This window comes from Vicugna pacos, chromosome 15, assembly GCF_048564905.1.
Source record: "Vicugna pacos chromosome 15, VicPac4, whole genome shotgun sequence".
Taxonomy (NCBI): Eukaryota; Metazoa; Chordata; class Mammalia; order Artiodactyla; family Camelidae; genus Vicugna; species Vicugna pacos.
Window position 1 is genome coordinate 54,872,434 of NC_133001.1, and position 142,430 is coordinate 55,014,863.

At 51.4% G+C, this 142,430-nt stretch overlaps 2 protein-coding genes and 1 non-coding gene across 5 annotated transcripts in view; 2 read left to right on the forward strand and 1 right to left on the reverse strand.

Moving 5' to 3' along the window:
* ODC1 (ornithine decarboxylase 1) overlaps nucleotides 1–6,265 on the forward strand; it is a 7,022-nt gene extending 757 nt beyond the window's left edge. The window contains exons 2-12 of the mRNA XM_072938211.1: nucleotides 1,879–2,022; nucleotides 2,114–2,247; nucleotides 2,521–2,694; nucleotides 2,859–3,031; nucleotides 3,281–3,415; nucleotides 3,542–3,623; nucleotides 3,801–3,884; nucleotides 4,621–4,783; nucleotides 4,870–4,982; nucleotides 5,067–5,281; nucleotides 5,780–6,265. Coding sequence (XP_072794312.1) covers nucleotides 2,146–2,247; nucleotides 2,521–2,694; nucleotides 2,859–3,031; nucleotides 3,281–3,415; nucleotides 3,542–3,623; nucleotides 3,801–3,884; nucleotides 4,621–4,783; nucleotides 4,870–4,982; nucleotides 5,067–5,281; nucleotides 5,780–5,924 — 1,386 coding nt within the window. The 5' untranslated portion in view covers nucleotides 1,879–2,022; nucleotides 2,114–2,145 and the 3' untranslated portion in view covers nucleotides 5,925–6,265. The remainder of the gene's footprint in view (nucleotides 1–1,878; nucleotides 2,023–2,113; nucleotides 2,248–2,520; nucleotides 2,695–2,858; nucleotides 3,032–3,280; nucleotides 3,416–3,541; nucleotides 3,624–3,800; nucleotides 3,885–4,620; nucleotides 4,784–4,869; nucleotides 4,983–5,066; nucleotides 5,282–5,779) is intronic.
* LOC116283547 (small nucleolar RNA SNORA42/SNORA80 family) lies at nucleotides 844–977 on the forward strand. The gene has a single exon (XR_004193180.1). It is a non-coding gene; the product is annotated as a small nucleolar RNA SNORA42/SNORA80 family (small nucleolar RNA).
* Nucleotides 6,266–14,375: 8,110 nt separating the features above from the next.
* HPCAL1 (hippocalcin like 1) lies at nucleotides 14,376–110,959 on the reverse strand. Of its 3 annotated transcripts, XM_072938212.1 has the most exons (6): nucleotides 110,594–110,959; nucleotides 78,197–78,328; nucleotides 36,492–36,577; nucleotides 20,312–20,707; nucleotides 18,027–18,132; nucleotides 14,376–15,290 (listed from the first exon to the last, which is right to left on the reverse strand). In XM_072938212.1, exons 4-6 carry the CDS (start codon nucleotides 20,687–20,689, stop codon nucleotides 15,193–15,195), a joined length of 582 nt encoding a protein of 193 aa, XP_072794313.1. In that variant the 5' UTR covers nucleotides 20,690–20,707; nucleotides 36,492–36,577; nucleotides 78,197–78,328; nucleotides 110,594–110,959; the 3' UTR covers nucleotides 14,376–15,192. The 3 variants fall into 3 exon arrangements, with proteins under 3 accessions (XP_072794313.1, XP_072794314.1, XP_006197168.1); XM_006197106.4 differs by lacking the exon at nucleotides 78,197–78,328 and having other exon boundaries at nucleotides 14,377–15,290; nucleotides 110,594–110,958; XM_072938213.1 differs by lacking the exons at nucleotides 36,492–36,577; nucleotides 78,197–78,328; nucleotides 110,594–110,959 and adding an exon at nucleotides 35,869–36,019.
* Between the last annotated feature and the right edge of the window lie 31,471 nt (nucleotides 110,960–142,430).

Here is a 142,430-nt window from a genome sequence, read left to right on the forward strand (position 1 = left end):
GCTTTTTTTTTTTTTTTGTTCTGTGTACAGAAGGAATGACTCAGTATAGAAACCCACTGGAGTAGCTAGAGCTGAGATAACCTTGTAGTAACTGATACTGCTCAGCCGGCCATGGCTTATAATTGTTTAAGGAATCTTGGAATGACTTAGTGATTTAAGAAAAGCCTCGGTTATTAAGATCCCAGTTCAGGCAAACAGACTTAGACATAGAAGCCAGCCCCAGGGTTTTCAAAAGAGGCCAGCTGTGTATGAAAATGCTAAATACTGGGGGAAAGTGTGGGGAGCAGAACCTCTTAGAAATGTCTGGGGAGGACAAAGAATGTGTTCACTTGGGTCAGACCTAAAACTAGGTGTAATTTAGTTGACTTTGTACAATTTTCAGTTGCTGTCTGAGTTAGTACCTGTCTTTTCTAACGTTACCCAATTGGCAGTGAAGGATTTCATAGCAGAAAAGTGCTATTTTGTGCTAATTGAGTCATTGTTTTAAATCATTTAGCTATGCAGAACACCAAAAACTGTTCTTGGGTGAAATTCAAATTATTAAAATAAAGCTCCACATCGCAAGTTATTAAAATAAAGCTTTGAAAGGCACAGGACAGCAAAATATTTAATAGTAGTGTATTTCAGAGAAATAAAAACTTCCTAAATCTAAATATTGCCTTAAAAATGTGTAACAAGATCCAGGATAACCCAGTCTGTCACTGGTGAGCCTATTTGACTGTTACAGACAAAATGGGTTTGCTGGCATTTAGTCTTTCCCTTCCCCTACGGGTGATTTGGGCAACGCAGGAACTTGACAATACTAGAAAGTCACAGTAGATCAAGTCTTACAAGTTCTACCATGCATGGGTTTGGATTTATGGCAGGCCCGTCCCCCTGGGCCTTTCATAGTGTCCCATGCCAGAGGAAACTGTGGCCCCGAACCATTGCCTGGCCTCTGCCCATAGGCTGCAGGCACTGAAGCGGGTTGCACAGTGGAAAAGAGGCCCCAGCAGGCAGAAGTTAAATAGATTTAAAATTAGTGATTTTAAGGTAACTGTCATTTCCAATGTCACGTTTCATAAAGACCAAGGACAGTGGCTATGATTGTTAAATGAGCTTCATTTTTGTTTATTTGTAATTTATTACTGCCTGCTTATTTTTGTTATTCAGCAAGTTAGCCAAAAATAATTCCCAGGTGATTCTCATTCGTAGCTAAGCAAGTGTTAGAGTGCATGTAAGGACAGTTGGGATCCCCAGAGTTGCTAATTTGATAGGCAACACTGCTTTAAGAAAATTGATTTCTGATCTGATACAGCAACTGTAATGTGTTGATTTGAAGAGTGCAGTTTTAAACAGACACATGCCTAGTGTGAAAATTGGCTCATAAAATTGTCAGGAAACTTAAGAGCACCCGGTAAGTCGAGAGTGATGACATGACGCCTATTAGTCAGTTAAAATTATTCTGTGTAAGACTCAGTGAAAGGAGGAAATAGCATGATATTTATACAGCAACTTTCAGTAATTGCTATAATGCTATTTTAAGCTTCTAAAGGAAAATAGCTCTGAAATAAAGTAAGTATCACGAAACCTTTTTTTCGCATTAGTGAACTAAGTGCAGAAAAGCTCCTGAAACCTACATTCCCCATTTTTTAGCAGGAACATTTGAAGTTTTTTTGAGGTGGACAGTATTATATGTGAAAATTTAGTGTGAAAAAATCTAGTATTGAATCTGTGGTGTCCTCATTCCATAAAGGTTTATGAAATCGTGTGACTCAAACCTAGGAATAATGGGATTCCCAAACCCAGTGAGTGAGCTATCTGGGGGGTGCTTGAGTAGCCCTGCTGCTTACACATTTGCAGTCAGTACCTGATCTTCCCTTTTAATGTGTTCCTAAGGTGGACAGCAGATTCCGTGTTTATCAGAACGTTTTCCACCACTTCATCCAGGGCACGCGCATCTTCGGTGGGACTTGGGATTCCTGAATTGCCTTTGTGAAAAGCAGGAATAATTTCTTTAAATTCCTTCTCTTAGTTTTCCTTGTGAGTATTCATGATTGTTACAGATTTATCTTGTTAAGAATTACTAAGTGTTGCTAAGACTTCTGAGTAAATTTGTCCTTCCTATTTGCAGTTTGTTGTGTTTCAGAACGACATCAAGAAACCATGAACAGCTTTAGTAATGAAGAGTTCGACTGCCATTTCCTGGATGAAGGCTTTACTGCCAAGGACATTCTGGACCAAAAAATTAATGAAGTTTCTTCTTCTGTAAGTATATTTAAGTCCATGCTGGCAGTGCAGCTTTGAGAATGTTAAGCCAATGAGTGGGAAACTTCAGTGGGGCCTTACAGAAACGCAGGTGTCTTGTTAGGGAATTTAGAATTTAACTGGCTGTAGATCATCCAGTGACAATAGTGATGTGCACGTCAGTGACTGACTAGAGTGGGCTTCATTGGGAACGATGGGCGAGAGAAGGGAAGGCTGCATGGCGGACGTGTTGTTAGGCTGCTGATGGGTTTCCTGTAACCACTCTTGCTGCAGGATGATAAGGATGCCTTCTATGTTGCGGACCTGGGAGACATTCTAAAGAAACATCTGAGATGGTTAAAAGCTCTTCCTCGGGTCACCCCCTTTTACGCAGTTAAATGCAATGATAGCAGAACCATAGTGAAGACTCTAGCTGCCATTGGGACAGGATTTGACTGTGCCAGCAAGGTGAGCAAGAGCCGCAGAACTCTGGTGACTGTGTAGGACGTCCCTGGTTGTGCTGCAGGGGCAGTAGATGCTCGTGAACAAGTGGGGAGTGTGACCACTTCCTATGTTTCTCTGTTTCTTCCATTTATCAGCTGCATGTAGTGTAACACCTCTTCTTTTTTCAGACTGAAATACAGTTGGTGCAGAGTCTCGGGGTGCCTCCAGAGAAGATTATTTATGCAAACCCTTGTAAACAAGTGTCTCAGATTAAGTACGCTGCCAATAATGGAGTCCAGATGATGACTTTTGATAGTGAAGTCGAGTTGATGAAAGTTGCCAGGGCACATCCAAAGGCCAAGTGAGTTATTTCTCCATGTGAGGGCAGGGTCAGATATGGGATCTGTGTAATGGCAAACAGAGTCAAATTTCCATACTTCAGTCATCTCTGTGCTGCTCAGAGACAGTAGAAAAAAGTTTAACTCTCTTGATTCATAAAACCATGTTAAACACAAACCATAGGGTGGCAGAGCTAAGGATTCTCTATTTCAACCCTGGCTGTAAGTGGTCTTCTGTCATGAGAAATTTGATACACTTTTCCTTCTTCTAGGTTGGTTTTACGGATCGCCACTGATGATTCCAAAGCAGTCTGTCGCCTCAGTGTCAAATTTGGTGCTACACTGAAAACCAGCAGGCTTCTTCTGGAAAGGGCAAAGGAGCTAGACATTGATGTCATCGGTGTCAGGTGAGACCTTGGTGACGGCACAGATAGAGGTTAAGATTAGACAATGCAAGTTTAACAGGTTTTCTCCCACTGTGAATAGTTATTTCTAGAAGTAGAAATAATACATTTTCTTTCTTTTCGCCCCAGCTTCCACGTGGGGAGTGGCTGTACTGATCCTGAGACCTTCGTGCAGGCCATCTCTGATGCCCGCTGTGTCTTTGACATGGGGGTGAGTATGTGTAGACCCCAAGTGCAAGGAGAGGGATAGAAGTGACAATAACTAGTCCTGCTTAACCTTTTGTAGAAGTCATCTCATGTTACAGAGGTTTAACCTAATTATGGGCTTCATTTTTCATAACTTGTTATGAATCTGGCTCCTTGATTGACTTAGTTTTCTTGACTCTAGGCCGAGGTTGGTTTCAACATGTATCTGCTTGATATTGGCGGTGGCTTTCCTGGATCTGAGGATGTAAAGCTTAAATTTGAAGAGGTAATTTATAACAAAGCTATAATCTTTAGCTCTTAGCAAGTTCCTTTTTGGACTATTTCAAAACTAAAGTGTTTTAACTAATCCCCAAAAAGACTATACAACCATGAAAATAAATGTCTTGATGTGCTATTTTGAGGTGACTTCCATGCTATTTAAAAGTATATTTAATATTCTTTGGTTTTCTAAACTTAGATGAGCCAGTTTCCCCCAAAAGTCTTGGGAGAATTGATTACACTGAGAGCTGTCGCTGTAGAGAAAGAACATGCCAACTTTTAGTACATCATTTCTCGGGATGTTCTTTGCTAGAATTTGTCCTTCCTTAAAACATTTAAAGTGTTTAGTCATTTAAGCAGTTAAGCCATTATATGCCACTCATTTACAAAACAGATCCACATTCTTATTTGTCAAGATTATATGAAGCAGGTAGAATACAAAGTTTTATCTTGTTGGCATGTATTTGCTAGGTTAAAGTATTTTGGCACCTTGAAATGGTAAGAAATTTGGACCATTCTTTAATAAAATCATACCCATAACAACTTAAAGAAGGTACAGAGGGTGTCTGGAGGGGAAGTCAAAGTGAAACCACAAGGATGTGCAGGCTGGTTTTCAGGATGTCTGTTTGAAGATAAGCCTCCGCTGACGGCTGCTCTCAGTGTTCTGTTGTCACAGCAAAGCGCTGTTCTCCAGGTGTTTTCCCCTTGATGACCACGTGCTCTTCTCTGTCTCACTCTGATAGATCACCAGTGTAATCAACCCAGCGCTGGACAAGTATTTTCCATCAGACTCGGGAGTGAGAATCATAGCTGAGCCAGGAAGATACTATGTTGCATCAGCTTTCACGCTCGCAGTTAATATTATTGCCAAAAAGCTCGTATTAAAGGAGCAGACAGGCTCTGATGGTACGTAGAAGGGGTGGTGAATCGTTGGCGTGTGTAACTGAAAATTGGTACAGAAAGTGGTAACTGGGTCTCATCTGCCTTTGTAGATGAAGACGAGTCGAGTGAACAGACGTTCATGTATTACGTAAACGACGGAGTATATGGATCGTTCAACTGCATCCTTTACGATCACGCACATGTGAAGCCCCTTCTGCAGAAGGTACCTTCTGAACACGCTGTATTCAGCAGTTAAGATGATTGGTCAGGACCCGTGTGACCAGGGGTGTTTCTCTCTCTCAATCAGAGGCCCAAACCAGATGAGAAGTATTACTCGTCCAGCATCTGGGGGCCAACCTGCGATGGCCTGGATCGCATTGTTGAGCGCTGTAACTTGCCCGAGATGCATGTGGGCGACTGGATGCTCTTTGAGAACATGGGTGCTTACACTGTCGCTGCTGCTTCCACTTTCAACGGGTTCCAGAGGCCGACCATCTACTATGTGATGTCAGGGCCAACATGGTTAGTGCCAGCAGTGCGTGTTTATGGTTCTGATGAGAATTGTAATTAACCTTCCAGGATTTATGCCTGCTTTTGTCTAGGTGAATGAGAATTTGCTTTGCTTAGGATTAAATACTAACTACAAGTTTTTTTGTTGCGTTTCTCCCCATATTAAGAACATACGCTCTAGAAATTTTGGAAGATGCAGTGGAAGGAAAATCCCTGTAATGATAGTTACTTGTGTTCTTTCCACGTTTTTAAGGCATAGTTAATTCGGAAAAGACGATTGGGATATTTCTGTGTAAATAGAACGTTTTAATTAGTGTATTAACGTGTGGTTTCCTTACTGGTGGAAAGCTGGTTCTGAAGAAATACCTGCTTTAGAAATACATCAAATTGCTTCCTGATGACATAGTAACCAAGGATGCAAATAGGCTCATGAATAAGCTCTTCTTGTGTGAAACTGCCCAGTCAGGGGTGACTCAGGGTTTCTGAATATGCCGCTTCTGTCTCTTACAGGCAACTGATGCAGCAAATCCAGAACCGTGACTTCCCGCCCGAAGTAGAGGAGCAGGATGTTAGCACTCTGCCTGTGTCCTGTGCTTGGGAGAGTGGAATGAAGCGTCACCCAGCAGCCTGTGCTTCAGCTAGTATTAATGTGTAGATACCAGCCCTGTAGCTGTAAACTGCGAGTTTAGCTTGAATTAAGGGATTTGGGGGGACCATTTAACATAACTACTGCTAGTTTTGAGATGTCTGTGTGAGTAGGGTGGCGCAGGTGCACCCACATGGAAGACTAGGAGATGGGGTCACACTTATCTGTGTTCCTATGGAAACTATTTGAATATTTGTTTTATATGGATTTTTATTCACTTTTCAAACAATGCTACTAAAGCGTGCCCCTTAACTGCTGAGCAAGCGTTTGTAGCTTGTACATTGGCAGAATGGGCCAGAAGCTCAGTGTTGTGACCTGTTTTAAAAAAATAAAGTATCTTGAAATAATAAGGCAATGGGAGATTTTTACGTGTCCATTCTGAACGCTCACCTCGAGGGTCTTGTAAGTGGGAATTGATGTTTTTTCCCTCACAGGCCAGGAAAATTGCCTTGAGTTGATGGTTCTTAATATTTTGAAAACCCATGGACATGTCTCCTTTCTGTTGACGTATGTATTTCAAGTACATAGGTCTCATAGGAAGTCTGCTGTAGGTTCTCACAGAGAATAGTGGACCTGGCCCACGTGCAGTGGGAGGGAGAGGAGGGCCGAGGCAGTGGCCGGCCTCCGCTGTTAATGGCTCAGCCCCTGGACGTCCACTGAGCGCCCAGAGCCCCTTGTCAGTGGGCCCTCGGAGCCCTGCCTCGAGACCACACAGACCCTGCCCGCCTCGACTTCACTCCCAGGACAAGCTGCGTAGTTACCAACCGGTTAGGGAGGTAGCGCGGCTTTTGGCAGTTAGCTTATTCTAACACGTTCACTTATCATCTGTGTTGTATGTCTTTACCTTCAGGCCTTGACCCCTGGCCTTTTCTGTTCTCTTACTCACTGTCCCCCGACTCCCCAGAAAGGGATGGCAGCCTCTCGTACTAAACTTCCAAAATGGGAGTTGTGAGTCCTGCTGTAGCCCGGGGAGGGGGGAGGGGGGAGGCCGTGTAAAAGCCAGATGTCACCGCAGGTGGTATCGAGTGTCTCGCCAGCTCCATTGGAGGGACACAGGGCGGGGACAGCTCGTGGTACAGTCAGAATGCTGCAGCTTCTTTCATCTCAGGGACTGAATTAAGCCCATCATGATGCTGTTAATACGCCAAAGGTGCCGAGAGGAGTGACGACGTGGGTGCTGCCTGCACACAGCATTGCTGTGACTGCTGACATTACCTCTTAGCTGCTGAGCCAGACGAGGACCTGGCTTGTCACCAGCCCCACTGTCCCTTCCTGGACCCAAGAGTATGGCTTTAGTTGCCAGGCTTCTGAATGGGGTTTCTCAGAAGCCACAAAGAAAATAGGTCTGACTGGAGTCTCAAAGAGAGGAAAAAACACATGGACAGTCTGCCCACTTCCTTTGGGTCCTCAGTCTGCCCGCTGCTAGTGTTCAAAATAAAGGGATTGGTGTTCACTGTGGACTGAATACCAAGAAACATGAGCTGGACACCAAGCTTAAGACCTGATAAGTTAGGTGCCCGCTTTCAGAGGGAGTTGAGATGCTGTAGTGACAGCACCGAGCTTGGCTCGAAAAAGTTTTCTATCAAGAAGTACATGATACTCAGGGCTTGGAAGCTGCTCTGCTCTCAGCCTGTTTAGGTAGAGTGCAATCCAAGCAACTGGCCAGGGCCAGTGGGGACAGAAATAGCCCCATGCCACCCACAGCGCAGCCTCTGAACCTGGCCCCGGCACCTTGGTGAAGCCACTTGTGAGCCCTGGAGTCTGAGTGGTGACATGGGCCGGCCTGGGACAAATGACCTTCCCTGGCCCCTGCATCCAGGAGTGGGCAAGGGAATTCGGCAGAAGAAGATGGAGATCTCAGGCAGCTGGGTGTATGTCAACCCTGTCCTCCAGCAGGACCCTCTTGGGTTCTAGTTTGCAGTGCATACCTTTGTATTTCCATTGAAGATGGTACTGTGGTTATTCACGGAAACGACATTTCTAGGCCTTGATTTGAAGTGTCTATAGCTGGGGTCCACACTGAGGCAGTGGGTGAGTCTTCCTCCTGAGAGTACTGGGGTCTCCGTGCAGCCCCCATGGGAGGGACTATCAGTCCACGGTAAAGGCAGGGGTCTCCAAATCTGGCAGGGAATCTCATACAGCTTGCTGGGCCCACCCCAGACTGGGGACAGGGACCGTGGGGCGACAGGTAACCACCTGGGAAAGGTAAAAGGGTCACTGACGCACCTTTTACCACAATAAATTCCAGATGAAAGTTCACTGTGACAGATGAGACCACAGAGCTATTGAAAGAAAACATTTGAAGTCAAAAAGGCAAGGGGCAAATGGAAAAGCTAGCACACATGGAAAGGGCTGATTTTTTCATATTCAAAGTGCTCCAATCAATAAAGGGACAATTCAATAGAAAGTGGATGAGACATGAACTTAGGTTCACAGACGAGAAAACTTTGAACATGAACAAACTTGAAAACTCGAATGCATATTAAAGCTGAGAATCTATCACCCGTCAGGTGAGCAAAGAGAAAAGGGTTCCCTCACCGCGAAGGCAGGCGGGCTCGCCCTCGGCAGGTGGGAAAGTGAGACTAGGAATAAGCTCTCTGGACAGAACTTGGCAGTATCAAAAACAATCCGTGTTACCTTTGCCCTGACAATTCCAAGAGTTTTCTGACAAACGCACTTACGAGGCTATTCGTCATGGCGTCGTTTGTTCAGCACACATTAGAAACAACCGTATGTTCGTCAGGAGGAACTGACGAGATCTATCAGGGGGACACATGGCTGCTTCGAGGCCCACAGCCCTGCAGGGGCCGATGTGGGACCATCTCCAAGCTGGAGAAAGAGCGGGGTGCGGCACGCCGCGTACCACCTGTAAAAAGCAAACCAAAAACTGTGCATGCGAGGACCTGCACGTGCAAAGAAAATTTTGGAAGAACTGACAAGAAACCCAGCAGGAGAATCGAGGCCTGAAGAGGCGAGTGGAGACGGACTGCACTTTTATGTGTGTCTATTAACTGCTTTTAAAGCAATCGTAAAATATGCCTCCCAGGGGAGGAGACAGACTCAGAGACAAAGTCCTTAATCATGTGACTCCTGCGCCCACGAGTTGCTGAACAGGGATCAGCGGGCAGGGTCCGGGGCCTGGGTGGGGTTGGCCAAGGCCTGCTCTTCAACTTCGCAGGGCTGGCGGGGCTGGCTCATGCCCAGCCAGCTCTGGAGACGTGGAGGCAGCAGAGCCACTGGGACCAAGGACAGAAGCCCTTCCGGCCCACAAGGTGGGGCTACTTCCTCACGTCTCTATGCAGAGTCCATTCCTACATATCAGGTTTTCTTGGGTCATACTACCTGCTGGCTGCTCGCCTCCTCTGGCACATTTTCTGGCCATCACCCCATACTTTCTTGAGTGTGGGCCCCCCATGCTGGGTCTGGGAGCTCCGCCCTCTCTGCTTCACTCACTTTTTAACACATCAGATTTCAAGGTAGGGTGTCATCCGAAGAAAAGGCTTTGCTGAGCTCTCCCAGACTCCTTTATCACAGATGCCATGAAGCCCAGAGAGGCAGCTGACTCAAGTGAGCTCAGCCAGCAAGTTTAAGAGGAGGACCACATCTTCCCCTGCCAGCCTCTGCTCCTGGCCACTGACTGGAGAAAAAGAACTGAGGCTGAAAAGAGCCTCTCTGTCCCACCAAGGGCAGGGGGGTTGGCGGGGACATGAGTCCTTATCCTCACTCTCTCCCAGCCTCATTCCCTACCCGAGAGGCAGCATCCGGGGTGGCCTGGATCTCCTGGGACTCTAAGTCTGCGGAGGCTGCACCCTGAGCTGTGGCCAAGCCCTGGCCTGGGGCGGCACTGACCCAGCCGACCTGGCCCTGCTGGCGGCAGGCCCCCCGCGCCCTCCTCCCTAGAAGCTGGGCTCGTGCACCTGCCTGGCAGTCAGGAGGGACGTCGCTGAAGCTCAGAATTTAGAGCACTGAGTGAAAACACCTGAGAAATGCTTTCTGCTATTTTTGGGGAGGAGGCGAATTCCTTCCATCCTCACTGTTGACTCTGGAACGTGGAGGAACACGACAGTGCGTGCCCTGAGGGTGGTGGCCTGTGAGCTGGCCTGACCCCAGCAGCTTCTGACCTGCCCTGGGGGCTGTGCAGGCTTAGCTTCATGGATTGATAAGTATGCTTGCCAGAATTAGCAAGTAAAAATGTAAGGCATTTCATGAGACATACGAGTACTGAAAGGGTGCTAACCAATAACTGAAGTATCTGAAATTCAGATTTAACTGGGCGCCTGTATTTTATGTGGCAACCAATTGACAAGGCTTCCAAATCCTAGGTCCTAGGAGCCTGGCCTCAGCTTCTGTGTGCTGTGTGGCTCACGCATAGTCAGGTGTTGCTCTGGGTCTAGGCTTCTCGTCTGTCAAATGGGATGGAGACAGAAACCTCCTACTGACAGCTGGCCCAAGAGGCTCTGAAACCAGGCTAGGGGATCCACACACCCGATCCCAGGATGGCCCTCCCAGCCATGACCACCAGGGGGCAGCAGCACCTAGTGCTTGAGGCTCCTCCGCTGGTCTGGCACTGTGATAGTAGTCAGGTCCCTCAGTCACTGAACAAACGCTGACAGAGACCTGACTGTGACAGGAGGGCTGCGGGGACATTAGCATGGCCTGGCTTAGAGGGAGATCCAGGGTCAGCCGCACTGGGCATCTGGGCTTTGAAGTGGGGCTCTAGACAGCCCTGCCCTGGCCCAGGCTCCTCCCCCTGAAACTTCCTGAGCACAGTTTGCGACACCCATCCCCAGCCCAGCCCGGGATCCTCCTGCCTCACACCCAGGGAACAGCTGGTGGGTCCCCGCAGCTTGTGTTCTCTGCCCCTTACCACGGGCTCCTGCAGTGCCCACAGCACACCTGGTGACCCAGCCCACCGCCCCTCAAGCCCTGGACGCTGGCCCAGGCCAGACACACCAGCCCCTCGACGCTGGGTCTCTGCACGGGATGTGCCTGGGTGTGCCTCCGTGACCCGCCCTGTAGGACAGACGCACGTTCCAAACTGGACCCCAGAGTCCCAGCAAGCCCCTTCCCTCTCCAAACACACACACACACACACACACACACACACACGTGGTAAAAGGGGCACTGTCTGGGTGTAAGAGGATCTGGCTTGTTCTGATTCTGCCACTGACTTCCTGGGGCCTGGCCGGTTGTTAGTGGAGTCCCCAGAATTGGGGACCGGTCTGCGGGTCGTCCCTTCCCTCCCGGGGCCCATTTCCTCATCGCCTGCAGGTGGTGCAGGCGCATCACGATGGCCCTTGTGAACGGGGCTCACCCGCCCCGAGTGAGAGCAGCAGGGCAGCGCTGGGGAGTGTCTGTGCAACGGGCAGTTAGGGTGCGTGGGTGTGCGTGCATGGAGTGTGTGTGTTCCAGCCATCGCGCCCAGCTCACAGACAGAACAGTCTCCTCCCTGACGAGGATGCGCCCAAGAGTGCCCTCCGTGCACCGCAGGAGGGCAGGTGGCCTGGCAGGACCACCGGCAACTCTGGCCTTGGGAGCTTCTCCTGATTTCAAATCCTGCTTCTGCCACCCATTTCTAAACATCTGGGGCAGGTTATTCTCTAAACCTCAGCTGATCCATCTGTACCATGTGGGCAGTAATGCTGTACTGTGGGGTTAACGGCGGGTTTCAATTAGACAAAACATTTAAGGGGTTTAGCAGTATCTGTCCTAGGAAGCCCTCCACAAATGTGGACTAGTATGCTGCCTTAACGCTGGTTCCCATAGGGAAGGCAGGCCTACGCAGACAGAAAATGCCTAGGTCGGGTTGTATTAATGAAGGCCCAGGGTTCAGAGTAATGGAGGTGACAGTCCTGCCCTCATGGGGGTTGGTCATAGGCTGCCCAGATGACCCGTCTTGGACATAGTATATCCCACACTCCCACCCCAGGGCTTTCCTCCTTCGATTCTAAACATTCTCTAGTTTTGGGGGTTGTTCCCACTGCTGTGTTTCCTCAGTGAGCACAGGACCCTGAGCATGGCTGTCAGAGCAGGTAGAAGGGTCCATGGAGCCACCACCCCAGGGCAGGGGATTCAGGCCACACGAAGGAAGAAGGGCTGAGGTTGGATATTATGTCTTCTGGGCAGGGTCCTGGGCGGAGTCAGAAGACACGCAGACTAGACCAGAGCCGTCTTCCTGAAGTCCTGCTTTAGACACAGGACCAGGCCTGCCTAGAGTGTAAGGGGTACACGGGAAACTCCCACAGATCTTTAACCAACTTGAGGTGTCCATGCAGGATGACAGAGGGTCTGGGCTTCCTCAGGGCAAGGAGAAGGCAGGATGGGGAGCGACGAAGAGCAGCCGGCCCAGGCCTTTACCATGAAGTTCCAGGGAGGGGCAGGAGGAGGCACTTTCTAACAACCAGCCCTGGAAGAAGAATCTACTCCAAGACAGTATTCGTGCGGGGGCTGGGGGGGGCACGGCTTGGAAAAGACAGTTTTGAGGTCGAATCCAGGTTCCTCTTCTGATGATGAGCTGGGCTTCCTGACATGGACACCATCTCTGGGACTACTTTCCCTTCCCTCCCAGCAGCAGACTCCCTAAGGAACCACATACTTCAGTGAGCTCCTGTGGGGGCAGGGTCCACTAGGGCCCCCAGATCTACATCTTCCACATTTGGGTGGAAGTACTTGGGAAGGTTAATTTTATGTCAGCTTGACTGGGTGGTGGGGTGCCCTGATATTTGGTTAAATATTACTCTGAGTGTGTTTGTGAGGGTGTTTCTGCATGAGATGAATATTTATTAACATTAATTAATAATTAGCAGGCTGAGTAAAGCAGACAGCCCTCCTCAGTGTGCAAAGGGTTGAAGGGCTGAATAGAACAAAAGGCTAAGCCGGGGGGATTTTGTTCTCTACCTGACAGTCTAGGGCTGGGATGTCACTCTCCTGCCTTCGGACTCAGATGGGAACTTTTGTCATCGGCTCCCCTGGGTCTCCAGCCTGCAGATCTTGGGACTTTTCAGCTCCCATAATCCTGTGAGCCAATGCCTTATCATAAATCTTTCTCTTACTCTCCCTCCGGCCCTGTACAGATGCATATGTAGACAGAGGGAGAGAAAGATCCTGCTGGCTGCTTCTGGGGTGAACCCTGCTGCAGTAATCACTCATCTATGTCCACTGAGCAGTGTCCCCTGTTTGTAGCACCGCAGCCCCCCAACCCCAACAAGCACTTCTGACTTAACCTCTGCCAATTCCAGTCCCACTCTAAAGTGCAAGCCCCTCTCTGGGAGGGGAGATTCCTCCAGGCCAGGCAGAGTTGCCAAGGCATCATCGAATCTCCCTGTAGCAAGCTGGGTCCACCCCCTGGTCACTGGGGGGCCCCCCTCCCCTACCTCCGGTTGGCCTGTGGTACGCCCGGGGCTTCACCATGAACCAGCCTCAGGTAGTGCCACTGGCTCAAAAGGCACTTACAGGCAGGCTCACCGTTTCCGTTCAGAGATGTGGAGCCGGAAGAGATACATTAAAATCACTAAAATCGACAAAACGGCCGTGGTCCCTGACGCCTGCAGTGGGTCAGGTTCCAAGCTACACGCTTACCTTGCTCATCTGCTTCCCGGTTACGGCCCTTCTACAGGTGAGGCTCGGAGGTCCCGCAGCAGGTATGACAGACACTGGACCCCGAACCCCAGTCCCGTTCACCCGTCCTGGCTCCCTGTCTTCAGGGGGAGGTGCAGCCTCCTCAGCCGAGGGGGCATCTTGACTGGCCAGGTGACACCTCACACTCCTACCAAGGCACTGGCCTGGGTTTCAGCCAATAAGAATTGTGGCTGGTGGGGAAGGGCATGGCAGGAGAATTCTGGAAAGTTCTCCTCCCTTTCAAGGAAGAAAACCCAGGGCTGCTTCTCTTCCTGCCTGTGGAAGGCTCCCGTGCCAGCTGCACAGTGACAGCCTTGTGGGGACCCCCGGTAGGCAAACGTGAGCACAAAAGCTGCCTGCGGGGCTGGGGGCGGGGCGGTGGGAAGCGGAAGGAACCTGGCTGACCTCCGTGATGCTCTTCAGCTGCTCTGTCAGCCAAGCCCGCAACGCTTTGTGGCGTGTGCTGCAAACACTCCCATGGTTGAAGCACCTTCTGCTGGGTTTTCTGCAGCTGGGACCAGAAGCATCTCCATGGCCGCAGGCTGAGAAGCCAGGCCTGTGCTCACAGCCATGCCCCTCTGTCCTCACTTGGTGCTTGCTGTCCTTCCGCCTTGCTGATTAAACCCTGGGGTGGGGGGCGGGACGCGGAAGGGAGGAGGCAGGCAGAAGCGTGACAGTCAAACCTGCCAAGAACAGTCATCTTTTATTTCCACGACTATTTCTTGGCATTAGGCAGCTACTGAAGAACAGGCTGCACAAGATTTATAGACACAGTGACGGCTGCAGGGACACAGGAGGGCCAAGTTTACAAACAGCAGCTGGACCCACCAAGCCCACCTGTACTGGAGCACGCTGAAGGCCACGGGCCAACACAAAACTCAGAGAATTCCGTTTATTTGATCATTTTAATACAGGAAATGCCAATCAACAAGGGAGAGGAACCTCACGTGGATGCCTGCGTTCACAACGCGGGCGGGCGCGGCTCCGCAGCCCTGGGCACGCATGCATGTCCTTTTGAAACGGGCAGATTGAGTGCATAAATACCACAAAATAACCAGGCTCAGAGGGGTCACAGGCCACGAGGGAATCACGCTTCAAAGGCAATCCAGGCATTAAATACGGGGCCTACACATTACATTTCACTTCACCATACGTATAACTTATATATTCAAAGAAAGGCGACCACAGTATATATACGTGCAAGCGGCTTTGGTCAGAGAAAACAGACGAGCTGGGTGGAGCCATGCACAGGGAGGGCTTGCCCATCCACTCTCCCTCCGTTCTTGTCCCCATCTTTTCCAGAGTCACCTGTGATCACAAAATAAAACCAGCTGGCCTCGGTGCGATCTTAGAAAGTCCCACCAGGATCCTCTGTGTGTCCTCTGGGCTCCCTGCGGGCGGAGAGCTGCCCCAGAAGCAGAAGCGGGGACACTGGGAGTCTTGCATGTAAACACATCCCCGGGGTCGCCCTGGAGGGACCAGGGAGGGGGCGGGAGGAGGTCAGGTGGAGGAGGGAGGCGGCCGCCAGGCGGGCAGGTGCGATGTGCCGCTTGGCCACCCCGGGAGAGCAGGAATGATTGAGGAGGCATCCACTTCTGCAAGCAAAGCTTAAATGGCAAGACAAGCCTGTGTTTCTCTGCACTGTCCAGACGTCGATCCCTCAGAACTGACTTGCGCTGCTGGGGTCACACTGTAACAACCGGACGATGGACGGGTCGCTCTTGGCACCTTTAATGAATTCTTCCAGGGACAGTTTGCCTGCGGGGTGGAGGACAGGAGAAATGGGAGTTAGCCAGTGCCCACCATTCACCAGCCTTTCAGGGAGCACGAGGACAGCCCCCGGGTTGGGGATGCCCCCTTTGGTCCAAGTCTTGAGCCCTCCTGAAGCTGGACGCTGTTGAGGGTCCACTCACTTCAAAAACCCTTTTTTGCTTTCACCGTCCACCGCAAAGCCCGGACGTCCCAGTGCGGCAGCCTGCTGCGGCTGCGGGATGATTTAAATCCTTTTAGAAATTGCCCCATGCTTTATTTAAGAAAGGTGTACCTTATCCAGAAAGAACGTGGCCTTTGCATCTAATCCAGGGCTGAGAGGGCCATGGCTGGGGAGAACTGAGCCCCCCAAGTCACTGCCCAGGGAATGGTTCCCCACCCGCCCAGCTTGGCCATCCCCTGGTGGCAGCACGGGCCTGCTGCTCCCGCTGGGGGACTCCTCTCTGCCCCTTGAGGGGCAAGAGGACTAGAAAGCGGCGGGCAGGCTACAGGCCCACCGGTGCCTCCCTCCTCCTCAGTCCCTCCTGCTCCAAGGACCCGGTTACTCCTGGGACCAGGAGACAGGGAAGCAGGTTTTAAATTCAAGGTGCTGTAGAAAAGGGAGTTCTAGAGGCACCAATGCTGGTGACCCACATGCGCCCTCCCTGGTGGTACGGCTACCAGGATGCAGACGCGGGAGGGACTTGGGTTTGAAGCAAACCCTACATTCTGCCAACACGTGCCCTGGGAAGACTGATTCTTGCCTCTGCGTTCGAGGCTGTGCAGCGGTAAAATGAAACAGCACCTTTTACCCTGAAGGACAGCAGCCAAGGAGCTCAGATCCCATGCCGAGCACACGAAGGCTCCCAGCTCTGCAACCAGGGGCAAGAGCCCCACATTCCTACATCCCAGGGTCCTCATTTGTGTGGTGGGATCATGGGAACTCCCATCTCAAAGGGCCACCAGGAGGACCGATGGGGAGGATGTGTTCGAGGGGTTCGGCCCATGCCTCGCCTGCAGGATGCACCCAGCTAGTGAGCTGTGGCCGGGAAGCCAGGTGCAATGGGATACATCCCGCCAGGCAGGGGCCTCCCACCTGCCCACTGCTGAGAGGGATGCCCCCTCCTGTGGGTCCCCAGCAAGGGGGGCAGACAGGCTGGCCCCACAGGAGACTAAACAACCCCATGCTAAGGGATAGACTGGGAAGGGAGTGGGCAGTCAGTCACCCCTTCAGCAAGATAGGTCTCCAGGACCCTCCGATGATGCAGAGGGCTACTGGGCTTTGTCGCCCTACATATGGCTGGTGGGGACTTTTACTGGCCACTCCCCCACCCTCTGGTCTGTGACCACTCAGGGTGAGGAGGTTCTGAAAGCACAAGCCCCTTCCTCCTGGCAGAAAGCAAGGCGGGCAAGGGGCTGGGGGTCCCTGAGCACAGTCTGTCCGGCAGCCGTCAGGGTGGTCCTGGTGCTTTGCCGGGTTCAGTTCACAGGAGAGCATCACTTTAGTGACACCTGTGCTGTGCACTGGAGAAAACCCGTTGGCCACCCACATCGGGCATTTGGGGCAGAGCTTGGCTTTCCCAGGGCAGCAGGGAAGGTGAGACAGGGCCGTCCACTCCTGGACCATCCTGCTTCACTCTTCTCTCCTCCAGCATTGCCTCTTCTGTCCCCTCCCCAAGGGACGGATGGACCCCGGGGCTCAACCTGGGAAGGTGCCTGGAGCCGGCCCTCCGAGGGTCGGGGCGGAGGGTGGTTGAGGGTGGAGGGCCGGGCACTGTGCCATGAGCTCTACAAGCATGGTCTCATCGAATCCTCGCAACTGTGAGAGACTGAACTTATTGTCCCCATTTCACAGAGGAGTAAACTGAGGCTCGGGAGAGCCAAGACTCCATGCAGGTCTGTTGAACCCAAAGCCTGTGCCTTCCTACCCTGGAGGGTGGAAGACACGTTTTAAATCAGCCCAAAGGCAATGCCAGGCAGGAGCTACTTTGTTTCACGTGGGAACACGTTTTGAAACCTGTTCCTTTGCCGCTGACATGCCTGCAGCCACGCCACACACTTGCCCCTGCTGGCTCTCCTCTGCCTCATCCTCAAGCTGCACTTTAGGGTTTAGAGAGCACTTCTCTGTGCATTAGCTTATTTTTAATTTTCAGCACAGCCCAGGGGGTATTTTTTTTTTTCTTTTCTAAATGCTGCGTCTCTATCATTCAAAAGCAAAGCAGACCTGGTTTGGGGACTGCACTTGACAACGCCGGTGGGAGGCGGGGAGCCATCAAGTTTCATAGCTACCCTCCCCGGCGTGGCTCCTGCAGAAGCTCACGGCTAATGCAGAGAAGGAAACTTGGGGCACATCCTCCCTGTATCACCAGCCACTTCTGCTGCTGCGGTGCGGTCCCAGAGACCCTGGCCCAGCTGCTGCGGGCCAGCACGTCCCAGCAGAGCCCCCAGGGGCCACTGGGGCATGTCAGAATGATGGGGTGCAAAGGGACTCGCTTCCCCTGCCTCTTCTCCCCAGGACAGGTCCATGTCTCCCCATTCTAGAATCGAGGAGACTATGGCTCAGGGGAGCAGGACTCTGGCCCAGGTGTCCCCGCCTCTGAGCCCTGGCTCTCCCCTCTGCAACTGCACTGACCGGGCAAGGCTGGGGGGGTGCTGTCGAGGACTGAGAAGCTGCAGAGGGGGAGGGAAGGGTCCCAGACACATCTCTGCTCCCAGCGGCGCAGCAGAGACACACAGGGTTCCTACCGTCGTTGTTGGTGTCCATCTGCCTGAAGATCTTGTCCGTCCGTTTCTCCGGAGTGGACTCGTCCTCGGGCATCTTCATCACGGAGGACACCATTTTGTATATAGCCTGCAAAGGGGCGCAAGACGTGTGTGCTCCGAGGTTCCGGGCTGTTCCCCGGCGAGCGGGGCACAGGTGTGAGCTTCCGCACAGCCCACGGCCGGATGAGAGGGCCGGATGCTCACCCTTCCCCGGCTATAATGTTCCCTGGTCCTCCCAACAGTGTGGATGCGTATCACAGACGGCAGGTGAGCGAAAGGCGCCAGGCTCATTTACGTGAAGTTCAAGAACAGGCCAAACCACCCACTGCGACAGTGGAAATGCTCCAGAACTCACCGAGGATGATGACACGAGCATATGTGTGCACAGCCTGCCACACTGCACACGGAGCTGTGCACACTTAACCATGGGGTCACGGTACCTCCGGTAAAAGCTAAAAAGACTTAGTCCCTGAACCCCACCAGCCCCAGCAAGGACAGGGCCAGGGCGGCAGTTCTGTCCAGCAGGACAGAGAACCTTCTCTCAGGGGCACTGCCATCCAAGGGCTTGGCACCATTGCTGGCAGTCTCTGTCCAAGGGGCCTGGCCCGGGCAGGTGCCCCGTGCGGTGGTGGGTGTATGTGCATGTGTCCAGGGGGCTGTGATGAGGCCAGTGACCAGCAGCTCATCAGAGTAACGTGCAAGGCCGGGGTGGGGGAGGGCCCGTGCCACTGGGGGATTCTGTGCGGAAATGGCTCGACTGGTATTCTCACTCCTGAAATAGCAGACCAAGAACAGCAGAAGTCTGAGAGTTGTTTGATGTTAATAGCAGGTTTATAGAACAAAACCAAAGAAGGATAGACCCAGGCGAGGCTTCTGATACCCTTACGCTCTCCCCTCGTTGCCCCCCTCCATTTGTCGGGGGTGCTGGCCAGGCCTCACAGCACGGCAGTGTGTATCTCAGGGCCTCTTGGGACAGGACCCGCTCCTGGGACGGGGCGAGGCCCTGGTCTGAGCACAGAGGAGACAGAGTCAAGACCCACCCAGGCCTCTGGTGGGCTGTGAAGTACGCAGATCCCAGTCCGTTTTGACAAAGGTGTAGCAGCCGGAGGTCCCACCCAGCAAGCCACCCGCAGGTGCCAGGGGAAGGGACTCAGGGTTTGGGAATACGGCCTGGTGGCCTAGCAGCCAGGTCCCATCTGGACAGGCCTGGCACCCCGCGCTGTTCTGAACGAGCCTGCCGTGTCTCTAAGGCCAGTCTGCTTGGCCAGTGACAGGGATGGCTGTTTGCAGAAGGGTACGGGCTGGCACAGGGGCTGGATAGGAGAGTCCCGGGAAGCAGATGTGTTACTTCCACCACCGCCCGGGGCTAAGAGCCAGGAGCAAGAGCTGAAGCACGGGGCTCCCCGAGCCGGCGGCGACTTATCCTCACTGTGTAAAAACCACCTGTTCCGGAGGCAGGTTGGTCACGCCTCAAGCCACTTGCTCTAGGAGCTGGTGAGGCCGCTTTGCCTGTGGTTGAGCCCTGAAGCTCCTTCGGTGTAAAGAATGCCTCCTGTAAGGAATTTTGGAACTGAACCCCCGAGGCTCCAGGAGTTGGGGTTCGGGGGGACCCCAGGGAGCGGCCGCTCTGTGGTCTCTATCACATGCCTAGGAACCTGGGGAAGTGAACAAAACTTGGTTTCTTTCTGGAAAATGACCTCACCTGCCAGAGCAGCTGACAGGAGGCGAGGAGGGGTTCAGAGGCGGGGACACCCTGGGGTGGGGCCCGAGCTCTCTGTGGTCACTAACGTTGCAGTTTTCTTTACAACTGAACGTTCCGGGGGACGCGACAAGATGTTTGTTGCATTCTCGAATGAGGGGCCTTGAAAAGGTCTTAGGTGGCTTCTGCAAGTGTCAAGGGTCCTCTCAATTCCTATAATTCTCAGCTCTGTTGATTGTTAGAGAATCACTGCTCTGAGCCCCAGATTTTGTGACATGCTGAGAACGACCCCCACTTCAGGGTTGAGAAGGTCACAGCTCATCAAAGCCCTCAGGCCAGGCCTGATGTACGGCCAGTGATCCGTAAACACCGGCTCTTACCACTATTTGCAAGGACCCACCGGTCAGGGGCCAACCGCTCACTTTCACAAGTGCACGAGAGACGGGCGGGCTGCCACCCAGCAGAGAAGGACTGAAGCCGGAGATGAGCAGAGAGAGCACACGCCGGGAGGGGGCTCAGCCTCGGGTAACCCGCCCCCTCCGCCCCGCCGGCCCCGCGGGGGACGCACCTGCACGATCTCCAGCATCTCGCTGCGGCTGATGTAGCCGTTGCCGTCCAGGTCGTACATGCTGAAGGCCCACTTCAGCTTCTGCTCCAGCTTGCCCCGCGAGGTCACGCTCAGCGCGATGATGAACTCCCGGAAGTCGATGGTGCCGTCGCCGTTGGTGTCGAAGGTGCGGAAGACGTGCTCGGCGAACTTGGAGGCGTCGCCGTAGGGGAAGAAGTTGGCGTAGATCTTCTTGAACTCGTCCACGGTCAGGTGGCCGGTGGGGCAGTCCTTGAGGAAGCCCTTGTACCACTCCTGCAGCTCGTGGTCCGTGAACTCCGTGTTCTCACGCAGGTCCTGCAGCACCTCGGGCCGCAGCTTGCTGTTCTGCTTGCCCATGGTGGCCGGCGGCGACACCTGCAAGACAGGGGACCCGGCTGGGGACCTTGGGGTGGCGGAGGGCTCCCCACGGCCCACAGCCAACGATCGAGGTGGAGAAAGGTCCCTAGCATGTTCCGCTGTTCTGCACCAAGGGCTGGAGAGGTCCGCTTTGGGCCATCTCGGTGCCTGGGATGTCTCAGGCCATCTAGGACCCGCTGCGGGGAAGCAGCTGTCAGTCCAGGTACCACTAGGAAGGCTCAGATGCTCCAGTGGAGTCAGGACAGGGCGCCCTCACTGCAAGACACATCCTGACTTCCAGAATGTGGAAATGGAGGGGGGGATGGCAACTTAAAATCAACGGAATGAAGCGTTCATCAAGTGCCCACCAGGGGCTGTACAAGATTTGAGGATGAAATCCTTCCTCTCATCACCCTCATCAGCTCCAGGCAAAACTGTCAGGCCGCCTGCCCTCACCCCAACCCATACCCGACGTGTTCTGAGCAGTTCTTTTCTCTTTGGGGCACCACGTTCTGATTTTATCCCTAGAACAGGCACCCAGAAACTTTTAAGGACTTTTTAGTAACTTTATTTTGCTTCTGAGAAACACTTTGTGGATCTAGAATTAGCACCAAGAGACGTGATGTCTCTAATGTTCATAGTGAAATCTCAGGCACCTGCGGGAGGACAGAAGCGTGCTCCCCACGGAGGTTTTCCATGAGACCTGGATGTAAGACTGACCCTGGTGTGATATTCCTGCCAGCCATTCATACAGCTTTCATCTCAACATTTCATTTTATTTTCTGATTTTCACAGTAACACATGCACATGGCTTAATCATTTTGGGAGCATATAAAATAGAAAATAAAAACAAAAGGTTTCCCTCCCTACTCCCAGAGGGAACCACTCTGAACTGCTTCTTAACATTTGTGAATTCTAAACATTATGCACAGACTCTCCATTATGAGAGATAATCACTGTAGTTCACATATTTTCCCTGGTGCTTCCTCTTTCTTCTTTTCCTTCTCCCAGGTTTTATTAGTTTTATCCATACATATCATTATTTTTATGACTTTAAATTATGTAAATTTTATATAAATTTAAATTATAGAAAAGTTCTTTTTCTAATCTCCAGGTAGGGCTGTTTGGCAACATCTTTCACAATTATAAGCACTTCCCCTTGGACGCAGTAACCCCACTTCTAGGAACACATCTAAAGATGCTCCCATCTGTGCACACAGCCTGTGTGCACCGTTATCTGTAATAACAAAAAACGCAGGCGCCTGCCATTGTGGACTGACGTGAAACAACCTTCAAGATCTGCTTTTAAGTGAAAAGAAAAGGTGCAGAACAGAATACAGAGTTTGCTACCATTTGTGAAAACAAGAGAAGATACACTTGCATGTGTTTCTGTGTCTGTCTGATAGTCAGTGGCCCATCATCTCTCTAACGTGCCTTCCTGCACTTTCCATCATGGAGACAAGACACCTTCTGGGATGCTCGAGGCTCCGAGAGCTCAGGATCGGTCCTTTCAGAATCCACTCGCCTCCATGAAAACCAGCCACCGCTCAGAACAAGACTTCAACTGGCCTCAGAATGTGTCTGTGATTTTTGTTCTTTCACAGCCCACAGAAATGCCAAACTCCTAGCACCTCCTCCACCAGATGTAACACATGTTTACAGAAAGGAAGGGACCACATGAGGGAGCGGGACACGTTCTATCAACATAACCTCTAAAAGGTGACAGCCACGGTGCTCCAAGGTCTGCCTGGGGCGGCTTCCACTTTCCCAGCCCTTTCCTGTGTGGCCCACAGGCAGACACCTGGGGCTGCAAAATCCGGTGGCCCAGCACCTCCTTCTCTGACCGCTTCTGCAGAGCTGGTGTCTGCCCTGGGGCGAGGCGTACTCGCCCCTGTGGTGATGGTGGTTGTGCATGAACACGTGCAGACACCTGCGTTCAGGTCTGGCTAACTTTGGGGAGGTTTCTGGCAAAGCTGGCATTCCAGTAGAGCCTGGATGCCCCCTTTTGGGGGGATGCAGTGCAGGGGGCACTTCTTGAAAGCTTTGGGGGCTCACAGGACGGAGTGATGCGTGGCCCCTCTGGGTCTGGCCTGGGCAATGCCCTTTCCTGCCTGCTAGACACACAATAACCAGGGGAGGACTCAGAGGCCCCTGAGGGAGCAAGCCCCATAGCCTCCCTCCACCGTGCCTCCTCATCTGACCACGCCCCACAGTAAACGACTGGAGTGCCCATTTCTTTGGTCCTCTGAGGACGGTACATAACTAGTACCACTCTAGGTGCACAGGCGAGAAGTCATTCACTGTGCACAGCAGATGCTTCAGGGTATCAGGGCTTATTCCTTCCTGGGACCCCAGGGGAGGCAGGACGTGGGATGGCAGACCTGCAAAAAGGAAGAAGTTTAAGTCCCTGAATGACCGCATGGAGCGAAGACCTCCCCTTGTAACAAGATCAGGAAATACATCTTTATTGTGTTAAGCACTGAGGTGTGGGGGCCATTTGTCCTAGCAGCTGACCGACCCTGACCAGTACAGACCCTTGGGTCCCACCACCAGCACAGATAGGTGAGTGCCCCCCTCCATCTCCAAAGAGGGGAGCCTCTGGAGACACTCTGGGCAGGGGAACAATAGGTCCAGAGGAAGGAGGGTGCAGAACCAACCTGAAAGGTGAGTGTCTGGGGAAGAAAAGGGTCAGTCTGTACACCAACTAGAGAGCACCCATCGCTGGTGCCCCCACCCTCCCAGCACGCCGGCCAGGACTTGGCCCGCAAGCTGGAGGCTCTTTCTCCAGGGAAGCCAAACTACTCTTCCTCTCCCAACAAGAAAAGACCTAAAAACACTCACATGTGGGGGAAACCCAAGAACAAGCAAGCTGCCCCATCACCTGGTAGTCACAGAGAATAAAGAGAATGCAATGCTGATCATCTTTGGAAATCATGAATTAACTTGAATAAGTATTTAATAAGACCTTATTATGTATCCACCACCATCCTGGCTGCTTCGGGGGACAGATGTATCCGGCATGGGTCCTGCCTTCAGAGAGCTTATTAAGGCCAGAGCACGTGGGACGCAAGCGAGTCGCCAACACTGGTCCATTTCAGCATCCAAATACCCTACAGCTGTCATCCTACCTACAGCCACAATTCCCCAAGCACTCACGCGTGCCTGGCGCTGCGCAGACCATTTCACAAACGGTGAAACCGAGGCATGGGGAGGGTGTTAAGTAGCTTTCTCATGGTCCCACAGCTAGTGAAGCTGGGCTGTGACCAGGAGTCCATCTTGAACTTGACCGTGGAGCTCCACGATTGACCCTGAACCCTGGCAGGTGGACCGGGCATTCCCAGCTGTATAGGGAAGAAAAGCTAGACTATGAGAAATTGAAGGAGGCACCTAAGAAACAAAAATGATACATTTTACTTTGGGGGAAAACTATCAAGAAATATGTGGCTGGAAAAACACATCTTCCTGCCACCGTCTTGAAGGGTGAGTTAGTAAAACCTCGGCTGTCAGACTCACGGCTGATGGGAGACCACACTTTTGAGGATGGCGCTGCAGGATCCTATCACTGATTTTCTAACCTCCTTTGAGGAGACCCCGAGGCTCTGAAGCAGGGCACCCATCACACCGCTGCTTCGATTTCTTGACCATGCCCAGTCAGCTGAATTAAAGGGCTAGCTAGCATGATCATTTTAAAAGCTGATAACGCTAATTTCGCTAAAAGTTCAAGACAACTCCGAGGATGTCAAAGCCAACCTGGTGGACCAGCTAAGAAGCCAGAGTTGGGGGAGGGGGCCTATGTTTGTGGAAAGTTCCAAAGAGCTCGAGCTGAATTCAGATGAACAGCATTCTGGAATTAACTGGTTGCACAACAGTGTGAATGTACTTAACACGACTGAACTGTACACAGAAATGACTAAGGCGGTAAATTTTATGTTATACATAATTTATCACAAATTTCAAAAGGGGCGGTGTATTTCGGAGAGGGCCAGATGGTGTTAAGAGGACCACAGTGTTACTCCTGGTCTGATTGTCTAGGATCCTTGGGTGTGGAGGTCGCAGGTCGAAGAATCCTGTGTCTCTATTTGAGATGGGGGAGCCATCTCTCATCATAAGGGCTGACCCATCCCAAGAAAGGCAATGGAGTCAGGGGAGGTGGTACAGCATTCCCCAGAAGAATCCGGAAACACGCTGTCTACAAATCCAGTGTGTTTCATCACATCCTGCACCATGTCCTGAGTCATTTAATTGTGCAAATGCTTGTGCACACATGTCCACTAGCCAGTGCTCTGCTCCCTAAAAGCGTCAGCTCAGGAGTGCAGGCCATCCTTGCCCTAGGCATGTCCTCAGGGCCTGGTGCCAGGCTGGGTGCATGGGGTGGGGGGGTACCTGGTATATTCCAGTCCATCGGGCGCTCTAAATGCCTGGGGACGCAGGCCCTGGTTCTCACGGCTCCAGGCTGCTTATGGCACATGGATGGGGCATAAAAAGTGACCCAAAGTGGGGGCTCCAAGCTCCAAGGAGGTACCATTCATACCCACATAGGGCCGAGCAGTCTTTCTTGGAAGATGGCACATGAGATCCAAACTGAATGACAAGGAGGACTTTAAAAGTCACTGGGGGCTCAACCCCAAAGGCCACCTCCAAGGGGCACATGGCAGATTCCAGGTGCTGCAGGTTGGGGCGGAGCTGGACCAGGCTGGGAGGAGGCAATGTCATCTCTGTCACCTCCATCTTAGAGAAAAGGAGCTGAGGCTTCTGTGGGGCACAAGCTTGTCCTTGGCAGGTGGGGCTATGACTTTCCTGGGGGGCCCTTTCAGTGCCAGGTCCGTGGGCAGGGACAGAGGCCACCCAGGTGCTCCCGGCTGCTGTCCACCTCTGTCCCTCACCATTAAACTTCTCACCCAGTTTCACAAGATGGCCTTCCCACGGTGACTTTCATGAAGCCATGAAGTGTGGACCACACATGTCAAATAAAGCCCCACCTGCACTCCCAGTCACTCTCCGGGGGGACCTGCATGGCTTACCAAAGGCTCCGATATATTTTAAAAGAATCTCATTTTAGCTCCCTCCTGGAGGCTCTCAGCGTGAAGCAGGTGGCCTCACAGGGAACACGGACGGTGGAACACCGCATGCCCAGTGACTCTTCTGTTACTAATTAAACCAATGAACCAATCTGATTGATGACTGGCCGACTGGGAAGACGGCTGACAAAAAGCAAGACTTTCTGCAAAGACAAAGCCAACACTCCCATCTCCCAGCAGAAATGGTACCCCGGCCCTGTCGTTAGGCGCACACCCCAGCCTTCATTTACCAGAAAAATCTCTCTTTCATTTCCAGTGAAAGATACGGTGAAGAAGTGCCAGGGGAGAGCAACTGATTCAAGGTCAGAGAAAATCTCTTACTGGGCTCAAAAAGCTTCACCACCAAGCAGGAGTTGGATCAGACAAGCAAAAGCCTTCTGAGAGCATCGAAGATGACATTTTAATTCTCAGTAATGGAAAAATGGGGGAGTTAATGCAGGGCTAATATCCATCCCTCTGAGTCTCAGTTACTCTGTTATTGCTCTTAATGTGCTAAATTGTAAAGGGAAAAAAAGTAAACCTGTAGCTAGGGAACCCTATGACAATATTTAACCTGAAGTCCATGTTGCCTGCAAATTAAAGCCTTTTTAATGGCATAGTTCTATCAGCTGCCAGCGAGGCTTCTGGAACCAAGTGCTCCAACATCTCATTAATCACAGCTCAACACCGGCTGCCGGCGTGGGAAGACATTTCATCCCATCGCTCTAAAATGCTTTCATCAAGTCAGAACTCCAAAGCTGGCTGGGCCAACCAGACTTAGAAACACTTGGAAGGAAGATGATGGAAGAGTTGGGAGGAACCAACTCCTTAATAAATGGCCAAAGCTCAGGATGAAGCTGAAGGGGCTGCTGCCGTGAATCTGCACTTCAAGGGACTGGAGGGCTCGTTTGAGACGAGCACTTGTTCTGTCTGGGGCAGAACAGGACACTGCGGGTGGAAGGAAAACAGGCGGTTTGTGTTGTTTCCCATGCAGCCCTAGTCCCTGTTCTTTTTCCTGATGACCCATGGACAAAAGCTCCTCCTGGGGCTGAGCCACGGTCCTAGGGAGAAAAGAGGCTGACTGCATTTGTGTCCTTCTATCCTCCAAGCAGGAAGGTAGGAAGCAAGCCGCCTGCAGCTTTGGCTTCTAGTGCAGCTGCTCCGCGGAGGGGCCAGTCCTGTCCCAGGAGGTCTGTGACAGCTGCCAGGACCCGGTGCAGAGAGCAGTTTGGCGGGGGGTGGCTCAGGCTGCAGTGCAGCTGGGTGGACGCTAGAGGGCGCGGTCGGGCAGGCTCCTCAGGACCTGAGCGGGAGACCCCGCCTCCCAGCTTCCTGACCCCGCCCCTGCCATGCCCCCTCTATCTCCCGGTGGCTCGGTTTTTCCATCTACAAGCTGGATTTGTCCAGTACAGTAACCACCAGCCACATGCGGCCATTGAGTACTTAAAATGTGGCCAGTTTAAATTCATATATAGGCTCTAGGAGTAAAATTCACGTTGGATTTTGACGACTTAATACAGGAATAAATATCTCATGAACAATTTTTCTATCCTGATTACATACGAAATGATAAATGATGCCATTTGAGATATAGCAGGTTAAATCAATCATGTTGGTACCATTAATCTCATCTGTTTATTTTCACTCTTTTGATGTGGCTACCAGAAAAGTTAAAATTATATATGTAGGTGGCTTGCACTTTATTTCCAGTGGTGGGAAGATCCTTGGGGCACCGATTTGGGGTCACCAAACAGGGACTCTTCGAGTTCATTAGCGCCTTGTTTACAGGCCCACTGCTAACTGTGACCTAGCTGAGAGAGGTGGCCTGTGTTTATTTCACTTCTTGGTGCCCTCGAAAGATAATGGTGTTTGCATTTCATAATTCTGTGTGAGCCCCAGAAGTTTCTGTTTTCAACAGCTTCAAGAACTTTGCTGAAGGCCGGCTGCGGTGAAGACCCAGGTCTGGCCCTGGCTAAGGTGTAAGGCTGCAGGTAGGGGTGTTCCTCCTCCTCTCCCAAGGGTGAACACGAAAGCCCCACGAGAGAACTGGGGAGAGGGGGTGAGTCACACTTCTTGAGCCAACAGTTATGGGTATGTGCCTAGAACCAAATTCAGCCCACCAACCTCAGGGACCTTCCTGAAAACCTGTTGCGTCACAGCTTCACCAGTTGGATGGGCTCCAGGCCAGTGACTTTGGTTGAGAAATCCAACCAAAAGCCCTCCCGACTTCTGTACCTACCCCAGCAGCTTAAACCTGACTCCTCAAAACTTTACAAATGTATAAAAGAAAGTTTGGAAGAAAGGAGGGAGGAGAGAAAAAGAGAAAGGAAGAAGGAAGGAAAGAGGCAGGCGGGCCAAGCAAGGCAGAGACCCCCCTTCCCATGTTGAGCCATCCTCCTTTCTACTCTCTTGCCGCTGACCTGCCCTGAATGAGGCTGAGGGAAAGGAAGAGGTAGAGAAAAGGAAAATCCTCAAGAGGGTGTCCTTTCCCTTGCAGAAACGGCTAAGGCAACAGGAAGAGGAACTGTGGGTAGCTCTTCCTGCACGCCTTGTACCTCTGAGATCACCAATTCATCTATGGAGCTGCCCAATTCAGCTGCCCAACAAACTCCTACTCATCCCCCAAAGCCCAACTCAAATGTCACCTACTCAGGGTTGCACTTCCCAACCCCCCTACAATTGCTCTTCCCTTTGCATTCCAATAGCATTTTTTAACCTGTTTCTATTATGACCTCAACTTTTATTACGTCATTTACATTTTCCCCTCATTAGACTGTGAGCTCCTTGAGGAAAGAGAATACTACACTCATGCCAGTGTATAATACGACACGTGTTCTAGCCCCAGGGCCTCTGCGTTTGCAGTTCCCTCCACCTGGTCTGCCTTTCCTTCCCCTCAGTATCTGCAAGGTGCACTCCCTCATCATGTCTTTGCTCCAGTCTTCTTGGGGGCACCGCCTCCAAGGAGCCCATCTCAAATAGGATTGGTCCTTACCTTGCCACCTTTGCATGGCAGTTCCTACTACTGGCACTGTATTGCTATATGGTTGACTCTCTGCTTTTGTTCACCACTGCTTCCCCAAAGAGCCCGGAACAGGGCCTGGCACACAACTGGTGCTCAGTCAAAATATTTGAAATAATGGTTGTGTGTCCAAGGGCCTAGCACAGAGCCTGAATGAATGGACAGATGAGTAAGAGAATGGGTTTCTTCTAGGACCCTCTTGCTCTGATATTTTGTGACCCTTCTGGTATCACGGATACAGGAAGGAATGTCAGGGATCAGGATGGCAAAGCGCTCTCTTGCTCAGGTCTGAAGATCCAAGAAGGGACAGTCTGTAATTCAGACTTGGTATTTTAGAAAGTTCCATTTACTGGAACAGGGACAGCTGGAGCAGAATAGAGGGCCTGGGGGTGGTGTCAGACTCAGGGGTCCATTCACCAAACTGGAGCCATCTCTTCCTTCCCCCGGGGCACACACCCCCAGTGATGTCCCCAGCCAACTCTGCCCTCCGGCTGGGATCTCTTGCTTGAGTGGTGCAGCCTCACCCTCGAGCCAGGGTCACTGCTACCCGAAGCTTCAGGGGACCAGCACTTTGAGCTGCTTCCCCCATGGAGGAAGGCAGGTTGGTGGATGGGATATAAATGCGCCTCTGGGGAAGAACAAGGCAGGGAGAGGAAGAGGAAATGCCCGAGAGGATGAGCGTCTCTCTACAGAATCTGCTGATGCAACAGGAAAAGGGCTCGAGGCAGGACCAAAAACAAGACCGTGTGATGTTTCTTAACGCTGAAATCGTCACGCACGTCCAGCCATACACGAGTTCCATGTTTCCACAGAGGGTGCCAGCTGCCAGGCAAGGAGCAGGGCCAGCAGCACCTGGCAGGGGGTGGGCCTGAGCGCAGAGCCGGGGGCTTGCTCTGCCCCCTCCCACACCGCCAGAGTCTTAGTGCCTTGCTGTGAAGGCAAATTTCAGGCTTACGCAGGCACAGCCCCAAACACCAGGCTGGAGTACAGAGAGAAGTTTGTCCCTTGTGCCCACAAAGGTTTCCCAGCCCATTCTGTGCCGGGCATGGGAACATGTGGGTGGACAAGATGCACAGACCCTTCCCAGGTGCCCCCAGTGCCCCCAGCACACCGACAATACCGGTAACGTGCCAAATGAGGCTTACTTACAAGAGACCAGGAGTGCCGGAGGGGAGCTGGCCTGTCCCCCGTGAGACGGCTGGCAGGGCTGACAGGGGAGGCCTGCGCCAGTCTTAGGGGCCCCAGGAGTCCTCCAGGTGGGCGGACAAAGGGAACAGCGTGTGCCGGGACGAGGAGGCCCAGAGACCCACCCAAGGCCACAGAGGCCAGGACGTGAGTGTGAGGATGATTGTGGAAGAATGCTGGGAACGCAATACCAATTGCAGAGGAGATGATTAAGGGGAGAAACCGGAAGGGCTGGAAGGCAGGGGCTTGCAACGCCCCCCATCCTCCCCAGCAAATGCCCATGCCTAGGAAAACACCCAGAATGCATCTAGTCCAGGGCTCAGGAATCTATCACCGTTTCATCGAACGATTAAAAACTCCAAGGTTGAAATAAACAAACATGTGAATCACACAGCATCTGCTTCTCAGGGACTGGAGGCGACCACAAGCTAACTGCTCTTCTGAAGGACACTTGAGAGGCCACAGCAGGCTAGACGCTGCTGACGAAGGCAGGAGCCAGTCTGAGATTTCAGAAGCCCTTCCCTCCTGCAGCTCCCTAGATCTGGTCCCCATTTGGTCAGCCCTGGGGGGACAGAGCCAGTGGAGGGGTCCCCAGCTCAACTGTGCTTATCACACGTAGAAGTTTGGGACACTAGACCTTGCACATCTTGGAGTAAGTTCCTCCTGGCTACTTGTCCCCTGCTGTGGAGTGACTCAAGTAATCCGAGCCCATGTGAGACAGACCCACGGGCAGATGACGGCAGAGCGAGTCTGCGATTCCACTCTGATGCTCATGGCCAGGATGTGAGCCACGGTCCTTCAGCCGGGCAGCGTCCTCCCAGCAGGAGGGAGACCAAGATGACCAGACCAGCACCCAGCTGAAGGGGCAGCTCTCAGGAGGTGGAGGCAGCGGGTGAGAGAATTTGCTGGGCCAGGTCCTGGAGTCAGGCAGTCCCTGTCTCAAGGCTCCAGAGAACCTCTGTTTGCTCCTCTGTAAATGGGATGGAAGCCAGCTTTGGGAGCTGCAGTCTGGATGGGGGCCGTGTACAGAAGGGACCCCCACTGGGCAGCAAGTGGCCAGCCCGGGTCTCTCCCAGGACCCCCTTCTCTAGCCTTTAGGTCTTGGCTAATTCTTGACTTCTCTGGGCCCCCGCTTCCTTGGCTATAAATGGGTCCCAACCTGTTGGTTTCACGGTGTAATTGGGAGGATAAAGGGAAATGAAGGCTGTAAAAGGACTCTGACAAATTTAAAGCATCAGACAAATACACGGACATAATATCACAGTTTTTGTGATAAAAGAAATGCATGATGCGCTTATGAGCTTAATCACAATATCAAACAGAGGCAGGCTGGGAGGCTGGAGGCTGCCACGGGGCTTCCTGCACTGCCCGCAGGCCCTCTCCCCGGCACGCCCAGCACAGCGGTATTAAACCCCTGGTCCAGTACTCACTCACACACACAGATCAGACACCACCTACCACACTACACACATACACACACTCTACTCCCCTTCCTCCACACTGGTGTCCTCCACCACCGATGGAAAGCCTTCATCTGCTCTCTGGCTCCCAGTGGGAGAGAAACCAGGCCTGGTGGTGGTGGTGGAGGTGGCGGCGGCACCGGGGAGGGGGTGCTCTCAGGGTGAAGGCTTTCCTAACACAACAGCATACGGAATGCCTAGGATTCACTCCTGGGAAGCCAGTTATCTTAGAGAAACCAGCACGGGCCATGTTTACCGTTCCTCCCTTCATTCCACAGCTATTACATACACTTACTAAACGTATAGATATTTTACACACCAGGCCCTGACGGTGTGACCTGTGAGCTCTGCTGGGGTGGAGGCGGGAGCGGCAGGGCCCCCAGAGCTGCCACCTGGGGGAACACCCGTCCACTGGAGAAGGTCGGAGCATCATTCCAGGAGGAGTCAGTGTGCGAGGAGGTGTGAGGGTGGGAAAATGTGTGGTGAGGTGTGGAACATGGCTGGGGGGTGGGCAGGATCTTTCCTGGTGGTGCAGGGAGCCTGGGCAGCATCTTGACTCCACAATTCATAGGCCCAAGCTTCTGGGGAGACCAACCCTCCGCAAATACCCCATCCCTGCTGCACATTTTCAGGCCTGTTACCTCTCCAGGCACCTTCCTGAACAATGACTGGACTAACAGTACAACAGTACTGAACAGCAGAGAACAGCATGGAACAACATGGAACAGTAGAGGATGATAAGGAATGAATGGATAGATTAACAAATGTAAGGGGTTGGGAGGAGGTGTGGCAGGGGAAAGAAGGAAAAACACCATCAAACCCTAGGAATTCAGACTAATTACTCGAAGGGCAGTTCAAATTTGTAAAGTCTGAGTCAAAAAATACCTGAAAGAGGGCCTCTGACTTCTTTTTCAGGCAAAGGGTAAGGAATGGACTGTCTCGCGTGGTGAGGTAGATGAGGGGTGTCTACAAAGAGCAGATCGGAATCTGTTGTTATTAGCACAGCTGGAGTCGGAAGGCCTGGACGACCATGGGTAAGTCACACACCTCAAGCTTTACTCTCCTCATCTAAAAAATATGAATTTGGACACTGTGGCCCCGAGGCACGGCCCACCCTGGAAAACGTCTTGGAGTCTACCCCCGGTGGAGGCCCCGGCGGCACCTGAGAAGTTCTCCCACTTGGCTGGAGTGTGTGTCCCTTTCCCCAGGATCCTGGTGGGCCGACCCAGTCCCTCTTTTCCCAGCAGGTGGTAGAAGGCTCATTTCTACCAGGTTCCTGCCTGAGTGACAGCTCAATTCTCAGTCCCTGGGCCCCAAATCAACGAGGTTTGATCACATTCTGAGATATCCTGGGCGAAACCGAGAAGAAATGGCATTCTAAACGTCAGACAGAAGAGGTGTTTTTAAGACACGTGTGGCCCCCTGGGGTTTTGTGCCTGTCGACACACAACCCTGACCTCAGGGCAAGGTGCAGCCCGGGAGGTGCCGCCTACGGCAGGGCCCCCGGAGGGCGGGCTCCAGCCGGATGCCTCCTGGCTTCACTTATGTACACTCGCACACCAATCCCCAGTTCTGTGTGTGTTTTTTGAAACTTGGAAGTAAACGTCCAGTGAATCATCTCATCTGCTATTTGATCCATGTTTAATGTCTTTGGAGAGAAATAAACACAGTAAGTCATTCTCCCTAAAAGTGGCATCAGTCTGGCTGAGACGCTCAGTGCGCACATAGTGACGTGCCAGCTGCCCCTTGGTGGCCCCAGGGCTACAGCCTTGAGCTATCATCAGAGTGTATTTATCGTCAGAGTGAAGACAGCTCATCAGCACTGCCCTTTGCCATTTTTATTCTTCAAATCACAGCACCAGAAGCCATAGATTCTGCAGGGAGGCTTGGGGCCAACACACAAATTCACACAGCCAGTGTCGACCAACACGTGTTAACTGAGCACCTACTGAGTGGCAGTCACTGCGCTGTGTTGGGGACACGCAAAAGTACAAGGTGCCTCAATGTGCTGACAGTGTGGCTGGAGAGGAAGGTGTGAATTCCTCTTTCTTTCTCTATTGTGAGTTAGTTCTGCTCTGAGCCCAGCACAGTGATGGTGGGGATGGGGTGGTGGGGGAGCAGGGCAGGGACGGGGAGAAGGGAGAGGGAAGGAAGGTGGCATTCCAGGCCCAGGTCCTTCCCTGGCCCTTTTCCCCAAAGACAAAGAGTTGGGTTTCAGTCACCAGGACGAGGCTAGGAATAATCCCACAGCCAGTTAGCATGGCACCTGACACACAGGAGGGACGTGTGCTCGGTGAGGGGAAGTTGGGGTGGGTGCAATGGAGAGAAGGCGGCAGACATGGGCGCCCTGGCAGCCCCAGCTGCCTCGCGGGTCCCCCAGTTCCGTGCATCTGTGGCCGCAGAGAACTGTCCAGAGTGCCTGAGAGCCCACGTTCCTCGCCCACCCCCCGCCAGCTCTCTGAATTGTCCATTAGAGGCTTTCTGACCCAGATGTCCTCTGACTCCAGTGGAAGAGCCTGGAGACGCCCTGGAGACCCTCTGATGTCCGAGGAACAGCCAGCACAGCTACAGTTTGCTAAGCATGTCCCTGGAGGACTTCCAAGCTAACAATGTGCACCTGGGGTCTGACAAACCCAAGAAATGTCAAGGGGTCCACAGGACGGAAAAATGCGAAATCTGGGCTGTCCCAGAAATCATGGCCGTGTGCCTGGAACACGTCCAATGTCTCGGGAAGCGAAGTGAGAAGGAGAAGTGTGGGCTCGACCCAGGAGGCCGGCGACGTGGAGCAGGAGAACCTGAGTGGGCTGAGACCCAGCTCAGGGGCCCCGCCCAGGTGCCAACAGGCAGTGACATCTCAGGGACATCGCTTGGTCCTTCCTTCATTCATGATGGAGCCTCCCTCTCTGCCCCATCCCTTGGGCGCTGAGCAAAGACTGACTGGTGGTTAAGGTGCCCTTCCTTCCACCTCTGCCTTTCTTCTCTCCAACCAGGTGTGAGCCCAGAGCTCGACCTCACTCGGGACCCACACAGCACCTCTTGCAGAAACCTACCTGGAGCAGAAGCTCAGGGATGCTGAGGGCAGGGATTCCCTTGCCTGGGGCTGGCTGTCCAGTAGACAGGCCAGGACGCTGGTCCCTGTCCCTCCACTGACTGCATAGCAGATGAGAACGCCAAGCCAAGAGGTGCACACCGCAGTGTGTGTGTGTCTGTGTGTGTGTGTGAGCGCGCGCACATGTGAGCACGCATTTGCCTACAGTGTTCGTCACGCAGGATCTGCCCCTGCGGTTGAGGGTGGAAGGGACATCCACAGGAAGTGATACTGCAGAGTCATCGCTAGTCACTCTAAAAATAACCCTCAACGTACAACCGAGGGAGGATTTCCCCCTTCCTGGTGCCCCACCTCAAAACCACAGCAGCTTCCACTCTGCAGGCCACTTCGGGACGGCCAGGTGGACCGCCCCCAGAGGAGAGGTTAGCCCGGGGTCATGCTCTCCTGCCTCCTTTGCCTGCAGAACTCCTGCTGATCTCACGTCTTCCAGAAGCATGGCTAAGTCTCTGAGCAACAGGCATCTCTGAAGTGGCAGGGAGGCCCATCGCAGAGTGCGACCCCAGCCGCCCTGAGCTTGCTGCTCCTCACCTGCACCTGTGTCGCTGGGCTGGCACTGCGAGTGTCCCGCTCCTCCCGCATCATCTGCACCCTCCCATCTGTCTGCCCGGCTCCCATCCCCCCAGTGGCTCCTCCCCTCCAGTGACACTGATCTCCTTGCTGCCCCTTAACACCTGGGCCACGGCGGGCAGGCCATCGGAACAGCCGCTTCCCCAAGCCCTGATCCCAACTCCCCTGGCAACAGAGCCCACATCCCTGGCCTCAATCAACGCTCACAGCACTCGGGGTGGGCAGGGCAGGGTGATGACAAATGACAGTCGTTGTAGTAACCGCTGGACAACGGGGGTGGGGGGGGTGGAGGAGGAGAAGGAGGAGCCAAAGGGCAACCCCCGCCCCAGGAACCTTGCCCAACACTATTCTTAGCTCTAATCTTGCAACAAGCCCACGGAGGGAGGTGTGATAAACCATCTTATGGCCGAGACCTAGGGAAGGCTAAGTGGCCCAGTGGGATCCGAGTGCACAGATCCAAGGTCAGAGGCCTTTCTCTCACCCACCACCTGGTTCCTCACTTGGGAACAGAACCAAACACTCAGCTCAAGAAGAGGGACAGACCCACAGCAGAGCCAGCTCGCTTCCCAGCCCTGCGGCCAGGCTGGTTCAGTGCAGCTAGCAGGGCAGGGGGGTCCCAGGGGAGCCATGCAGAGCGCCTCCGGGGGACAAGGGGATGGGCACTTGGCTCCGCTTCGGGCCAGGGAGGCTTGGGAAAGGATGGAATGTACCAGATGATGTGAAGGGGAAGGTGGTGCAGGCGGAGGGCACAGGCTGAGCAAAGGCCTGGGGGCTGGACGTACCTGCGGATGGCGCAGGCACCTGCTTTCACCAGGCCTCCCTCGCGGCCAGGGCTGGCAGTGGCTGGAGATGAGGCCGGGAGGGTAGTGGATTCAAACAGACGAAGGGCGTGTAGGTCAAGCTGGTGATGGTGCACTCTGCCCCTGGTCTGACCCGAGAGCAGCCGGGTGCCGGGCCCCCCGTTTGGGTTCAGGCCTGGTTAGGGCCTTGCCATGCTGGAGGGCAGGAGGGTGAGGGGGCTGTGGGTGGGGAAGGGGCTCCTGTGGTCAGCCTTTTGAGGAGGGGGCCTTAATGTCCCCTTCAAAGTCTGCCCCTCATACTTCTGATGCATCTCACAACCAAAGCGCCCCGGGTCAAATGATTTACGCACAAGCCCGGCCAGTTCAGGGCAAGAACCGAGATTCCCACAGGACCTGGGTGGGTTCTTTTCATCTCCAGGCCCGTTTCCTGACCCGTCTCATGCGGGTGCTGGGCAGGCTGTTCCCCAAATTCCTTGTCTTCCCCCTTCTTCCCGCTAAGCTAGGTCAAGTCCCAACATGGGCAGGACCCCACAGAGTGGTAAAGGCCCCCAGCTCCCCCATTTTCACTTGCTCCCAGGCCCATGTGGCCTCCCAGAGTGACTTACCCAAGGCCGAGGGGAGGCAGTGAAGGGAAGGGATCAGAACCTCCGAGGCTGGTTCTCCGTCCTTGCCCGGGCTGCTAGACCATGCCCTGGAAGAGAGGACAAACCAGTCACGTGGGGAGGGGACACCCGGGCCTGGAGGTCACTGACTTTCTCTCTGGTTGCTTCCATGTACCACTGAGGGGACGACCGCTTCTGTAAGCTCCATGCTAAGTACAGAAAACAGTCTGTCCCGCTGTTTAGGGTGGGGGACATGAGCACGTGCACCTCCAACACCGGGAGGAAGGAAGCCCTCCGCAGTCCTGACCAGAGAGGCCACCCAGGGAGATGCTGGCCACCCCTTGGATGCTGTCACTGGCTATCACAAGCCAGGGTCAATCCACGTGTGGCGGGTGGCCCCAGCAGCATCACTGAGTCACCACGTTCATCACTACGCCACCAGAGGCCTCACATAACAGGGTCACTGGAAGGGCCCAGTGGGTTGGACCTACCATGACCTGCACAGAGCAGGCCCACAGGAGCTCCCACAGCCAAGCCCTGGCCCCCGCATGCAACGAAAGGTCAGAAGATGTCATTGACCCCCAGCCAACGACTCAGAGCCCCACGGTCACTGGGAGAACAGGCATGACCTCCAACCATCTCCAGAAGCTTCAGGCACAAACATTCCAAACACCCCCGTGCCAGCTAACTGCCAGCCAGCCTCCTCCCTCACCCCTTCCCTTTCTGAACTGGCAGCACCTTGTACATGGTATGTAATTATAACGTCCTTACAGCTCCATCCCTGCACAGCTGGTGCCCTGCTAAAAGCTTTCTATGCATTCATTTCCGTCATCCAATTTAATCCTCCCAATAGCCCTATGAAGTAGGCATAATTATCATTATTTTTAACCATTTTTTAAATTGAAGTATAGTTAATTTACAATGTTGTGTTAGTTTCAGGTGTACAGCAAAGTGACTCAGTTTTAGATACACGTATACATGTCTTTGTCAGATACTTTTCCATTATAGGTTATTACAAGATGTTGAATATAGTTCCCTGTGCTTTACAGTAGTAGGTCCTTGTTTGTCTATTTTATATATAGTAGTGTGTATATGTTAATCCCAAACTGCAAATTTATGTCTACCTGAGATAAGCATAATTATTAACCCTATTTTACAGACAGGGAAACTGAGGCTCAGAGAAACTAACTACTTGCTCAAGGTCATGTATCTTCTAAGTGGCAGAGCCAGGATGGAACCAGACTGTCCTGGGCTCTCACGCCCCCGGGTTACACTGCCTTCCTGCACCGGCCAGCTTCCTCCCGACCTCCAGTCTCCCCTAAACGCTATCTTTTTTTTTACCTGAAAGCCTCTTTTTCTTCCTAATCGACACACATTTCCCAGTTATTTTCTTATAATACAAGGTTCTCTCCCTCTGCAGCCATGGTGACAGTTTATATGCACTCACTGAGTGGTCCTGAGGACAGGAACCAGAGAGTTCACCCATCCCGGAAAACCCAGTCCCCCACGGTGTGGGGGCCAGTGGGGCTCCCCTCGCTCCCGCAGAATGAGGTGACTGGGAGCTCTACGAGGTGCAGCTGGTGCCTCGCCCAGAGCCTGTATGCAGCAGGCGCTCAATAAGTAATCCATGTTTGACAAATGAGTGCCCCAAAATGCATCACACGGACATTCCTAGAAGCAGAGGCACTCTGCTCAGAGCTGAAATTCTCCCCTGCTTCATCAGTGTGGAGCTTCGTGCGCCAATCACGCTGTTTAAACTCACTGCCAGGATTCAAGGCGTGCGGTAGAAAAGCCACGCGTCTTCCCCTCAGAAATTCTCACTGGAGGTCCCTTACCTATTTTACATATTTTATTAATAAGTTTTAACAGATGTTATTTTTTAGAGCAGTTTTATATTCACAGCAAAACTGAGCAGAAAGCACAGAGTTCCCACATATCGCCTGGCCCCTCCCCGGACACGGCCTTCCCCAAGTTCAGCATCCCCACCAGTGACTTGGCTACAGTGTGGGTTTGTTACAGTCGGTGAACCTACATTGACACATGTCATCACCCCAAACCCGTAGTTCACAGTAGAGTTCATTCTCGGGGTTGTGCTTTCTGTGGGTTTGGGAAATGAGTATGCCCTGCATCCATCATGCTAGTGCCCTACAGAGCAGTTTCTCTGCCCCAAAATCCCTCTCCACTTGCCTCGGCCCAGTTTTTTAAAGGCGCTCTCATGTCAATGATCTCAGCTAAATTACCCCATGACTCTGTGAGCCCTGCTTTGACGTTCAGGGAAACCAAGGCCCAGACAGGGTCGAGGGCTCTTCACAAGGTCATCCTTGTGAAAGCCAGTAACAGAGTTGGGCAGCAGAATGGGCTAGAAGCACTGTGTCTGGTCGTCATTGCATCATCCCACCCTCCTGAGGGCCCTGATGGGGAGAGTCCATTCTAACCCCCAGTTTACAGAGGAGCAAACAGACCCAGGGACACTTGCCAGGGTCACATGTGGCTAAGTGGGGCGTCCCCTTACACCCGCCTCTGCTCTTTCCAGACACCCTTGCTAATTACAAGGGCTTATAGGAGGTGTGGGAATGTAGTGAGCAAGCACCCCCCTGGCTTGAGGGGGAGCACTTTTGCTTTTCCGGAGCTGGAGCAGGTGTGCGTCTAGCCTGCCCTCCAGGACACACCCTCCAGCTGCACTGCACGCTTAATGCCAGGGGGCTACAGGTCAGTCTGCTGTCCGGCCACAAAGGCCCCACCACTTCCAGCCTCCTGGGGGCAGCCCTGCCTGAGCGACATGCTCAGGGATCAGCTCAGGGATGGGCAACAGCATTCCTAGTCCTCACGGACACCTTCCTGTCTCACCAAGACACACCCCAACCCCCCGGGGGAAAGCTCTGCTGAGTGGCCCGGTGACTGGGGCACGTCCTGTGATCCCCGCCCGTCTCAGTTTCCCCATCTGACACAAGGCAGATGGGCTGGATCCCCTGGGAGGCTGGGCCTTTCCTAGCAGGAGGGGCCATCACTCCAGAGGCCTGGAAAGCTCTAGCTCCCAGGCTGCTTGGAACACTCCATTAACTCGAATTGCAAATTTCCTCCTGGCTCTATCGCTAAGCCACAGGGGCTCCCCGGCCACCAGCTTTCCTGTGACAGATAAAGATTACAGTCATTGCTCGAGACGGAATCAAGGAGCAGAAGTCATTATGCAGAAATAATTACGTTGAGTTATGTCTGGTCGCTCCTGATTTCTGTCTCACAATCGTCTTACAAATGGTCCTACCTCTTCCTCTCCCGGAGAGCAAACTGCAGAGGCCTGGGAGATTCAAACAGACCTCTGGGCACAATTCTACTGCTCCAAACTCCTCCTGCCAGCCGGGGCGTCAGTCCCCAGGCAAGGTTCTCTGCGACACCCTTTCTTTCGCTGAGCACTTGGGACAGAGAAGAGGTTGAAGACAAAAGCCCCAGGGAAGGGGCACACTCACTGACTCACCCACATGCCCCCCTGCATTGGACCCTCCTCCAAAGCCCGCTTCACACATCACTTTCTCCGTGGGGCGCTTCCTGATCTCCCAGCCCTTGGCTCCCGTTAGGCCGAAGGCACCTCCCTCTCTTAGGTTTGGGGTTTCTAGGGAGTGACTCAGGCAGTGACCAGGTTTGACTCATTCTTGTACTCCTAGCTCCTAGCACAGAGCAAGCCTCAAGAGAGCAGAGAAGACTACATGGCTGGACTGCTTGGCTCAAATCCTAGCTATGCTGTCTCCTAGCTATGTGACACTGACCCGTTAGTTAACTTCTCTCTGCCTCAGTTTTCCAGGATGTAAAAACTGAGATGATAGTAATCCTACCGAGTTCATCAAGTTCTAGTAAAGATGAAACGAGCTAATATGCACACACACAAAATACTCAGCACATAGGAAGGAAGGGCTCGGCACACGAGGAAGAATGCAATAAATGTCAACAATGACTAAAAGAGTGGAAAGAGGCCTTGAAAATATTCTTGTAAAGAATCTAAGCCAATTAGAAAGACACAAACTACCGAAACTGACTTGAGAAGAAATAGACAATCTGAAATACCTATAAGAAGGCAACAGATGGAATTAGTAACACAAATCACTCCCAAGGAAAAGCCCAGGCCCAGATGGCTTCACTGCTGAGTTCTACAAACATTTAAAGAATTAATACCAATTCTTTACAAACTCTTCCAAAAAAACAGAAGAGGAGGGAACACTTCCCAACTGGTTCTATGAGGCTAGTAACTACCCTGATACCAAAAGCAGACAAAGTCTTCACAAGAGAAGAAAACTACAATGTCCCTAATGGACATAGATGAAAAGGAACAGAAACAAAAACAAAACTCAACAAAATGCTAGCAGATCAAATCCAGCAACATAAAGAATAAAAAGAATTATACATCGTACCAAGTGGGATTTATCTCAGGAATGCAAGGTTGGTTTACCATCTGAAAATCAATTAATGTACATTCAGTAAAATAAAAAGCAAAAATCGCATGCTCATCTCACTAGATGCAGAAAAAGCATTTGACAAAATCCAACATCCTTTCATGATAAAAACACTCAACCAACTAGGATCAGGTGCTTTGTAATTCTCTACACCAGAAGACAGAAGTGTGGAGAGCAGGCAGGCTCACAGGAGCAGGGGGGCAAAACACGGAGCTTCCAGGGGACCCAGTATGCCTCAGCACTTGTCACTGCAGCTGACCACGAGAACTCGGCAGCCTCAAATCCAGGCTGAGCTGAAAAACTGCCTTGAAGACCCCCACCCGCAGCCACTGTCCCTAGCATGCACTCCACACATACTAAGTGCCCGCAATGTCTATTAGATGCAAGGACAATGATCCCGCTTTTGAGGAGCCCACAGCGCAATGGGGTACCCTCAGGAGTGTGCCAGATATCAGGGATGGGCAGTCAAACACAAGGTCCAGGGATGGCTCTGCATTCAAGGGGCTGACCCAGTCTGCGAGGAGGAGGGGGTGGTGTAGGCAGTAGGACGTGGTCCCTCAGGATATATACTCTGTCCAGGCTAAAAGCACTCAGTTCCTGAAACCACCCAGGCTGCGACCCCAGGGCACTCGCTACAAATCACCACCTAAGAAGCAATGGTTTCAGGGCCATTCCTGGAGCCAGATTCTCCTCCAGTGGCCCAGGCCTGCAGGGCTCAGTGCCCACCGTCCTTGCTGGCCAGTCTCTGGGAAAAGCAGCTATGTCTTCCTGTCAGGGCTCGACACCTCCTGGTGCCCAGGCACAGGCCTCCCGCCCTGACTCTGATCTGCCTGCTCACACTGGGGGCGGGTGTGTGCTCAAGAGATGACAAATTATTTTAATATATCCTGAAATCCAACTTAATTAGGAAGCAAAGTCCCAGAGGGAGAAAAATATAGTGGGGCTGAAGTCAAAGATGGATGGATTTGGATTATGACCATTTCAGAGGTGATTGTGGTTTTAGGATGACTAATTCCTGATTCTATCACAGTCCCCAGGTAGTAAGGGCAGTTGCTCGCAGAATTCTTTCACACAGACGTTTGGCACAACGTAGAGGCACTTTCTTCTGCTGCTCAGTTCAAGTTAGAAGAGGCTGCATGTCCTGAAGACGTCCCCGGGGGTGCGAAACAGCCACAGAAACTTCCATGGAAGCCAAAAAGTACAGGTGAGACCACACAGGCTGCCAGTTTCACAAAAGGGGGTGGGGCTGGAAAGGTCACCAACGCGACAGTGAGCTGAACCCTGAGCCCTGCGTGGCCGTGACCAGCACCCAGCACCAGCCCTCCAGTCACCTGGGGCCCTGGGACAGCATTCCCTACTTCCAGGGAGTGTTCACGATGTCTTATTATAGCTCCCAGGTCCACTCTCATCAGCAGGGGATCTGAGCTCTCGTTACAAAACAAAAGGAACCCACAATCTCCAGCCATTTTGAAAAACTGGTATATTTACTAAAGATGACCACACACACTCCGTGAACCAAAAATTCAACTCCTTGACACATTCCTGGCAGAAAGACATCCACCAATGATACAGTAGCGTGCAAGAAGGCGCACACCTGCACGATTTGTAAAAGCCTCTGCTGGAAACTGTCCCCGTGTCAACTTGCAATCGATGGATAACACACTGTAGTCCGTCGGCAGAGTGGAGGATCACAGAGCAATCAGAACGAACCTCGAGGTCACACGACACGGATGAAGCTCCCAGCATGATGCTGAGCAGAGCGGCCAGATGCTTTTGCGTACATGCTGTGTGAGTCCTATTTATAAAACCGATGCGTGGTGATGCACATCAAGACAGAGGCTACCTTGGTAGGGGGGGAGGACCAGAAACGGTCATCAGGGGTCTGCTGGGTGCTGGTGACAAAGGTTTGCTCATTTTGTGAAAACTGACCAAGCTGTCCACTTAACGCACGCAAGTGAAATTTCAGTAAAAAAGTTAAAGGAAGCGAGGTACCCACTGTCGTTCCTGCATCCATCCTGGCCCACCTGGCCGATCTGGGGCTTCCCAGGAGCCCCACCCCAACTGAGGACTGGTGCTAACTAGTCCCATAGGCCATGGACGACGTCTCCTAAGACAGGTCCCCGTGTGAAATGGTGGGAAGAGAAAGTTCTGAAGTTGAGCAGGCTGGGCTCAAGCCCTGACTTTCCTCTGGAGCCCTAATTTCCTCACGACAGTCTAGAGAGGCTAGAGATGTGAGTTTTCACAAAGTGAAGACCCATGGGTACCCAGCACCCAGCCTGCACTCCCTGGAACACCAGCCACTGATTTACTGGGCTGAAATTTACTGATGAGCTACTATGTGCCAGGCATTGGACATACTGAGCATTGACAGGCACCCTGCTCTCAAGGGGCTTCCTTTCCAGTAACAAGGCACCAATGGGGAAAGCAAGCCCAGACTGCTAGGAAACCAACAAAGAGAAGTGGTTTGACAAAGATCACCAGGGGGACAAGGGGTTGGGGTGGTACTATAGCCTGGATGCTCAGGGAAGTCCTGAGTCAGGGACACAAATGAGGAGGAAGGGACAGACTTATGAAGAAGGCTCTGGGCAGAGGGAACAGCAAGTGCAAAGGCCCTGAGGTAGGAGCATGCTTGGAAGCAGCAAGAAGATAGGTATGGCTGAAGCATCACAAACAAGGCCAGAGGTAGGGGATTAAGAGATGAGGTCAGCAGTGAGGAGGGGCTCAGAGGACAGGCAAGGAGTTCACATTTTTGTTTTGAGCACAATTGCTGTAGAAGAACTTTGAAAAGCAGTGCTACAAAAACACCAGGCACTGGAGAAAGGCACTATAAGATCCCCTGGACCTGGGGGGCAGCAAAAAGTGGGACCTCCTTGCAACCTTCCAGACCTCTCCCCCTCAGGCGGGAGGTCACTTCTAAAGGTGCTGCATTTCCTCGAGACATAAAATCTAAGCTTGTTCATTCTTGATTCTCCGTGGGCAGGAAAGAAAATAAAATGGCTCATTGCCCATTAATAAATTCTTGGAACCTCCAGAGCTCAGGTCACTGCTTCCCCCTCATCGGCTCATGATGCCAAAGAGCCCGGGACCAGGGGCCATAAAAACCCTGCCCTGGCGTTCTTCACCGGCGGCGTCTGAGGCGCCTCCTGTTCCGGAGAGAGGAAGAAAAAGCAAACCTTTGCCAACAGAGAACAATGAGGCAGCCACAGGGGAAACACCGGTGGGCTCTGGGGAGGCGGGGAGCAAGAGATCCAAACCCGATCCAGCAATTTCTATTTGGGGGCACATTCTGCCCAGACACGCCCACTATCAGCTGTCTCGGCCAGAGAACAAGCTCACACTTTTGCAGCTGAGGGGACCCCAAAAACCCCAGTCCCCTGGGGGGTCCCTCGCGAGTGCCAAGAAGCAGTCCGACCTCCCCCCACCCCTGTGAGGCCACCTCACCTGCCGTGTACATGGACCTCCACCCACGATTTCACTTGGGAGGGAAAAGGTTTGGCTGCAAAGAATAATGACAAAGAGAAAGAAAAGAAAGAACACCCACCTTGTCCAATCTTCCTTCATTTTGCAGTTGAGCAAACAGCGCCCAGAGAAGGGACTTACCCAGGATCGGAGAGCCAGGTACCAGCCTGGATGGATGGAGGCGCTTTCAGTGCTGGGCAGAGATGTGAAGGAAGATTCAGGCACCCAAACAAGTGCCCCTCCCAGTGCTCAGGCCGCAAGCCACCCATCCCCTGCTGGTCGCCTGCCCCAAGAGCTGAGCCACAGGCCTCTCTTAAACTTTCTGAAAGTTTTATGAATAGCGATGTTGGAGGAGAGAAGGGAAGGGTTTGGAACAAGCTGTCAAAATTGCCCTTTTCAGCAATTTCCGTTATTCTGTTTGACACTATAGTGGTGGCAACATGTCATTAAGCATTTGTCAAAAGCCACTGAATGTACAGCATCAAGAGTAAACCCTAATGTAAACTATGGACTTTGGTTGATAACAATGTGTCCATGTTGGTTCATCGATTGTGCCAAACAAGCTACACTGAAGAGGGATGTTGAGAGTGGAGGAGTATTATGTGTGTGGGTGGGGAGGGCTATGTGTGAACTCTGTATTTTCTGCTCAATTCTGCTGTGAACCTGAAACTGCTCTAAAAAAATAAAGCTATTAATAATAATTTTTAAAATTGCCCTTTCATTGATAGCCCACAGGCAGGAGAGGACAAGAGTCACGTACCCCTTGAATGGCAGCAAGTTTCCACCTATGACCCAGCCAACTTCACGAGAGCCTCGGTGGGCACACAGGGTTCATTCTTACCCCCACTTCACGGATGAGGACGCTGAGGCCCAGAGAAGTTCAGGTCTTGCCTGGAGCCACAGAGTCAGAAAGAGGAAGAAACCATGGGCTTCTGCCTCCAACTCAGGTCACTCAGGGGAGGTGTCACCACTCCCTAAGGAGCTGCCTCATATCCAACCAGCGATTCCCACTCTGAGCAGCTGTTCCTCCAAGGAAGGAGGCTCCCTACCTGCCCAGGATGCACCCCTCTGGTCCCAGACTGGAGGCAGGAGCTGGCTCTGGCTGGTCCAGCTGCCTGTGAGCTGTGTTCCTCCGTCCACTTACCCAATGGCTCACAAACTCGCCGATCGTCCAGGCACAGACAGCACACAGACCCAGAGCCCTGCCCTCTCAGTTGCATGGTAGTGGTTGCATGTGGTTCATACCACATACTGTTAAGTCCTGCAGGGGGAGGGGAGGGGGCATATAATTCTAAATAGGAGCTAAGGGAGGGGTCACCAGGTGACGGTGGGTCATGCTGTGTAGATCGGTGCCCCTTGGCTCTCTGTTCTCTGGCCATAGAAGGGAAGTGGGGCTCCCTCACCTAGGACGTCTCAAGTAAGTAACCACAAGGAGAGGGAGCGTAGGGGCACCCTTACTGCACCTGACTCCCAATGTCCCCTCCCTTTACAACCAGTGGGGCCACGGCCAGGCAGCAAAGGACAGGAGAGCTGCTCCCAGACAACGTCATCCCTGGGCTCACCCTGGACACCCTGGGAGCAGGTACTAGAGCACCAGGAACACAGGGTAGGAAGCACCCTCCACATGGAGGTGGCCCAAAGCATGTCAGATCTGGGCTCTGACACGTCACCACGTGGCCCTGGGCAAGTCACCAGTCCTTCAGGGCTGCTCCCCACCGTGAGCTCCTGGGGGGACTGCGGGGGCCGCAGGAGGTGATGAATTCACATGGAAGCTCTTTAAGCTCCTAGCCTTTAAGGCTCCACCTCAGGACCGCCGGGCACATTCACACTCCATCCCACTCTCAGGACCATCACCCCACCTACAGATGGGCAATGGAGGCTCAGAGAGGTTAAGCCATCTTCCCAAGGTCACACAGCCAGGTAATGCCATGCCAGCTGGGCCTCCTGGGCCCGCCCAGTGAGGGCTGCCAGAGACTAAACCGTGCCCTCCAGGAGCGATAAAGGAGCAAGGAAAGTGGCACTAATTAAGCATTTAAGTGTAATTAGGCAAGACCCGTGGCAGGGCAGAGGGTGGGGCCTGAGGTGGGGTCTGTGCAGAGGCAGGAAGGGTGGGCAGAGGGGCTCCCAGCGTGGCTGCTTGCAGAGCAGCCTCCAAAGGCCAGGCTCCAGATGCCCCCCTTCTGCCCTGACTGAAGCCCCTCGTGGTCCCGCAGCCCCATCACTTAGCATTTGAGGACCCGACAATCAAGCCCAGATCAGGTCCTGTGGGGGCCTCAATCCCAGCAAGTGTGCCAGGACGAAGATGCTGAAAATTCTGAGACTCGCTCCCAAGCAGCCTGCCCCATCCCTGAAGCCCTGAGGGTCTGTGAGCGCTGCCTGTAACCTGTATGCTGGGGCTCCTGGCCCTTCTAGACTGGGCACTCTCAGGGCGGGGTCTTGCCCCCAAGTCTCCCACGCATGGCGCCGGGAGCATGGCGAACTTTCAATCAACGTTTAATGTGTGAGTCAGCAAGCAGGCTGCTCAGAGGAAGAGGAGATTCAAGATGAGGCTGCAGAGGAATGACACAGTCAGACAACGGAGGGCTCTGAACACTGGGGTTCAGGTTGCTTTTAGCAATAGGGAGCCATGGTAGGCTCTCGAGCAGTGGACGAGGAGGAAGGTCAGCACGGCAGCCTGGGCGGGAAGGACCACAGTGCCAAGGCTGGTGTCAGGGGGAGACCACTGGGGAGAGCGTGAGCAACCTGAGCACTGGCACTCGTGAAAATCAGGGCTTCTTGAGGTGTTTGTGATCCTAAGTGGCTTTCTGCTGGTCAAACACAGAAATTGGAAACAAACCCAGCCCCCCCCCCCCGCGACAGAACGCTACTGCACGGTTGCATTAACGTCCTAGTTGCTGGTCTACCCTAGACCCCCAGGCCAGCAGTGCTCCAGGCTATGCTTCCTGAAGCAGGTCACCAGCAGGAAAAGCATAACTTCACCACAAAGAGACAGAAAGGAAAGCGCCTAGAGAGGATCTGGGCTCCCCTGAAACGCAGCCTGCAAACCAGCCTGCAAACGGGGTTCAGGGCCGTGGAGGATTAAGGCCAATTCTCCTCCAAAGCCACTTATTCAGTAGCCAAGAGTGAGCCAGCAGAGCCGCCGCATCTGTGATGAAGGGATAAGTCATCTGAAAACACAAATAAATTATTCATTCCCCGCAAACGAGCAGCCGCCGGGTTCCTGCGGCAGCCGCCGCACCACAAGCGCCCGGGAGGCTCTGCGGATCCCATTAGTGACACCGCCGCTCAGCCGAGCAGGCAGCGATCCCGCCACCGCCCCGGGTGGACCACTGTCGCCGGGAGCTGCCCGCGCTGCTCTCCACTCTGCGTCCATAAGTGAAATCGGCCCAGCACCACGTGGAAAGTCACAGCCCCGCCGGCTGGCCTGGGAGGCACGAGGCTCCTGTGTGGAGCGTCTGCACCGAGGACTAGGTTCCCCGGAGCCGCCTTCCACCCACAGCCTCCCTCCAGCTCCCTCCAGCTCATCCCACCACTGCCCATCAGGACCCCAGCCTGGAGCCGGCCGCTTGCTTGAACGCAGATTCCCAGGCCCTGCCCCAGATCCCCTCTGGGGCTCAGCCTGGGCACCGCATTTCCCGTAAGCACTGGAGCTGAGGCCGCCAGGAGGAAGCGCTGGCGTCCCGGAGTCACCCCGGATCAATCGCGGCTTGGCTGGCCTGGCAGCCCTGCGCAGCCCTAGGTCAGGCTCTGGGCCTCTCAGGGCCCCAGGTGCTCTGCTGGGCTCTTGGAAAGATGACAAGAAAAAACATTTGCAAAGCAACTGCCCGGCACTAGCGCAGGGCAGAGGTGGCTCACCGCTGGGCCTCTGCACGGCCCCGCGTCTCTGTTTTTGTCTTTGATTTCAGTCTCTCAGCTCACTTCACAGTTGGGAGGAAAAGTCTGAGGGGTTTTTTTGACTGCCAAGCCCTGACCCGCCACTGCTATTTCCTCTGCGAAGAATGCGTTCTCGGCCCCCAGACAACTACTCTCCGCTCAGATCCAGCTCACAGGCCCTTGCAGAGGGAAGCCTCAGCTCCCAGCCACTCACTTTTACCACACTTGTCTGGGGCTGCAGCTTAGCGCCTGTACCCACAGGGGAGGAACGTGGAGGGGACGGGGTCTCACCCGCGTGGTACACAGGCTGGCGCCAAACTGCATGGTCAGCATGGGGTGAAGCAGTGATCGCCTGAGAGAGGTCCCTATATCTCGTTTAGTTGACAGCTTTCTCTTTGCAGACTTGTCCCGTGTGATGTGAGTTGGCAGGTTCTGTCCCTCAGTCTCGGTCCTTGCACGAGGGGTCTTCTGCAAGGACACTTCTCACTTTGCTCCTGAAGGGGAGGAGTGGCTCATCTGATCTGGCTGAAGAAATGACCTTCCAACCTGGTCCCCCGTGTCCCCTACGCTGCCCCAGCAGTGGAGGTCGGCAGCTGCTCAGCTGTCTGCCTGATTGGGAAACATTTTTAAGGGTGGGGGCAAGCAGCAGGAAGCTGATGCTGGTCCTAGAACAAGCTTGTCACCCAGAACCACCAGCAAAAAGGGGTGTGGGGGGGGCGGTGTCTCTGTATTCGTACACATACATATAATTTAGTAATTCTCAACCAGGGGCAATTTTGCGCCCGGGGGACATTTGGTGATGTCTGGAGGCATTTCTGGTTATTTAACGCAGGGGGGGGTGTCATCTACTGGCACCTAACAGGTGGAGGCCAAGGATGATGGTAAACACCCTACAGTGCACAGGATGCACACCCCCCAACAAAGAATTATGCCCCCCAAGATGTCCACAATGCCGAGGGTGAGACCCTGAGGTAGACACAGTCCCTGGTGGTCATCGCTTGAGTTCACCTCTCCACTGGTTTCAGAATCTAGTGCCGGGGTGGGCTGATGGAACCACACCCTTATCTCCAAATACCGGGTCAAAGGTCATGGAGGACGCCCACTGCTCTAGAGTCTCGAACAAGGAAGCCCCCGCTCCCCAGGATCCTTTTAAACAGGGAGGGGCTCCAGGAAGTGTTCAGGAAGAGCGCCGAGGGCCTGCTGGGTGGCCCGCAGGAGCAGGAGGATGGGCAGCCTGTGTAACTGGCTTGCTCTGGAGACCACACCCACGTTTTACACTCACCCCACTCAGGGGCAGGGAGCAGTGTTTCAGGAAGTCCAGCCCTCGGGGTAGCATGAGCCCCCATGAGGACCTGGGGGCTGCCTCTGTCCTGCACCGCACTGACCCGGGTAACCTAGGCCAACCAAGATGCCCAGTGGTTCCCACGTCTGACCCTTCTCGTAGGAGTGATGAGCTGATCTTTGACAGGGAATGGGAGTCCCATCTATGCGTTCTTTCACTCATTCAAAACACATTTAACTGAACAGTTACTAGGCCCCCAGCACTGTCTTGGTGTTACAGATGCAACAGGGAGCATGAACAATTCTTGCTTTCAAGGAGCTCACTTAAGCACCCCAGGAGATGACAGAGCAGAATGACATGTGCCATGACATGTGTGCAGGATTTGAGCAGGGGCCACAGTGAGGCCGGCAGCCCTAGCTTAGGATCTGGGAAGACTTCTTGGAGGAGGAAGCATCTTAACAGTGACCCAAAGGGTGAATAAGAGCTAGCCATGCAGAGATAGAGGAAATGTCTAGGGAGCGGCCTTGCCAAGGACTTCCCGAGACACTCCCTCACCCGGGCAGCGACAGCTGACGCACCACAGGTCGGTGGGTGGCTGTGGTCAGCACCCCAGCTCCCTGGTGAAAGGGGGACCGAGTGGATCACGGCAGGGAGACCTTCACTGGCGGCTGGGAGACTTGTGTCCAGCAGGGCTGTCCTGAGTGGAAAAAGTCCAGGGGGCAGTCGTATTAAAGACGCAACCAGCAAACACACACCTACCCCTGCCCGGCCCACAGCAGCTCCCCTTTATACTCTCTGGCTCTCCAAAATCAGCAGGCTGACCTCCACCCACCTGCCCACACACCTTCTCACCAGCCCCACAGCACAGGAACCTGGTGTCTCTGGACCAAGTCAACCTCCTGCACTTACTGACTGAGAGCTAGATTTTTTTAAAATACAAAGTTACTGTGGCAAAAGGAAAGGCAGGCCACGACTCACAACCAGCTCTTCCTACGCCTCTGCAGTGCTGGTGGGCATCTTGCAGTTAAAACTGTGCTGTGCTGTGCTGTGCTGCAGTGATTGGTGGACCTGGGGCAAGAAGCCCACCTTCCCTTACGAGAGGGGCTCCTGGAAGCTTGGTCCAAAGGACCCACAGCCAGGCCTACTCCGGATTCCAGCTCGGGGGCTGCAGGGCAGCCTGCATAGACCAACCAGGGAAAGCCAGGATCCGAGCGTGCGCACAAGCCTCCCACATCTTTTCATTTTTTTCCTCAAACAGCACACTCATGAATGAGTGAATCTGTACTTAACCACAGTGCCTTTAACTCGGCTGAAATTCATCTTACGTTCAGCTCATCCTTTCAACCTACCAGAGCGTCTGGAATTTAACAGTTCTCCAGTTTTGTACCCTCGGCCCATCTGATACACACATGCCACGTCACATAAAGTGGTGGCTGAAAATGCAGATGTGGCCAGGGAAAAGGCCCCACAACCATCCTCCCATCACCCAGGCGGGGACAGCTGACACCACACACAGGTCAGTGGGCGGCTGCAGACTTTGAGTGTTCATGTATGTTTACCTGTTTACTTTCCACACTGGGCCGACAGTTCTTCAGAACATAACTCCCGAATAGCCACTTCTGTATCTCAGGTCCTGTGTTTCAGTGGGTACCCTGAGCCCTGGGTGCTGCCCTCAAGATGCTCGTCTGCTGGGGATACTTTCCAAGTTCAACGCACAGGTCATGGGAGGGATGATGTGAGCAGAGAGGAAGGGAAGCTTCCAGGAAAGAGGGCCCGCAGGCGGGCTTGGAGGCAGGCCGGGAGGAGTAGAGGGAGGGGTGCCCTGGTAGGAGGGGGTCCTGTGTGGCCAGCACTTGGGTACCAGCCCAGTAGCTGCAGTGGGTGAAGCCACGTAACTATTCTGGATCCCACAGGCTGGGAAACAAACTGGCAGTGACATTATCAAATGCTACCCCCACACCTTGCCAGGTGAAGCATCTCTGCATCTTGAGCAATGGGTAAACAGAATAAACCCCGAGTGTCCAGCAAGTCTGGACACACAAGGTGCTGGGCTTCAGTTGTGGCTCAGCTCAGCGCCCCCTACTTGGCCATTCGGGGTGGACACAGCTCCTGCTGCCTGGTTCCACCCACACCTCTCCATGGTGCCTTCTAGAAGGACCAAGCGCTGAAAAGCAGGGCATTAGTTAGTTTAATAAATTGCAGTGCACGCTAAGGAATGAAATAGTAACACAGCCTGCAGAGTTGGGCCACAAAGGATGATTTTACTAAAATAGAATAACGATTTCAGTAAGTTATTACATTAGGTCACAATGCAGTATATGGAAAAAATGTAGTCTCGGGATGGGGTTAAAACTCAGTGGTAGAGCACATGCTTAGCATGCACAAGGTCCTGGGTTCAATCCCCAGTGCCTCCGTTAAAAAAAATGTAGTCTTATTGCATTTCATGAGACACATGGGGTAGGAGCTCTAAGAAAGACAGTGTGGTCCAGGACTGGCCTGCCTGGCTGGGGCTGGGAGGCTGTATTTTCCCGTTCAGCGTTAGAGGGTGCTCCGGTTGCTCCCCCTGCCGCTCCTCCCATCTGACAGACCCACTCCCCCGTGGGTCTTGCACTGGCTCGCCCTGGACCACCCTCCTCGGCAGGGATACCCACACTTTGCTCACTCATCACCATCTTAATGAGGTCTGCCGTCACCCACTGACCTAAACCTGTGAGACCCTCACTCCTACACACCTGCTTCCCCATCACTCCGCTCAGTGCCTTCTCAGGGTATCCAGCACCCGACATGTGATATGATTTACCCACTTATCACATTTATTATTGGTCTCCTCTTGACATGGGAGGTTTGTCATTTTATTTTTCAGGTGGATCCTCACGGCCTAAAACAGCATCTGGCACACAGCAGGCACTCAATAAATGCCTGCTGAATGATGAGCTATGTGTATGATGTATAACTTTTGTAATAAAGGACAAAAATAACAGAATAGTTAAATGTAATTTTTTCCTTCATCTAGGTCAGGCATATTTCTCCTTAATGCTAGACCTGCGTATTTTCACATGCATTGTCAGCATTAAGAATGGGGTCTTTTTAGAGTGGGAAGGGATAAATTGAGAGTTTGAGATTTGCAGATACTGTTATATATATATAAAATAGATACACAAGTTTCTTCTGTATAGCAGAGGGAACTATATTCAATATCTTGTAGCATCCTATAATAAAAAAAGAGTACGAAAACAAGTACGTGTATGTTCATGTATGACTGAAACATTATGCTGTACACCAGAAACTGACACAAAATTGTAAACTGACTATACTTTAAAAAAAAAAAGAATGGAGTCTTTTTTTGTCAAGTCAAATCTTTAAGGTATAATTTACATATCATAAAAATCACTCGTTTGAGGTTTACAGTTAGTGGGTTTTGACAAATGTATATGGTCGTGTTAACCATCGACATAACATTTTCAGCACAAGAATAGGAAAATTATTATACGTTAATAAGTGGTCATGGCTAATAAGACTATCCTCTCTCCAACTACTCTCCTGATTATTTTACTAGATTGATAGTTTTCCGGTTGATTCCTTCGTGTTTTACCAGATACAAAAGAAGGGCAGAAGGGGAGCCAGCATCTGCTGAGTGCCCCGTATGTATAACACGCTGTCCTGCAGATTTTTCTTGCGTTTCATTTTCTCCTCCAACTCTCAGAGGGAGGTACTGTCCCTGCCGTACACGTGGCAGCTAACTCATCCAAGGTCACCAGGCCGCTAAGAGGGCAATCTGGAGCTTAAATCCAGGTCGATTCTGATTTCAGAATTCACGTGCATCCCGACAAATAATGATACAGTTAATGTAATAACCACCAAGAACGATAGAGTTATAATTTGTGTTCTTACTTCTGCGTCTCGTCTGGCAGCTTAATCTTGAGTTTCCTAAACAATATGAAATAGGAATGGGGGCCCTTCCCATTCCTCCTGCCCACTTTGTCTCCCCCGGACAGCTGTGACACAGGACTCTCATTTGAGAAAGCCCCAGAGATGCACCCCCCCCAGACCCCTGCCCCAGGATGAGTAGCAGGGTGTCCGGGCAGGAGAGGTTGCTTGTCAATACGGTGCTGACTGGTGAATTCTGCAGAGAACGAAGTGTTGCTAAGTGAAAAAAGTAGGCTTTCAAACAGCAGATGAGGAATGATCCCACATACGAAGTCACACCTATAGGAACACGGATCTGAGCGGGGGTGTCCCGGGGCTGGACGTACACCAAAGTGTCACCTCTTGTGCCAGGGTTACGGGTAGGAATTTTCTCTCCCCTCCTCACACTGTTTAGTTCTTAATGATTTTCTAATTTTCTCCTCAAAAGACAACAAGAAGAGACCCCAGACCTCCCTCTGGGCTCAGATCCTCCTGTAAAGACCACCCTTCTGGGATGAGCCCATGGGAATCTTCTACTGCGCAGACATCAGCCTATCTCCGCCCTCCCCGTCTGTCCAAACAGTGCTGTAAAGCATTTATTCTGGGCGGTGAACAGGCCCAAGTCCCATCCCTCGGGCATCCTGCCTCAGAGCAGAGGAGCCAGGCCATCAACCAGTCGCATGCAGACAGACAAGGTCACTGTGGACTGGTCCATGCCAGGGAGGACGGGGTTAGGACACCATCTCCATACCACCGGGGAAGAAGGTCTGCCTGCCTCCTCTCTGTCCCAGCTCAGCTCCCAGGCCCTTCCAAGAGGCAGTCACAGAACCAACTGTAGCCAGATGCATTTTCTCCCTTCCCAGCCAACACTCCCTTACTCCAGACGCTGCTCCTGTCTCACTTGGTCCCTTGTCATGTTTTGTCTTTGAACTAGATACCTCCGTGTCTGTCTCCCTGCACGCTGCTAGGAGCCACGCCTCACCAGCACCCAGCACGGGTCTGGCAGGCACAGGACGCTGTGAAGGCTGGCTCAGTTAAGCTGTGCCTCCCGTCTGGATGGTCAGCACCTTGAAGGCAGGACAGGGCCCTGTCTCTGCATCCTGTGTTCCCTGCGAACACGAAGAGAAACAGCTCCCCACTGCCATCCGTAAACCCTGCAAGGACTGTCAGGTGGGGGGTGACAGGCAACCCTGGAAGGTAGGTGCCAACACCGCACGGAAAATAAGCAAGACCAAAAGGGAACACACAGAGGAGAGAGTGCCACTGGCAGAGATTGTTTTGGCCCTGTATTCTGCCAACTTTCTGATATACTGTTATATAACTCTTCCAATTAAAATAAGTGGTTTATGCAGTCCGCTGTCTCCTGGGCTCTGGCGTTCTGCCCCACTGACCTGGAGGACGTGGCCCAGCGGCTCAGGGGAAGATCTAGGGCACCAGGAAGGAAGGGAGGGAGGTGAACGGCGGGGACGGGGCGGGCTGGCTAGCCCAGCCAGGTCACCCCAAGCTCTGGGACAGCCAGTCAGGGGAGCAGGGACACGAGGACTCATCCAGCTGGATTTTTCTAGAGGCCTCAGGGGAAATCACGGACCTCAAGGCTAAAATGCATTGGAAAGTCAGCCCTGCAGGAGTGGCAGGATGCGGGGGGTCTGTACTAGGAGTCCCCGGGCACCCTGTGGTTAGGAGTGGGAGTGCCCCAAATCCGTGGGCTGGTGCTGCTGCGCCGGGTCAGGGCTCCCAGCTGCCTAGGCGCTTGGACGTGCCTGGCCTGAGAGGCCTTCCTGGTTCCAAAAGCTGAGGGTCAGGTGGGAGAGGAGAGTCTGCTTCCCAAGCTGGTGGGGGATCTGAGTGAGAAGGGGACCTCAGGTCCGAGGGGGTCAGCTCTGGTCCCCGCAGGAAGGAGCTGCCCCAGGGCCACAGAGGCTCCACCCAGAAACAAAGCTGCGGGGTGTGACCCAGCCTGAGCCCGGGGCTCAGGGCGCTGAAGACCCAGGGACCGCCGGCACCCCCGCAATGCAGGGACCTTTCCCCTTGGCTTAGGATTCTGAACCAGTAAAACCCACCCACTCCAGGGCACTTTGTGCCCAATATCATCAGTACTGAGCTCTGCTCCGCCACCCAATCTCCGGTTTCTAGGAACGTCCCTGTCACTTGTCACTTTAGATCCCTTTAAATCTTAATTTTTCTATTAACAAGTCAGATGATAATGATGATCCGTCGAGGCCTCCACCTACCTCATGACTTATTCATGAGAAGCAGCATGGTGTTTTAGACGGAGGACTTGCCGGAAGGCCTGGCTCTGCCCCTCCCCGAACAAGCCCTACGCTCTGGGTCTCAGTTTCTTCCCTGCCTCCCATTCTGGCCCGGGAGCCTTGCCCGCCACCTCCCCGGGCCCCGGCCTTGCTGGCCCACAGGCCCTTCTCCTTCCTGGAACATCCTGCTGGCCTCACCGGCCTGGCACGCGACTGTAGCTCTGAGAACTTGTCACACCTGTTCAAGACTGTCCTCCCTGCGGGGTAAGGCTAGTGAGGGGACAGGGAGGCAGGGACCCTTGCGGCACTGACCTGCTCACTCGGGAGGGCACTGGGGGAAGGAGGGGTGGGGAGAGGGGCCCCAGGGGCTTGCAGAGGCGATGGGGATGCCGGCCTCCTTCTCCAGGTTCAGCCTCGGCTTCCAGGCCAGGCAGTTGTGGGGTCCCCCTGCCCCGTTGGCAGTGCCACTGACACTGGGTCATACCTGTGTGCTCCCCTGCCTGCCCCCCCCACCAACTGGGGGCTCCCCAGACATCAAGCCTTACCCATCAACCCCACATCGAACACAGTGCCTGGAACACAATAGGGGCTTAATAATTGATGGAGAGCATGGAGTGGGTGCTCAACACACGCTCAGGTGGAATAAACTGTGCCTGAGGAAGAGCCTCTCGGAAGATGGTCCCTCCTGACCTCGGCCACACAGCCCTGGCGCCACATGGCCCTGCCGTGAGGCTCCCACCACGGAAAAGCAAACTTTCAGATCTTCAGCCCCAGTTGGAGAATGATCAGAAACACAGATGTAGCAAAAGTGAAATCCGAAGCAACCGGTGAAAGCTGACATCCACTCACCGCACCCCCACTCTGTGGGCCACGCGGACCTCGTGCTTGAGGGTCAGGGGAAGGGCCGCCATCCAGGCGCATTCCTTCATCTCCAAACTCAGCAGGCAGAGGAAACCAAGGATGGGAAACTGTCTTTTCAGGAAGAGAGAACCGAGGGGAGGGCAGCCGGGCCTGGGGACTGCTGTCTCCGCGCCCCTCGCGGCAGCTTCCTGAACAGGAACCGGGCCAAACCCGGGCCGGGACCCCGCTCGGTCAGACAAAATTCAACACGCCCTGTGGCCAGCACTTCCTCTTCCTGCCAGCATCGAACAAACCGTTCCTCAGAGAGGCAGTCCAGTTCTGCACACAAGGACCTAGAGCTTCCACAGCTGGCGACAAAGTCGCAAAACAGGCCAAGACCAAGCCAGGCTGGAATCCTAACCCCAAAGTCCCCTAAACGCACACATGCTCGCGCGCACACACATACACACACCAAGTTCTGGGCACGCAGCTGTGGGCGTGACAGGTGCAAACACACGTGTGCTGCCTCCATCCTCTCCCCCACGCCCTCCCCACCCAGGACTGCTGGGAACTAGGCTGGAAGAAAATAAAGCTGGAGGCGCTGGGGGTCAGGTGGGGGTTCAGCAGAGAAAGAAGAAAAGGGCTCCTAGATTGATTTAGCCACCTCCCCTGGGGCCCTGCCAAGGACAAGCTCGGGCTGCACTGGGCAGGATGCCAAACCCAATACCTGAGTCCCCACCACCCCTGGGGCCTAACCCAGTAGTTTCTTGTAGATAAGTGGACCAGGTACGCGCCTGCGCGGCGAGATAAGGGCTATAGAGAGAAGGAGAAAGTTGGTTTTTCCAGAATGCTCAGAAGCACATTTCAAGGAGTGAAACGGTTTCAAGGACACACTGGGGGTGGCTGAGGGAGGCCAGAGCCTTTCCCTTTTTCAAAATCCTAAGTGGAATTTCTTAAAGCAAAACTAATTCTGGTCCGGTTGGATTCTTGCTTCTTTTGAGAGCACACACAGCTTGCCCTGGTGGATCCAAACACAACATACGTCATTCGATGAAGAGGGAATCCAGTAGGTGACAGTTTCCAACAGAGTTGGCTGGCTTACCTGCCACCTCCTCCAGGGATCCCGTCCCAGCACTCCCACCTAACCGGCTGCCTCGGGAGTCCTATCAGAGCCACCATGAGAACACCTCCCTCTGCCCGGTGAGCCCCTGGGGGCAGAAGCCGGTCCTGCAGCTCAGGAACTGGCTCCCTGGCCAAAGGAACTGAACTGGAAAGCAACCAGGAGGTCCACGGGCACTACTTGTAAAAATGACCACAAACCAAGCATGTTTTATCAACCAGCTCCCTGCCCTGTGTTGGCTCCATGCTCATTTCTGAGGCGGTTCCAGGCCCAGTCCTGGGTGGGGGCCTCACGTCAAGGACATAAAAAGTACCAGCCACAGGCCCACATCTCATGCAGCCTGACCCTCCGCCTAAGATCACCCTAACAAGAGGGTCCCGTCGCCGTCCCCCCGTCGACGGCACAGAGAGGAGGGCCCATCAGAGCTGCGGGGCAGGAGCAGCAGGAGCCGGCATCGGGCCTGGATGGGTGACTCTCTCCTCTGAAGTGCACTAGGAAAACTCACTTCTTCCTGAACAGAACAGGGGCAGGAGGCACCCTGGGGCCTCCATCTGCTTCCGGTCTCATCGCTGGGAGGGAAACCATGGCTCCCACCTCCCTGCAGCAGCAGATGCCTCTGGATTATTTACACTCTGGAGTGGGCTGGCCAGGGCCCAGCTCAGCTCCACGCAGAACCCAGACAGGTGCACAGGGCAAGCGTCTACACTCACCCGGTCCCCAGACTCCCGGCCAGAAGGCAGGAGGTCAGACAGATGCCCCTGCAGGGCTGAGAAGGGCACCCTCAGGCCTCTACAGGTCCTCCTGACACTGTGAGGCTGGAAAAATCCAGACAGACTGTCCCAAGGGGTGGGGGACGGAGCATCTAGCCATGAGGGCTGCTGGGGTCCGTGGGACATGTGAGCCCCAAGGAAACAAGCCCTACGAGGCAAGGTGGGGCACAGAAATCAGGCCACAGGCATTACATGACTTTTCAGGGCACAGAGGGACGGCCCCCTCTCCCTGGCCCCGCGGAGCTGGGGGAACGTCCCTCTGCTGCAGCCGCCACCCCAAAGCAGCGTCTCTAGGTGGCTGGTGTAGGACAGGTGGGGCAACCACATGCCAGGCAGACACAGCAGGGAAAAGGCCGCAGGCTGCCACCAGCTTGGGAGACACGCTTCAGGGAAAACCTAGCCATTCGTCTGCTGTCTCTCCCTGCTCAGGACAGATGCTGGCTAAGAAAACGAAGCCAGTTGTGGCAATGACTTCCAACAGATATAATCAAATTGTCTGTTCCTGGATTCTGCAAGTACTGAAATGTCGTAATTCAATTCCTGAAATGTCATTTGGAGCGGCTGGTGCAGGCGGTGGGGAAGCTCAGTAAACACCCATCGTTCAAGCCCAAAGCACACACCTGTGACCCTGAGCCCGGGCACCCAGCGCCGGGCAGGGGGCCAGCCGAGGCTGCCATGGGGGCCAGGCGGAGGCACGTGGTGACCAAGAGTAAACGTTGACGAGTCTGTGGGAGGTGTGCTGCTGGAGAAATGTGCACGCAACACTCTGAGCCTGGTCCCCCTCAGAGAAGGGGAAAAGGCCTGACAGGAGAAGCAGGGACACTTAGGTAAGGAGGAAGTCAGGGGAGGGGAAGGAAGGTTCCATGAAACACAGGAGAATTTCCTTCCAACATTAGCAGGTGCTCTTGGGGGCTCCTCCCCAGGCCCCTCCTTCCCAGACACCTGCAGCTGCACCGGAGGGCGAAGGATGTCGCCACCACTCAGGAGCGTCGCCACGGGCTCCTGGGAAAGCCTGGGTGAAGGGCAAGCTCTGCCACCACGTCCTCAAGCAGGAAGCCCACGCTGAGTGACCTCCGGGACCCCACGTTCTGGGAGCCCGTGCGCCCAGCAAAGGGAGGAGGGCACAATCTCCCAGTGTCACTGCAGGCTCTTCCCTGGACTGTGGCCTCAAGTGTGGCCTCTTCCCCATTCCCAAAGGCCCACCCTCCGCTGGGAGGCCGATCATGGCCAGGTGCCTTCCCAGTGGGAACATCCCATCACCCAGCGCCTGCACCCACTCTGCGCCCCAGTCACACCCTGCCCTGCCCACCACTCAGCAGGTCCACTGAAGGCCACCATTCCCTGGGCACCGAACACTTTCTACACGCTAAGGCGACCGTGACCTAAAATGGCAGGTGTAGCATCTCCGCCTCACAGCCTAAGACCCACGGCTCAGGGATAAGGAACAACTCACCCAAGGGTGTGCAGCCACAGCGCCAGCTCGAGATCTGAACCACGTCCTGGCTTCGGGCCAGGGGGTCTCACACTTTGGCCAACCTGGGCACCCTTTATGGAGCTGGTTTAAAATGCAATTCCTGGCCCTGCCCTGGAGATTCTGATCAGTGGATCTGGGAGGACCCACGAGTCTCACCTCAGCCTGCCAGTTCACTGGTGGTTCTGAGGGAAGGTGGGTCACGCCTTCCAGAAACACAGCAACACACCGGCACCTCTCATAGAACTGAAATCCCACACAGGGAGGTCATGGCAGTGAGCACGCGCTGACACATCCAAGTCTGGGGGCAGCGGAATCGGAGGTGATGGAGGGTGAGCCTCCAGCCAGCCACACTGGAGGGCATGCTGCTCACTTCCCAGTGCTGGCTCTCAGAGCCAGAAATAGTCTCCCTCCCTGTCGTGGGGTCACAGTGACCTTAGAAGAATGGCTACTCTGCTGCTCTGCTCTTTACTGTATTTGTTTGGGGGAAAAAAAACCCTCTCATCTTCAAGTCCACTTAGAAAAAAGAGAGAGACAGCTTGGGCTAGAGTGAGAAATGGTGCTGCAAGGCTGTGTGGCTCTGAGAAAACCACCTTCCCTCTCTGGGCTGGAGATTCCCCCAGCCATGCTGTCCTCTAAGATCCTTCTCTGCTCTGGAATTGCCTGATCTCATTTTCTAATACAGGGGATGGTCGGGCTAAAGCCACCATTCAAAGCAGTCCCTTTATGGGCACTTCTATCTGACAGAGGACCACAAGTGTGGACAGAGTCCCCCTTCAGCGTTAGGGCCGGGGAAAGGCCAGGACAGGTGGCACGTATGTGCTCCCATAAACAAGCATGCATTCTGTGCAGCCTCAGGGCCTGCCCCCACCCCCACCCCCACCCCCACAGCAGCAGAAATGGGATCCCAAGTCTGCAGATAAACACAGGGACTGCTCTGTGCCCCCGCCAGGCTGCTAACTGGCAGAGCCTCACAATAGCACATTGTGATGGCCTCCGCCTCCTTTCATCCCCACGGCTCACCTTTCCTTCCTGGAGAAATCTAAATGAGAAGGTAGAGGGACGAAGAGAAATGTTCCTTCTCTGTTCTTTCTGTGCTCCCCAGATGGCTCTCCGCAGAAACAACCCCCCGAAAACTCCAGCCTGATCTCTCAGGGGAGCAGGACCCAGAGGCAGTGGAAGTTCTGTCTGCGGTTACACCACCCTCCCACAGGTGCCATCCCCCCCTGACGGTCAAGTGCCGCCCACACACCTGCCGCGGGCTCTTCTTGCTTCCCTGAGGCCTCCCCAGCCTGTGGCTGCCACCCTCCCCCTACCAATGCTACCACTCAAGTTCTTACTACTCCCTCCCCCATAGTGCTGCATACGGAAAGTGCTCAATAGAGACTGGCTAGTTGAGCAACCCAAATTCAGGGATAGCAGAGTCAAGCTGATCCAGCACTGAGCCCTGCTGGACTTCACATCCGCTGTGCGGCCTTGGGCACATCACTTAACCTCTCTGAGTCTCCGTTTCCTCATTATGAAAGAGCGATGATAACCCCAGTTCGCAGGGATATTGTGAGAATCAAATTAGCTGATGTACATGAAAGCACTTGGCGAGCTTTCAAGAGCTATGGAAATGTGATTAATGTGATATCAAAAGAAAACAGTTGCCATAAGAGATGCTAACCTTCCGATGTAATAGAGCGACGTTTATAACATAGGGAGGGCTGTCAGCATAATGCTAAGCATTACGTACACAGCTTAGGAAATCAGCTGCTAAGTAATTGATGAATTGACCATCTCAAGTCCCCAGACACAACTGGTTTCACAAAACCAATGAGGAGAGAGCCATAAGACCCAGACAGCCGGGGCAGGCCAGGATCCTTTGTTGGCGTTCTCTCTTCCCATAATTTGAAGACAATTAGGGTAACGGATTCAGATTTCAGAGACAGAGCAAAATGTGAGTTATGTTGTACACTTTCCCCGTTAGATGATGGACAGAAGTGAAACCAGCCTGTTCGCTCTCTGATCTACCCAGCCACCCACCCCTGAAGACCACTCACTGAGCCGGGCGACCCCGCCTGGGAGCCTGGGACCACCGTCTGTTGCCTTGGGGGGGGCCAAACACACACCAGGGTTTCCAGGTTTGCCTCACCCAATCCGATCTAATATTTATAGAAATAGAGGCCCCCAGCAAAAGGGCAGGGCTGTGGGCTCTGTGAGAGCAGGGCCCACGTCTGGCCATCTCGTCCCTACACAGTCCCAGCACCTTACAGATGACCAGCACACACAGGGTCCAGGAGAGACCTCCCAACAGAAGGCTGTTGGCTAAGTGATGAAAGGAGAGAGGTGGTGGGAGGGAGAAGAGGAGGGACACCGAGGGGAGAGGCGAGGCTCCCAACAAACCCTTCTGGACCGATGAACTGCTCTGGGCCGCGCACAGGGCCCAGCCCTCAGACTGCGAAGACGGCTGGTTTCCTGTCACATGGGACTTGTTTTCCAAAGGGAACCTTGATAAGATTTGTCTTTATTTTTTGGTTTTGCTTTCCATTTTGCATAGAACAGGAAGGTCACATAGTCTCCAAACCCTCAGCTCACCCTTCCCGGGAGCCTATGGAACTTCTCAGGCTCCTGGAGGAGGCTGGGTGTACCTGGAATAGCCCTGGCCCCGCCCTGCCCCGCCCAGCGCTCTCCTCTCTGGCAGTCCCCTACCAGGCACGCCTCCCTGGCACCCCGTACCCAGAGGGGAGTCGGCAACCCCCACACCCGTTCAGGCCGCGACTCCATCAATGTGCTCTTGGGGGTCTTACTGCCCTCATGAGACTAGTGACCAACACCCCCAACAGGAGATAGGGTGGCACGTCAGCTGAGGAATGGATGACTGAACAAAGACCCAGTGAGTGATGGTGCTGTTCAGCCCTCAGGCCAAACTCGACGGTGATGCAGAAGGACGTAAAAAGCAAATTCAGGGTCTCACGAGCTATGGGAAGAAAGGGTAACTAGCCTTCTTTGAAAGGGGTTTCCCCGGGTGTGTTAACACGTTTCTGAACATGGAAATAAAAGTCCACCACTGCTGGGAGCACTGGACTCTGCTAAGGCGGCACTGACTCAGGATGGAGAGGAGCCGGCCTGACTGCAGCCGCCCATCAGGACCATGATGTGACTAAAGTCAGGATCCCGGGAGGGAGGGAGGCGGGGGCTGTGGTTTATCTGGGTTTGGAGGGTGAGGCCCCCAACCACCTACCACCCAGCAGGCCTGGAAAGCAGGCGTGTTTATGGTTCAGAGACATGCCTACTTTGCCTTCGAGGACCAGGGCTCTAGCTCGAAGGCTCCACCTGCAGAGAGAGCCTGAGAGACGGAGGCCTCACTCGCCATGGCTCAGGGGTCCCTTCAGGCAGAGGGGTAGGAGATGGGCTCTCAGAGCCAACTCTCTGACCTCAGCGCCGTCACACAGGCCTTGAGGGCGGGGAGGGAGTGGGGGTAAGTCTAGGAACAATGGCACCTCGTTTAAGCTTCTTCTTTTTTTAATTACTTTTTAAATTGAAGTATAATTGATTTACAGTGTTGTGTTAGTTTCTGCTGTAGAGCAAAGTGATTCAATTATATATACATTCTTTTTTCAGATTCTTTTCCATGATAGGTTATTACAAGATATTAAATATGGTTGCCTGTGCTGTAAAATGGGTCCCTGTTGTTTATCTCTTTTACATATAGTAGTTTGTATCTGTTAATCCCAGACACCTAATTTATTCCTTAACCCCTCTTCCCCTTTGGTAGCTGTAAGTTTGTTTTCTATGTCTATGAGTCTGTTTCTGTTTTGTAAGTAAGTTCATTTGTATCATTTTTTTTAAGATTGCACATACAAGTGATATTATATGATATTTGTCTTTCTCTGACTTACATCATAGTGTCAGCTTCTTAACTGCTGGCCTGCAATTTCCTACTTGCAGGGACTATAAAGGAAAACAGATGTGGGAGAAACCAGGTAAAAAGGAGCCCCACGGACGCCCGCAAAAGCACAAGCCAGAGGCTCCCAGATCACCTCTGAGGCTCAACTCCGTCTTGAGGGCCGCTGGCAGCCCCTCGCTGGCCTGCCTGCGCCTCTGCCCACCACAAGGCCACTATCATAGTCATCAGGAATTTCTGAAGTAGGAAGAGGCTCTTCTGACGGTCACACTACCGATGTATTCTTATTTCCCTCCCCAGACTTTCTATTAAAAAAGTAGAGCTTGACCCAGCTATCTTGACAACCTGACATTACACCTGTCCTCCGTTTACAGAGTGGGACCAGAGTCATCACAATAAGGGCCATGTTTAGCCAGCAGCTCATTGTGAACCAGGAGGAAGATTTCTGCTTTTCCTGCTTGGGAAAAGCAGCAGGCTTGGGGGAAGGGGATGGGCAGGGGGTACAGCTCAAGGTCACAGCTAGAGCCCTGGGGGGCTGGGTACCCCTGGGAAGGCGTGAACCCTGCTATTCCTTATGCTTTTTCTTCCCTGGTAAGAAAACATTCTTTCTGCCTAAAGAAGTTGCTGCGATTTCATAACAGGAAGACAGCTTCGTTGTTATTACTGCTGGAGATGGGACTGTGTGGGGAAGAGAAACATGATTTCTTGATTTTCCTTTCTAAACTGCAGGTGGGGAAAACAACGGGAGTAAATAACATTGTTCTGCAAACAGCTCGTGGGGAGGGCAGGAAGGTTGTGATGTCTGAAAGAGCATTCTGGTTCTATGCTCAATTAGGGTAATCTAATAACGATGCAAGAGGCATTTCTGATCTTTCTAATATGCTCCTAAGGGGCAGAGGCATCACCAGCGATGGTGCGAAGCCAGTCAGGGCAGACCCACAAGGGTCCGCTCCCTCCCGCATCCACCTGGGGTCGTTCATCGGCACCTGCTGCCGCCTCTGCCTGCACCAGCACCACAGAAGGTGTGAAACTTGGGCCTGGCCGCACACAGCTCACAGCGTAGATGGAGGAAGATAAGGAAACACTGAAAAATAATAAGGAAAACGCTCGCGTGGGAAAGAAGGAAAGCTGAGATGGTGTATGCACACTGACCCTGGGCTAGGCCGGGGCATGTGAACTTCATCACGTGGCTGTCACGTGGCCATCACCTGCCCGGCTCTCTCTCCCCCTCACCTTCCTCACTGCCCCCGGGCTGCCTGGTCTCGTGTGAACCACCATTCCTCCTCCATCCCACTCGGCCACCCAGACCTTTTATACAAGAACGCAGTTGCCTGAATGGATGGTGTGGGCTCATAGTAGGAGTGCCTGCTCCATCCCACAGGCGGAGAGCATCACTAATTTAAATAGCTTTAAAGATGAGGATTTATGAGCAGGATTTGGGGCATGGGTAGCCAGTGAAGGTGCGAGCCCCCAAACGTGGCTGGGCCTGAGAACCACACAGGAGCCCAGGGCGGGAGCTGGACCTGGGGAGGTGGCTGGGCTGACGCCTGGGGGAGGCCAGGAGCAGGGCCAGGCCTCCACGGGAGGCACCTGGAGAATAAAAGTGAGGGCGTCTCAGTACATCAGCCACTCACTTGGTGCCACCAATGCTGGGATGCTCCTTCCTGCCAGCCGAACCCCAGGGTGGTGTGGCTAAGGGGCACGGGCTTGCTGTGGGGACAGACAGACCTGGATTCCCCTCCTACCCAGTTACTCAGCCTTTCTGAGTGGCTGCAGGACGAAGGGGACAGTGCGTGTGACGCCCGTATCTGGGCACCTGGCACAGAGCAGGCCCCACCCACCACAGCCTGGCGGACCTGTCCTGCCTCAAGCTTCTCCTCCGCCTGCCCTTCGAGGCCTAATTCAAAGCCACCGCCCAGAGTCCCAGGCTAGAAGGGTCCCCCACCGTGGGCTTGGGAGCTGCGTATCCTGCAGGTTACCCAGCCCTGCTGGGCGTCAATTTATGTATAAAACAGAGACAGTAAAAGGCCTGGCTCACAGGGTTATTGCTGGACTCAGAAGAGCCAATGAATGAGTGAGTGGAGACACCACAGAGGAGTAGGGACTAGGGCCTGGCCAGGGCTGGGGGTGTCAGAGGAGCTCCGGTTCTGACCCTCCCACCAGCCGGCTGGCACGGGACCGCCGTGTGGCTTCGAGTGGGCGCCCAGCATGCGTCCTTGCCCGCAGCGCCTGCCCCAGGGTTCGGGCAGGATGAGGACTTGGTAGTGGCAGAGGGAGAGGGGTACCCTTCACCTCGTGTGATGTAAGAAATGGGGTCCGATCCCACAGAACCCAGCAGGTCAGAGCTGAGATCTTCTTGGCCCAACCCCTCCGTTCCCAAGCCCCGTGGAGTCCCACGTGGGGTTCAGTGTCGCAGCAGACAGCAGGTGGTGGAGGGGGCGTCCCCATCCAGACTCTTCCCACGGGGGGCACGGTCTCCTCACAGGCACGAGGCACCAACGCAGCTGGCAAAGCAAACCGCCCGGGTCTTGAGGCCCCAGCCCAGGGCCGGTCTCAGAAACCAACTGGTGCTTCCCAAGGAGGGGAAAGGCCAGGGCAGGGGGCGGGAGAACCAGTGAACGACCTGCCTCTCCCCTCCCTCACCTCCCCCTCTCTCTGTGTGTCTCTCTCCTCACCTTGTCTCTGCATGTCTCTCTCTGTGCATATCTCTTTCTCTCCTTCTCTCTCCATCTCTGCCCACCGTGACTCTGTGTCTCTCTCCTCTCTGAGTTTCTCTGTCTCTAACCGTGTCTTTCTCCCAGTGTGCGTGTCTCTTTCTCTCACTGTCTGTGTCTCCCTCTCCCTCCACCTCTCCCCTCCCCTCGGCCTCCCTGCCTCCTTCTCTCTGCAGATCTGTGTGGTGCCTCTCCCCCTGGACCCACCCCCATCAACTCCCTCCCCCATATAGGAGCAGGGCAGGGCCTCATCGGTGACCACAGACTTACGCTTCACTCAGAATGCCTTCAGGCTGGTTCTCTTGCCAGTGACGAACAAGTATGTTTTGCCAAAAGGCACACAAATCAGTACCATCCTACTCTGTCCAAGTCCTGAGGTAAATTACTGTTTCATGACTAATGTTCTCAGGGAAGAGAACACACTTTCCCAAGACCTCAGCCAGGGGCCCCATCTTCAAATAAGAGAAAACAGGTACCAATTTCTGAGCTCCTCATAGCAATGCCTCGTGGGCCCCCCACACGGATCCAAGAGAAACCTTAATAAGGTCTTTCTTTATCTGTTTAGAAAAAATGTATATGTCTATGTGGAGTCTGCTCTTCTGCTGCCTTTGTAAAACTACCTTCTCAATCTCCTTGAGCCCTGGGCAGTAAAGCAAACAAAGGCAGTCAAACAGTTAGTGATTTTCCAGCCATTTCTAGGGTGTCACTGCATTAAACTAACACAGACAGTCTCCAGGAAAAGCGGTCATGACTAAACACCACTGTTGCTCCTCATTTTATTTTTAGTAATCAGTTGATTGTGTGGCTGTCCTGGAAAACTCTTATGCACCCGTCAAAGCCCAGTTCAAATGTCCCCTCTCTTTGCCACCACCGCCCACCCCAGGAAGCTCCTGTCTTTTGCTCCTGGGGGCTTTCGGAAGGCAGGGTGCACCTGCCCGCTTTGCCTCCTGACCTTCGCTAGTCTGTGAGCTCCCAGGGCACAAGGATGCTGCCTTCCTCATCTTCGTCTCCCCCAGCCTGCACCTAATGCAGCACCTGGTACATGAAGGAGACTCAGTGGGCTTGGACCTGTCAGGAGGGGAACAGTTTGAAAGCAAAGGTTGCATCACAAATTCTCACACTAGGACCTCCATGGTGCTGCATATTTAGGATCAGTCTCTTGGAAAATCTGGGGCACTTGTACAATAACCCCCAACTATATCTTCCTTCCCTGGAGCCTAGGCAAGAACCCAGAAAGAAGCAAAAAGCAGTTTTAAATAGTGAGAACCCCAGTCCCTGCCTTGACAGTGTGGGACAGTGGAAAGAATGTAAGATCTGTAGCCAAGAGACCTGGCTCTGAGTCCTGGCGCCTCGGCCTCCAGCTGTGCACTGACCCTGGGAGCCTCGGTCCTCTCCTCCGAACAAGGACAGGACTGCCTCCGGGACACCCTGGCAAGTGAACTTGGAAGGTGGCTGACCCTGAACCTGGCTTAACTTGGCAGCGTGGGCCCTGGCTTCAGCCCAGAGTTTCTGAGAAGAGGTGAGAGGTTCTGTTCAAGCGAGCCGCAGAGTGAAGTGGCACTTACAGCTCAGGGGAGAGCGAAGGCACCAGGAGGCTCCCGAGAGGGCTCTGAACGGCCTGACGGGCAGAGGCCCTCAGCAGACATTGTGGAACGAAGGAGGAGGGAGGGGGTGAGGGCTGTGCCTGGGGAAGAGGGAGCTGATTTCCTCTGGGCCCAAAGAGGCTAAAAACAAAGATCTGTGAGTTGAAGCTTCAGGGAGAGGCAGCTGAGGAGTGAGTCAGCAAAAGACCTGAGCAAGGTTGGAACACGCTGCCACTGGTGGAGTGAGCACCCCATCGCTGGAGGAATCAAGCCCAGAGCAGATGAGGGATCACTTCACCAAACTATAGAAAAAGGATCCAAGCATTGAGGGGCGTTTAGAATCAACACTCTCTCAAAAAGTCCCTTTCCACCTGGGTTCTAGCATCCTGCATTCCAGGCTGGGGGTCAGACAGCTTCTCCTGTAAAGGGCCAGAGAGTGTATACTCTGGGCTTCACAAGCCACAGGGTCTCTGTCCCAACTCCCCAACTCTGCCTGCCCAGCAAAAGCAGCCAAAGACAATGGTGTAAACGACGAATGAAGGTACCTATTCCAATAAAGCTTTATTTGCAAAAACAAGCAGGGGGCCGGATTTGGCCCATAGTTCCAGGGCGGTGGTCTCATCGCGAAGCTGTAGGTAACTGCGAGTGTTGACCCTGAGTGTCCAGCAGGTGATGGAACCCATCCATGTCTTTGCCTTCAGGCCCAAAACATCCTAGGTACCCCGACGTCCTTTAAACTTCAACAATTCGTTTTACCCTTCCTGCTGCATTTGTATGTTTGAAATTTTCTACAAGAAAAAGTTAATTAAAAGAAAACATCCCAGAATCTGGGCCTACTTGGAAGGCTGACCATCTCAATCCCGCCTTCTCTAGACCGCTGCCTGCCCAGGGTCCCCGCACCAGGGTCCCCACATGCCTATGCTGGCAAAGACAAGAATAAGGACAGTGCCCGGGGTTCTCTGCAGTCGAAGAGGTCCACTCAGGGGACTGTCTTCTCTTCAAGACTACGTTTTTCCTTTTAAGTGTTCCTATTAAAATGCTCCCTCCGAAGTCAGAGGCAAACATCCTATGATTTCACTTACATGTGGAATCTAAAAGATGATACAAATGAACCGATTTACAAAACAGAAAAAGACTCTCAGACATAAAAAGCAAACTGATGGTCACCAAAGGGGAAGGGCAGGGAGGGATAAACTAGGAGGACGGGATTAACAGACACACACCGCTACATGCAAAACAGATAACAACAAGACTTACTGTAGAGCGCAGGGAACTACGTTCAGTATCTTGTAGTAACCTACACTGGGAAAGAGTCTGAAGAATATATATAATATATACACATATATGTACGTATGGTTGGATGTACATAACTGAAGCACTTTGCTGTACACCTGGAACTAACACAATATTGTAAATCAACTGTATTTCAATTTAAATAATAATAAAATAAAATGCCCCTTCTATTATAAAAGAATAGTAATAGTAGATGAAATGTTTTATGTCCTTATTTGACAAAATTTAAAGTGAGCAATCCTATCTTGACCTTAACTTAAAAAAAAAATTTTTTTTTAAACCAGATCACAGAATCCTAAAGTCTGGGAGCCACTGCTCCCTCCTTGGGTTCTAATAACTGACTTCCCATAACACATAATGGAAAAGAATCTGAAAAGAAAATATATGTATGTATATGTGTGTGTAACCGAATCACTTTGCTATATCCCTGAAACTAACATTGTAAATCAACTACACTTCAATAAAAAATTGAAAAAAAAAAACTGACTTTCCCTCAGGCTTCTCTTCACGCCCAGCCTCGTGCCTCCTGAATCCTCTTACCCAGGGGAAGCACCTGGGTGAGGGCCCCCAGCCCCCTGCCAGCCCTGAGGGCCAAACAGAGGTGGCTGCAGCCTCAGGTGGAGACAAAAGGGTGCAGAGGACCCGCCTCGCCGTGGGTGCCACCCTGACCTCACCGTCCCGAGCCCCACACGGCTGCCCAGAGGGCTATCGAGGAAGAGACAGGTCTTCACGACCTGTGCCAATGGAACTAGCGCATGCGGGAATGAAGTCAATTGCTTCCAGGGTCATTAATTTAGATCCAGACACAAACCTACGGGGAAATCAGCCCATTAAGAAAGAGAAAAAGAAAGAGATTCAAGACAAGAGTGGAAAAGTTTTAGTGGTATGTGGGTGAGTGCCAAGGTACAGCCTACATTCTAAGAAGGGGGTTAAAGGGTTTAGGGAGGGACAAGAGGAGGGTCCCAAACACCTCAAAAGGAACAGGATGCAGAAGAACCCACTAGAAACTTGAGATGGGGAAAAGGGGAAGGGGACAGGCAGGGGCGGATGTGGATAAGCAGCAGTGCTCCTGTGTGCTTTGTTTTGTTTTTAAAATAACAGATTTTTGAGATATAATTTACATGCCATACACCAAATTTCAAACGTACAGCTCAAAAGAGTTGCACAGAGTGGTGCCGCCACCACCACCACAATCAATTTTAGAACATTTTCATCCCCCACAAAACAAATCCTGCACCATCAGCAGTCACTCCCCATTCCCACCATCCTCCCAACGCCAGTCCTAAGCAACCATGAATCAGCTTTCATCTCTTTACATTTGCCACTCTGGACATTCCACACGAATGGAACCACACAATACGTGGTGTCTTGTGACTCACTTCATTCACGCGGCATGTTGTTTTTAAGCTCCATGCGTGTTGTAGCATGAGCAGTACTTTACCCTCTTTACTACCAAATAATATTCCATTGTGTGGACACATCTCTTCTGTTTATCCGTTCACCAGCTGATGGACATTTGGGTTGCTTCCACACTTAGGTACAAGTTTTCATGTGTATATATACCTGGGAGTGGAATTGCTGCATCCTATGGTAACTCTGTGTTTAACCTCGTGAGGAACCACCTGACTGTTTTCCAAAACAACTACACCATTTTCATTCCTACCAGCAGTGTAAGAGGGTACCAGTTTCTCCAAATCCTTGCCAACACTTGTATTGATCTGACTTTTTGATGCTAGAAATCTTAGTGGGTGTGAAGTACTATCTCATTGTGGTTTTGATTTGCATTTCTCTGATGATGAACGATCTTAAGCATCTTTTTACATGCTTGTTGGCCCTTTGCGTATCTCCTCTGGAGAGATGTCTGTTCAAAGCCTTTGCCCACTTTTAAATTGGTTTGTCTTTTATTATTGAGTTGTGAGAGCTCTCTATATACATACCAGATATAGAATATAATGATTTGCAAATATTTGTTTCCATTTTTGGGTTGTCTTTTTTTCATTTTCTTGATAGCGAACTTTTGAAGCACAGAAGTTTTCATAACTTCAATTTATCTAAAGCTATGCTTATATAATACAAGAAATAATTGCCTAAATTCAGGTCAAGAAGATTTACACCTATTTTTCTTCTAAGAGTTTTATTATTTTAGCTCTTACATTTAGGTCTTTGATCCATTTTGAGTTAATATTTATAAATGGTGTGAGGTAGAGGCCCAACTTCATTCTTTCACACGTGGCTATCCAGTTGCTCCAGCACCATTTGTTAAAAAGGCTATTGTTTCCCTATTGAATTATCTGCTATCATTGAAAATCAATTGACTGTAAATGTGAGGACTTATGTCTGGACTTTCAGTTCTATTCCATTGATCTGTATGTCTATCCTTGTGCTAGTACCACACTGACTGAATTACTCATGCTTTGTAATAACTTTTGAAATCAGGAAGTGTGAGTCCTTCTACTTAGTTCTTCTTTTCAAGACTGTTTTGGTTATTCTGGGTCTCTTAAGTTTCCAGATGAATTTTAGAATCTACTTGTCAATTTCTGCAACGAATCCAACTGCAATTTTCATAGGGGGTTGTGCTGATTGGCAGATTAAATTTGGGCACAGTGCCATCTTAATAATATTAAGTCCTGCAGTCCATGAACATGAGATATCTTTCCATTTATTTTTATTTTTTTAATTTTGGGGGGAATTAGGTTTATTTGTTTGTTTGTTTGTTTGTTTGTTTTAATGGAGATTGAACCCAGGACCTCATGCATGCTAAGCGCGCACTCTACCCCGAGCTATACACTCCCGCCCCGGATGTCCTCCCATTTAATTAGGTCTTTAATTTGTTTCAAAATATTATTTCGTTTTCAGAGTGTAAGTCTTGCACTTCTTTTGTTAAATTTATTCCTAAGCGTTCTACTCTCTTTGATGCTATTGTACATGGAATTATTTTCTTAATTTAACTTTCAGATTGTTCGCTGCAAGTGTAGGGAAACGCACTTCATTTTTCTGTACTGCTCTTTTACTCCACACAGCCTTGCCTGCCGGGCCCTCGGGGCGAGCTGCACTCAGCTCACCAGGACTCAGTCGTGTTTGTCCTCAGACCTTCTTCCACCAGCTGTACTTACGTAATTACATCACTTAATTAAATTGTATGTAAACCTTGGAATAGGAGTTAAAAAGAAATTGTATGAAATAAGAGTTGAATTTGGGGAAGATGGCTGTTAAATCAAGCACAGACAAAATAGCTGTATAATATCAGGCATGTGTAAAAACCTGCATGTACTGGGCACTCAGTTCCTTCTTTACCTGATAGAAACAGAAACCAAAAATCACTGAAAATGCAGTAAAGGATACTACAAAAAAGGTAATGTAGGGGGAGGGTATAGCTCAGTGGCAGAGCACGTGTTTAGCATGCACAAGGTCCTGGGTTCAATCCCCAATACCTCCATTAAAATAAATAAAAACCTAATTACTTCTGCCCCCCAAAAAAACAAAAACTAAAAAATTAAATAAATAAATAAAACAAAAATTTAAAAGATAATGTGGACACCATCCAGTGGATCCGTAATCCAGGAAAGGCCTGGGCCTCAAATCAGAAGACAGGAGAATGAACACATGGTTTATGTTAAAATGAAATGTTTTCTGTTAAAATAAAATGCTCGAGGTATGCCTGTATTAAGTTTTTTTCATTTTTAGGATCTCCTCTTTAATCATCTTTTTCAAATAAGCAACACACTGCCAGGGCTGATGGTAGCAGAAAAGGGCTTTTTCTGGACCCAAATACACAATGGTTAACTGGGCAGGTGTGACATGACGTCCATTTTTCCTCTCTCCTTTTCATCATTTAGTGTTTTCAAGATGTTCTAATGCGTCTGGGTTGCTTTTTCTAGTAGAGAAAACGTGTGATGAATTTTTCTTTTTAAGATTCAGATCCCAGTACTTCCCGCTCACAATGGGAAGAAATTCAGGAATGCCACACTGTCCTGGCCAGCGCTGTCTCCCGGAGCCAACAAAGCACACCCGTGCTGCACAGGTAAACGGGAAAGCATGGAACGCAAACTAATCAGGACCGCCGGCCTCGAGGGCGCTGCTACTTCCACTGAGAGCCATGAAACACCGAAATCGATCCCTGAATTTGGTCGAAACTAAGCTAGGCCCCTCCGCTAAGCATTTTGAGTCAGCTGCTGAAGAGGCGGGCTTGCTTTTAGAAATAAGGCAAGGCGGCTGAATCAAACAGGCTTTGAGCAACCTTGCGCCCGACAAGTCTGGATTTCCTGGGACAAGGCCAGAAGTTAGAGTATTTCTAAAGCAACACAATGCTTCTGCTTTGATAGATGCAAAATAAGTGGGTTAAGAGTTCCCGTCTCACTGTACCTAAATTCCTCCACTGCCGGTCTTGCTTCTATGTGCCCAACACTATGCTGGGTTTACAGTAGGCACCTAAGAATAGAATGAAAAAATGAATGACACACTTAAGAGTGGCTTATCAGGACCCTGGGCCTTCTCCTGCAGACCAGGGCTTCTGGGACGGCAGAGGCTACTGAAACGTGCCTTCCATCCTTCTGGGCATACCCCCTCTCCACATTCTTGTTATGTTTTCTTATGTTTGAAAGACAGTCTGTTAAGCCAAGACGCTGTCTGAATCAACAAAGACATAGGAATAAAGGGACTGGGGAGCTGAAGACAAGTGGATTCGGCCCCTGCTCCAGGACCAGAGTGGATCGCAGGGATCTGAAGGAGGCTTCCAGGAATTCCCAACCTCCCCTGGAAAGAGACGGTAACCGAGGTGTGTTTAAACCTGTAGGGGACCAGGGGCTGGAAGAAGGACTCAGAGTGTCTGAACTGGGCTTGAAGGAAGGGACTGACACCCCCAAATCAGACCCTGGGACCCTAGAGTAGAAGGAGGCACTTCCAGACGAGGTGTGGTAGGTGCAGCCATTTGAAAACTGTTTTCCTCCCTGCCTCACTCCCCCACTGACACCTGTGGCTGGAGCTTATTATCAGGAATTATCAGGAATGCTCATTATCAGGCACTGGGAGGCACATTCTTTTCCCCTAACATGAAACCACTGTGGTCCAAGCCAGCCGGCAGCCCGCAAGGAAGCTTTCCCTGGATTCCCTGCACACTGGGGCCCATGTGGTTCTGCCGCGGCTGAGCCTGGCACCAAACAGGCACTCAGAGGGGCTGCTTCAAAGAACAAACCAATGACCACGTGAGCAAGTCCTTCTAAAGATCAGGGCCCCCGGCTCGGACCGCAGAGCCCAGGTGTTCAGATACACTCCCTCTCATGAGGCTGGCCGGCACAGCAGGCTGAACTCATGTAACCAGCTTCCGCCAGCAGCCCGCACCGGGGCAGGGGTTCCAGAGACTTCTGAAAGTGAATTCCAGTCATGCAATACTTGGGCTTATCTGTGAGCACTGTTTCCCTTTGAGGATGAAGACGGTTTGCATCCCACCTCCCCTTGCAGGCAAATAAATACAAACCCCTTAGAAAGGGGTCTGGGCGGCGGGTGGGGTGGCGGACAGGGAGAGCGAAGGTGGAGGGAGGAGGAGGGCCAGAGTCTGTGTAGGGAGTCTGGGGCTTTAATAGATACAGAAAACAAAAGGGGAGGGAGACAGAAACTGACAGTCTGTCACGTTCTCGGTTTGTACTATCTTGCTGAAAATACAGTACTTTCAGTTCTGCTCCACGGTGACCACGCTAAATGCTCTCCTGGCACCTAATCAATGTAAATAAACACCTGTCTCTGGTCTGGGGTCCTCAGCTCTGTTGTCCAGTCAATGTGGGGACACGCTTCACTGATTGTGTACACTGACCAGCTCACGACTTCAGACACAGACACCCTCAAGAGTATCCGGAGTTTGTCTTGCTTAACTGTCTCTGGAAGACAGGACTGCCGTCCAATCTAAAGAGGAGAAAAGCCACAAGGGGTGGAGTTGGGGCAGGAGGGTGGTGCCAGGCACAGAAAGTGAGCCTCGGGGACTCCAGAAGCAGTTGTGAATGAGGCACACAGGCAGTAATGAGGTCAAGGACAAGTGGGTCAGGGCATCCCAGGATGGGGATTCCTCCTCCACATCCCAGAGCCTCCTGCAGGGCCTGACCACCTGGTCTGCAGCACTGCTGAAAGCGAACACTAGGGGAAGCCAGCCGTGTACCCTCCACATCCCCCTGCACCACAAGCACCCCGACTTTCTCTCAAAGAAAGACACAAATGGAACAGAGCCAGTGCCCTGCCAGGGAACAAAGGAGGTCTGAGGACCCCAAAGCATTGCACACACATGAGCATGCACGTGAGCACACACTCACATACATGGACACACACACATGCCTCCTCGGGAGCACACTCCAACGTGCCCACAGACGCACACTCCATTTATGCCCACAATTACTCCTGGTTTGCGTATACAGGCCATCTGTGTGCTCAAGCGACTTAGAAAATCTTCCCCAAAGTGGCCACATGTTCTCAGTGGTTGCCCCTTTGAAGGGAGGGGGTATTACGCATTAATAATTTGTTTTCTAGTTTCTTTATATTTTCTGAATATTCTACAGGGAACATGTGTGTAACACAATTATATTCAGAAAAAGTTCAAGTGTATAATTTTTTTCGTTTTCTTTTTTAAATTCTAAATTTTACTTAAATTTTATTGACGTATAGTTGATTCACAAGGTTTCAGGTGTACAGCAAAGTAATTCAGTTATACATATATATCTATTCTTTTCCAGATTCTTTTCTATTATAGGTTATTACAAGATATTGAATATAGTTCCCTCTGCTATAAAGTAGGACCACATTGTTTATCTCTTTTATATGTAGTAGTATGTACCTGTTAATCTCAAATTCCTCATTTATTCCTTCCCCCACCAAGTATACAATTTTAACGTCTTTCTAAGAGAAGTAGTACATAGCATCAAAGCAGGACACGCTCATACATCAATCCCATTTTGATTCACATACCAGCACTATCCTTGGAAAAATCCGAGCTGCCCAAGGTTACCCAGCTAGTAGATGGTCTCTTACTCCTGGGAGAAGATTCCTCTGGTGTTTCCCAAAGACAGGAGAGAGACAGAGAAACGGGGTGGGGGGTGAGAGATCGCACTGGGAGGGGAGGGTGGAGGGGGCGCCGTGAACCGTAGCATGTTTGTGAGAGAAGCCCGTCTTACTCATTTGATTATAAAATATTTCTGAGCCACCAGATGGTATAATAGCGGCTGCAGATGCCCGATAGCTTTTCTTAATTTCTCTGCACCGGGCTCCATTTCAGGGACCTGCAGAGTGATATCCAAGAAGCTATTCTGGACTCCATAAAGGCAGTAACCGTACAATTTAAGAAACACTGTTCAATGCGTCCGAGTGACAGATGGGCCTTCATTCATGCTTCCCAAATAACCGAGCCTTAGGCTAATCCCAAGGCACCTGGGGGCACTCAGGCAGGAGCCTTCCGGGGGTCCCTTCTTGCTGCGGCCGCCTGCCCGGGGATCTGGGCTCTGTTACATAATTAATCCTTGGCTCCGAACAGCAGCACCGCCTTCACAGACGGCTCGTGGTGATGCCCATGGGGAGAGCACACATCAAAGACCATGTCTTCCTCGTCCTCCAAGATCAAAGCCGCAGGGCTGATGAGGGCACCGAAGCTCTCAGGCTTCTGCGTGCTTGTCCTGCTTTTCTTGTTTTGTGTTTTGTTTTTAATAAGGAACCTGCATCCCTGGTCCTTCAATAGCTCAATAGCCCAGGTAAAAAGCAACAGGTCAGGGCTCCGTGCAGACTCGATGCGCTGTTGGGCCTGCACGTCAAAGAGCTGGTGCGCTAATTCTCAAAAACCCGGGGAGAAGCGTGGGTCCTCCTGGGGCGCGGACCTGCCTGAGGCTTGCTCCCAAATTACTTGCTTGGAGAGAGTGTGGCCGGGCCATTTGTCCAGCCTCCAGACTGAGCCCTCTTTTCTTTCTTCTCTGGTCACTCCTCTTTCCCCTAACCCCTCAGCCGCCACCACCCCCACCAGGAGGACAGCAGAAGGATTTTACGTGGCATCAGTGGCCAATCTAAACACCCCTCGTCCTCCACGAGGATGTGTTTTGTTTCTGGCCTTCAAACTTAGTTTTAGTTGGTTCCGGCGGGTCACTCTGAGCCGGCCTTGGCCATGTTCCATCCAGGGTCTGCAGCTTGTAAACCTACGTGCCAGAGGGCCCACCCAAAGCCACTCCTCACCCTGAGAGTGCTACAGACCTCAAGAAGCCTCCAAATGCAGAAGAGAAAGAGAGGACAACCCTGGGAGCAGCAGGAATAGCTTAAGTGAAAGTCTGTGGGCAGATGCTAGACTGGCTCTCCTGCCCCCCGGGTGACCCACCATCCAAACACTGCCCCCACCCACACACACACCCAGGAGTCTCGTGGGGTATACAGTGCCATCAGTCCTTCACACGTTAGTGTGAATTACCAGCAGGTTGCATTCATCTTGTCCCCGAAGGGAGCTGCCACTCTGAGCATGGACCTTCTTAGACCTTAGCAGAGGGGCAGAGGAAGAATGGATAAGTAATAAATGTGGTGTGTTTCAGGGGGAAGGGACAGGCCTCCGTGGGTGCCTTAGGGGAGAACAGTCTTTGGCAGGATGAAGGGGATGCAAAGAGGAATGAAAAGGACCAAATGTTTCCCCTTTTTAAAATTCTGCCAGCCTTAGTTAGAAGAAGGAACGGTCCTCCTCCTCCCTCCTCTCCCACACGGGCAAAGCCTGTGTTTCCACTGCATGGCTCAGCCATGCCCTGGCTAGAGCGTCCATCTGCTCATGAGGGGAACAGGGGACCCTGCAGGGAGAGATGCAAACAGCAAACTTACACGCCACAGCCTTGGATTCAGGCCACGGGGCAGACAGGCTGGTAAAATCCTCAGAGGCCAGACTGGAACGTTCTGGCCAGTCTCTGGAGGGCCGCTGACCCAGCCCAGGAACAGATTGTGCCTCTCCTTGCCCTGTGACAGAACAAAATTCAACTAGAGTGAGCACTGGAGGCACAGAAAGAGCTTAAACACATCTGGCTTTTCACGGCCCAGGTGCCTTAGCACATGCTGTTCCTTATGCCTGGAAGGCACTCACCTCAATTTCTTCCCACGCCAAAAGTCTAGCATTCTTAAAAGCCCAGGCAAACAAGACCTCTCTCAACCCTGAGACTCCTCCCAGCACCCCCGCCCTGCTGGGTCAATCAGTCCCTCCCGGAGCTCTCTGGGCAGTGGTCCCCGTGGGTTGTATTATTTAGGTCCATCCTCCCCATCAGGCTGGAGGCGAGGGACGGCAGCGCTTTACCACCTTAATCCGGGACCCAGAGCTACCCGGCCTTGCACACAGAAGGCAGGGCTGTGCCTTCCCGGCGCCTGCACAGAGGCAGGGGGCCCCTTGGAGCTGAGCGGTGCAGGGCTCCCACCCTCAAGCTCTTCCAGTGGCGAGTCACTGATTACTCACCAGCAGTAAAAAAAATCTGTCTGAAATCTTACGAAATCCCTATCTAAATGAAAGAGCGCAACTCTGAGATGAAGAACCCCTTAAACTCCCAACTTCTGGATCTTTTCAAAATATCTGAATTTCCCAGAGGGTAATCAAAAAGGCGTTGCTTTAACACAGTCACACCCCTCCGGAAACACTGGTCGGCCAGCTTCTGCTCCCGCTGAGCTCCCCCACCCGCCTCGGGCGTTCTTGCAACACAGTTACGCGGCCCTGGAATCACTTCCCGAATTTGTCCAAGCCAACAGCTCCAGTTTAGGTTTCTGAAGTCTTGGGGCAGCTTCCTTGCCTCTAAGGAGAGTTTTGCTTAAAGACCCAGCCCCAACCCTGCCATCACAGCCGAGCCTGACAGAGAAGCAACCCTAGAGTTCAATTTCTGCCACAATTTCCATTTTACATCTAGACTTTTGGGTCGTCCGCCTAGGCTGTAACAAACATTGCCCAGGACAGCCAACTGAAAGTACAACTCTGCTGAAAACCTCCCTCCAGGTGCATTCTGTGGAGCTTAGCTTGGTGGGCTGTCATGTAATTTATTTGGAATTTACTGCATGTCCAATACAGCGTCTAGAATTTATGACAGATGTTCTGAGGGGAGAGGGGGAAAGGGGATGATTTAGCCCAAAGAAGAGAAGTTTGAGGGTTAATTTAATAAAATCATCATGATTATAAGAGCTCTTTCTTACCCAGAGGGAAGTCAACACGACAGGGACTCGGGGACCGGGGAGGGAAGGGGCTCTGGGCTTTGGAGCCGGCCAGGGAGCCAGGGCCCCATAAGGCTGCAGGGCCTGCAGGCTGCAGTTTCTTCTCAAAGGCTCTTTATGGATCAGACTAGGTCCCAAAGAAGACTCCCTTGATACCTGAAGTGAAAGCAAAGCTTCGGGGGGTGACAAGCTTGGGGTTGGAGCCCAGTTCTGTCACTTACAGACCTAGTGGCCCAGCCACTCCCTGTGAGCCTGCATCCCGGTGGGACAAACAGGTGCTGTCACCCCCTCAGGGGGCGTTCCCACAGCCATTTATAGGTGGTCTCTCAAAGTCAGCACCTCTTCTATTTTAAGTGACGTTCTGAATTACCCACCAGTAAAGAAACGTTAATAACTAGAACATTTCTCCGCCAATCCTTGGAAAACATTATCCTTTAAAACATTATCAAGATTGCAGTGCAGTTCTTAGCCACAGAACCTATAACATAGTAGTTATGCCTTCCGTGGTTGGAGCAGCCTGGAGACCACACCCAGGAGCTCCAGTACTCAATAAAAGATGCATCAATAGCTTTCCTGCTCAGGTGAAGAAACTGGGCTCAGAGAGGTTAAACCATTTCTCCAAGGCCACACAGCTGGTCAGGAGGCTAAATTTCATACTCAGGTCTGTCTTATTGCCACTCTGTGTGAAGGGAGCGGAGATGGGGTGAAGGGAGGGAGATGGGGTGGGAAAAGGAAGCACATGCCCCCACCGCCACCCCGCCCCAATTTGATTCCCAAATTTTTGAAAGGTCACAATATGAGAAACAAAGTGATGTCACATGCCCACAGACCTTACCAGATCCACATAATCAGGTGAAAGGACTTCATCCGATGTCATGAAGCCCTGGTTATCCAAGAATCCCTGCATTGAGGGGCAGAAGGAAAATGTCTCCCCTCTTTAAGTCACAGCCTTCAATCTCCCACCAGTCAAGCCCGGATCTCTCGCGATGGGGAAGAAGGCGGGTATCAGCTGTGGTCGGGTGAAGCAGGAACCCCAGGCTCCCTGCGGCTCCGGCAGTAGGAAGAACTTGTCTCAAGTTACCCCGGGAGACCCACTGGCCCCGGGGACCTGTGTCACCCGTCTGGTTGCTAAGCCCCAGCGTCCAGAAGACTGTAGTGAGCTGTCTTTCAGTCTTGCTATGTAACCTTGCACGCTCTGTACCCCGACTTTCCCATCTGTAAAACGAATTGTAGTGCCTTCCTAGTGTCATTGTTGGTTTTTAAACGTTTTATTGTAGAAAAAGTCCAATATATACAAAACACAGAGACCAGTATAATGAACAGTGGGCCCCCATTACCCAGCTTCAGACGCCCAACTCGTTGCACATCTCATTCCCTCTGTGTGGCGCCCACTGCCCCCACCCGGGGTTTCCTGAGAAACATCCTCAGTCCATCGTAGCTATCTCAGGGTGCTATGGGGTTGCTCTGAGAATTAAAGACATGGTACAAGTAAAGCACTTAGACATCAGGCACTGGCATGTAGTAAGCACCCAGTAGACATTAGCTTGCATTCCCTCCCATCATTAAATCATGAGCCACCACGACCACACTACCATGGCTGGCACACTGAGCTGGGCACAGAGAAGGTGGCCAACTAATCATAGCCACCACTCCATAAGCACCTGCGAGTGCATCACCTCGCTGAGTCCGTGCTCCAACCCTACAATGTGGGAATTATCCCCACTTTACAGATGGGGTGCCTGAGGCTCAAAAAGATTAAGCAATCAATTTTTAAAAATCACACAACTAATATCCAAGCCTGTCTGGTTCCAAAATTTCACACCCTGTTCCCTTATGTTGCCTTAATAGTTTGTTAAAATATGTCCATTATTATTTGCTTTGTTTTGTTTTTAAAGTATACAATTCCGTGATTTCCAATCCTTTTGTGTCTGGCTTCTTTCATTGAGTATAATGTTTTCAAGAGTCATCCATGTTGAAGCACGTATCAGTGTTTCATTCCTTTTTATGGCTGGGTAATATTCCACTGCGTGGATATACCATATTTTGCTTATCGATTTATCAACTGATGGGCATTTGAGTTGCTCCACATTCGGGCTATTATGAGTAATGCTGTTATGAACAATTGTGTACAAGTTTTGTGTGAACATGCATTTTCCATTCTCTGGGAATGGAATTGCTATGTCATATGGTAACTCTTAATTGTTGGAGGAATGCCAAATTGTTTTCCCCAAGCGGCCACACCATTTTACACTCCCACCAGCAATGCTTCTATTTCTCCGCATCTTCACCAACACTTGCGATTGTCCAGCTTTTTGATTTCAGTCATCTCAGAGAGGGTATCCATTTATATTATACACATTTAGATTTCGCTCTAAACTGTGAAATCTCTCTGGCTGCTCCCTGCAACCACACAAAGGAGGCAGAAAAGACTTTAACATCTTACTCATGAGTGAACTGTAGGGTCCAAGAAAATGAATAACCTGAAAGATAACAGAATGTCACCTCCATCTCAAAGAAGCACAAGGTACTCTTCCAAGCTCAGTTTCTCCTCTGTTCTGGAGACCAGCCAGGAAGCTGTGGTTCCATGAGAGACTGAAGAAGGAGTCTTGCCATTTATGGTGACCCCCCCCACCATGAGTTTTCAGCATTTAACCATCACTTAACCCAGTCTTTTTGGTCTCAAATGCACCACTCCTAAGAAAAAGTCAGCCTCCTCAATAAAGAATCCCATCTCTTCAGTTCCGCCCACTAACAGGATTTATGATGCTCCCTTAACTTTTTCTAAATATAGTAAATCCCCTCCCCAAATCCAAAGATGGTCAGCGATACAGATTAAGCCAGCGCAGCAGTGGCGGCTCGTCCTCAGAGGGCACGCTCTGCAGTGCCACCAGGGACACCAACGGGGCGTTTCTAAGCCCAGGATGGGGCCGGGTGCTTCCTTCCCAGAGGACTGCATCCCCAGCCACTGGGCGCAACTGGAAAAGGAGGCTGAGCTGGAGAATGGGGGTGATGAAGAGGCAGGTTGTAAAGTGGGGAACAAGGGGGTAGGTGGCGAGATTTTAGTCACAGCTTCCAAAGGCCAGAAAGGCAAAGAAAGAGCCCAGGACTGGGCTGGAGTCAGGGTTTCTCCTCATTACTAGCTGTGTAGCCCTGAGCAAACATCTCAACTTCTCTGAGCCTCAGGCATCTTGTCCATAGAACAGCGATGAGACACCAAACCTTCCAAGGTGGCTGTGAGAAGTAAATAAAATATGAAAGCAATATGACAACTATCAACTACACAAATGGTTACGGTCATGGGGGAAGAGGATGCAGTGAAGTACTTCCATGTAATGATATGTTTTTCCTTTAAAAATGGTCATCAGGGCTAATAATTCCTTGTAATTTCACAGCAGACACTCAGCAACAGTTAAAACCCAGCTAACAAACAACAAAATCTTTACAAATGTGCATATTCCTAACTTAGCAAATCTACTTCAGAGAATTTACCCTGAGGCATAACCACCCAAGCTGGGGGAGGGAGGTAGAGAAATAGTCATCATAACATGCGGTAAACTGTATTGCTCAAAACAGTCACTGGCCCTCCCCCCACTGTGGGGGGAGGGGGGATACTTCCCACCCCACTGACATCAGGCCTGGCCACACGGTTTGCTTTAGCCAATGAAATGCGAGGCGAACTGACATGTGGCACATGTCAATTCCTGCTTCTGAGCAGAAGCTTAAAGAACCATGGTCCTCCACCATCTTTTCTTCTTTGCCACGAGACCAGCAATGTCTCACATGGGGCTGCTCTGTCAGTCCCAGTCCCCCTGGGATGAGGGCATCAAGCAGAGCCATAGCCACCAGGGGAGCATTACGTAACCTGAGCAAGAGAAAAACTTATGATGCTGTAAACCACAGAGATTTGGGGGGTCATTTGTTACCGGAATGTAACTTAGCTGACTGACACACAGCTGTGTTCCTACTAATGCAAAACTGCAAACAACATTAATGGCCAGCTAAATTCTTTCTATCTATCTATCTATCTATCTATCTATCTATCTATCTATCTCCACAGTGGAAGGCCAATAAAATGAAGTATACAATAGCATGGAAAAACATTCTCAATGTGTTAACTTTAAAAAGCAGAAAATAAAATAGTACTACTGACAAAGGATGATATAAGATCTCCAAAATATAAAAATATCTATAAATCAATAAGAAAAACATAATCTACCCAAAGAAAAACTGGGCAAAGGAAATGAACACACAGTTCACGCCAGAGGAAACCAAAAAGGCTAACAGACGTACTGAACAGGTGTTCCACCTCACTAGAACTCAGGAAAGTACAATGTAAAACCACCATGAGATACTATTTTATGCCCATCTGTCATGTTTACAGAGCTTTACAGAACCATTAATCAAAATAAATGAAACTATGATCTTATTGTGGCTAAATATACACATTTCTATTACAAGTAACTACTGGGCATGTATAAAGTCTGGACACAGGACATTCTTCTGTTCCTTCACAGGCTGAAGATGTTCTTGATGACGTGTCTACCTGCCGATGCTTCCAGACGTCATGGACACCATCACGGAGACAAGAACAACTCCTGAGGGGCACACAAGAGCACGCTATCAAGAGTTACATGGGCGGCAGGTGGTTACGGGGGATTTTTTTTCCTTCTTTGCTTTTCCATGTTTTCCAATCTCATCCAAGATGCAGAATTTTTGTGTTAAAAAACAAATAATTTCTTCAAAACTGAAGTCAAGCTCAAAAGCAAAATGGCCACGGTTGAACACTGGAACGTGTCAGCTTTGTGAGCATGAAGGAATTCTAGTTTACAGGAAAGGCTTGGGGCGGAGGAAGGTATACCCCTGCTTCCTCGCAAAGACAAGCTCTGGAAACTCATCCGAGGCGATGCCCCACCCCTGGGTGTGGCCAGGTGAAGGCACACCTGGCGTCAGGACCCTGGGGAGCTACCCGGCAGGCTGCAGCCAGCACCCACCCCTGGAGGGACTGGCTTCCCGCTACCTGTGCTGAAGGCAGGAGGCTGCTGAGACCAACATGTTGGATCCCTTGACCTCCAGGGCAGGCTGAACCTCCCTTAGAGGGTTTACAGAGAGCAGGGATCAGAGTGAGAAATGCCAAACCCCAAACACAGACACAAGCATCCACAATTAATTATGACCACTTGATTTATGCTCCTCTGTGCTTCCCGAGACTCTTCAGCGAAAACACACTGCTTGTATCAGAGGGGAACAAATCAACTTTAAAAGGAGTAGCTTTGTCCACCTCTGCCCAAGAGACCAAACCCAGCAGGCCCCAGCTCATACCAAGCCCTAAGCATCCCACCCGTCCAGTTACTGCTCAGTCCTGCCCCAAGGAGCCCTTCTCCCCACCAGGCCTCTGCCGGGGCCCCCCGACTTTGGGTCCCCCTGACTTCGGCCTGCATCTTCCAGCTCATGGAGAATTCCCCCAACCCTTGATATCTGATCCCCCATCGCTGATCCTGTTCCTCATCCTCCACCTTTGATGTTGAAGCCCTTGACCTGCCTGTAGCAGCAATCCTGTTAGGCCAGCTAAGCAAGAACCCCCCAACCTTTGATGCGTCCTCTTAGTAACTTTCCATCCACTGACCCCTGACCCCGCTCCTTGGCTATGAGTCCCCTTTGGTCCTTTCTGTACTCTCCCTTGTTTTAACAGGGTCAACCCCTTTTTCCATAGTCTTGAATAAAGCTCCCTACCATTTAGCAAGTGTCAGGGTAATGTGTAACAGCCTGTGGCCTGGCAGGGAGTTTGGGGACACGAGAGCCCTGCATCCTACCCACTCTGGGCAGAAGCTGCCCAAAGAAGGGTTGGCGAGGGTCGAGATGGACTTCTCCAGAACCACTGGGTGGTGGGGCTGCGGCAGTGACTGGAGAGGAAGAGGGCAGTTCCAGAGAAGACGGAAACCTGTCAGGTTCAGGGACTTAAGCAGAAACATTAAAAAAGAAAAAGTCAGAAGACATGATGAATTCATCTGTAACGAGGTCTTCAATGGAATAAGATGGGAAATGCTTAGGAGGCGAGCGGGAACCGGAGGGAAGGGAGATGGGCTGGGGACACACGGGGGAACACAGTGGGAGGACGCAGGCTCTAGGCCAGCGCTGCTTCCAACTGGGTGACCTCGGGCAAGTCACTTCCCCTTGGAACCGCCCTGTCATCTTTCACAGAAGTAGGAAGGGAGGCGGATGAGATAAGAGTGCTAAGGACCCACCGTCTCTGAGAGACCATAAAACAAGCGATTCTGCCCTCGTGTCGGGGCGGAGGGACCTTCGTGAGCCCTGGGAGGCGGGACCCACTCCAGGTTTGATGCTAGTGGCAGGACAAGGAAAATTCACACACGGCAGCCTGCTCCACGCATCATGGCACAAATTAACACTCAAAACTGCATGCCAAGTTCCACAAGGCTAAAAGCCTCAAGCCCTTTTTCAGAAAGCCTGCCCACCTCTCTCCAGCGGCTACTGTCTCTCAGGTTCCGTGATGGGATGTCTGCAGAGTCCTTCTCTTCCGCTGGAGCCCCTGCGATCTCCCGTCTGCCGGGGACCCTGCTCCCCAAAGCTGTGTTCAGCCCCCTAAAGTGTAGGCCACATCCGCCAGGCAGGGAGGGGGCAGCTGTGGCCGAAGAGTCAGCCACGTGGCCTGGAACATGTCTGTGAAGTGACCAGCGGGGGCCTCTGTGGAAGCTCCAGGCCAGGACAGGTGCTCGTCCCCCGCCTCACACCTGGGGGGCCCATCTGCCACGTCCCAAGCTGCCTTTCCTGCCGGCCATCCTCCCTCATCCACTCTGGGTGCCCTGAGGGACAGGGGACAGGCATTCTGACCTTAGTGACGTCCAGCGAATACACCCACAGTGCTGAAGGGACGAGCTTTACCAGCCAAAGGAGGCTGGTGCTGGAAGGGCCTTAGAGACTGTCTCGGTTAGCGTTTTCAAACATTTTGACTAAGGATTTAAAAATGAAATCTTACCCAGCATCTCAATAAAATGAAGATGCGGGTGAGGGGCGGCGGGGCAGGAGGAGCAGCTCACCAGGCTCAGCGACCCCTGTGCCCCCGCATCCCCGGCGGCTCCTCCGCAGAGTGGTCAGCAGCGACGGCTCAGCCCGACCAGGACCCTTGGAGCGAGTGCAGGTACGTGCCAGGTTACAGCGCAGCCAGCAGTCGAAGAGCGTGAGATGAGGACAGGTGACACAGGGCTCCCCACAAGGTATCAACAGGTGACATGAGCCTCCCAACTGTCATGATGACAGGTGACACAGGGCTCTCTCCTGATATAACAACAGGTGATACAGGGCTCCTGGTGAAATGACAACAGGTGACACGGGGCTCCTGGTGGGATGATGACAGGTCCTCAGGGCTCCGAGGGAGATGACCGCAGCTGACACAGGGCTCCCTCCCTAAGCCGTGCTAAGGGCATGTCACCAACACAGGCAGCAAGCTCAGCCAGGTGTGGCCAATGTGGCCGAGCAAGTGATGGTGGCTTAGTTATTTCCAAATCCAAGATGATCAGAAACACCTCGTGAGATGGGGAGGAAGGAGCAACCCGAGACGACACGGCACCTGGAACAAGTGAGGAGGTGGCCAAGGCACAGAACACGCGAACACACGGAGTGAATGGCCTCCCGCACCCCGAGAACACATCCACCAGGAAGGATGGCCAGCCCAGCTTTCCCACCGGCCGCGATGCAGACTTGAAAAAGTTACTGGGAGTTCGCGTCTTACCCTGGAAAATCACTTCCTTCATCCATGCAGCCAACAAAGATTCCTTGAGTGTCTCCCGGATCCAGGGACCATGCTCTGTGCCCTAAAGGACATGAAGGAGGCCTAGCCCTGTGCTTGAGGACTCAGACCGGAGGAAACACAGGAGGAAGGGTGACAGGTGTGGTCTTCGGGCGGCAGGCAGGGCATGTGCAAAGCCTAGGAGGCGGGAGAGGCAGCATCTCCCGAAGGCTGGGGCCGGGGCACCTGGGGAGTGGCAGCGAGGTGGGCGGGAGCCCAAGCAGGACAAACCTGCATGCCGGGCAGCCCCCAGAGCTGGAGTTGCTCTCTGCAGACTCCTGGCAAGTCCCCGAAGTGCGCATGGGGAGGGCAGAGCAGTAGTGTGTGGCTTAGGAAAGTCACTCCTGCAGCTGGGAGAAGAGACGGGAGGCATGGATGGAAACGGAGCCGAGCAGGGAAGTGGGACGGCCTGGTCCCTGGGAGGGGCGGGGAATGGGCCACGATCACATCAGGACAGTGGACAAGAGGGCCGTGGACGGGACTGCACTAGGGAGGCAGAATCAACAAGGCTTTGAGCAGCGGTTCTCAAAGTACAGTTCCTGTGCTTGCAATACTGATTTAAAATGAAAATTCCCAGGTCCCAAACCAGTAGCTTCTGACTCCACAAGGCAGCATGGGGCCTATGAATCTGCATTCTCAGGCAGATGGTCAGGGTCCAGGCTTTGAGAAACAGGTGTGGAGAGCAGCCTGCGCACATCAAGTGAGGGAAGGTCTAGCAAGAACCTAGACCCCGCTGGGAAGAGGCGCTGAAGAAAGAGTCCTTTTCCTTTTCCTTTTCCTCCTGAGGGTGCTAAGCACTTAAATACATCACCATTTAAATTAATCCCTTCCCAGCCTTATCAGGTGAACAGGTGAACGCTAGCATTCCCATGTGTGACTGCCTGAGTTCTGCCTCCCAGACTCATATGCTGACATCCTAACCCCCAGGACCTCAGAATGTGACTGTATTTGGAGACAGGCTCTTTAAAAGGGTGATTAAATTAAAATGAGGTCACATGGGTGGACCAAATCCAATCTGACTTGGTGTCCTTAGAAGAAGAGGAGATCAGGACACAGACTCACACAGAGGGACGACCATGTGAGGACACAGTATGGAGGTGGTCATCTACAAGCCGAGGAGAGAGGCCTCGGAAGGAACCAACCCTGCTGACACCCGGATCTCAGACTTTCAGCCTCCAGAGCTGTGAGATTTCCCTGTGGTTGAAGCGTCTCCATCAGAGGGAAAACAGAGCGGTGTGGTTAGTAACTGACCTTGCAAGGGGTGGGAGGGACAGCACCGTCCCCCACCCCCTCCAAAGCTAATGCTCCCAACCCCTATCCTTCAAGGACCCAACAAGAATCTGCCTGTGAAAGCATTCTGTAAGTGGTAACCATCTACCCCAAAGTTCAGGGTTTATCACCTTTCTTCCTCATCAGAAGGTGGACCATCGAGGCCTCCCTGACACCATCAGGAGGCCCTCATCACACACTCGGAGATCACAGGGCCACTCGGAACAGGAAAACACCTCTCGCTCACCACAGAAACTACACAAAGTCTTCAGTTTAAAAGAAAACAAAAAAATCAAAAGAACCAAGTTTTAAATAACAGGAAATGTTCTGAGGGCTGAAGACCTGCAGAGCTCGGCTGATCCTAGAGCCAGAGTCTTAGAGCCGCGCTCTGCTCCATGTGGCCGCAGCCCGCGCAGACCAGGGGCCTATTGCTGCTCCTTTATTAGACAAAACACGGCAAATCTGAGGCCTCGTTGACAGGACCAGCATCTTCAAACGCACTTTGTTACAGGAATCTTTTAACTTGGAGTTCCTGCAGCTGGGCACCACGCCTGCCTGGCCCCACCTGGAGACACAGGTCTCACGGAGATGCAGGTGTCGCAGGGCTGCATCTGTTCTGGAGGTTCTAAGGGAGAATCTGTTTCCTTGCCTTTTCCAGCTTCTACCAGCCACCCACATCTCTTGGCTCGTGGCCCCTTCCTCCATCTGCAAAGCCAGCAGCAGCGCTGCGTTGCATATCTGCCCTGTCTTAAATCACATTGCCATCGGGCTGACTACAGCTGGGAAAGTCTCCTCCCTTTTAAGAATTCACCCATGGTGGCACTGGGTCCACCCTGACCATGCAGGACACTCTCCCCAGGTCAAGGTCCTCAATTTTAATCACAGGCTCCAGGGATTAAAATGTGGAACCCTTGCAGGGGGCAATTATGCTGCCTACCACAAGACTCTTAAGGAGATGGATTCCACAAAGCTGGAGCCGTGGGTTTCTAACTTCTGGCTGCATAAGTCCCTCCAGGGCAGCTCACAGGCATTCGGAGGCTCACCCCTAGTGTCCCTGATACAGGAAAGGTGGGAGGTGGCCAGGAAGTTGCATTTAATAATTTTCCCCGACAACCCCTCATAGGCCAGCACATCCAGGGTAGTGAGTGTTCAGGTGGGAGAGTTACCCAGATCATGGTGAACAAATCTTACTGAGCACCTGGTCCGTGCTAGGCGCTGTTCCAGGCTGGAGTCAGACACATCTGAGTTCCCGTGCAGAGCTGTGACCCCCTCAGAGAAATGACTTAACCTCTCTGGGCCTCAGTGTCCTCCTCTGTAAAATGGGGATCCTTGCCAGCACCTGCCTACCACGAAGAGGGCCGGGGGAGACAAAGAAGACCACACAGGGAATCAAGCGCCCACGCCCTTGGCTGTCCCACCCAACACTCCAGGCCGCTGCCTCAGAACCACACGAACAGAACAGCGCGGGGACAGAAATGGCCTCAACTGAAGTCTTTTTACACTTACTAAATCTAACAGGCCATTACGAATGAAGCTTCTGATACATCAACCAGGAAATGAAAAGTTACGGGTCTGGTGTTAACCATAAATCACCCACTTGTGAATACATATATAGTAAGTCATTAGCGTTAACGCCATCTGCAGAGAATGCTACCCAGAGAATAAAGTCCCGCACAGTTCGGCTCTGAATAACGCCATTCTCTACCAGAATAAGACAACGCTCTTGGCCAAAATTAAGTCTTGGCTAAAGGTGAGAATACTTACACCCACAGATGACTCTGGTAAATTGGTTCCTATCCAGTCTTTAAAATAAATCAGAAAAAAAAACTAATTGAGCCCAATCATTACCAGAATAACTAACATGAACATAATACCACTTTAACATGCACTCACTAATTTAATCCCCATGACAGCCTTCCCCGGTCAGTGTCATTTACACGTGAGGAAACGGAGGCTCAGAGCAGTTAAGGGACTTGCTCGGGGCTCACAGGGCCAAGAAGCGAAGAGCCGAGATCTAACCCACCACTGGCCACTGCGGGGGCTCCAGAGAAGGTACGGGCACTTTATTCCCACGGCTCACCCACAAGAGCTGCCCGGGGAGCTGCTCTCCACATTTTGGGGGTAATAGAACTGCTGTGCACGAAATGCACGTTTTGAAATTCTATCTAACACAATCCAGAACAATATAGGTATTTCTCCAACGCTTAGCCATGGCTGCCAATCCCAGGAGTAGTGGGGAAGGTGGAGCCAGATTCCAGGTGAACTGAGGCGACAGGAGCCCCTGTCCACATGCTGCCGCACGGGGCCCTGGGCCACAGGGAAGGCGGGCCCCGGCTCACGGCCCGGACAGGCTCATCCCCTTGGAGGATGCTGCAGTGGACAGGCTCTCACACTCTCCCCCTCTAAGGTGTGGGGTCCACACGTTAAAGCAGCAGTCAGCCCAGTGTTCCCTGGCCACCTAGACAAAGGGTCCGCTCCAGCTTGGCAAAGGAGGGCTTCTCAGAGGAGTCAACGCCTGGGGCTGAGCCAAAGGGACAGCAAAGACAAATAGCTGGAGGCTGGAAGGACTCGCAGATGCATTTGGGGGATGGAAAGGTCCAGCCCAGCTGGAACACAGTGTGGATCTGGGGCAAGAGGCCATGATAGCCGGTGGCCCAGTCTGGGGCCTGGAGAATCTGTTAGAAAGCCCTGGCCAATTTCAAAGTGCCTGGGGAGCGGTGAAAAGGGGCAAGTGGTCTATAAAAGGCAGAATGTGTCAAGTGACACAGCCCCAATTCTCCCCAAGGGATGAAACCACATGTCTCATAAATGTATCAGCGCTGCTGCTGAGAAGGACAGTGAGTACCTCACATGGGGCTCAACAGGCTTCAGGCACAGACTTCAGGCCAGCCTCTCTCCCATTCTCCCCTTTGAGTCTCACCCTCCCCAGCGAGCTGGCCAGAGCGGGCAGCCTCCTCTACTTCACAGGAGAAGACACTGAGGCTTGGGGCGCGGAGGCGGGAAGGCAGGCAGCAGGCAGGCCCGCACACACCAGCTGCGAATTCCCAGCCCAGGCGTTCCGCCCACACCACCGGACCCCAACCCCCACCCCCAAAGAGGGGTCAGTCAAATTTCAAAAGCAGGATTAACCAGAGTTCCCCCTATCTGCTTTAAGAGCCCAAGGATGATGAGGATGACATGCCAGGCTCCTTCAACCCACACTGAAACCTCCTTCCTTCCCAGCGACACGCTGGGGCTCGCGGGGCAGCCTTTGCTAGTGGCCCCAACGACCCGTGAAGCAGGGAGAGCCCCTCCGCACTTACTAGAGGAGCAACCCCGAGAGAATATGGCTAAGCTAACTCACCTCCACACCCCCAAGCAAGCCCGGGAGCGAGGCTGTCCAGTGCGCCCTGCTGCCTCTCCCTGTATTCTGTCCAAGACGTATTCGGGGAGCACCCAGCAGGCGATCGGTGCCAGCACCGAGGTGGAGTCTTGCGACTGCAGGCCCGTGGCAACGTCCAGCCTTCAGCCTCACTCCTCTGCCTTCTGCCGGGCCGCACTTTCAGCCGCTCTGCAGCCAATTAAATGTCAGTGCGACAACCTGTCTCCTGCACAGAGTTTTTAAAAATCCCCTTCCACTTCATCATTTCCCAACAACTGCCCCCCAAAGATGGGAAAAGGCCAGTCGGATCTCAAGGACCAGACCACAGGATCAAGGTACTAATTCGTGCCGATGAAGCAGAGACAGCAGGTCCACAGGGCAGGCATGGTGAATCAGGCCGGTGCCACCGAGCAGACACTCCTGGGCTCTCCTCCCGGACAGGAGAGCAGTTCTGGCTCATGATGTCCTAAAACCACACACCCTGAGGAGGTTTCACTGCAGGACACTCCCCAAAGAAACATCACAGTAGCTTAGGGCCCAGGACTGGGGACTGAGGCCTCGTCAGTCGGATGCTGGCAAGGGAGGATGGCTGGGACCCACTCTGAGCAGCCCTCTACAGAAGCTGGTACAGGGCAAGGCAGAGAAGCAGGGGCCTCTGGGGCTCCATGGAGACCGCCCATCCTGGCCCAGCACCCGGGAGCCCCTATCAATCCTGGCCCAGCTGCCTGAGAGCCCCAGAGCTTGGACAGGCTGTCCTCTGAATCCCAATGTGCTCATCTGTGAAACAATGGCGGGCCCAGAGGAAAATCCCTGAGAAAATGTGACTACGGCAGCCAAAGGGTTAAAAGCACTGAGTTCATCCCAACAACTCCCTCCACCACCCTCCATAAACACACACACAAAACAGAACAAACAACCATCCTTAGCCAGTTATTCACTGGCCGTTGGCCATGATGAGAAAGAATTCCATTTTCATCAAAGGTCAGTTAAGAAAGGTGAGGAAGGAGAGGGAGCAGTTTCTGCCCCTTCCCTTGATTCTCTTATTCACGTTTCCCCCAAATGCAGGCTGAAAACCAGCAGGGCTAACGAGAAATCCTGAACCTTAATGCAGCAGTTCCTGAGAACTGCGGAAGGAACGGCTCTGTTAGACTCACAGATGCAGACAGACCGTCCCTAAAGCAAGGAAAAGGGGAGGTGACTTTCTTCCCAAAGTCATGGGACGGGTAGCCTGGCTGAACCCAGACCTGACTGCAGAGAGCTCCAGCCCTGCCCAGAGAAATGCAGTCACTGCCATACAGACCACTGGAGATGGAGCGCTGTCGCCATGGCAACCAGAGTCTTAACAACTTTGGCATTTCCACAACCTTTGATTGATCCAGCGCTCAAAATTAACATTACAATGAAACAGCATTTCATTTAATTTATTTTAATTGGCTTATATATAACTAGACGTCTAGGTTTCACCCTTAATAACAACAGGGTGAATGAGTTCTTAATAGTGGGACCCTTAAAACAGCAAGATGAAAGCTAGTAATTTAAAATTGTTGTGTTTGGAAAAAGTCTTCATTGACTTGCTGGAAGCACATTTGGCTTAATTCCCCTCTTTTTTTTCTGAGAGGACAGCGGGAACTTTTGCATGTTGAAATTCATCTTTTAGACTGCTCCTGCATCCCATTTAAAAATTAATGATTAAAATGCTTTTGGTGTTATTAGTGCAAGGTGTGCAAAGTAGCAAGAATGGAAGTGTGCGTTAGTTCCACGAGGACAGAGGGTTGTTTTGTTTTTGGCAGGGGGAGGTGTTTTTTCCCCCCATTGATGTATTCCTTGTGCCTAGAATTCCTGGCACACAGTAGGCCCTCAATAACCACCTACTGAAATGAATGAATGTGGGCCAATTGTCAGTGCCTGAGGTAAAGTGTGTACAGCACTTAGCACAGTGCCAGTTACTTGAGTGTTTACTATTTTCATTATCATTGTAAGTGAGGTGGGGCTCACGCCTGGAGAAGGCACTTCCGGGTCTGTAAGGATGTGGACACAGGTGGGAGGGGCGGGACCTCACCTGGGAGGGCAACACCTGTAAACTGCCTCAGTCACCCACCCCTCCCCGCAACAATCCACTGAACATCCGTCTACTGCAAGGGCTGGTTCCAGGCCTGATGCAAAGCCCAACATGGACCAGAGAGGTGAACAGAACCACGTCTGGTCTCTGCTCTCGTGGGATCCGTCTCCTGGGAAGAAAGATGTATTTTTTAAATGTCATTTCCCCTGAGATGCTCTAACATAGACAATAGAGTCAGGTGCACAGGAAAGGGGATCAACTAGCATGAAAAGCCCTGCTTGATTCTTAAAGGATGTGTGAATGCTTGCTGGGGGTGGGGGGGAATCCCCAGCAGCCAGAACAGCATGTGCAAAGGCCCAGAGGAGTGATGGGATGACAAGGAACTGCCAGTCGATGGAGTTCAAGATGTAGCATGGGGGATGAAGGATTGGACCAGAGATCAGGCAGGGTTGAGGGTCACAAGGAGGGCTTTTCAGTCCACACTTAGCGTTCAGACTTTGCTCTGCAAGCAAGGGTTTGAAAGCATGGAGCAATGTGACCAACACACATTAGAGAAGACTGGTGCTGGGCTGGGGCTGGTGCGGGGAATGGGTCTGAGGGGGAGCTGGGGGCAGGCTGGGTGAGGAGACGGGCTGGAAACTGACAATAACGCAAGCAGGTGATGTGAATGCCACACGGGAACAGTGAAGTTGGAGAGACTGGGACCGATCTGGGGAATCTAAATCTTCAAGACTAACTTAGAGACCAACTGGGTAGGACAGAGGGAAAGGAAAGCTGAGCAGGGCTAGAATGTCTCCAGGGCCTGCCTGCGCATCTGAGCGACTTCGGAACAGTATATTCTGTTTTAGACATTCCGTCAAACAACCTAAGACCCAACAAGCAGCGGCTTGGACACGAAAAGGTTTTCTTTGTGTTCACGGCCTGGGCAGCAGCTCAAGAACGCCACCAAGGGCCTAGAGTCTTTTCTGCTCCACCATCCTTAGCACATGGATTTCGGCCTCGTGATCACAGGATGGCTGCCCTACTTCCACAAATTACCTCTGCTTTCCAGGCAGGAAGAAGATGGATGGACCAAAAGCTTTCTGTCTCGGGACTTTGGCTTTTTATTCAGGAAGGGAGCAGGGACAGGAGAGCATGCCAGCAGCCCTGAAGTGACATCTCACTGGTCCAAACTCACTGGATTTTCCTGGCTGGAAGGTGGAGCCTTTAGCTGTCCAGCCTCTGAGCAGAGGGGCCTTTGCACTTGCTGTTCCCTGTCCAGCCATCCCCCCCAGCTCCCTCGTTTCTATCCAGTCTTTGCTCAAATGTCAGCTTCTCATGAGGCCTTCTCAACCACTCTGCTTACAATTTCATTTCTCACTCACCCTCTGTCCAGTACCTCCACCCCTGCACTCATTTATTTTTCCCACAGTCCTAGCACCTTCTAAGTATTGCTACATTATACTACATATTGACTTATTTCGTTTACTGCTTGTCGCTCCCAGCTGGGAACATAAGCTCTGAGAGGGCAGGACTTCTGCTGGATATTCTCCTGTGCGGAATCTGGCACACAGAAGGAGCTATGTGAATGAATGAATGAATGAATGAATGAGGGCCAGCTAGTAAGAAGGCACATTTCCCTACCTAGGGGTTCTTCCCAGGCCCAGTCTCTGCTTAAAGGGAAACTACTCAGTACCCGGCCCCCACTCTCTGGAGCCCCTGCCCTGGAGGAAAGATGAAACACACATTGGGAGGTGACCAGCCAGGACCAGAACCTTGCAGGTGGCAGGGCCACGGGAGCCGGAGTAGCAGCACTTCAGGAAGAGTGAGGCACCTGAGCAGGCCCAGGAGGCTTCTTGGAGGAGGTGATTCCTGAGCAAGGCTGGGAGCTGTCAGGGTGCTCTGGGAGGGTGCAAGGAGCAAGAGAGTACCCCAGACAGGAGGGTTAGCATGTGGCTAGTGGTCCTCTCCTCAAATGATGTGCTGAGCATCATAATCCAAGACCCAGGGCCCACAATGGGGAGCCGCCAGGACCACCTCCCTTAGCAAGGCAAAAGCCAGATGGGAAAAAAGTCCCTGAGAATTTGACACCAAGTCCCCACCCTACCCTGCCCCTCTGTCCCTGACAAAGGTGACCACATAGCTGGTTGTAATCCAGAAGCAGGTTTAACGGGAGCTGCTTGCTAAATATATGCTCCGATTTGAGCCAAGCTGACTGTCCATATCCACAAGTGTCTTTAATTTAAGTGGTAAGGTCCCAGCACGCACACAGTGACTCCCCTGCCTGGCAGACGGAAAGATGGAGCAGAGCTGATGTCCCAGGAAGACAGAGGAGCATACACGAATTTCCACGTCCTTTGTGAGGCTTGGACAATACTTTCACTGGGCCTCTTCTGTGGGCTAACATCTTGCAAGAGGAAAATGAAAATGACAGGTTGACCCCAGACCAGATAAAGGAAAAGGGCAGAAGACTGGGGACTCAGATTCCACAAAGGGAGCCACAAAGACCCTATTGTTTTAGACAATCGTGTGTCAGGGGCAGCTGGATGTGAAGAAAAAGATTGGTGGTGGTGATGGTGATGATGATGGTGATGATGATGGTGGTGACAATGGTGGTGATGATAATGATGATGATGGTGATGATGATGGTGATGACGATGGTGATGATGGTGATGACAATGGTGATGATAATGGTGATGATGATGATCATGATGCCGGTGATGATAATGATGATGGTGATGATGATAATGACAATGATGGCGATGATCACAATGCTAATGATGATGGTCCTTACATTTATAAAGCATGTTAGAATTCACAAGAAGTGTAATGGCCATTTTTACAATACTGGGAGGGAGGTATTATAATTCCCATCTCACAGATGAGGAAACAGATGTTTAGGAGACCCAAGGGACCTGCATGGAGAAGAGAAAGGTGGATGCTGTTTGAGCCTCAGAGAGAGCAGGATAGGGACAGAGTGATAGATGTGCCTTTTTTCCTTTAAAAAGAATGGTCTGTTCACTGTCCATTAGTTGTAAGGAAGTCAGTGCAACATCAGGAAGTGATATTTCCAGTCTGCAGTAACCTTAAAACTGGAGTTCAACAAGGCAAGATGTCCCTAAGCCCAGGGCACCTGGAGCCTGAGGGTTGTTTTCTTGTTCAGTCCACAACATCCTCTATGGTTGTAAGACTAAGCTCTCCAGTCAATCACGGTGCACACAGAGGCTGAAGTTTGCCACTTGCTCAGTATCACTGACATCCAACACAGCTACTGACTCTGTTCCATGCCCACGTGCAGCCTCTTCAGGCTGTGACAAGCCCACTCAAGGTCCCCACGAGTTAATAAGCTTGTGCAACGCAGGCTGTCCAGCGGTGGGGCTGCAGGAGGCCTTTGCTTATTGCTACCAACCCGAGGAAGGGAAAGAAATGAGTGGACGTGCCTTTTGCTGATGAAGTGACTGCAAAGAAGCACACGGTGGGAGAGAGAGGCAGGGACGCCCACCGTGGCCTCCAGCTGCTGGTGCTGGGGGAGGCTCTGTCTCCATGGGGTCGGAGGATGCTGAAACTGAACTGGATGAAAGGAGAAAGGAAACTGCCCGGTGTTTGACAAGACCCGGGAAGTACAAAGAGCATTCAAAACAGTTAACAACAACAGACTGCCTTCTGAAATTATTAGGCGGAGGACACACAAATGGGCATGAATGGGATTTTTTCTAGTGTATAAAATTATGATAAGCAGATTGATAAAGCACTGCTCTACATTCTGGAGAAGGCCTGTGAGTAAGAACGGGTCAGACAAATCAGTTACAGTGTCATCCCTCCAACAGGCAGGCCCACTCACCCCCCAGGGCAGTAAGACGGGTTCAAGGCCACACTGTTTGGCAGGGGCCGATGGTGTAAGCCAGGGCAGGTCAGCCCAAGGCCCCTCCTCAGCTTCCTGCTGTCTTGGGTCACAACCACAATATCAGCTCCACAACATCCTGGTCATCTTTGTATCCCAAGGCCCAGAGCCAGGCTTGGCATACGATATAGAATTATTGAACTAATTTGTAGAATTGTACAGGGTAATCCTCATTCACACTAAAGAAAGCATTCCTGGCTTTATTAAAAGACTTTGTTCTGGTTATTGTCTGGGGATAGGTGTTCCTTTGATGCATTTTAAGTGTTTTGGCAGGAAAGTTAGGGCTCCACAGCGTTAATGACTAAGCAAACAGAACGGAGGGCAAAATTATGTCAGAAATCTCTGTGTAAGTCAACAAAACGTAGGCCCTTTGTTTAGAAAAACTTAATTCACATACACAATTTCAGAAATATCACAGAAAGTGAGGTTTATTCTTTCCATCCCCAGAACAACTGGGATACCCAGGAAACCAGTGGGACACACCTGGTCTCCATGGTAACCTACCTGTTTCCAGTGACAGGAGAGCTTACTTCCTGCCTCCATGTGGAATCTTACAAAAACCTAAGGACCCAGCTTTCAAAAATAACAATTTCTGAACACGGGTGCCATACTAATTTTTTTTTTTAAAAATATGGTTTCCTCATGGTGAAGATCCCCAAATATTTACCTGATGTGTATGTAATTTTGCTGACAATTATATTTTCTTTCTAACATCATAAATATGGACATCAGACTATAAACATACGATTTTTAAAGAATTTAATCCAGGAAACTATAAGCAGGCACTGAGCCAGTAGCAAAGGCAACCTCTGGCTTCTCACATTTTATAGCAATATTATTTGCCTGGAGAGACAGCCCAGCCCCCAGGCATCCTTCATTTGCTCTGAAATTAATCTTTCATATTAGCCAATTTCTCTGATGGCTGGCTTCGCCTTCATAACTTTCCACTGCTGACTCTATATCCTGGGCTCAGACAGATTAACCCTCTGCAAAATGACAGGGATGACAGCCTAAGAAGCCTCTGGAGGGATGCCACCAAAAACCAGGCACGGCCCTGACCAGGGCTGAGATGGCCCTGCTCACCAGCCAGTAAGCAGGGACAGTCAACCCAGCGTGAGCCCACGATCAACCCAAAGTCAACCCAAGTCGGCCCAACATCAACCCACGGTCCCAAGGCAGGAACAGCACAGGCGGTGGGGAAGGATCACCCCCAGGAATCCTCCAATTCACAGGAGCTGAAGACCAGCAATTTCACTCGGGGGAGTCAGGACGGAAGGGTAGGGACCGTGAAACCAAAAAGTTATTTTCAAAAAGGGAGCTGAAAAACATCAGGCTGATAGACAAACAGGAAGGAGATCATTCCTGGAAGAGGGCCACTGTGCGAACATTTGGTGATGAGAACAGAGAAGGGAAACTCGGGACAGGTGGTGCGAGGACATCAAACCATCTCATCAAAAAACCCAACACCAACATGGCAGGAGCCTCGAAGTCTCCTTCCAGGTCAAGAAGCAAAGTGCACACCCAAATTCAAGCAAGCAAAAAAGGAGAAACACATTCTAGATCGCAAACAAACTCTGATCCTTGCCATGTGGAAATGGTGAATTTCTTGGAAGAGTCAGAATATTTTTCTTTATATCCAAGTTAATAGAATTACTCAGTATTGACTTTAGATGAGACTAACAAATTCTGATAATGTAGTATGATGAACTTGCATTAATTCAAATCATCCCAAGTATGGAATTTGTGGGTTCCAGCCAGTCTGACTATAAAGATAATTTGGTAAGCAAATTAAGAGAATAAACAAGGTTATCAGAGGAATGCATTCTTGGGGTTCCTTTTTAAAACACTTTTTTTCCCCTAATTGCAAAACTAATACATGCCCATTGATGAAAATTTAGAATGTAGAGAAAATATTTTAAAAGCATAAAAGAAATAACACTCAGATCCCATGAGATTCGACTGCTGTTAACAGTCTGGTATATTTCCGCCCCATCTATTTTCTCTGACTTTTTTTCCTCCCAAAAGTAAATGAAATGAAACTGTCTATATGGCTCTACATCTTACTTCCCAGCTCCATATTTAGGAGATGTTTAAACTGCTTATTTTTAACCCCTTTAGCAAATACCTACTAGCTTACTACCACAAATGCTAACTTCAAAGAACGCTTAGTAATTCATTAGAAAGACCAGCTTGAGGTAAAAGCTGGTCAGGAGTTTGCATCGATATATATACTTTTGTCTGAAAAGAATACAGTTATTTATCTTCTACAGTACTCCCTAATTCTGACTTTTCTCTAATTCACAATTAGTCAAAACAAGAAGTTGAGTCCACAGTTTCTTTGATCGTGAGAGGTATAATCTCCTGGAAAGAAAAGAAGTGCACCATCACACAGAAGAGGGTATCGTCCACATCCTAAGCCCTGGTTCTTCTTGCCCGAGTGTCCTCTTAAAGGAATCGTAAATGATTTCTAAGTAAAGCCCTGAATCTAAAGCCTAAGATCTCAGCTCAACTGCCAACCTTCTTCCGTGCTCCCACAGCGAATATCCCACTGAAATCACTCTCCTTCTCAATCTCAGCTTCCTTAAGACACAGCACCATTCCCAGCACAGGAAGTTAGAAGAAGGCATTGAGTGGACAGATGGGTGGGTGAAATACACAGAGTTCATCTCCCTACCTTCAGGACCCCCGGGCCCGACCCCTTCCTTCCAGTCTGTGCTCTACAAGTCTGTTCCTCAGGATTAGCGGTTTCTTCTGAACTGTGATGCCAGCTCTTCAGACGGCCATTGCTAAGGTGTCTGTGTTCCCTGAAGGGCTCATTTTTTGCTGCAGTCAGTTTCACCGTGAGAAGTCTCTCCGCGCTTTACGTTGGATTTACCCTACAACTCAAGTTTATGCTTTTGAGCATTTTTCCTGAGTGGTGGAGTTGAGAGAGAAGAGGTTATCCAGTCCCGTGCTGCACCTGACAAAGGAGGAAACTGAGAACTGGAGAGGGAAAGCCAGGCATTAATGACTTCTGCAAGCCCATAAAGCCAAGATGGCTTCCTGACCACTGTCCTGCAACTGTTTTTTGCCAGGGAGGGGCAGGTAATTAGGTTTATTTACTTATTTTATATATATATGTATTTTTAATGGAGGTACTGGAGATTGAACCCAGGACCTCATGCATGCTAGGCATGCACTCTACCACTGACCTACATCCTGCCCTCTGTCCTGCAACTGCAATGAGTGTGTAAAACACTTGCCATCAGCAACAGCACAGAAAACAGTACTAGAGCCCTGAACTGCCCAATCACACGCTCAGGCTTGCCAAGCAAGCCCCTTAGCTGAGGTGTCACGTTTTAAATAATTCAACTCACCCACCATCCTACAGTTGAAAGAAGAGGACGGTGGTTGGGCCACACATCTGGACATCTATTATGTCCCAGGCATGCAAAGATGCCCACTGCCCTGGGAGAAGTGGACAAGCTTGGTCCCCAACTTGCCAGGTCAGGCCCTGGAGAGCAGCAGCAGCAAAGGGCCTGGAGAACCCAGCTGAGAGCCCAATTTGTCCTCCCTGGAGAGGCGAAGGGGAGCTTAGCAGAACACGTGACACTGGCTCTCTCTTGGGCCTGAACAGACAGGTGGTGAATGGGCCAGGGTTCCCCAGATAGACAGGCAGCTGCAATACAAGAGATGCATACAGCTTCCATCTTATGTAGTCCTCCCTTCTCCGAGGGGGATACATCCCAAGACCCCCAGTGGATGCCTGAAACTGCAGGCAGTACTGAACCTTATTTTGCTTTTTTTCCTGTACACATACCCATGATAAAGCCTAATTTACAAATCAGGCACAGGAAGAGATTAACAACAATCACTCCTAATGAAATAGAACAGTTATAATGAAATGCTGTAATAAGTGTGAGTATGCTCTCTCTATCTCAAAATATTGTACTGTACTCACCCTTCTCCCTTGCAATGATGTGAGATGATACAACTCCCACGTGAGGAGACAGAGTGTGGTGAACAACGCGGGCAGTGTGACGTAGTATTAGGCTACTGCTGACCTTCCAGTGACACATCAGAAGGAGGGGCGTCTGCCTCAGCTCATCCTGGATCACTCACTGCATCATCGAGAAGCTGGTGGCTGGATGTCACGAGCAGATGATGCCAATGCATAAAGGGATCCCGGGGGGACAGAGTGGGACAGCACGCGATTTCATCATGCTTCTCAGGATGGCACCAGATTTAAAACTTACACATGTTTATTTCTAGAATTTTCCATTTAATATTTTTGGACCATGGCTGACCGCAGGTAACTGAAACCATAAAAAGTGGAACCATGGATAAAGGGAGATGACTATAAATATATAGATAGATAAATTTATTACAGGGATTAGCTCACACAATTTTGGAGGCCAAGAAGTCCCACAATCTGCCATGTACAAACTAGAGAACCAAGAAGACCAGTGGTGTAAGTCCCAGTCCACGTCCAAAGGCTTAAGAACCAGGAGCACTGATGTCCAAGGACAGGAGAAGATGGATGTCCCAGCTCAAGAGCTTCTTCCTTCACCTTTTTGCTCTATCTGGGCCCTCACTGGACTGGGTGACACCCACCCACGTTGGTGAGGGTGATCTTCTTTACTCGGTCTACTGAGGACAATAAAATATGCATTTCTACCAGAGACACCCTCATAGATACACCCATACATGATGTTTTAACAGCTACCTCGGCATAAAATTGTCAGGCTGACCCATGAAATTAACCATCACAGGTGGGATGTTTCCAAGAATCTTTCAGATTAGTTATTGTCATGAGGCTACCTTCAGAGTAACATTCCATCACCCACCTGCATTTGGGTTCTCTATGCCTACAACCATCCTGTTGCAACTCCCCCTCAGTGCCCCCAACAGTCGAGGGCATCCCCCGAAAAGAACAGCTAATTCAACAGAAACGGGTCATGTGACGCAGTGGCCCAAAGTTTGGGAAGCAGTGCTGAGACTGAATGACAGTGATGATGATCATGATGACGGCTACAGTGACGGCAGTGATGCTGATGATGCTGACAATAATGGTAACAGTGATGGGTGCTGGTGAGGATAACGACGGTGGTGGTGATGATGATGGTGATGGTGATGATAATGGTGAGAATGAGGATGAAGATGAGGATGATGTGGCTGTACTGGGAAGCCAGCAACTAGTCCCGGACAACACACAGAGGGAAGGAGTCAGAGAAACAGGGAACTCTTTACACAGCTTGAGGGTCCCTGGCCCAGAGAACCTGGAATTCTTTACCTGTGCTATACGTCCCCTCTCCCACCCCACTCCCACCAACAATGGCAAAAATAATACGCCAGCACATAAGCTTTGACTTTACAGCTAGCTCTGAGAACAATCAGCCAGGCCATATTGTTTTTCGGTCAGCTAAGAGCATATCACCAAGAACACAGGCTAATAAAAGCAGCAATTCTTTATACCATCTTTAGAAAGAAAGAAGAAAAAGCAATCCCCAGAGAATAAGAAATGCCAAAGTTCCGGCATAAAGGAAAGCCGTACCTTAGCATCTGTCTGAAGCCTGCTTCTACCTTTATTTACCAGGAAGAAGCATGACACCCAAACAAATCAGAGCAGCCACCGATTGCGCCCCATCTCCCACCCCTGGAAGTGAGCCCGACTGCCCAGGCTGAGTCACCAGGCATGGTATTGGCACCACATGACTGAAGGATTTTTAATAAAGCCTCACTCCTGCTACCGCCGCCCCACGATCCGGCGAGAGCTGAGCGAGGGGGAGAGGGCCCAGTCCCTCGGCTTTTCTGGACACCCACACGGAAATACAGAAAATTGCATGACATTGGTAATGACTGTCTTTAAACCCAAGTGATTGATTTTGAGAGATTCTCTCGTCCCTCTAAAAGTAGATTACAGCACAGCAAAGAGAAAGGACGGGAGTGACAGGGAAGGGTGGGGAGCTCTCATCAATTCTGTTTTCTGGAAACGTCTGTTAACTGCACAGGAAGGAAGCAGAGACCTGAGCATTCTACTGCTGGAGGGAAAACGGCGCTATGATGCACACATACGGCTGCTCAGAACCATCATTCTGCCAACGTTCCCACGAGTCACCCTCAGCCCACGGGCAAGCACGCATCCAAATTCAATAAATGCTTTCCAAGCGCCTGAGGTGGGAGGGGACTGAGAGGTCTGGGCCCCCCTGTGTCCGAGGAAAAACCTGCAGATCTCTTTGTGCAGACCTCCCCCAAGTTCAGGGTCACTGTGGCTGCGTCAGGGAGCCTGAGAGATGCTCTGCGGAAGCGGAAGCTGGGGCATCTGACGTGGCAGCTCCCCAAACTCCAAGTCATGACCCTCACTGGGTCCCTTCCAGGATCCTTAGCGCACACACGTTCACAGGCTCTCATGTCATGTGCCTTGCTAGTATAGTCTGGGTTGAAATATGCGCAACAACGTAAATCTGAAAAGAAATGCTCAGTGGTGGAAGAAACACTGCAGCCGCCTCCATTTCCGCCCACACGTGACCAACCAGACTTAACCGGGTCCTCCACATCCAGGTTTCATGAGACTGAGGGGGCCTGGAACCCCTTTGTGCGCATGCACAAACTCACGCTCAGAAAGCATCACTCAGCCAATAAACAACAGAGCAGAGACCTCCCGGAACCCCAGGCTGCCTGGCCCCAGCCTCGGTCTTTCCTCTGGGAAATTCTACAAAGCAGGTTCTAACAACCATGAACCTTCAGAAAGATACAAGATGCTCTCACTGTCCACTGAGAAAGTTCTCTGCATCCATGGGAGAGAGCCTATTCATGACCTAGTGGTCTGCACACTGGTTGGACCCAGACCAACCGGTACACACTAGGTATACAATTTCCAAGTCTCAGGTGGCATGCTTGTAAAATGAGTTCTCCTCTTCTGTTCTTTCCTCAAAGAACAAAAATGACGCAAGAGGCTTCGGAAACACACGACGCCTAGAAGTGCACTCACCCCCTCCCTCCCTCAGGGCCTTCATCTATTTGCCTCTCTGCAGGTCATACGCTTAAATGGTTGCTCCTACCTGGTCAGCTGTGAGCCAGGTACAGGGGCAAATGAAGCTGTATCGTGAACCACTCATGCCCCAAAAAGGGGGGCCTGCTTGGGGGCCAACGGCAGGAAAAGTCACAGAGGGGCACATCCTTACAGTCAAATAGTGGTGGAAGAGAAAGCCACTTGGTTTACTTCTTGGTTCCTCTACTTTCTGTCCATAGCTTTCGGCTACTTATTTGGCTCTGGGCATCTGCGACATTTTCATTTAAAAAGATGGCTTTGATCCCATGTGCCTCATGTGTTCCCGCTGAAACGAGATTCGGAGCGAGGCCTCACAACACAATTACAGAACCTGTACTTGAAATTCCAACATTTGACTGGATACTCAGGAGCTCACCAGAGAAACACGAGGGAGGCAACTTTAGTTAGTGCAGCCAGTGTGCTCCGGGTGTATCCCAGGTGCTGCGAGAGGCCAGTAAGGCCTGTGGGCTGTGTCAGAGCTCGCCGCACACACGCACAAACGCACACACACGCACACACGCACTAGCACTGGCTACTTCCTCAGCCCGAGGGGCAACAGGGAGTGACAGTTACGCGAGCTTCCCAGCAAGGGGATAAACCGCTCTAAAGCGGGACTGCAGTGACGGCTGCGCAACTCTGTAAGCTTACTGAAAAGTATCGAGCAGTACACTTTAAATGGGTACACTTTATGATATGTAAATTATACCACAATAAAGCTGTTAGTTAAAAAGTTTTTTTACAGATTGAGTAGTTTAGTGAATTAAGTCTGGGTGGGAGAGCAGACAGACGCTGTGCCCACCGGCCTGGTCTCACCCTCCAGCCGCTCCACGCCCCCGCCTCCCTCCAGAGGCCCGCAGCCCCTCCCAGGCCGGCTTAGAAGCTTAGACATGCTTCTCCTGGAGGCCAGCTCTAGCCCAGGGGGCTCTAGCCCAGGGTGAAAGCTGCCCTCCTGGGCAGGTGTCAACTTGTTTGATGGTTTCCCCACCACCAGCCCAAGACCAAGCTCGAGGGGGCGGGGATGAAGCCTGTGTCCAGCATTAAGGGCCCAGCTTGGAGCAAGGCCACAGCAGGTGTTCCAGAAGAACTTACTGAGGAAGAGAATGAACCAGCGGGTGGCGGGGGTGGAAAGGGAGATGACGAAATCTGTTTTAAACACTGACCTGACAACAGGATGACAGCAGAGAAGGAACTGGAAGCCAAGCTCTAGGCTAAGGGATGGGGCTTTGCTGGGCGTCGGGAAGAGGTGGCGTGGAGATAAGGAGGAATACCAGGGCCACAGAGGACTGATGGAGAAAGAAGGAGGAAGGGCCAGAAACCCTGTGAGGTGGAGGGGGCTCTCTGGGCTCTGCTTTGATGTGTAGTGATGCGGAGCCCACACAACGAACTGCACTGGGTCTGAGCTGTGGGAGAGCCACTGCCGTCACACAGACGTGAGAGCAGGTGCCTGACCAAGGGGAGGTCTCCCTTGCTGAAGGGGACACAGAGCAAGGGAAGACTTCGGCTAGGGCAACAGGGTATTCTGGCAATCGGTGAGGACTTCTGAGAGGGGAATTACACACCTTCAAAAGCTTTTTTCCTGTCTTCAGGATCATGGCTGCTTTATCCAAGGAATAAGAATTGAACAATCCTGAATGTTTCTTAGCCAAGGGTCAGAGATCCATCACTAGGTCCTCCAAGAAGACTTCTCATCTAATGAGGCAGATGGGGCTGATGCCGGAACCCCCACCCCAGTCTCCTGGCTTCCTGCCAATCTGGGCTGTACATCAAACTCTAAAAAGAAACAAACACCCAGAAAACACAGCCGCTGGATTAGCAAACGCAGGGGGTGCACTGGGCTTACTGAAAAAAAAAAAAAAAAAGAAACGGTAAAAGAAAGCATCTTTGCTGCCCTGATGCAGGCAGGGGAAGGCGCCTGAGGTCTCTCAGAAAGTGTCTTTAGTTAATCACGCCTCATAAACACAAAGATATGCAGACCTGCCTCTAACATTCAATTTTACTTGAAACAACATGACCAAGATAGGGCTCTCTTAAAGGATTTACTGTGCTTTTCAGGAGATTTTTTTTAATTCTCTAGACTTGCACCTTGCTCAGTGCCTAAGAAGTGTTCCACTTGACAAACTGTATTGATTACCTGAAGTTACATTAAACCCACACCATTATATTCCAGCGGATTGTTTTTTTCGGTAGAAAGTGATTTGAAACATCCTTTTCTGTGGGGCAAGTGGCATCAAGAGCCCCGAAGCCCGCTCTGCTATCTCCATATACAGTTACTCTCCGCCATCCCTTAATTAGAAATTCAACTCAAAGGGAAGAGGACAAGAGTGAGAAGCAGAGATGCACAGCCTTGCGTGTGGGCATGAACACGTGGAAGAAACCCAGTGAGAATGTGGGAGAATGGTAAGCATCAGAGCAGAGCATAATTAGAGTCTACAAGTGCCCTCTACCCCAAGCACAATGACATCAGGGCTGACAAACTAGCAAAATACACATAATCCCCCATCAAGCCTGGGCTGGCAACTCATACGTTGGAAGCATTATCTCAAGCAAACAAGCATGGTTTAGGGCTTGCTGGAGTGCTAAATTCTCACACAAACCCAATCCCCAACCTAGATAAAATTTCAGCTGCCAAGGAGCTTACTTTTTGGTGCCAAAAAATTCTGGGGCTCCTTATTACTATCCTGGATGATCAGACCTTGGCACGTCACCACTTACAAGTGGCAACGCATGGTCTTAGAATTAAGTTTTGGGGGGAAGGCCTGTTGAGTTATAGGAGACAGACTACCTCGATGCACAAACACCCACCTTGGTATTTTATGTGAATGGTGACCCTTGGAACTGTGCATGCGGATTCCTGACGGAAGGAGGTGTGAGCCCCGGATGATGGCACTACCTCTTCCCCAGATGACACTCCACAGCAGCTCTAGGTAGAAATGGGGCTTGGTGAGTACGAGGCCCAGACTGGGGAGTGTGGGCCAAGGAGAGCCCACTCCTCGCTCATCTGTCGCTTGTATCCCTAATTCTGCACAGCCCTGTGGCCAGAAAGGGACATGAGGATAAATTCTAGAGGAATTTGTCCAAGCTTTTTATTTCTCTTAGGGTCTCTCTTTCTCGAAGGGCTCGCTGGAAATGAATGGGTTAGTGGCTACAGTTGGGGCAAATCTCTGTTCTCCTGGGATTTTGACTTATTCTTATTCTTGGCATCTGATTCCCAAAGCCAAGTTTCCCAAGTTACTGTCGAACGTTGACGTCTATTTTCCACGTTACAAAATCAGAACCCAAAGGGAGCAGGCAACGCTGGAATGTGGCATCACGTCCCATGGCAAGCGGGAGGCAGAGCCCCTGGCCCTTCCCTCTGGCACATTATCCAATAAAACCTCAAGAGTTTGGTAATTACAGACGCTTTCAAAAGTGAAACATAAATCGATCTTGGGCCGAAACATTGGTTTCCTTGAGACAAAGGGCTGATTTTAACTAGGGGGATAAAACAGCTTTTGGTCTGTCTTCTCAGCAGAGAAAGCCAGACTGATTTTTTTTTAATATCATTATTGAATCTGATTACGGGGAAGAGAATAGGATTCAGATCAAAAGCCTTTATTCCTCTGGGATATAAAATCATTTTATGAAACAGGAAAAGCAGGTTGCATTCTAAATGTGCCCCTGACACCAAATCAGGATGACAACTTAGCTTATTCGGTTCCCCTGCCATCACTGTTGAGATCTCAGGGCTTTGGTCCTGGCTGAAGACAAACCAAAGGATCCAAACCAGAGGTTTCTCTGCTCCTGTGTCATCAAAGCCTGCACAGGATTCCAGCTTCCTTGAGAATACCCACCTGGAACACCTCATACTTGGAAAGGCACCCCAGACCCAGACGCAGCCCCGCAATGTTCCTAACATCCCTGTCCATTCCATGCCAGAGCTTCATTTTGAGAACCTCATGTACCATGAGGTCAGCTGCTCCCTTGGTGAAGGTTCCCCTCACCCCCCCCACCCCGCCCCAGCCCCCACACCCCAGCCCCGGAAATGGGAAGAGTCCCAAGAGGAAGAAATCAGCGAGGGAGGGAAGGAATCACTAGCTGTGGCAGACGGCAGCAGGGCAGCCCTGGCCAGCTGGCCCTGCTGGGTCTGAGCAAGCGCTATGGTGCAGCTGGCAGGAACTCTGCCTGAGAGTGAATCGTGGTTAGAGCTGTGTGCACATTCACTGCAGTTCAATGAGTAGTAGGTTTGAAATTAAATATTTTAAAAATTAAGGTGTGGGACTAGTCTCCTGCTGTAAGGCTAATCAAGGGGGTGGAGGATGACTGTGGAGGCGGGGGTCGGAGGGGAGGGTGTTCAATCTCAAGGCCCAAGGCAGGACGTGCTATCCTAGCAAACATGCTCCTAGCGGGTAATCGGTGGTGGCCGTGAAGAAAAGGGGGCAGCCTTCAGCGTGACCAGGTCCGGCGGGGTGCCCTGGGAGCCCGGGGTTCGTCTCTGTGGGGAGTGTCACTTTCACACCGTGGCTCTCAGCAGAGCTGCACACCCCGGGGACTAGGCACTTGTTGAACAAAAGGGCTCCCGCCTCTCGCAGCCTCTGCCTTCGGCCAGGAGAGGGACCCTGGCTCGGGCACGGGAGCCTTCAGGGCTGGAGCAGGGCCGGCGCCCCGCGCTGCGCGCTCCTACACATTCGTGGCGGCGCCGCCCGGGAGGTGCCGCGGAGAGGAGACGCACTCGGCAGCCTAAACTTTCTCGAATCTCGGTGCTTCGCGGTTAAGTTAGGGCGGTGAGAGAAACACAAAACACGCGCGAGGGGCGAGGGTGTGGTGTGGTGTGGCGCAAGAGTTCCGCCCACGATAAAGGAAAAAAAAATTTTTAAAAACAAAGACGCTAATCCAATTAACATAACACCTACTATGCGCCAGGCACTGGGCCCAGAGCTATCTTTAGTGGTTCTCATTTTTAACTGTCACGACAGACCCCGAGGGAGGAACTGTCCCCATCTGATAGAGAGGAAAACCGCGGCCCGGGAAGGTGGCGTGTCAGGTCCAGGTCGCAGTGCGGGTCACGGCGATGCCAAGGCTCCTAACTCCGCAGCAGGGCTCTGTCTGTCGCCCCTCGGCCTGGGGAAGAGGGAGCAGATGGCTGCCGCGCGGGCCCCCTCCCCTGGCCAGAGCGCACAGGAGACTCACTTGGGCCGCACTGACCTGTCTCCCGGAGGGGCTACCCCGAGCTGCCCCCGAAACCCGAGCTAGCCCTCTCGGATCCCAGCTGTCCTCCCAGGCTCTGGAGCTCCGCACTGCGCCGGCCGGCTGGGACATGGGGCTCCGCGCTCAGGGCTGGACCGCCCACGCCCACCCTGCCACCCGCACCCCACGCAGAGCCGTTCACACACAACACCCTCCCCTTATCAGTCCCCACCAGTAATTGCGCCCCGACACACAATTCCACAAACGCAACCCAAAATGTGTACATTCAACTGCACACACGGATCCCCACGAGGACACGCCATTCCAGAGACATACCACGTACTCGGTCACTCACAACTCCATCGCGCAGGGAAACACAGTAACCCCCTCAACACACACGCACATACACACGCAGAGAGCCCGATCGCAGCGCACGCCGGTGCACAAGCCCAGTAGCCCGCCCCTTCCCTACCTGCTCCGGAGCAGGACGCGATCCGCCGGCTCCCCGAGCCCAAGTTCCGCGCCGCCGGCGCTGGGGCGAGCGCGGGCCGCTGCCAGGGACTAGCGCGTCGAGTCCGGGAAGGGTGGCTAGGAGCGCGGGCCTCCGTGCGCCCGCAGCCGCCGCGCCGGCCCTGTGCTCATCGCCTCCCAGAAAGACAAAAGGAAGCCGTCAGTGAGGGAGGGAGCGAGGTGGAGGCGCCCGCCTGTCCGCTGGTCCGCCAGTCCGCCGCCTGCAGTCGCCGCGGCCCGCCTGCCAGCCGGGGGAAGGAAGGGACGCGAAGGCGGGGCCCGGAGGCGGGGACTGGAGGCGGGGTGCACCGCCGGGGCGGGCGCTTACATTTCCTGTGGACCCGCCCCCGCGTCGACCACGCCCCCAAATTTAGCTCCGCCTGTAGACCCCCGCTCCGGCCACGCCCCCATCCCTAACCACGCCCCTTTCTGGCTCTCACCGCGCCCGGCATCTGCAGTTTCCACCCTGGCTCCTGGCTCCTCTCTCGCGCCTCTCCGCCCAGCGGAGGCCTAGACCCGGTCCCTGCCCCGAGGGGATTTCGGGGCAGGGGCGGCGCCAAGCACCAACGGTTCCGCCTCTTCTAACCTTTGGCCTCTGGTCTGAGGGTGTGGGAGAGGCCTGGAGGCGGTGCCCGGGAAGGTCCGGCCCCGCACCCTCTTCCCCGCCTCCCGAGTCCTCTGCAGGAAGTGCAGCCCGGGTGGCCCAGAAGAGGAAGAGGCCGGAGTCGCCCCAGGCCGCCTGCTAAGCCCCTCTGATGTCTGTACGGCCCGTCCCATGAGCAGATCTCACCAGCCTTCCTGCACCTCGTTCAGGAGAGGAGCCCGGGCCGAAAGGAGGGCGGCTTGGGTTCCACCTCTGGTGGCTCTTTCTAACTCTAGGCCATTTTGACAAATCCCTTAGCCTCTCTTGGCCTCAGTTTCCCCACCTGTATAATGGATGGGAGGAGGAACGGGCTTCTTTGGGCCCTTCCCTCCATAACGTGCCGTGGGAGTTTAGTCTCTGCTGAGGAAGGGACTTTGTTGACATCTCAGTCCCTGGGAACCGTGTCCTGGGTCTCAGCGGGAGGCGGGCCAGTGTATCCTGCCGACTTCTTTCAGTCCCCCTGTGATGGCACTTGCATGGGCAGCTAGCAGACAAGACTCGGTCTGTGCTTCCCAGGGCCCCTGCCAGCAGCCCCAGAAAATCTGGGTCCTAGAAGAGCAAATATGTACACACCCCCACCACTACCATCACCACCCACCCCAAACATCCCCTAAGAAAGGTAACCACAGAAACAGCCATAAATGTGGAGCTGGGCGTTAGTGTTAGGCTGCGACAAACTGTCTTTCTAGCGTCTCCAGGGGAAAACTCAAATCCTCCATCAAATCCTCCTCCACAAAAGCAGTGAGTGAACTCCCACTACACAGGATGCTGCAGAGAGAATGGAGGTGGGCGGCTTTGGGGGGAGTTGGCTGGGGGCTGGCAGGCAAGGTGGTCTGAGCCCAGACCCCTCCCTCAGGCAAGTGACAAAACTAAACCCAGAAGGAGTTAGTCTCCTCGGCAGCCCTGCATCAAGTGTTAAATGTTCCAATGACTGTGAGCAAGACAGGACCGGGTTGGTGTGATGTCATATGGACCAGCTCTGGTACCCAGGGGTTCCATCTTTCCTTCTCAGCAGAGACAGTAGCCAAGGTCATTACACAGGCATCTGGTAGCATTTCCATGTAGAGGGTTGTGGTACAGGTGAGGTGCCCTCAGTCAGAAGCCCAGCCCAGGCCTATCAGCCTGGGTTAGTCAGGGCAGATTATGGTCTGCTGTGGTCACACTTAACAATCCCACTCTGCACTCAGGGTGCAGTTCAATGCAGGTCGGAGGGTATAGGGAGGACTCCGTACAGGCATTCAGGAACCCCAGCCTCTTCCACCTAGAGATTCCACCACCCTCCTTTCAGGGCCTCTGAAGCTTCCACTGCCCACCCCACCCCCACTACCAGCCAGAAAGGAGAGAGGAAGGGAGCGCCAGCTGGGGGTCTCAGGGGTCCTAGGAGCCAGGGCAGCGTGAGACACACATCACATCCGCCACATTCACTGACCAGCATATAGCCCCAGGGTCCCACCTGAATGCAAGGGGTCTGGGAATTAGTCTTCCTGTGTGCTCAGGAGAAAACAGTCACTTTGGTAAGCTCATGGCAAAGTCTCTGCTACAAAATCAGAATATTTCTCTGAAGCTCTGTCACAGGGCCACAGATATCCACAAAAGCACAAGAGTCACTGTCACCAAGGGCTGAGCTATGACCAGCCATGTTCACATGGAAAACCGGCTCAGAAGAGGCTCACAGAGCAGGTGACAATCTTGCTAAGCCTGGAAAGATAAGGAGGAGGGGACAGACACTGGGGAGAGGCGGAGTGGAGGACTGGAAAGCCTGGGAAAGCACAAAAGCCAAGGGGGCGGGTCCCCCGGCCCCACCTCTCCTGTGGACCTCCTGCCTTTGCCTGGGCTCTTCTCTCACCCAGCATCGCTTCCCCTGTCTGCCCACCAATCTGGAACCTTCCTGTCCCTCCAGGCTCAGTTCAGCTCCTGCTGGCCCTCCATCCCTCAGCTCAGGTAGACTTCTTCCATCTCTGAACTTCTAAGGAAGGCGTGTTCTCCCTGAGGTGAGATACAACCTGGAACCTTCCTTTCTGTGTCTGCTGCTCCCTCAGTACTCCTTATGCAGCTTAGTGGGGGGAGAGCACATAGGAGTCACTCAACAAATACTTGCGGATTTAATAAACTCAAGCATGTAACGTAAGAAAGCAAATCTAGGGTAAGGTGTGACATTAGTGTCCTGGAGCTGCCGTAACAAAATGCCACAAACTGGGGTGCTTAAAAGACAGATATTTATTGTCTCAGAGTTCTGGACGCTGAGTGTCCAAGATCAAGGTGTCAGCAGAGCTGGTTCTTTCTGAGGGCTAAGAGGGAGAATCTGATTCAGGCTGCTCCCCCAACTTCTGTAGCCTTGGCGGTTTCTTGGCTTTTAGGTGGCTGTCTTCTCCCTGTATCTTCACCTCATCTTCCCTCTGTGTGTATCTGTCTCTGTGTCCAAATTTTCCCTTTTTATAAGGATACCAGTCACATTGGATTAGAGCTCATCCTAATAAATCCCCCCCTATGGGGGAACAATTCAACACCTCACAGGTGCCATACAGTTTGCCTTCCATATGATGGCCGTAAACACTTAAAGGCAGGAATGACTGATTATTCTTGATAATATCTGACTTAGTTTTATGATGTTTTTGAAACACTTTTACATATGTTATTGCTAACATTCTTGAGATTATTTCCACATTTTACAGATGAGGACACCTCTGCTTAAAGAAATGCAACGTCCAAGTTTGCACAATAGAATCAGTGACAGCCAGGTTTAAAGCCAGACTCAATGTCACTATGCTGGGTCCACACAGGCACTGGAAAAAATACTGCTTAAAAAGACAAACAAACAAACAAACAATGATTTGTAGTATTGTGATGAACTTGAGTGAGTACCCTACTAGGGAGGTCCTTCAAAGAAATGAGGTTCTGCCTCACAAACTTCTGCTCTTGAATGTTTGAGGAAGTGGAGGCCAGTTTGTCTCCACGTCCTCTTTAGTTCTCTCACTGTTTTATTTGCAATTACAGTGTGGCTGCCAGGAATAGAATGGGCGATGCTCCCTTAGACCCGAGATGGATCCTCAGGCTGCCCGCCCTCCTCCTGACCCCAGAAGCTCAAGGCCGAGGAAACAAGCGAAAAACTCACTGACAGCACCAGCAATAAGAATCACTGGCTCCTGCTCCTGGCAGTAGATGATCAGGGGTGGGGACAGTGAATTACTAGGCCATCTTGCTTATCCCTGAGGTCCAGAGTGTTTGTGACGGCCCCTGAAGCAGAGGCTGTCACCCAGAGAATGTGACTCAGGGCACATTCTGATGGATTCCCCTTTCCCCTGCATCCTTACAAGCTCCAGGGGATCAAGACAAACTAGAGTGTCCCTCCTCCTAGAGAAACCGCCCTGCTATGGACTGAATTGTTCCCTGAGCAGTGCATTGCCCTCTGCCCCCTGCTCCCTGACCCCTCTGCAAGCCTGGCTTCCAGGGAGCAGGGTGAGGGTGTGGCAGGGATCCTGGCTGCCGGTGAGGGCTCAGGAGCCCGGCGCCTCGCCCATCATCACCAAAGCTTCCCGCTCTGAGGTGCAGAGGAAATTGGGCAGGATTCCAGGTCAGGCAGACCTGGAGGCAACTTCCAGCTCCTGCAGTCACTCACATCAGGACTGTGGAGAGGTCCCTGAAACTCACTGTACCTCTTAACCTACTTCATGGGGTGGTGGAGATGCTTAACTGAGCAACACTGGGTGTTCTCAAAAAAAAAATTAAGTTTTCCCTCATTCACTCCTCCCTCTTCCTTCTCTCTCCTTTAGCAAGCCTAGAACATTCTCTTCAGCAACACTACCAGACCCCTAATCCAGGGTTCTAATTTCCTAATCTGTAAAGTGTGGATATTAATATCTCCCTTGGACTAAAAGAGGCCATGTATGTACAGGGCCCATAGTATGGGAGAGACTCAGTAAAAGGTCAGTATGTCACCTTCATCGGCCTCCTCCACATCATGGGAGGCTGGCTGACTCAGTACCAACAGAGAAAGAAACCCACCCCGGTGAGTCTGCCAGGAGACCTGGGTTCCAGTCCTGGCTCTGACATATTTTAGCTGTGCCACCTGATCGAGACACCTGCCCTCTCTGAGCTCCTTTCCTCACAGGTGCTCTGCCCTCAAGTGGTTGCAGGGAGAGGGGGTCAAATGCCCCAGAAAATAGGAAATGGCTTTGTTCCCTGTTGCCATGCAGGCTGGGGACTTTGGAGTGTTGATCTTGAAGCCGTTGCTCCACAAGGAGAGGTGGGAGGTTTGCACCAGGGCCCCCAGGGCAGATGCTCGTCATTGGTTTGCAGAGCGGAATGGAAGAGGGCTGTATCCGTGCGCTAGATGACCCACGGATAACGGGGTTACCCCGTGCTGGAGGGGGCACCAGGGCAGCAGCCACTGGTAAGGCCGAAGCCCCAGCCCAGGGCTCTGCCCACCCGGCCTAACACCTTTCCCATGTCAGTGAAGGATGCGGGAGCAGCCCAGAGTCTGTTTGGCTGCATAGCGCTCCCTAGAAAGCACAAAACCCAAAGCCAAACAAACAGCGGCTTGGACCTCTGTTTCAAACCAGTTCGAACCAGAAAAGGCTGCTTGCTTTTCCAGCTCGGCTCCCAGTGGATTTTTTACTGGGAAATAGAGTTCCTGGTGCCTGGGAAATTGGTACATGCCCTGAGCAGGACGATCTGCGAGTGTCTGCCTGAAACAGTTCGACAACTAACCTAGGGTGGAATGACACCCCCGCAGCCCGGCGCGTCTCTCATTTCTTCTTCCCCCCCAACACTGTCCAAATTCCAACAAAAAGAAAGCACAACCCACATATGTAGGCACATTTTTAAAAGTAAAGTGGCACAGATGAAATTAATCTTAATGATACATTTTCTTTAATCCAATCTATAGAAAATATTACTTCAACCTGTAATCAATCTAAAAATTATGAATGACATATTTTGCGTTCTTTTTTTTACACTAAGTCTTTGAAATTCAGTGTGTGTTCTATACTTAACAGTACATCTCAGTTTGGACTGGCTGCAATTCAAGTGCAGTGTGTGGCTGGTGGTTATCATGTGGATGGTACAGATATAGACCAGTGGATGCCAAACGTTAATGCACATCAGAATCCCGAAAAGAGTTTGTAGAAACATAGACTGCCAGGTCCCACCCCACAGAGATTCTGATTCACAAAGGGGTGTTACCTGAGAATTTGCATTTCCCTCTCTTGTTTTGAGTTTTTTGTCTGTTTAATGGAGGTATTGGGGATTGAACTCAGGCCCATGAGCATGCTAAGCATGTGCTCTACCTCTGAGCAACTTCTTTCCCCCAGAATTTGCATCTCTAACTGGAGACCACACTTTGAAAACCACTGGCCTAGACACTCCTCTGAGGCAACCAGGAAATGTGCTTTCTAATTTACATCTGGGAACTATGTCATTACCTCAAAGCTGCAGTAATCAAGACAGTGTGGTACTGGCGTAAGGATAGATACATAGACTAATGGAATAAAATCGGAAGTCCAGAAATAAACCCTCACATTTATGGTTTTGGACAAGGGTGCTGTGAAAATTCAATGGGAGAAAGATGTGTCTTTTTGACAAGTGGTGCTGGAACAACTGGACAGTCACTTATAAAAGAATGAAGTTGGGCCCCTACCTCACACCATTTACAAAAAGTTAACTCAAAATGGATCAAAGGCCTAAATGTAAGAGCTAAAACTATAAAACTCTCAGAAGGAACCATAAGCATAAATCTTTTTGACTATGGATCAGGCAATGGTTTCTTAGATATGACATCAAAACACAAGCAACCAAGGAAAAAGTCGACTAGTCAGACTGCATCAAAACTAAAAACGTTTGTACTTCAAAGGACACTGTCAAGAACATGAAAAGACAACTCACATATGGAACAAACTATTTGCGAATGAAATATCTGATAAGGAACATCTACTTAGGATACATAAAGAACTCTTAGAACTCAACGATAAAAAGGCAACCCAATTTAAAAATGGAAAAGGTCTTGAGTAGACATTTCTCCAAAGAAAATATACACATGGCCAATAAGCACACACCAAGAAAAGATGATCAGCAGTATTAGTCATCAGGGGATTACAAATCAAAACCTCAGTAGGATTACTCCACACCCACTAGCGTTGCTATAATAAAAAAGATGGACAATAACAGTATTGCTGGGAATGTGGATCTGTCCACTGCAGGGAGGAATATAAAACTACTGTGATGGCTATGGAGAAGACTTGGCAGTTCTTCAAAGAGTTAAAAATAGAGTTACCATATGACCTGGAAATTCTACTCCCAGGTATATGCCTGAGAGAATTGACGATAGGTGTCTCCCTCAAAACTTGTGCAGGAATGTTGACAGTAGCACCGTGCTTAACAGCTACAAAGTAGAAACAACTCCAAAGTCCATCTGCTGAGGAACAGAGAAACAAAATCTGGTCTGTCCATACAATGGAACATTATTCATCCCTAAAAAGAGATGAAGTGCTTCTACATGTGACAGCATATTGAACCTTGAAAACATCTCACCGAGTGAAAGAAGCTGTATGAAATGTACAGAATAAACGAATCCATAGAGGCTGACAGTAGATTGGTGGTTGACAGAGTCTGGGAATTGAGGAAAATAGAAGGAGAGAGACTGCTAGTGGGGAGGGCGTTTCTTTTCAGAATTAGATAGAGATGATGGTTGTGCAGCCTTGTGAACAGCCACTGATTGTACACTTGAAAAATAAATCGATGAACCTTTAAAAACCAGAGAGGAAGCTATCTGCCCCCAAGTCGTATAGGTAATAACACCAGATTGGGAGCTGGGCCCTGGATTAGACTCCTATGAAAGATTTTTTTCTCCCCAGCCTCTCCTGATTTGTGGGACTACACTTTTTTTTTTTTAGTATTGCAAGAACAAGACATTAAAAGAAACTTGAGAGGGCAAAATCCTTTTATAGCGCGAAAAAGGAGTTTCACAGAAGAAAGAATCCAGGTGGCCAACGAACATGAAAGATGTTCACCTCATCGGCAGATGAGACAAAATAAAACAACCACAAGGGAGTTTTTCCTCCTCACCAGCACAAGTAATGAAGAGGATGTGGGTAAATAAGGGGGACCCACATATACAGAGGGAAGGGGGGAGTAAATTGAAATAATCACTTTGGAGGACAATTTGGCGATATCTAATACAGATGAGGAAGTGAATATTCTTTAGCCCAACAATTGCACCCTCACCCCAGTTATTACCCCAAGAAAACCTCTGTGCAGAAGCCAAAAAGCCACGTGCAAGACATCACTGCAGCATAAGCGTGAAAATTGAAAGCAGCCTCAATGTACAGCATTCAAGAAAGGTGTAAATAAATCAAGTTCTATTCATACAATGGACTCCTATAAACAGCAGTTAAAATAAGTAACTAACCTACTGGATAGCACAGGGAACCATATTCAATTTCTTGTAATAACGTATAATGGAAAAGAATCTAAAAAAGAATGTATAATTGCTGTACACCTGAAACTAACACCATAAATCAAATACTCTTCAATAAAAACTTTTTTTAAAAAATCAAGTTAACTGTATATATCTAGATATATTCCAATCCAAGAGCATAGGATATGTTTCCGTTTCTTTAAGTCAGCTTTAATTTCCTTAGTCAGCCTTTTGTAGTTCTCTGTGTATAAGTCTTTCACCTCCTTGGTCAGATTTATTTCTAACTATTTTATTGTTTTGGATGTGATTTTTAAAGAGATTGTTTCTTTACTCTCTTTTTCTGATATTTCATTGTTAGTGTAAAGAAATGCAACTGATTTCTGTATATTAATCGTGTATCCTGCTACCTTGCTGAATTATTTTAGCAACTCTAGTTTTGTGTGGAGTTTTTAGGGTTTTCTATGTATAGTATCATGTCATCTGCATATAGTGACAATTTTACCTTTTCTCTTCCAATTTGGATCCTTTTTATTTCTTTTTCTTGCCTGATTGTTGTGGCTAGTACTTCCAAAACTATATTGAATAGAAGTGGTGAGAGTGGGCATCTTCCTCTTGTTCCAGACTTCAGTGGGAAGGATTTCAGTTTTTCACTTTTGAGTATTATGCTGTCTGTGGCTTTGTCATAAATAGCTTTTACTATGTTGAGATATGTTCCCTCTATACCCATTTTGATAAGCGGTTTTTACCCTAAATGGGTGTTGAATTATATCAAGTGCTTTTTCTGCATCTGTTGAGATGATCATGTGATTTTGTCCTTTCTTTTGTTGATGTTAGATAGACCTGAATTAACATGGCTAGATCTCCAAAATAGCAATGAATTTTTTAAAAAAGCAAGGAATGGAAACTGTATGGTATGACACTGTTGAGGTTTATTTAAAACATACAATACAATGTACATTTGCATAAATATGTACAAATATAGCAAAAGTATCAAAATGGGCTGAAAGAGAACAGCCACTAATTCGTGTTAAGGATTGCTCTGGGACAGGGCAGGTGGGGAAAAGACTGGAGTGATGGAAGGGGGCTTCACCTAGACCTGACATGCATTATTTCTAGAACTGTGAAGTCACTATGCCCTGATAGCCACCGTGCTGTGGATGCATATGTATCTGATGTTCTCTGTACTTACTTGTATTTTAAAATGGTTCTCATTAAAAAGTAACCCGAAGAGTATCCCTTGACCCTCGTTTTAATCTATCGTTGTCTCCATTCTGATTTATGGTAATGCCCAGCTAATCTAAAAGTCAAAGTGCCAGGAACCTCAGCCTTTTGGAATGCAGCCCTCAAGCCAAATCTCTTGGCACAGAGGAGGCAGTTGTTAGAAAGCCCAGGTACTGGATTCTGTAGAAGCTGCAGCCTTAGTTGGTAAAATGAGGCAGAATATTAGAAATAGTGGACCGTTATCACAGCAGAGGAATGTGAGTGGCTCAGAAGGATGTGAAATTTTGTGTCTTTCAAGCAGGGTCAGTGAAGTCACCATAAAGCTCAAAATTAAGGAAGGGCCAGGAAAAGGGAGGCGCTGCCCAAGCCAAGGTGTGCCAAGACAGCCCCTGGAAAGGGCAGCTTGAGAGACAGGGGAGAAGACGTCCGACACCTCTCAGCCTCTCAGGTGTGAAGGATGGGCGGGGAGGGGGATGCTGTCCAGAAAGAATCCAGGAGAAGCACACAGAAGGTTCAGCAGAAACTGAGCAGCTTTGGAGGGGCGTGGCTTCTTTGACAATCATGGCCCCGCCCCCAAGAGCAGGCCTCTGCTGTTCTGAGAGCTTCAGGGCCCACAGAGCCAGGCATCTGCCCCATGAGGAACACAAGGTCTTGCCGGGCAGATACAAACTATTCCCATACCGCTGAGTAGCCCTGAGGACACCACCCAGAGCTCATGGAGTCATGGCTGCTCTGATGAGCCTCCCAGGTTCGCCATCAGACCCAAGACATGCACACTTAAGCTGCTGGGAGTATTGGCTACTAATGGCCTGATCCCTCCCTGGGAATTGCCCTTGAGCGAAAAGAGTTGCCTGGTCTAAGGTTCATTGCTCCCCAGGGACAGCCCACATTCAGTAACTGCTAAGTTGGCGACCCAACCCAGGACATCTTGGAAGGTCTACCCAGCCTCAAAGCTCCCTGTGAGGATGGCTGAGGCTCTGTTGTAGCTGCCTCATTCTGTGTCTCTTACTTACTGCAGAGGTGTGTCCCCAAGGACACTCCCTAATAAAGCTCCTGCCTGGAAATCTCATCTCCAAATCTGTTTCCCGGGGAACAATCAAAGACACAGGACATCTAACAACAGTCTCAAGTTATCAAAAACATATTACAGTGTGTTTAGGAGCCTCTATTTGAGTATGTGTAATATGTCTATATTTAGTTCTGCATTAGAAACAGCTACAAATAATAAAGACCCCCAACATATTGGCTTCAGCAAAATAGATGTTTAGTTTTTTCTCATATAAAAGTAGCCCAGGGCAAAACTAATCTATAGGATGGAAAGTAAATAGGGCAAGTATATGGCGGGGAGGGGGAGTGCGGAGATTGACTACAAAAAGGTACAAGGAAACTTTGGCTGGTGACAGGAATGTTTTGTATCTTTATTGGGATGGTGGTTGCGTGGATATATACATTTGCCAAACCTCATTGAACTATACACTGAAAATGGGTGCTTTTAATATAAATTATAACTCAAAGTTGATTTTAAAACTTTTTTTTTTAAGTAGCCCAGAGAGAGGAAGTCTGGGATTAAACTTGTCCCAGGCGACAGAGATTCAATCTTCTTTTCATATATTTCTCCTTCTTGTATCATCTTTAGTCTCAAAATTGCCTCATGGCCCAGAAAGGCTGCAAAAGCTCCAGCACTTATATACTTTTTCTAGGCAAAAGGATGAAAAAAGGAAAAGAGCCATCTCCCTCCTTTCTAAAGAGAAAGTATGTGCCGCACAACACTTCTGCTCACATCTGATTAGCCAGAACTTATTTATATAGCTACATCTTCCAATAAGGAAGCTGAAAAATGTGTAGTCCTTAAATGAGATCTTTGCAGTTCCAAATAAATTTGGGATCCTGCTAAGGAACAGGAGGAGAATAACTTTTGGGGCAAATCTCACAATATCTTAGAAATATTTCCATGAAAAAGTAATTGAAATAAACTACACTTTGTGTACTTTAAAGGGACAGCCTCAAGCTGGAACACTGACTAAGGTGGTCCTAGGGCTCTCCCAGTGAAGGTGCTGGATCAAAACGTTAGCACATATCCATATCTACACTATTGAGACAGGTGCAGGATCTGTTAAGGTCTAACATCCAATGTAAAAATCATTTTATTTTCTTCGTAGACTCATGATTTCCTAGGCAGTGATTGGAGTGAATTTGGGGGCCAGGAGGGGGTTGTCTGCTAACGAGTTTCTTTTTGGGGTGATAAAGACATTCTAAAATTGGTCGTGGTCATAGAAAACAAACTCATGGGTACTGGGAGGGGAAAGGCGGGGAGGTGGGGGAAGAGATGAAATGGAAGTTCAAGATTTGCCTTTGAGCGAAAAGAGTTGCCTAGTCTAAGGTTTATTGATATATATATATATATATATATATATATATATATATATATCTACTATATTTAAAATAGATAAACATCAAGTTTACACTGTAGAGCACAGGCAACCATATTCAATGTTTTGTAGTAACCTATAATGAAAAAGAATGTGAAAAGGAAAATGTATATATATGACTGAAACAAATAGTCTGTACACCACAAATTGACACAACGTTGTAAACTGACTAAACTTCAATAAAAAGATGAAAATAAAATAAAATTGGTCATGGTGATAGTTGCATAACTCTGTGAGTAAACATAAGACCATAATTGTGCACTTGAAATGGGTGAATTGCACAGTATGTGAACAGTATCTCGTAGAGCTGTAACTACATACATATACACACAAAAAAGATTTCATTTTCCTGTATCCTCTTGGCGATTCCACTGAACAGCACTCCTGCTTCCTGCTTCCAGGCTTTTGAATTGCCTGGGACACTCCATGCTCTCCTCCAGCGGGAAGCCCTTTAGCCTTAAGAGCCCCTTGGACTCCCCAAGCCACACTTGAGACTTAGGCTGAAAGAAAAGTGTGCGTTCCTCTGTCCACTTACCAAAATACCTCCCATACCTGAACCAAGAGGAAAGGTGAGCAGAAACTCTACAATCCAAAGCCATGACTTCATGGCAGCCCTAAGTCACTTACTCTGTTCACAGGTCATGGTCACCCCTCTGTGCCCATCAAACCCATTCAGGGCAATCAAGCCATGTGACCGAGAACTTGGGCAGAGTGGAAACCCTTGTTCCATCGCACAATGAGACAGTGTCATACCACAAAGAGCCAGTCTCCATTTAAGTTTTTGATGTGTTGTTCATAGTGGATTTTTTTACATTAATTTTGAGTTTTCAAAACACTGCATTAAAATAAAATTTGTCTTGATGATGGCGTTTTGGTTCCTTTAGTGGAGGCAGTGAGTGCCTCACCCTCCTCGCCCTGACCTCAGGCTGCTGAAGTTGCCCTCTGAGCTACTCCGTGCTCCTCCAGTGTCTGCTCCCACCGTTAAAAACTGACTATGTGCCTGTCTTCACCACGAAATGTGCTCTCCCTGACAGCAGGGACTTGTTTTCAGGCAGAAGCAGAGGCAGGCTGTCACAAACACTGGCTGGGTTAATGATCTGGGGGTCCATGACTACTCGCTGTGTCTTCCTTCTACACTAGAAGAACCGAGCCCCAAGACCCAGTCCCCCTGACTGAGCCCTTCCCCTTCCTGGCGAGTAAGACAGAGAAGAAACATCAGTGCATTTTATCTCCCAGGGAAAGATGTTTGGAATCTGAGAGTCTTGGCAGGCCTGGGTTTATCCTCAGGGCTCACCTGGGCTGAACAGGCAGCATCCTGTCCTGACTTGGGGTGAAGATGCTCCCTTCTATGCCTACCATCATCCCTGAGTTCAGATCCACTGTCTACAGAACCCCCAAGCTATCCTGAACCTCTCAGGCACTGTGGTCTAGAGGCTTCGAGGAGGCTCCAGGGGGTCAGGGTCTGAAATATCCCGGCTATGCGTCAGTTGCAGATAGAGGGAGGCAAGGTCACACCTGGACCACACTGTGAGCTTCTGGCAGCTCCAGAACCTTGGTTTGGGGACCTCAACCCACCCTCTTTTGGTCCCACCCACACTGGGCTGCCCCTCCCTCCTTTGCTTTGCCTGGAAGCCACTGGGGCAGAAGCTCCCCCCATCACTGTCTTCAGGTCGGGGGTGGACAGGACACCAGTAAGAAAGGGAGTCTCAAAGCGCTTTACAGGTAGTAAAGCACTTGGCTTCGTGGTTTCTCTTATCAGGGTAGAGACTGCAAGTGTGTGGGTGGGCTGGAGGGGCGTGGGCTTAGGTAGATGCTGTTCCCACCTTGACGGTCTTCCTGGGAGGCCCTGGCTGTCCTGGTTTGCCAGAGAAGGCATCAGTTCAGAGGGAGCAGGACAAGGTGCCCACTAGCCCTCTGCAGCCCCAGGCCTGGCTGCCCACGCTGAGGGCAGAGGCAAGTGAGGGCCAGGCCCTGCTTGCGGGGAGTCAGTTGAGGCCAGCGCCCTCTCTCTCCCCCAAAAGACCTGCTGTCTGGAAGGGTCCCCCCATCAGAGCTGTACGTTTGGGTAGGAATGTCTAGGGTAGGAACCTTCCCACAGGATTTACACCCAAGACCTCCATCTTCTGACATGAAGACATAAGACACTGAGGCCTTTCAGGCATCCTCACCACCAGCTGCTCCTAAGGCAGGAACCTTCTACCAGCCCGGCCAGCCTTCCCTGCCCAAGAGCCCGCCGAGAACCTGATCACAGTGGAGTCTGCTGAGAAATCAGGGCCCGCCGCAAGCTGGCAGCTCTGACAGCAGAAGTGCGCCTCCCCTCGCCCTGGCCTCCCCTGCAGGCCAGGCTGCACCCGCCACCCTGCAATTCCTTCTGTCTCCCACCGGCCTGCCTGCCGCACACGTGCCCCTGCTGGGAGGGCCCTTGTCACCTGTCTCCGCTTATCAAGCACCTTCACCCCTCAGAACTCACCTCAAATTTCAAATGTCACCTCCCTAAGCACCCTCTGGCTGCCAGCACCGGCTCCCTCAGATCCTTGGTCCTGCCCCACCAGGGCCTGTATTCCTTCCACACAGCACCATGACCGGGCTCCAAGAGGATGGGTTTGTTGCCTGCCAGCACCTCCCCATCTGACAGCACACTGAGGGGGGCTCCACCTCGCCCTGGGCAGCCCCAGCCCAGTCAACACACTGCGGATGAGGGACGGTCGGGGCCTCGCCAGGCCCTGCAGGGCCAGTGGATTGCCTCTTCTGCAGCTGGACAGGACATGTGGGGCCGCTGGGAGCCCCAGGGAGCAAAGGGCTGAGTGGGTCACCACAGCCTGGGAAACCACCTTCCTCCTGCCCACGCCAGCCAGGGGCCAGAGTGACTCAGCACTGGAAGCAGGCTTCCTGCTGAGAGCCACCACTTCCCCGAGCAGCCAGCCAGCAGGAGCTTGGCGCCTGCTAGGGCCTGGGGCCTGCCTTTCTGAGATGCCATTCCCTTCGGACCAGGGGTCAGACTTTCGGACTTGGGCTTCCAATAATCCATTCACAGCTGTGTGGCCTTGGGCATGTCGCACAACCTCTCTGAGCCTGGGTTTCCTCATCTCTGAGAAGCAGGAATAGGAACTCAGCCTATTCCTCCCAAAGCTGATTCAAGAATTAAATAAAGTGATCCCCACCTCCCCAAACGTCCTGTCCGCTGTCTGCAGGTGCTGCCCTCCCTTCCCTCTCAGAATTGTTCCTGTTGTCACCTCTCGAGGCAGCCCCTCCTGCTCCAGACACCTCCCCGTGGCTCAAGGTCCCCACAGGAGGAGGTCGGGCCTGAAGCAATTTGCACCCCTCTCTGTGACAGCACTTAAGACATGCAAGGTGGCTCTCTGTGCCCTCTCTTCTTTCTGCTCTGTGAGGGTCCCCTTAAATGGCCCAGGGAGGCGCTCTGCAAGTTTTCCTTCTCACAAGAGAAGCACCATGGCGACCGCAAAGGAAAAGCAATGGACCGCTGGGTCCCACCTGAGCTTCAGACACCAACACATCCCTGCTGTGCTGCGGGCCCTGAGGCAGCTTTCACTCCTCTGGGTGCCCGCTCATGTGGGTGTGTCGTGGGGGAGTGAGTGAGTCTGTTGGTGGGAAGTGCTCTGTGTAACGGAAGCTCCTGGATGTTAGCGCAGCTGGGATGGGGCAAGGCATGAAGATCACACGCGATCTGCTTCCCCACAGATGTCTGGGGGACGTGCTGGCATGGGGTTGGTGGCAGTATTTTCCAAACCCCAGATCAGGACACTCACACTGAGGGTGAGAAGGATGCTGGACCTGGAGACCTGGGTCCCAGCGCCGCCCTGGGTGTGTCTGCCAGGCGGAGGTTCTGGGGGAGGTGGTGGGCTGGGGAGGCATCATCCACTGGGTGCCAGGTCCCTCCAGAGCTGAACTTGTTTTGGGCTGGCTGAGTAGCGTCCCTTAGCGCCTGCCAGAGGACACGGTGTGGCTTTGTACCCAATCTGGCATCTGTGGCCTCCGATGAGACCTCGGGTCCCTGCACCCTGACGGCAGAGGGCCTGGGGCACTGGGGGGTGTCTCCTTTACAGCCCCACGTATCGGAGCTCCAGAAATGTGGGAGCCCCGGGTCTTCTTGAAGGGGATGCCTAAGTGGCGTCTTATATCTCCAAGCTCTCCCTTCTCCCTGAGGGCTGAAGCACCCCCCGCGCCCCCACTCTGCTTCCACACCTCAAAGCCCCATGGATCTTGCCTGAGGAGCCTTCCCTCCTTCCCTGCACAGCTAGCCACTGCCGTGTCCCAGAGTCACTGGGGCTCCGAGCACCCTTCTAGCCAGGGCTATTCCTGCTCAAAGACTAGCATCTTTGCTCTCATTCTGCCCAAGGAGCGCTGAGGGTAGGAACTCTCAAATTCCCCTCTTCATCCCAGACTTACGGTTGGGGCCCAGACAATGTCTGCATGAGGTGAGCCAGGAAATAAATGGACAACATGGTTTGATCTGGAAACTAAGGTTTTTTTCCTCTTCATTTTCTCTGTTGCAGGAAAAGATTCTAACACATTCCAGCGCTGAACGCACCTCCCAGGAGAAAATGCAAATATTTTCCTTTACATCTAGGAAGCATCTGGAAGTTAAGCTAGCCTGGCCTTTGCAGAAAGGATCTAACATGAAGGAAAAAGAGATACTGCTTTGGGGGCGGAAGTATAGGGAAGGTGAGAGTGAAAGAAGAGAGAGGCCTCTCCGCCAGAGAGGTCCCATTTTGGAGGGGTGAGTGAGGGTGAGGGGCTGCTTGGAAGGGGATGTGAGTGGCCTTGAGAAGAACCACTCGGGGGGACCAAATTGGGGCGATCCTGCAGCCAGCCATGGAGTCGACCCTCACTGAACAAGCCCCGCTCCAAAGGCTGGAAGCCTCCCCATGATGCTCAGGACACCAGCAGCCATAGATGGGGCCTACGGGGCCAGCAGGGGTGGGTGGGTGATAGCTGGTGGAGCTTGGTAGCACCCTGGAATCCCTGCATGGATGGGGAAAGGGCAGTGTAGAGGAAAGGGGTGGACATGCTAGCCCTTGGAGGGCAGCCCAAGGCCCTGTTGGCTTCAAGGCCACAGTCATGACACCCCCATCTTTCCCTACCTCTCCCAGCTCCTCTGCCAAACCCATCTGAGCCTCCCCCACTGGGTGTGCTGGTTGAGACCCCACAGAGAAAGGAGGCCATGAGCCCTCAATGCACACAGATAGCTCCCTCCTCCCCTGCCACTCCAACCCTGCGGGAGGCTGCTGGTCAACACTCACCTCCTTGGGACGCTTACGCTGCGGGCTTTGGGGCCAGGCATCTAGACAGGGGCTATGCAGGAGGCAGAGGTGAATTCGAATTGCTGCTCCTGGTTTTGGGGCATAAACCCGACATGTTAGCCTGCTCCTAGCTGTGTCTAGGAAAACTCCTCCTGGGTTCTGCCTACTCACAGAAAACTCTGAGCCCCAGGTACGCTGGTTTGGCCACATTGAGCAATTCTATGAGCCCAGCTGGGTTCCCTACAATTCAGTTCCAACCCCATCTACCTGGAGAGAGTGGCAGATCCCACAGGGTAAGGGCTCCGTCCCACAAGACTACCCCCCACCCCCTTCAGATGCCAACCCCAAGTCCAGGTTGTCACCTGTGCTTCTGACCAACCAGCTAGAGATTGGAGGGTCCCGTGACCTCTCCTCGGGTTTGACTAATTTGCTTAAGCAGCTCACAGAACTCAGGAAAACAGTTTAGTTAGTTACTAAATTATCAGCTCATTTTACAAGGACAGAACTCAGGAAGAGACAGATGTACCAGATGCATAGGGCAAGGTGTGTGGGAGGCGGGGAAGGGCATCCACACCCTGGCTAGGTGCGCCACCTGCCCAGCACCTCCCCTCCGAAGCTCTCCAAACCCTGCACTTTGGGGATTGTTACAGATCTCCATTACACAGGCACAACTGATTAAATCATTGCCCGTTGGTGACTGAGCTCAGTCTCCACCCCAACTCCCCTCAGGTCAGGAGGTGGGACAGAAATTTCCAACCCTCCAATCACTCAGTTGTTTTCCAGGTCAACTAGCCCCTTCCCTGGGGGTTTTCCAAAAAGTCGCCCCATTAGCATAAACTCTAGTGGCTGAAAGTGGCTTGATATGAATAACAAAAGACACCTTTATCTCTCTTACCAGTTAGGAAATTCCAAGGGTTTTAAGAGTTCTGTGGCAGGAAGTGGGGGTGGGGTGGGGTAGGGTGGGGTGGGAGGAGGAAGATCAAATATATATTTCTTATTTAAAAATCACAAAATCACAAGTTGTTGTAATAAAATACTACACATAGCAAAGGAAACTATAAACAAAATGAAAAGACAGCCTATGGACTGGGAGAAAATATTTGCAGATGATGCAACTGACAAGGTCTTAATTTCCAGAATATACAAACAGCTCATACAACTCAATAACAAAGAAACAAACAACCCAATGAAAAAATGGGCAGAAGACCTGAACAAACATTTCTCCAATGAAGACATACAGATGGCCAATAGGCACATGAAAAAAATGCTCGATATTGCTAATTATTAGAGAAATGCAAATTAAAATTACAATGAGGTATCACCTCACACCAGTCAGAATGGCCATCATTAAAAAATCCACGAACAATAAATGCTGGAGAGGGTGGAGAAAAGGGAACCTTGCTACACTGTTGATGGGAATGTAGTTTGGTGCAGCCATTACAGAAAGCAGTATGTATATCCTTAAAAAACTAAAGACAGACATGCTATATGATCCAGCAATCCCACTTCTGGGCATATATCCAGAGGAAACTCTAATTTGAAAAGATACATGCACCCCAATGTTCATAGCAGCACTATTTACAATAGCCAACACATGGAAGCAACCTAAACATCCATTGACAGATGACTGGATAAAGTCTGTGTGTGTGTGTGTATATATATATATATATACACACACACACAATGGAATAATACTCAGCAATAAAAAGATAAAATAATGCCATTTGCAGCAACATGGATGGACCTGGAGATTGTCATACTATGTGACATAAGCCAGAAAGAGAAAGAAAAATACCATATGATCACTTATATGTGGAACTAAAAAAAATGACACAAATGAACTTATTTACAAAACAGAAACAGACTCACAGTCATAGAAAACAAAATTATGGTTACAGGGGGAAAGGGGGAAGGTGGAGGCATAAATTGAGAGTTTGGGATTTGTGGATACACAAAAAGTAGATAAACAGCAAAGTCATACTGTTTAGCACGGGAAACTATATTCAATACCTTGGAATAGCCTGTAATGAAAAAGATTCTGAGAAGGAATATATATATGTATGTATACCTGAATCACTACGCTGCACACCAAAAATTAACACATTGTAAACCGACTATACTTCAATTAAAAAAAAAAAAAACTACAGACTGGGTGACTTAAACAGCAGACATTAACTCCTCACAATTCTGGGGACAGGCAGCCTGAGATCAAGCTGCTGGAAGATGTGGCTTCAGGAAGAAGCTTTCCTGGAAGCTTCCCAAGGGACCAGAGAATGCCCCCCTCTCTCCAACACCCCAGTCAGGGGAGCCCCCTGGGGGTGAACTGGACCAACAGGAGACGACAAAGTGGGCAGACGTGACTCCTTCCTTCCTCTCTTGGGGCTGTTGTAAGGTGCCTGGGAGCCTGGGGAGCCCTGCTGCCTCCCGGCTGCTCCCTGGGGAAGAGGGGCTCTCGCTTCTGGTGTTGCGTCATGCTCACGGCCCTGGGCTTCCACTTCCCCAGCAGAGAGGCAGCTCTTGACTCTTTGCCTGGTGCCCTGATATGAAGGAAAAGCCCAGCTGGGCTAACAAGCTAAGTCACAAATCTAAGTGCAACAAGTGTCGGATTACTGATCTGAGTTCTGCTGGGCTAACTCATAAATCTGAAGTTTAGTGTCAGTCTATTGGGCTAACGAGCTCAGTCACAAATCTAAGTGTGATAAGTGTCGGTTTACTGATATAAGTTCTGCCGGGCTAACTTGTAAATCTAAAGTTTAGTGTCAGTTTACTGGGCTAACAAGCTAACTCGTAAATCCAAGCTCAACAAGTGTCAGTACCGTGATCTGTTCCAAATTGATAAGCTCCAGTGTACTGATTCCTTGCTTTTTGTTGTTTGAACCTTATTGGCTAATAGCCCCATACTTGTAATTAACCCTATAAAACCTCATGTGCACGTCTTGGAGGTGCTCAGAGCTTCGGAGCAGAAGCCCCTCTGAGCCCGCCGGCGTAATAAATCTGAGTACTCCAACCCTCCGAGTGGTGCTTGTTTCTTGGCTGGCCTGTCATTTCCGTAACACTGACTTCTAAAGGGCTGCGGCCAAGGCCTGTGCTGTTCCTGGTCTTGTGTCCGAGGGTGGGAGGGCATCAGGAGGTGGTGATACTGCTGAGCTGGGTGTGGGAAGTGTCCAGGGGGCTTTCCTGGCACGAGGGCAGGTGTGAGGGGGCCGCTGCCACTCCCACCCTGCATGGCCCACCTCTAAACCACTTGCCTGACGGAACAACCTCTCGTGAGTCTGAGACTCTGTGGTCCGTCCCTGACGTAGTCAGTTTGGGCTGCTGTAACAAAACACCACAGCACAATAGACAATAGACTTTTTTTTTTTAAGTGAAAGCAAGTTTATTTAAGAAGATACACACTCCATAGACAGAGTGGGGTCTCTCACCCAGAAGGGAAGGCAGCTTGGGAGATATACCTTCCATAGGCGAATGTGGGCCATCTCCAAAGGCGAGAGGGACAGAGACAGAGAGGTGTGGGGGTGTTTAGTTCAAAGTAAAACTAGATACACACTCACACAGAATGGGGGCCATCTCAGAAGGCAAGAGAGACAGCGACCACGAGGTGTAGGGCTGTTCGTTTTTGTGGGCTCAGTGATTTGATATGCTAATGAGTAAGAGGATTATTCCAATTATTTGGGGAAAGGGGTGGAGATTTCCAGGAATTGGGCCCCCATCTACTTTTTGACCTTTTATGGTCAGTATGGAACTGTCATGGCGCCTGTGGGTGTCCCATGGGGCTCAAGGTCTCCTGGAAGTCGAATCTCCCGCCATCTTGGTTCCAGCCTGTTAACCTGTCCTCAATGGCTGTGTCACTCCTTCAGTGGTTGTGCCCTGCCCCCTTCCATCCTGTCTCACAGGCATTCAGTCCATTACAAGCTCACAGGAAAACCCAGCTGTAGTGGTTACGCACCCTCTGCTGTCCCCCACCTAAAAAAATAGTAACAACACATCCTTCCCAGAATTCCATGCTCCTCTCCATTTGCTGCCCTCTTCCTCTTCCCTTTCTTTCTTAAATGCCTGATGATTTGAAAGGACTCATGATCTCCTCTCACATGCCTTCCATTTGTTCTTGGGTCAAGCTGGCCGCCCGAGGACTCCTGCCCGAAAATGGACCTCACCTGTGATCCAACCCTTTCTCCCTCCTCCTCCATCCAACCCACCACCAAGTCCCCATAGTCCAGCTTCCAGAATATTCCTGACATCTGTCTGCTCCTCTCCATCTCCCTGACCACTGCCAGCATCTCACACTTGGCTTTCAGGAAGAGCTTCTCTCTCGTTCTGGTGACCACTCTTTCCTCACCACCCGCAGAACAGATCAGCTCTTCGATCGCGAATAGATCGTGCTGCTCCCCTCAAAGCCCCTCACTGCTCTCAGGAGTCTGACCTACGGGGCGTTGCCTGATGCCCACCATGACCTCACCAGCCTCATCCCTTCCTGTTCCTCCAAAACCCCACACTCAGCCCCAGGTTGTCCACAGGCACTGTGGTCTCTGCTGAAATACTCTGGCCCCCCAGGCTCCTCTTTCCCGGCCCTTGCTCCTTCTTAAGGTCCCAACTTGGATGTCACTTGTCAGACAGCCTGCCCGGAACCTCACTCCAGCAGGTAAGAACCCCCCTTTCACCTGTCAATAGCATCCCTGGCAATTGTGACCAGTTAACCAGGTGTGTGCTTATCTGATTAACATCTACCTCCCTGACCAGCGGTGAGCTTCGTCAGGCGGGGACAATGCCTTAGAACAGTGCCTGGTACACAAGTGTTCGCTGAAGGCATGAAGGTGTGAAAGCATTTTTAAATATAGGGAAATTGAAGTTCTGAAAGAGGAAGCAGTCAGCCTGAGGTCCCAGAGTCGGTGCTCAGCAGAACCGGGACTGGGATCCAGGTCTCCTGGCCCCGAGGCAGTCACTATTTGTGGGTCCTCAGGCCCTGAGAGCAGAAAGAGAAAGGGGCGAGCGGGTGGGGGATCTGAAGGACTACATGGGATCTGTGGGTGAGGGGAGCAGGGGAGAGAAGAGGCGAGAAACTCAGGCTCCTGGCTCAGGTGTTGGGTGGACAGGAGCACCATTGTCTGAGCACTGGAGGGTGAAGGCTGCAGAGGGGAGAGAAGGTCATGGTGAGCCATGGGCATCCACGAGGCTGGTTATACAAGAACAGGGCTGGGTGAGGGGCAATCCAGGGGGACAGCCAGGAGGAGGTGATTGAGCCTGGTGAGGAGAAGCACCAGGGAAGATGTGAGAGGGAAACAGAGACAAGCTTTGAGCCTGTGAAACCAGCGACTGCCACCTTCCCGGGCTGGGGGAGCAGCCAGGCCTTTTCTCAACCCCCTTTCAGTTTGTGAAAACTGAAGAAAAGAAACTTGCCGTTCTCTCCAAGCCAACAGGAGAGCTGAAGGGCAGGCGGGGGCCGCAGCACCCACAGAAAACAGCTCTCCGTGGGAATTCTCTTATTTCTGGTCTGGCCCACCTGTGTTAGAAATTTACCCTTTTAAGCTATTTCAGGACCTGAAACCAGATTAAGTTGAAGAAATCATTATGGGCCCTTTCTCTGTAAGGTTATCTAATGAGACATTTAAAATAGAATTTAACTGTTTTACAGTTTGATTGACATTCAGCCTTCCAGGTCACTGCACAAAGGGCCATCCACTTGTATGCAGAGAATCACTTACAAACCCTCTTTCCCCAAGCTTTCTGGACTGGTGTTGATTTAGTTCATCAAAAATTTGGTTGAAGGGGAAAATTATTTTTAAAAACTCAAAACATGTTAAAATTTGTATCTTTAACTTAAATTATATACAACCACATCCATCAGTCAACTTTGGTGTCAGAGCAAAGCCTTCTCTGAGCTCAGGTCACGTGGTCGGAGCACTAGCTGGTCTCACATCAGCAGCGCCCACATGGTACTCCTTGACTCCTATTTCCTACTTCTTTAAAATCTGAAGAGCATTTAAAAGCACTTGTGAAGGGGAGGGAACAGCTTAGTGGTAGAGCGCATGCCTAGCATGCACAGGTCCTAGGTTCAATCCCCAGTGCCTCCATTAAAAATAAATAAGTAAATAAACCTAATTACCTCCCCTCAGAAAAAATTTTTTTTAAAGAATACATTAAAAAAATAAAACTGGGAGAGGGTATAGCTCAAGTGGTAGGGCACATGCTTAGCATGCATGAGGTCCTGGGTTCAATGCCCAGTACCTCCTCTAAAAAATTATATAAATCTAATTACCCACCCCCACAAAAAAACCTAAAAAGTTAAAAACAAAATAAAATAAAAGCATTTGAAATTGAAACAACATTGTAAACTAACTACATTTCAATACTATATATATATACAATATATACTATATATATACACACAATATATACAATACTATATATATATATATATATGTATATATGTATATACAAGAAAAAAAACACACTTGTGAAACAACCCGAGTGCAGGCCCCTTTTAAATTGTTATTGTTTTTTCTGTGGTTCTTTTAGGAAGGCCTTCTCCTGCGTGCGGGTTATCCGTTGCTCTGTAACAAATCCCTTCAGTACTCAGTGCCTGGAAGCTATGAGATCGTTCATTCTCTCAGTGTCTGTAGCCAGGAATTCAGGAAAAAACTGGCCAATACAGGTGTTGACTGAAAAAAAATTAAAAACCACATACAATCAAAAGTTTCAAGTCACGTTTTATTTAAAGACCTTCCTGAGGACCATAGCCTGGGAGACGGCCTCTCAGATTGCTCTGAGGGACTGTTCCAAAGAGGTAAGATGGGGGCCAGGATATATAGTTTTTGCTGGAAAAAACAAAAACAAGACAAAATAAAACAAAAAACCCATGTAATCAAAAGATTACTGCTAATTGTGAAAAACAGACGTCTCAAGTTAATGATTTTAGTGTTTTTCTATGTATGGGAAGATGCAAGAGTCTGGGCTCATAGAAACTATTCCTTTGATACTCATCTTAACTATCTGGGACTAGTCTCCTGTTTTTCTCCATCCTGAATTTCCATGAGGGCGCACCGATGGGGCAGTGGGGGCTGCCGTGGCTAATAACTTAATGGAAAGCAACACTCTTTGTTTACTGAGATGGCAGGTGACATTTTTTTCGCCCACACAGGTCTGCTCAGGGTTTCTCATAAGGCTGCAGCCGGATGGCGGTGAAGGATGGGGGTCACTGCAGGGTCCACTTCCACATCTGCTCCCTCACCGGGCTGGTGCCAGCAGGTGATGGGAAGCCTCAGCTCCCCTCTGCGTGGGCCTCTCCAAGAGGCTTGCGTGTCCTTAAGGTATGACAGCTTCCTCCAGAGCAGGAAGACTCTCAGTGTCGCTTACACTGTGTTATCTCGGCCCCACAGAGCTGTCCTGAGGGAGAGGGCTTCACAAGGGCGAACACTGAGAGGTGAGAATCGCAGGGGTCCCTCATGGAGACTGGCTATGGCACCCAGCTTCGTTCAACAGCAATATATTTAAAGCAATTTACCTATAATCAATCTTTTCCAAAGCATTTAATTTAGCGTTCAGAGAGACAGCTCTTTAATTAAAAAAAATTTTTTTAAACTGAAGTATAGTCAGTTTACAATGTTGTGTCAGTTTCTGGTGTACTGCATCATGTTTCAGTCATACATGTACATACATGTATTCATTTTCATATTCTTTTTTATTATAGGTTACTACACGATATTGAATATAGTTCCCTGCGCTACACAGTAGAAACTTGTTGAAACACCTCTTTAAATTCACATTTTGGGGAAGGGTGTAGCTCAAGTGGTAGAGCGCATGCTTAGCGTGCACGAGGTCCTGGGGTCAATCCCCAGTACCTCCTCTAAGAGTAAATCAATAAATAAACCTAATTAACTCCTCCCACCAAAACAAAACAAACAAAAAATAAATAAATTCACTTTTTATCATTTTATGTGTATCTAATACACAATGTCATTTTAGTGACAAGCATAACTAATATAAGTGGGTTTGGGAATAGGCTGGACTGACAGGTGGACAGGTGCCAGCAGCGGGAGCAGCCCCATGCCAAGGGCGTACCTGGGAGGGCCCACGGCCAAGAGCAGAAGGCACTAATGGGCGTCGATGGGGACCGCAGAGCATCAGTTACCTGGGGCCTAGTGTGCCATCAGGGCCCAGAACCCTCGAGAGGGTTGAAGAGTCTGTGTGCCCAGACCCACTATTCACCTCTTCTGTGAACCTAGGAGCTGTACAAAGTGTGTGCATCTGGTTTAAGAGAAGCTTAATTCACTCCAATAAGCGTTCCCGGAACACCCAAACATCCAGGCACTGATGTGGAGATGAATTCTTCTCCAGGGAAGTCACCGTCCACTGAGGGAGACATCCAGGTAAAGAGAGCTTTTCAACAAGGAGCTTGCTGGCGGAGGGCATTGCGTGGGGGCGGGGGGGAGCGCACTAGTCCACTGCGACTGCCGTAGCAAATGCCACAGGTTGCCGGGCTTGACGACAGAAATGTCTTCTCTCTCAGTGCTGGAGGCTGAGAGGCTGGGAGGTTGGGAGGGAGGTGTCCACAGACATGACTTCTCCTGAGGCCTCCCTCCTCGGCTTGCAGGTGGCCGTCTTCTCCCCGTGTCCTCACGTGGCCGTTCCTCTGTCTGAGTTCTCTGTGTCCTCATCTCCTCTACTTATAAGGACACCAGTCATGTCGGATCAGGACCCATTCACATGACCTCATTTCGCCCTGATCACCTCTTTCAGGCCCTTTCTCCAAATTCAGTCATTCTGAGTTACTGGGGGTTGGTACTTCCCTGTAGAAGTTTGGAGGGGACACAGTTCAACCCTAGCAGGGAGGGAAGGGTATCCACTCTAAACGGGGCAATCCCACTGGGCTTCGAGAGCAGGCACTGCCTCAGCTGAGTCCTGACGGGTGAACAGGAGTTTTCCTGGCAGAGAGAGGGTGGGGTGGGGGGCTCTGAGTGAACAGTGGGAGGGGAGGAGATCACAGCCCTTCAGTGTGGAATGAGGGGTACCTGGGTCCCTTCCCCGCACCTTGCCTTCTATTCAGCGCTCAGCTCCCGCCTCTAGGAAGGGAGGATTGGGAGGTCCCTCAGCAGGGTCCAGCCCACACACCAAGGCCTGAACCAGTGTTGTCACTGCTACCTGGAGGGAGTCACTGGTGTGTAATTTGGCCTTGAATGTGGAAAGTTAAATCAGCTGGAAAGAGTAAAAGGAAGTTGGAAAAAAATTTTTGACTCAGCTACAACCACAGCAGTGATAAAGAGATGGTGAGGTCACTAGGCCTTTTGGAAAATATGAATCGGCCAGACGGTCTGAAGGAAGAAGAGAAAAGCAGAGCTGGCGAGACCCTCCCCTGCCTGTGTGTGCAGTCCTGGGGGTGGGGGTGGGGGTGTGCGGGGTCTGGCCCTGTGGGACGACGTCCCCTTTGAAAGAACCTTCCCCATCAGGCAGTGGTCTCCTCTTCCCAGCTTTGCTGCAGTTGGATATTTGACTCCAATTCTTGGGAAGGAGAAGGTGGGTCATATGTGCTCCTTTTCCTGATGTAAGCCTCGCAACGGAAGGAAATGCTCATCACAGGAAGCAGAGGTAGTGCGCGCGCGCGCACACACACACACACACACACACAGAGGAATGGGTTCAGGGTACCACAGGTCTGGTCAGTTTCCCCTAAATTAGCGCATTCACTGTGTTCCAGGCCCCCTACCTCTAAAGTGGAGCCAGACCATTAAAACCTGACTCCGGGGGTCCTTCAGGATGGGGAATTCCTGGCAGAGTGCCAACCTCAGGGGACAGCCCTCAGGGGACAACAGGCCAGGTAAGGGCTGACCCTGCACCGCCAGAGAGGCAAAGCCCAAATCACCGAACAGATTGGGCTCAGGGGTCCTAAAAGGATGGATCCCTCCAAAGGTCTAAGCAGAGCGTGGACCCGCTGGGGCTGTGGGGGGACAACTCATTGGTTGCTAGAAAGTGCCACTCCTCAGTACAGTTTGATTCATTCTTTTAAAGTTTCTGTCTGGGAGCTGTTTCATAATTTCCTTCACACATCAGTACAAGAACACTTGTGCACGATGTGAATGAATTAACAGTACACAGGAGGGTGTGGGCTCGAAACCTCTTTCCTGTAGAGATCATGGTCACAACACCTAGAGCCCACACCCCCTGCCTGGCATTCAGGGCTTTGAAGAAGCACCTCCCTTCACCCAACCATCCTGCTAGGTCTGGGGTGAGCCCTCCCCCCGGGGCAGTGGCTGATGAGCTGTTGGGAGGGGCTGGCTCTGCCCTTTTCCTGAGGTCAAGGAGGAGCCAATTAGATAAGTCCTTCTAGTGTAAATAGAGCCAGATACACCGCGCACGCGCTCACACACACACACACACACACACACACACACACATGAACACACACTTCACACTCAGCCTGGAATGTCAGGTTTACAAGATCTGGCATGGGGTGTCTTGGGCAGGGCTGGCCTGATAAGGCTCCTTGCTGGCCCGAGGAAGGGGATTGATACCAGGCGGGGCAGGATGGCCTGGTTAACACCCTTGGCCCATCTGCCTGGTAGAGCCAGGCAGCCCTTGTGGGCTTGGTCTCTGGGCACCGTCCTCCTGGAGAAGCCCTTAAAAACCGGGGTGAGCACCCCCCAGCCCCTGTCTGCTCCAGTGGAAGGCTCCAGACCCTGGAGCAGACTCCAGCCCTCTCATTTCACAGCTGGTGAGCTGAGGCCGTGAAAGAAGAAAGGATGTGCCCAAGATCACTTGGCTGGTCAGTCACAGCTCCTTCCGTGATGTCTCCAGGGCCATCCTTGCCCCTCTGTGCCTGTGTGTCCAGCCCTGGGTGCCCAAGGACCCTGGGGGTACAGAGAGGCTGGCCCAGGCTGGGCCCAACCACAGCAGGAGCTGATGGGGTGGGGGTTCTTCTCGCTGCCAGACCTGTTCCAGATCCTCCAGAATGGTTGGGACCATTCATGGGACTGAGGACCAGCCACGAACACCCCTGGATGCCCTCCACCCTCACTCCCTCCCCACCTTTCAAAGTCAGAAAACCTGGCTCACCTGACTTATGCTGGAGCTTGGGGCCAGAAACAGGCCAGCAGGGGTGTGTGTGTGTGTGTGTGTGTACACGAAACTACTCCCTACCTGCCATTTACACAGCTTCTGTAGTTTTGGCTTCTTGTTGGGGACACACCCTGATACCCAGGGAGCAGAGGGAAAGGTGATAAAGCCAATATTTGCACAGAGCTCACAGCTTCAAAGCCATATCCCTTTCCCCACACTTGGCCTCTTGGATCCTCTCTGGCTCTGAAGTGGATCTGATTTGCCATTCCCCCAGGTGGAAGAGGAGATGGGGGTGCAGAGAAATGAAAGGATTTGCCCAGAGCCATGTGGGCCTGGTACTGCAGAGGCTGCCCCCAAACCCTGTCCCCTGCTTCAAGTTCAGAGTCATTTGCAATGTCTCCAGGTGACATAGCAATAGCTTTTATGCCGTGACCAGGGCTGGCTCTAGCATGCTCAGACTTTTGGGTCTCAGGACCCCTTCCACTCTCAAAAATTATTGAGGACCCCGGAGATACTTTGTGTATGGGGTTTATATTTATCAATATATTGTATTAGAAATTAAAGCTTTGAAATTTCAAAAATATTTTTCTTAATCAACTTAAAAATAAGAAGTCCATGGCATAATAATATTTTAAATGAAAAAGACCCTATATTTTCTAAAATGAAACAAATTTTGTGAGAAGAGTGGCAGGCATTCTTTTACTTTTTTGCAAATATCTTCAATGTCTGGTTTGGTAGCGGGTTTGCATACTTGCTTCTGCATTTAATCTATTATAATAGTGCACACATCTAGAAGACTCCACAGTACCTTCATGAGAGAACCAGAGAACCAGGATAATGAAAGCAAATAATGTCTTACTATTATCATGGAAATAGCTTTGATCTGTAGATCCCTTGAAAGGGTCCTGGGGGAACCCCTGGGGTGCCCTTGGATCGCACTTTGAGAACTGTTGCACTGCACTCTCTGGGGTATGGTTTGCCTCACGTTTCATCTTCTCTCACTACAGCTCCTTGATTCTAAGCTGCCCGCACCCCTGCCCCGGCCACACACACACAATAAAGTTTGTGAAATCCTGATGAATCCAGTCATTGCATTTGGTTTATCCCCTCCCCTCATGCTCTTTTCCAGTTGCAGTTGCACCGTTTAGTAGGTGACCTCAGAATCAGGGGCACTGTTTATAACAGTCATTGACGGGAGATCCTGCAGGCTGCCCTCAGCACAAGGGCTGGCACACATTAGCTGGAAAGTAAATGGAGCCGAGGCTGGGTGCCAGCCCTGGGGCAGAGGTGGAGGGGAGCCCTGACCAGGTCAGCGTGCAGCCCCAGCCTGAGTTCACAGGAAGTTCTCTGCCCCCTCCAGCATGTGTGTTCTGTCCAGGGACAGGCTATTGCACTATTGTCTCTGAGTCTGCCCCCCTCCACCTGGCTGTGGGCATCTGGAGGGAGGGGGAGTGCCTTTTCCATCCTCATAGCCCAGTCACCAAGCTCGGCTGGCACCAAGCTGACTCTCAGGTGTAGGAGAAAGGAGGCCGCCAGGTTGTGCCCTGCCAGCTAAGGAAACCTTAGTTCCCAAAGACCCACTCCCGGGAGCGGATGGAGGGCAGCCGGAGGAGACGGGCTGTTTCATGCAGGACAGCTGCTGAACGGCAAAGCCAGGGTGCAGCCCGACACACAGGGAAGCTCTGTTTTGGCAGCTGCTCAGGGCCTCTGAAGATAAGCTGCGTGGTGCCAGCAGGCAGGGAGCTCCACTCCGCACAGAGGTGCTGTTTGGAAATCCTGCCGAGTTAAGTCAACTTGAGAAGACCATGGCTCCAGGCAAGGGCAGGGATGTCCTCCACTGGGCGATCCCCCCAGGTCAGGCTGCCCTGGACACCGCCCCCTGCCTTCTCAGAGTCACTGGGGAATTTTTCTCATGCATGTTGTTTTGGGGCCCAGCATGGTCCCCATCGCAACGCTTGGTACCTAATAGGGGTTTGTGGGACTGAATATTTTAAACGCACCAGGAAATGTGTAACGAAAGGATCTGCAAGGGGGCTTAGCTGCCAAGCGAAGTTTTCATCTGGGCTGAGACTTGTGGCGACGGCGCTGACTCATGTGGGTTTTTCTATATTGGGTTTTCTTAAAATGGAGCCCACTGGGTACTTGTAGCTAAGGCAGCTGGAATGTTCAGGAATTCTTGGCCAGTCTGGGTAGGATGTCTTCAGACGGGTGAGCTTGATTCTTCCTCTAGGGGAGGTGACTGCGTGAGAAAGGCCCTGAAGGCCCAGGGGGACGAGCCCTGGGCAAGACCAGCACCTCCAGTGTGTGTGTCGGGGGTCCAGGGGAGAACCCCAGCTCTACTGAGCCTGCAGCCCTTACCAGGTTTTCTTGTGCAGACAGATGCCAGCTGTGAGTTGGAAAATTCTAGACTACTCACAGGGCTTCACGAAAGGTGAGAGAGAACAAGACCGGAACCGGACACCAGGGCAGCCCCCTCGGTAATTCTAAACTGCTCGGAACCCAGCAAAGAAAGGGGGCCCACCATGCAGGGCTGGGTCTTCCCTCTCGTTCCAGGCAGGGCTGAGGGGGTGGGGGGTGGAGGAGGAGGTGGGGTGAGGGGCCCAGAAAAGACCCTCCAATACCAAGACAATTTTCTACTTTAATCCTGGAACTGTTTCTAAAAGGCCTACATCAATGGCTCACTTTTGGGGTTAAGTCAGTGAAGATCTGTTTTACAAACACACGTATCTGAGAAACCCAGGCTTTTCAGGTTGGGGTGTGACTGCCTTTGGGGGCTGGGCTGTGGGATGCCAGGCGGTACACAAAGCCACCTGCTAGATGTTGTGTCTTCCTGGCGTGCCCTTTGCTCACAGACTGGGAGGGAAAGCATGATTTTTATGTTAAAAAAAATATGGATATCTTTTGGAAGTGAATGGAAAAAAAGTGTGTGTGTGTGTGTAGGGGAGGTGTGGGTTTCAGATTACAACCAGGAATCTTCAAGGACATTTCTAGTTTGCGGGCAGACCCCCTGAGATACACTAAGACACTCCCACCCTCCAGGCACACTCATTCTCAAACTTCTGCCACCAGGGGCTCTCGAGTGGAAAGTCTGAGCGACCACTTTATTAAGTTATACAATCCATCAGTGCCTAGTGCTTGATCAGGTTTAGAGCTGGCCAGTCATGGGGCATCAGGGACTGGCACTGGGGACCTCCAAGCTTGACCTCTTGAGCCCAGGGAAACATGTCCACCTGCCCAAGGAAACGAAGCTTGGCCCAGAGTCCACTGATTCCACTCTGGACACTTTCCTTGAACTGTTGGGGAAGAGACTGAGATCCTGACCTGGCTACCAGGACAGACCACAGCTGGTGTTAAGGAATGATGTTAAGTCTCCATCCGGGAGACCAGGGGCCTCTACGGCAGCCTCCCATGGAAACTCAGAGGAGGTGGGAAGGAGAGAGCCTGTGTCAGAGCCTTTCAGGGAGAAACCCTGCCTGTCTTTGGACTTGGAGTTGCAGGCAGGAGTGGGGCACCTCAGGCTGCGTGCAGGAGTCCTGGGGTCAAGTTTGCCCTCTGGCTGAATGCTTTTAAGCAAGTCCCACCCCCCATGAGCCTCACAGTGTCCCCTGGGGAATCATTCCAAGGTCTCTCCCAGCTTAGACCTCTGGGCTGCAGACTCAGATCTGCCAGAACTGGGAAGGACAGAGCAGGGTCCCAGAGGCAGTCAGCCAGAAGCTGCCTCCAGGGTGTGTCTTCCTGGAGGAAAGGGGGGCCAGTGCTCTTGCCACAGGGACGGACTCTGGACTGCC

Coding starts and splice junctions, on each gene's coding strand:
- HPCAL1 (XM_072938212.1), bottom strand. CDS start 20,689: ATGGGCAAGCAGAACAGCAAGCTGCGGCCCGAGGTGCTGCAGGACCTG. Junction 18,133..20,311: donor AGATGCTGGAGATCGTGCAG/GTGCGTCCCCCG, acceptor GCCCCTTTGCAG/GCTATATACAAAATGGTGTC. Junction 15,291..18,026: donor GATGGACACCAACAACGACG/GTAGGAACCCTG, acceptor TCCACCCCGCAG/GCAAACTGTCCCTGGAAGAA.